Source organism: Heteronotia binoei, chromosome 15 (genome assembly GCF_032191835.1).
Source record: "Heteronotia binoei isolate CCM8104 ecotype False Entrance Well chromosome 15, APGP_CSIRO_Hbin_v1, whole genome shotgun sequence".
Lineage (NCBI taxonomy): Eukaryota > Metazoa > Chordata > Lepidosauria > Squamata > Gekkonidae > Heteronotia > Heteronotia binoei.
Genome location: NC_083237.1, coordinates 61,338,166 through 61,481,110, shown reverse-complemented (window position 1 = coordinate 61,481,110; position 142,945 = coordinate 61,338,166). Strand labels below are relative to the sequence as shown.

General features: G+C 48.6%; 1 protein-coding gene and 1 non-coding gene across 2 annotated transcripts; one reads left to right on the top strand and one right to left on the bottom strand.

Annotated features, from left to right (window-relative positions):
- Nucleotides 1-27,327: 27,327 nt before the first annotated feature.
- Nucleotides 27,328-129,179, bottom strand: UBTF (upstream binding transcription factor). Its single transcript, XM_060255346.1, has 21 exons — nt 128,968-129,179; nt 122,192-122,347; nt 113,316-113,491; nt 111,511-111,594; nt 102,391-102,546; nt 92,769-92,833; nt 88,262-88,382; nt 86,429-86,539; nt 85,984-86,114; nt 70,214-70,355; nt 64,925-64,966; nt 58,125-58,238; nt 57,218-57,373; nt 47,575-47,730; nt 43,242-43,352; nt 40,755-40,843; nt 37,461-37,650; nt 36,747-36,794; nt 33,834-33,902; nt 30,636-30,773; nt 27,328-28,504 (listed from the first exon to the last, which is right to left on the bottom strand). Exons 2-21 carry the CDS (start codon nt 122,247-122,249, stop codon nt 28,382-28,384), a joined length of 2,280 nt encoding a protein of 759 aa, XP_060111329.1. The 5' UTR covers nt 122,250-122,347; nt 128,968-129,179; the 3' UTR covers nt 27,328-28,381.
- On the top strand, nt 71,040-71,114 carry TRNAI-GAU (transfer RNA isoleucine (anticodon GAU)). The gene has a single exon. It is a non-coding gene; the product is annotated as a tRNA-Ile (tRNA).
- Nucleotides 129,180-142,945: the final 13,766 nt, after the last annotated feature.

Below are 142,945 nucleotides of genomic sequence, written 5' to 3'. Positions count from 1 at the left end.
ATCCCCCAAATTGGGATCTAGCTCCTGGCAAAGTGGATTCACATCTCTCTACTTCCTTGCCCAGGCCTCATACGTCAGTTATAATTCCTCCCCTAACTCAACCTCCACAGCTCCAGACTCAACTTGACGAAGACAGAAGCTCTGAGTCAGTAGGAAGGCAGACCAAGGATTTAAGATCTCTTCTGTACAGGGCGGGGTTATACTTCCCTTGAAAAGTCAGATTCATACCTTGGGAGCACTACTTGGCACTATGGTGGGTTGGAGTGATTTAGCTGGCACTCCAGCTGTTATTGGTTCAGACGGATCCATAACGTAGTTACACTGAGACAGACAGGACTACTACAACATGTTCTGCTTGGAGCTGCCCTTGAAGAGTGTTTAAAGCAGGGGTGGCCAAACTGTGGCTTTTCAAACATACTGTGGGGCTCTTGAGACCTCCACCACCCAGTTGGCCAGCTTGGGGGAGGCATTTGTCTCTTTAAATCACTTCTCCAAGCCAAGCCAACTGGTAGCTTGGAGAATGCACTTAAAGTTGCTTTCTTTCCAGCTCTCCATCCCATCTCTCTCGCCAATCTATTTCCTTCCTTCCTTCAAACATCTGATGTTCACGTCTTGTGGCTCCCAAACGTCTGACGTTTATTTTATGCGGTTCTTACGTTAAAGCAAGTTTGGCTTTAGAGAGTGGAGCTAGTACAGAATACTGTGGCTACAGCACTGAATAGGACCAGCTATCAGTAGCATATGACCTGATACTACAGTAATTACACTGACTCCTGAGCCCAATTCAAGGTGTTGTTTTGACCTTTAAAACCTTACATGGTTTGGGACTAGGGCATCTTAATGACCCATCTCCTTCCAGATGTCTCTGCCCAGGAATTAAAATCACAGGGAAAGGCTCTCCTGACTGTCCCATCAATCAAAGAAGCTTGTCTGGTGGGAACACAACAGAAGGCCTTCTCGGTGGCAGCCCCACAACTGTGGAACAACTTCCCTAGGAAGGTGCGCCTGGTCCCCTCACTCTCCATCTTCAGGAGGCAGCTAAAGCCGAGGGGGTTTTTAGGACAGCCTGTACTTAGTTCTGTTTTTATTTACCGGTGGTCCTAAGTGAGATTTCAGATTGTGGGTTTATGTTTTTCATAATCCAACTCTAGGAGTCTGTTTTATTTCACACGGTAGGCTGCCTTGAGTTCTGCAAAGTAAAAAGCAAACTAATAAATATTTCAAATATTTATTAGTGGCCAAACTGGCTCAAGAGACACACGCAGCTCCTTCACGCGTATTTTGTGGCTCTTGAAGCCCCCGTCGTCCAGCTTGGAGAAAGCATTTTGGTGTAGTGGTTAAGTGCACGGGCTCTTATCTGGAAGAACCAGGTTTGATTCCCCCCTCCTCCACTTGTACCTGCTGGAATGGCTTGGGGTCACCCATAGCTCTGGCAGAGGTTGTCCTTGAAAGGGCAGCTTCTGAGAGCGCCTCGCCGCCCCACCTACCTCACAGGATGTTTGTTGTGGGGCAGGAAGATAAAGGAGATTGTGAGCTGCTCTGAGTGGAATGCGGAATATAAATCCAGTTTCTTCTCTCTTTAAATCACTTCTCTAAGCCAAACCAGCTGGTAGCTTGTAGAGTGCATTTAAAGTTGCTTTCTTTCCACTTCTCCTCCCCGCCCCCATCTATTTCCCTTCCTTCCTGTCTTGTGGTTCTCAAACTTCTGATGTTTATTCTATGTGACTCTTACATTAAGCAAGTTTGGCCACCCCTGGAATATATAAACAAACTTTCTGCTTAAACTCTGCTAGTCATAGCCTCTCCTGGCCACTTGCACCCCCCCCGTCCCACTTATATACCCCCTTCATTCACTAACTCCTCACTTCAGACTCGTAGTTCCCTCAAGTAGCTTCAGCTACTCACTCCTAGCTCTCTTCTGTTTCTCCCCCACCTTTCCTGCTTATTTCCGATACATCCTCGCCAACGTTCCCTCTAAGCTGCAGAGTCTTGTGAGCAAAAATTCTGTTTTGTGAGCTACTGGCATTAAAGTTGTGAGCTCCTGCAACAATTAGTTTGCTCTGGGGTCATCCTTCCTGAGCGAAGACAAAAACGTGTGACCGGGAGGCTAAACATCTGTGAGCTAGCTCACACTAACTCAGCTTAGAGGGAACACTGATCTCCACTTGCTGCTCTGCACACATGAAGCACTTCCATCACACTGCCCCCCCCCACTTACCAGCTACGTCCTCCCACAAACCACCTCACCAGCCATCCCTCCACGCCCATTCACTTAGGAACTGCCATCTTGCCAAAATCTAACCAAAGGCCTCCTCTCTAGACCAGCGTCCTGTGTCCAAACGTCACCACCAAGCAATCTGCTCTCTCTGGAATCTGTATCCCCACTACCTAGGGTAGCTGGACTCCACCTGGCCAGCAGAGCATGGGGGGTAGGGTTGCCATCTCCAGGTTGGGAAACTCCTGGAGATTTTAAGAAGAAGACGGCAGATTTATACCGCCCTTCTCTCTGAATCCGTCTCAGAGCGGCTTACAATCGCCTCTAGCTTCTCCCCCCACAACAGACCCCCTGTGAGGTGGGTGGGGCTGAGAGGGCTCTCACAGCAGCTGCCCTTTCAAGGACAGCCTCTGCCAGAGCTGTGGCTGACCCAAGGCCATTCCAGCAGCTGCAAGTGGAGGAGGGGGGAATCAAACCCGGTTCTCACATATAAGAGTCTGCACACTTCACCACTACACCAAACTGGAGAGGCCAGGGATTTCTGTGGGGTGCAATGCCACAGAGCCCCGCTCCAAAGCACACCTTTCCTCCAGGGGAACTGATCGCTGTAGTCTGGAGATAAGCTGTCATTCTGAGGCATCCCCAGGTCTCACCTGGAGGCTGGCATCTCTGATATTCAGAGACATTTTCCCCCCCCCCCCATCTTTAAAAGAGGATCGACTGTACTACACCGCCCCTGAAGAAGAAGCAGGCTCGAATCCAGGGGAAGCTCAGCCAGGGAGAGAGACCCAGGGCCAGCCATTCCTGTGCCCCCAGCCCGCTGGGTCTCTTCCTCTCCCTGGGGCTTCTAATCTCCTATATCTTCTCCCCCTACAACAGACAGGTGGGTGGGGCTGAGAGAGCTCTCGCAGCAGCTGCCCTTTCAAGGACAACTTCTGCCAGAGCTCTGGCTGACCCAAGGCCATTCCAGCAGCTGCAAGTGGAGGAGTGGGGAGTCAAACCCGGTTCTCCCAGATAAGAGTCCGCACACTCAACCACTACACCAAACTGGCTCTCTATTAGAGCTCTGGCTGACCCAAGGCCATTCCAGCAGGTCAAGTGGAGGAGTGGGGAATCAAACCCGGTTCTCCCAGATAAGAGTCCGCACACTTCACCACTACACCAAACTGGCTCTCTATTAGAGCTATGGTTGACCCAAGGCCATTCCAGCAGCTGCAAGCGGAGGAGTGGGGAATCAAACCCGGTTCTCCCAGATAAGAGTCCGCACACTCAACCACTACACCAAACTGGCTCTCTATTAGAGCTCTGGCTGACCCAAGGCCATTCCAGCAGGTCAAGTGGAGGAGTGGGGAATCAAACCCGGTACTCCCAGATAAGAGCCCGCACACTTCACCACTACACCAAACTGGCTCTCTATTAGAGCTATGGTTGACCCAAGGCCATTCCAGCAGCTGCAAGCGGAGGAGTGGGGAATCAAACCCGGTCCTCCCAGATAAGAGTCCGCACACTCAACCACTACACCAAACTGGCTCTCTATTAGAGCTCTGGCTGACCCAAGGTCATTGCAGCAGCTGCAAGTGGATGAGTGGGGAATCAAACCTGGTCCTCCCAGATAAGAGTCCGCACACTTAACCACTACACCAAACTGGCTCTCTATTAGAGCTATGGCTGAGCCAAGGCCATTCCAGCAGCTGCAAGTGGAGGAGTGGGGAATCAAACCCGGTCCTCCCAGATAAGAGTCCGTGTACTTAACCACTACACCAAACTGGCTCTCTATTAGAGCTATGGCTGACCCAAGGCCATTCCAACAGCTGCAAGTGGAGGAGTGGGGAATCAAACCCGGTTCTCCCAGATAAGAGTCCGCACACTTAACCACTACACCAGACTGGCTCTCTATTAGAGCTATGGCTGACCCAAGGCCATTGCAGCAGCCGCAAGTGGAGGAGTGGGGAATCAAACCCGGTCCTCCCAGATAAAGAGTCCGCACGCTTCACCACACCGGCTCTCTACACCAAACCAGCTCTCTATGTAGCAGCCAGCCAAGCCCGGGCTTCCGGGAAGAAAGCCAGCCAGAGGGCTTGCAACGCCGCCTGCCTGCCTGCAAGAGAACCAGAGGTAGACTGCCCCTGAGCGGGGAGGCTCCAGCCGGGCTCTCGTGGCCAGAAGCCCTTTGCAAGCGCACGCCCCTTGCCCACCCCTGGTGCATCCCACCCTCCCCCTGTTTGCAACCCCCTCCCTGGCGCAACCCGCTCCCGCAACCCCGGCACTCACCCCAGAAGGAGGCAGGCAGGCAGGGGGGCGTCCGTCTCACAGGCGAGCCCCGCCGCCCCTCCGGCCCACGCCTGCCCTCCTCCCGCAGGCGGCCTGCCGGGCCCCAGGCGACGCAGCCATGCCCCCTCCTTCCCGCCGGGCCCCAGCCCAGGGCCAGGAGGAGGAAGGGAAGGAGAGGCGGAGGCCGGCCTTGGTGCGCAGCCGCCGCCGCTTCTTTCGCTGCTCTTGCGCCGCCGCCGCCGCCGCTGAAGGGACCGGGAGAGGAGGGGGAGGGGCGCTCCCTTGGGCCACAGCGGCGCAACCTAGCCTAGTGCGAGGGGGCGGGGCCCGGGCGGCGCGGCTCGGCCAATGGCGGGGCGCGAGGGGGGAGGAGGTGCCCAATGGCCGCCGCCTCTCGCTCCTCCTCCTCCGGCTCGCGCTGTCAGTCAAGGAGCGGCCGCGGCGAGACTTTGTTGCAAAGGAGGAGGAGGAGGTGGCGGCGGAGGGAGGAGACGTGTTAGGTCACACCCCCCTGACACACCCCTGTTTTGCATAAGGGGGAAACTCAGCAGGAACTCGTTTGCGTATTAGGCCACACGCCCCCTCCTATCACCCTTGTTTTGCATAGGGCTTTTTTTGTAGGAAAAGCCCAGCAGGAACTCATTGGCATATTAGGCCACACCTCCTGACATCACCCTTGTTCTGCGTAGGACTTTTTGTAGGGAAAACCCAGCAGGAACTCATTTGCGTATTAGGCCACACACCCCTCCTATCACCCTTGTTTTACATAGGGCTTTTTTTGTAGGAAAGGCCCAGCAGGAACTCATTGGCATATTAGGCCACACCTCCTGACATCACCCTTGTTCTGCGTAGGACTTTTTGTAGGGAAAATCCAGCAGGAACTCATTTGCGTATTAGGCCACACACCCCTCCTATCACCCTTGTTTTGCATAGGGCTTTTTTGTAGGAAAGGCCCAGCAGGAACTCATTTGCATATTAGGCCACACACCCCTCCTATCACCCTTGTTTTGCATAGGGCTTTTTTGTAGGAAAGGCCCAGCAGGAACTCATTTGCATATTAGGCCACACACCCCTCCTATCACCCTTGTTTTGCATAGGGCTTTTTTGTAGGAAAGGCCCAGCAGGAACTCATTTGCATATTAGGCCACACACCCCTCCTATCACCCTTGTTTTGCATAGGGCTTTTTTGTAGGAAAAGCCCAGCAGGACCTCATTGGCATATTAGGCCACACGTCCTGACATCACCCTTGTTCTGCGTAGGACTTTTTGTAGGGAAAACCCAGCAGGAACTCATTTGCGTATTAGGCCACACACCTCTCCTATCACCCTTGTTTTGCATAGGGCTTTTTTTGTAGGAAAGGCCCAGCAGGAACTCATTTGCATATTAGGCCACACACCCCCTCCTATCACCCTTGTTTTGCATAGGGCTTTTTTGTAGGAAAAGCCCAGCAGGACCTCATTGGCATATTAGGCCACACTCCTGACATCACCCTTGTTCTGCGTAGGACTTTTTGTAGGAAAAACCCAGCAGGAACTAATTTGCATATTAGGCCACACACACCCTGGCATCCCCCATTTCACGTAAGGCCTTTCTGTAGGAAAACCTAGTGGGAACTAATTGGCATATTAGGCCACAACTCCTGACAGCGCTCTTGTTTTGCGTAGAGTTTGGGGCAGGGAAAACACCAACAGGAACTCATTTGCATATTAGGCCTCTCCCCCTGACACCAAGCCAGCAAGAACCGCGTTCCTGTGCATTCCTGCTCAAAAAAGCCCTGGGTTTAGATATACAGCCATACTTAATATGTCAAAAGTTTATATATCTTTATCATGTGTATTTATTATATATATTTATCATATCAGGCCTTTTTTCCCTTCCCTAAGACTGTAAATTCCAAAATCACATGGTCACTACTGCCCAGGGTGCCCGCTATTTCTACTTCTTCAATCAATCTTCCTTGTTGTTGAGAATCAAATCCAAGATAGCAGATCCCCTTGTTTCCGTCTTCACTTTCTGGAAAAGGAAGTTGTCGGCAAGACAAGTCAGGAATCTATTTGACTTTTCATTTTTAGCAGAGCTGGACTTCCAACAGATGTCTGCGTAATTGGAATCTCCCATGATCACTGTATCCCTTCTCTTGGAGAACTTTGCAATCTGCTGTAGAAGTATCTCATCCAAGTCCTCTGACTCTATAACAGACCCCCACAATAATGACACTGTTGTTTCTTACTCCTTTTATTTTTACCCAGATGAGCTGCCATGTTCAGATTCACATATTTCCTCACAAATATATACCTCCCTCACATATACTGCTACACCTCTGCCCTTTCTCATTTGCCTGTCCCTTTTAAATAAGTTGTACCCCTGAATCCTAATATTCCAGTTGTGAGTGTCATCCCACCACGTTTCAGTAAGGCCTATTATGTCGTAGTCTCCTTCCTTTATTAGGACTTCCAGTTCCTCCTGTTTGTTTCCCATACTTTGTGCATTAGTGTAGAGACATCAGAATCCACGTTTTATGCATCCCGAGGGTTTGGTTTCCGTACAAGCCTGCAAGTTAACATTACCTAGCGTATGCGCCACTCTCTGCAAATCTTTAATGTTCTTATCCCCAGTTTCTGGCATCATACGAGGCTTTGAATTATTTTCTTGCTCCCCCATACAATTTAGTTTAAAGCCCTCATTAGGTTAGCAGGGCTGTTACCAAACACCCTTTTCCCTACCGCCGTGAGGTGCTAACCATCTCCCGATAGAAGACCACCATCTCAAAAGCGTAAACCATGGTCCAGAAATCCGAATCTTTCCTGACGACACCATCGACGCAGCCAGTCGTTTATTTGAAGTATACTTCTTTCTCGTCCTAAGCCACAGCCTTCAACAGGAAGCACTGATGAGAACACAACCTGTGCGCCCAGCTCCTTCACCTTCTGACCAAGAGCCACATAGTCCTTTCTAATACGTTCAGGGCTATGACAAGCAGTATCGTTCGTTCCCACGTGGATCAGCACGGAAGGATGGTAATCTGTGCGCTTGATAAGTCTTCCAATCCTTTCTGTCACGTGCTGGATGCGTGCACCTGGCAGATAGCAGACCTCTCGGGATGACAAGTCCGGTTGGCACACTTTGGGCTCCATCCCTTTTAGCAAGGAGTCTCCAGTCATCACCATCTTCCTCTTCCTATATTGGAGAGCAGAAGCTCCAGGCTTCTTATCTACAGGATCCTGAGAAACTTTCTTCAAGCTTCGTGGAGACTGCGAAAATAGCCCTTGTTCCAGTGGCTCAGAATCAGTTACTGTGGGGAGATCTTGGAACCAATTGCTAAGCAGCAGGGGCTCAGAACATCTCCTGATTTTCTTTCTCCTTTGGGTTACATTTTTCCAGGAACCCTCCTCCTGTGTTGGATCCTTTTCTAATTGCTGAGATACCATTTCCTCTCCCTCCTCTTGTCCTTTCAAGAGCGCCTCATACGTTTTGTCAAGGAAATCCTCATTTTCCTTTATACACTGCAGTGTGGACAATCGTGCCTCCAGTCCCTGTATCTTTTCCTCCAGCAGGGCCGCTAACTTACACTTGCTGCAAGAGTAATTCATGCTACTCTCAGGTAGAAATACAAACATCCCAGAGTCTTTACATGTCACTGCCTCTGCTCCCTCACCAGCCATACTGCTGCAATCCATTTCAATTTTTTTTTATTTTCACTTATCTTTAAATCTCACTACCAACTGCCACTTGAAGCTACTTGTGGGTAACTACCCATCTATCTACAGAAACCCCAAGCTAGACCCCCAGGCCAAGAGTCCTTTGGCTCACGCCAAAAGCTTGCGCCTCTGGCAAGGATGAGCCTTGCAAATTAAAGGCTCAAGCTACCACCCACCTCTGACTCAACAGCCAGAGCAACAGCAGAGGGTGGGGCCAGCAATTACCCCCAGGCAAACAAGCTCTCCTCACTCAGCAACAGCTACACAAAAGACACACAAAAGCAATCAGAAACCCCTCTCCAGCAGGCACCAAGCACTCCACAGTTACCTCCCACAGCAACCCTAGGTAATACTCCCCAGCAGTTTTAGAAAAGCAAATCAAGTCTCACTCACCTTACCAGCAGCTCTGTTCTGGATCCAAACAGCTTCTTCTACTGCAGCTGAGCCACTTCTGCCTCTGGCAAGGATGAGCCTTGCAAATTAAAGGCTCAAGCTCCCACCCACCTCTGACTCAACAGCCAGAGCAACAGCAGAGGGTGGGACCAGCAATTACCCCCAGGCAAACAAGCTCTCCTCACTCAGCAACAGCTGTTTTTGCTAAACTTAGGGGTTTCCATCCTCTGGTTCAGGGGTGACCAAACTTGCTTAGCAGAAGAGCCACATAGAAAAAACATCAGATGTTTGAGAGCCACCAGACATGGACATCAGATGTTTGAGAGCCGGAAGGAAGGAAGGAAGGAAGGAAGGAAGGAAGGAAGGAAGGAAGGAAGGAAGGAAGGAAGGAAGGAAGGAAGGAGATGGGGGAGGGGGAAAGAAAGCTACTTTAACTTTAAATGCATTTTCCAAGCTGCCAGCTAGCTTGGGAAAGTGATTTAAAGAGGGAAGTGTCTTTTCCTAGCTGGCCTATAGGGTGGGGTGGGGTGGGGGTCTTTGAGAGGCACACAATATGTGTGAAAGAGTCACATGTGGTTCCTGAGGCACAGTTTGGCCACCCTTGCTCCAGTTGGAGGCTGGAATTCACAGGAGGTGGCAGCAACTACAAGCATAGCCAGCTTCAAGAGGGGATTGGAGAAGCATATGGAGCAGAGGTCCATCAGTGGCTATTAGCTGCAGCATATTGTTGGAACTCTCTGTCTGGGGCAGTGATGCTCTGCATTCTTGGTGCTTGGGGGGGCGCAAAGCGGAAGGGCTTCTAGCCCCACTAGTGGACCTCCTGATGGCACCTGGGTTTTTTGGCCACTGTGTGAGATGGAGTGTTGGATTGGATGGGCCATTGGCCTGATCCAACATGGCTTCTCTTATGTTCTTATGGAGATCACCTGGGATTACAGCTTACCTTCAGACGACAGAGATGAGAGTTGGAAGATGGATTCAGTGGCATTCTATCCCACTGAAGTCCCTTCCCTCTCTAAGCCCCACCCTCCTCAGGCTCCACCTCCAAACTCTGTAAGGATTTCCAGACCTGGAGTTGGCATGCCTGGCTAAACTTATCAACATCTGGAATGGTTGAAGAATCCCACCCCTTTATTAACCCCTCAAGTAACGCTATCAAACATCTTGACGAATTCGAACTGAATTAGAATTCAGCTAGAGATTGGACACAACTTCTCCCCCCACCCTGGGCCCTGGCTGAACAAGGAGTTGGGATTCCATCTATGGTCATCACAGGTATTAAATAGGAAGATCACCCGTTATTTCTCTCGTCGACAGGTCCTTGTGTTTTTCTGCACAGGGCGAAGTGTTCATGGAGGCTTTAGCTGCTATCAAACTGTGTCATTTTTTTTAATGTACTCTGAATCTAGGGTTGCCAGCCTCCTGGAGATCCCCTGCTTTTACAACTGATCTCCAGCTGGCAGAGATAGTGCCCCTGGAGTAAATGGCTGATTTGGAGGGTGGACTCTAGGGCATTGGACCATGCTGAATGAGGCCCCTCCGCTCTCCAAACCCCACCTTCTCCTGGATCCACCCCCAAAGTCTCCAGATATTTTCCAACACAGGCCTGGCAACCAGGGTAAGATTAAACCCTGTGGAGGTCCCTAGGCAATCAAAACCTCAGGGGCCCCCCGAGCAAATTATCTCAGAGTTGGAGCAGCCTGCAGGCACCATCTCCAAAGCCGCTTTGACAAAGCTGCGGGGGAGAGGTAGGGAGAGGCAAACTTGGCGATGACGCCAGCAGCAGCCACCCCAGGCAAGTCAGGTAAAGAGCGGCTCAGTTGCTGGCTGCGCGTGCAGGCTGGGAGGGCTGCAAGCAGGGAGGAAAACGGGGGGGAAGCCAGCCCGGGGTCCCTAAAAGCATGGGGGTCCATAGGCCAGTGCCTACTTGGCCTAATTGTTAATCCGGCCCTGTTGGCAACCCTAGCTCTGACACTCCTCTTCATAATTTCAACCTGCTTCTTCTCACCAGTGACCTTGGAAGATAAATGCCGGCTTTCCCGGTTTATGGATAAAGGAATTTATAAACTTAAAACAAGTTTAGGCTGGTGTCCACTCCCTAGCTCTCAGCGTTTACATCCCCCCTCCTTAGTTTAAGCAAATTTTCCATTAGTTCTTCTTCACCATATGCCCAATTCCTCCTCCCCAGTCAGTGGCATAATCAATACACACCTTTTTCGAATCGGGAACCCCTCCTCTTTTATACCAGTACCGAGACTCCTCACTTATTCTGTCCTGCAGACGCCTCTGTCGATATCCAATTTGGGCCTCCTCATCCACAGATATACAGCTGTCCTCCTACCCCACCGATGCTTCGACAAGAAGGTTGTTCTGCCTGGCAATGGTTGCTAAGCAGCCCCGGGTTAGTTTTGTTCCAAAGAGCATCGTTCTAAACTGTGCATCCACGGAATGTTGACATCCACTGGTGCTTCCCATTCTGGTGTTCGCAGCTCTGGCACATAAATGCGCGCTCTCTTTTTCATTCCAATGATGACTCTTCTTTGTAAGCCATTCGTAAGCAGGTTTTGCTCAAAAGTCCCCTTGTATCGTCGGTGTCCTTTTGCCTTTTGTGGGTACTTTTGAAAAATTCTCGTTAAGACCAATAGCTTGAGCTGCCACTGCTCACTTCTTCAGACACAGCTGTCGTTATAACTTGGAGAGGGGAGTGATGGTGAAGATGAGGAGGGTGACGAAGATGGTGAGGGGTCTGGAGACCAAGTCCTATGACTTCTAGAGACAGAATTACAACATTAATTGCCTCCCAAAAAGCAATCGAGAGAGAGCCGGCTCTCCAACCGGTTTGATGTGGAGAGCCGGTTTGGTGTGGAGAGCCGGTTTGGTGTAGTGGTTAAGTGTGCGGACTCTTATCTGGGAGAACCGGGTTTGATTCCCCACTCCTCCACTTGCACCTGCTAGCATGGCCTTGGGTCAGCCATAGCTCTGGCAGAGGTTGTCCTTGAAAGGGCAGCTGCTGTGAGAGCCCTCTCCAGCCCCACCCACCTCACAGGGTGACTGTTGTGGGGGAGGAAGGGAAAGGAGATTGTGAGCCCCTCTGAGACTCTTCGGAGTGGAGGGCGGGATATAAATCCAATATCTTCTTCTTCTTCTTCTATCGTGAGGGCCGAAATGCTCTGGAGGAAGATGCTTTTGCATCTAATGTAGCTGCCAAAGGCTAAAGGAACGGGTAGCACGATGATGCGCCAGGCTGTGTGCATTCCATCTGAATGGAAAAACTAGACAACTTTAGGCTTCGAGATTCCCCACTTGCTTTCTTAGTGTTACAGCAAGTTTCTCATCCTTACAGCAGAGTGAACCAGAATGCTAGGTGAAAGACCTCTTTGTTGATGGGTGGGGCTTCAAACGAACCACGAAATATGCGAATATATTTTATTTGCATCACAGACCGCAAACAAATTTTTGCTTCAATTACTGTGAATCTTCCTTCTTGGTGGTCTGGGGGTGGGCGGGTTAGTCCATTGACCCAAAGATGGACAATTTTTTTTCTTGACATGATTTTTTTTTGGGGGGGGGGAGTGCATGCATAGCCTTTGCTTACGTGAAGCTGTTGCTTCCAAACTAAGGCTTTCCTTCACCCCATCCCCAAACAGCAGTAGGTCTTTTGGGAGGCACCTATACGATAGTGGTACATTCAGACTTCCGACGAGGGTTTATGGCAGACTGACTGCCTCTGCAAATGTGGAGGTATGCCACAGACGAAAGTAAGCCAATGTAATCTCTCTAGATGAAAGAGAGAGCTAAGAGATCAACCCTTTGTTCTCGGGATGGCAGCTCCCTCGTTGGTTTTATTGCAGAGGTGGAGGTCTCTGTAATGATCCAGGGTCTGAGTGCGAAAGACAGGAGAAACACCCAGGTCACAACCCTGGCAGAACTGTAAGGGGCATAAAGCCTGCCCAATCCTCACCTCTCTTCAGAGGAGATAATTATCAACATTATCAACAAAAGAGATTTCTTTCTGCATCAGAGACAGTGCACCTTCAGTGCTCGATAGTGAGATAAGCCTCTTTTTTTCTCTCTTGAGACTGCATAAATTAATCTTTAAGGATTTAAATGCAAGAGACTTTACAGCAAAAAAGTTTGTTAAGGAGATGATATTAAGAAAGTTTACAATGGAAAAGGGGAAAACTTAATTTCCTCCCCTGTAACAAAAGTGTGTCTGAGTGAAGCTTGGTACTTGAAGAAAGTTAAGAGACTAAACCAAAAATACGTGGTCTACCTCTTGTGTGTTTTATTTTTAACTGTTCTTAATTGGTGGATATTTATAAGCTAATTAGTTAACTGGTAATGTTTCGTTGTCATGGTGAACTGCTAGCTGAACTGCTACTGTCACATTGCCATGAAGACCTGAGAGGCAATGGATCATAGATACAGCAAGTGGCTGTATTGCACACACCCCCTTCCTAACTTGTCTAGTTGGGAAAGTTCTTTTTGTGTGTGTCTGGTTTGTAATGGAAAATGTTGACTATCTGGATGAAGTCAGGGTCAGCAGACCTGACCTCCGCAAAACCAGTTGCTACAGACTTAATAGATAAACTGTTTGAACAAATGAACTGTGAATTAGAAGCCTTCAAAAAGACAACACAGGAGAGTTTTTTTCAAGATGAATAGATTTTTGAAAATGCAAGATGTTAACACAAGTTGGATTGCTCTTTGAAGCAAATTTTGGAAGTAAAACAGATTGCTGACAAAGTGCAATTTAAAAAAAAACAGGACATTGTTTGAAAAAACCCATTATCAGAAAAAAGGACATAATGTTTTTTTTTCAAATAATAAATATTTTATCAGAAAAAAGGACATAAAATATTTGACTTACAAACCTTTGCCTGAGGAATTTGTATCAGCTCATCTGATACTAAAAAGAAAAATGTTGTGATACTGTATATAAATCAACAATTAAAACCAGAGTTGGTTCTGACTGATGAACATGGAAAATTGAATTTTTGTGGTACTAAGACTATGGAGTTAGGGCTGCCAAGACCCCGGTCCAGGCGGGGAATCTCCCGCCAGGAAGGTTCTCAACCCGCTGGCCCACATTGGGCCAGTAGGGGGAACCTCCCCCTGTGTTGCTGGCGCAATGATGCCACCTGGAATTAACATCATCAAAATGCCGCCTGTGCGGGGCCGCTCTAGGCGTTTCCGGGGAAACTCTATGGTTTTCCCGGACTCTCTAGTCATTTGGGAGGTAAAACTCTATGGTACCATAGAGCAATAGGTACCATAGAGTTTTAACCTCCCAAATGGCTAGAGCGTCTGGGAAAACCATAGAGTTTTCCCAAAAATGCCTAGAGCAGTCCCACATGGGGCATCACCATTCTGATGATGTCACTTCCGGGTGGCATCATTTCACTGCGTGCACAAATGTCCCCCACCAGGGGATGAAGAGGACTTGGCAACCCTATATAGAGTTGGGAATTTATGCTCCAAATGAGGATAAAGGGGAGTTTTACAAACAAGGCACAGGTTAATGAACCTTTTGAGTGAAAGCTGGTGTTTGATGGGTAATTGGAATAGTGTGATTTCACCACAAGTGGATAGACTTGGCGGGGGGGGGGGCTAAAATTTCACAAGGTAAACTTCAAAAGAGTTTGTTTGTTTTTAATTGATGTACAATTTAGGTCTAGTGGACATCTGGAGACAGTAAAATGGCTATTCCAAAGAATTTACTTGTTTTTTGATTGCTGGAGATTTGGTTACTAAGGTCTCTAAAGTGGAGGTTTTACCAAAGACTTCCCTAGATCATAATCCAGTACTATTAGATGGGAGACTAAATGAAGCAGTGCTACAAAAAGAGACAGTTGTGGATGATTGCAAAAAGAAGACTTTTTTGAACTCAATTTAAATAAAGGTATGGATATGAGAATGGTATAGGATGCAAGTAAAGCTTTTATTAGAGGTAATTTGATACAGCATAATTCTAAGTTGAAGAAAAAGGAGCAAGAGAAAATACAAAATATTTTCGATAAGATCAAAATAAGTGAAGGTGAATTTTAAAAACTTTTCAGGAAATAAAAGTATCTTTCAAAAATTAGAATTTTACAACAGTCATCTATGATAACAATAAGAGAAATTAAAACAAAATTTAACTATGTTAAACAAAGAAAAATTGAATTTGCAAACAAACCAGGGAAATGGTTGGCTTATAAATTAAGAAAGAGAAAATAAAATTATATTAAAATTACAAGAAAAAGACACTGCATTAATGGACAATACGGCTATTCAAAAAAGTTGTATAAATATTAAGCCAACATATGTCTCATTGCTGAAGAATATAGGAATATCTTAGAAAATGAAATCTCACAAAGATTTCAGATCAATGAAGACAAATTATAAATGGGCCTATTACAATAAGAGAAGTAGTGGAAGCTATTAAAAATATCAAATCAGGAAAAGTTGCAAGACTGGGATAGTTTGTACTACAAATGTTTTGAGGATGAAATTTTACAGCCTTTACAAAGTACAATGAACTCTATTTTACAAGAGGGAAAGATGCCAGAGTTTTAGAAAGGGGCTAGTATAACACTAATATATAATCAAAAATTTATCCATGAAGATCAATGTGGTGTTTCTAAGAGACAGTTGAAGGATAATATTAGAAATGAACTGAATTTTTTGGAGTATTTAGAAAAACAGTGAAAAACAAGCCACACTGGTCTTTTAAGATGCAGCAAAAGCATTTGATACTTTGAACTGGACTTTCATGTTCAAGGTTTTAGGAGATACAGATTTTGGTGGGAATTTTATAAAATGGATGAAATTGATTTACCCTTCACAGTCAGAAAAATCATTGCTAATGGAGATTTAACTAAAATTTGTGAGATATAAAAAGGAGTAAGACAAGGTTGCCTGCTATCCCCTCACCTGTTTATTTTAGTTCTTGAAATATTGAATAGAGACATAAAGGATGAGAGGATCAAAGGGGCAAGGATTAAATGAGAGACTTAGAAGCTGATAGTCTTTGCTGATGACTGGCTGTTAGTCCTGGAAGATCCTCTAAAGGGAGTTGATTTTCTGATGCCTAAATTAAAAGAACTTGGTACATTAGCAGGTTTCAAAATTAATAAACAGAAAACAAAGATGTTGACAAAAATATGACTGATGAACAAAGGTTTCAAGGTTGAAAAGAAGGTAAAATTTCTGGAAATTACATTGACAAATATTAATTGTATGTTATTTCAAAATAATTGTGTTAATATATGGAAAAATTTTTTAAAAGAGTTAAGATGGAAAAAATTACAATCATTGTTGTTAGGGTTAATAGTGGTAATTAAGATGAATGTTTTACCTAGGGTTATTTCTGTTTCACACAATACCTGTTTTGACAATTAATGTACAATTTAAACAATGGCAGAAGGACATTTCTAAATTTATCTGGCAAGGGGAAAAACTGTGTGTTAAAGTACTACAAGATGCTAAAGAAAGCGGAGGACTGGGTTTAACTAACTCGGAATTATGTTTTGCTGCTTGTCGCTTAGCATGGATAAAAGAATGGTTATTGTTGAGAAAAAAATGGTTATTGGAGTTAGAAGGACATGACAAGATTTGGTTACCTACTTATGATAAAGTTAATGTGGATTTAAAAAAAATCATTATATTAGATGTGCCATCTTGAGAATGTGGAATAACTTTAAACCAAGGCTCTCAACGTAATAAATCTTTTATGGATGTGAAATGATAACAGCACTAGTTAATGTATCATGAAATAAAGGGGATTGCAAAATGAAATCAAGAGAAGATCTGACAATACAAAGTTATAACTGTAAATGGTTTTTCTGTTCTCAACTATCAGATGTTTAAGGTAGATAAAAGATCTTACAGTTTTGAACAATCTATGACTGAATTTGAAACAGAATTATGTACAAATGATGAATGTGTTATTGCTAAAATGTATAAACTCTTGCTGAAACCTGAGTCAGGGGAAGAACATGTAAAAAAACCCCATGATAAAATGGGTTAAAAATTTGAATTCAAATAGAACAATGGTAAATACATAGTGAAAGGGACTTAAATTTATAATATGTTCTAGCTGAAAAAGGATTTTTATAAAATGATGTATAGTTGGTATGTCTCCTGAAAAATTAGCTAAAAAGTATAAAGTATTTTGAATAAATGTTGGAATGTGGACAGCAAGAAGAGACATTTTGTTATCTGTGTAACAAAGCCAAAAAGTTTTGGATACCAATACACTACCATATCCAGAAGATTTTAAAGATTAATATACAATTGAAACCAGATACCTTTTGGGGGGAATACGGGACAGACATTTAGAAAAAACACATGAAACTTTGTTGTTTTATGTGACAACAGCTGTAAGATTATAGTATGTTCAGAGATAGAGAAAAAATCAATATTACCAGCAATAGAATTTTTGAAGATGATGGAATTTGTGGAGATGGCCAAACTTATTTCTTTGATAACAGAAAATACATTATCTACATTTACTGGAAACCCCATATAGACATTTTGTGTGAAACAGAGAAAAATTAATTGATGATTTGTGATTTTGAAGATTAAGGGAAAAATAGATTGAGAGATTTTCTTAATATGTAGCCATAGAGTTAGGATGAATTGAGTAAACTGTATCTGTGGCAGGAAAAAACCAGTAACTTTAAACCATTTTTCTTTTTTTAATATTTCTTTAAACCATTTTTCTTTTTTTGTTTTTCAGTCTTTAATCTTTTACTTTTTTCTGCTTTTTATTTGAAATTTTTAAAAATTGTCAATAAAAACATTAAAAAAAACAAAAACAAAGATAATGGTACAGTCATGCTCTTTCTGGATTTTCCCTATGGATTCCCCCAAACCTGTTTTGGTACAATCTTTCCTGAAAAGTCCCATATACAAAATTATTCTGGTCTCCCAACATATGAACATATGAAGCTGCCTTATACTGAATCAGACCTTTGGTCCATCAAAGTCAGTATTGTCTTCTCAGACTGGCAGCGGCTCTCCAGGGTCTCAAGCGGAGGTTTTTCACACCTATTTGCCTGGACCCTTTTTGGCGATGCCAGGGATTGAACTTGGGACCTTCTGCTTCCCAAGCAGATGCTCTACCACTGAGCCACCGTCCTTCCCCACCGTCCCTGCAGTGGCAAGCCAAGAGAATTGGCATTAAAAACAGAACATGAAAACTGCTGGTTAACATTTTTGTAACCTGTCCAGTTAATGAAGAAGACTGTAGATTTATATCCTGCCCTTCTCTGAATCAGAGTCCCAGAGCGGCTTACAATCTCCTATATCTTCTCCCTGCGCAACAGACACCCTGTGTGGTTGGTGGGGCTGAGAGCGCTCTCACAGCAGCTGCCCTTTCAAGGACAACTCCTGCAATAGCTATGGCTGATCCAAGGCCATTCCGGCAGCTGTAAGTGGAAGTGGGGAATCAAACCCAGTTCTCCCAGATAAGAGTCCGCACACTTAACCACTACACCAGACTTATCTGGGAAAACATTTGTGTGTGTGCATATGTGCATATGGCTAGGGAAGCAGGGATAACAAATCTAAAGAGTATAATTTTGCATGGGGAGGGTTTTACTGTCTTTAATGTATTCTTTGGAATAATAAATTAGAATAGTAGACTTTTAATGTATCATCATGAATAGCAGAGTGTAATTCGGAATAGTAGATTGAAAAATATCTCTCTGGTCTGGAGACAAGGGAGATAAATCTACATGGGCAATCACTATTTTAAAGATGATATTGTAAGGTCACCTCCATGCTTGAGAGGGAATGGATGGAGCAGAATGTCAGGCTCCCAGTTAATTACTCTCAGCATCCTGCAATTAAAGATACATCTGCCCATCACTCTCCAATTTTGCTATATTTATTTCCTTCAGTATCCCCCCACCCTGGAATTAAACCCGAAAAAAGGTAACCGTGTAAACTAAGGTTATTATTCCTGTTTGGTCCTTGGATCTGTTAAACATCTTCATTATGCTGTATGCTAATTTATTGCTCATCCTCTACCTATATGTAGAAAGGTAAAGGTAGTTCCGTGTTTCCGACTCTTGGGTGACATCACATCACGACGTTTTCACAGCAGACTTTTTTACAAGATGGTTTGTCATTGCTTTCCCCAGTCATCTACACTTTCCTCTCAGCAAGCTGAGTACTCATTTTACCGACCTTGGAAGGATGGAAGGCTGAGGGCGGAGTCATCCTGGAGCAGGCTACCTGAACCCAGCTTCCCCTGGGATCAAACTCAGGTTGTGAGCAGAGTTTGGACTGCAGTACTGCACCTTTACCACTCTGCACCACAGGACTCCTATATGTATGGACTGGTAATTTCCATTTCACTATACCTGAAGAAGTGTGTATGCACATGAAAGCTTACATCAGGGGTGGCCAAACTTGCTTTAATATAAGAGCCACATAGAGTAAACGTCAGATGTTTGAGAGCCACAAGACATGAATGTCAGATGTTTGAGAGCTACAAGACAGGAAGGCGGGCAGGCAGGCAGGAAAATAGATGAGGGAAGGGAGGAGGGAGGAAAGGTGGAAAGAAAGCAACTTTAATTTGAAATGCATTCAAGCTGCCAGCTGACTTGGAGAAGTGATTTAAAGAGAGAAATGTCTTCTTGAAGGCAGCTGACAGGGTGGTAGAGGCTTCAAGAGCCACACAATATATGTGAAAGAGCCACATGTCACTCCCAAGCCTCAGTTTGGTCACCCCTGGCTTATACCTCAAATAACACTTTGTTGATCTTAAAGTGCCACTGGACTCGAACTTTGTTCTTTTCCCAAACTTTTAGCATTATTTTATCGGTTCAGACCATGAATCCTCACCATGCCACCCTGCGGCATTTTTCCTAGTGTCCGCCATGGCTTTTTTTGTAGGAGGAACTCCTTTGCATATTAGGCCACACACCTCTGATGTAGCCAATCTTCTTGGAGCTTCCAGTAGGCCCTGAACAAAGAGCCCTGTAAGCTCCAGGAGGACTGGCTACATCAGAGGTGTGTGGCCTAATATGCAAAGGAGTTCCTCCTACAAAAAAAAGTCCTGGTGTCTGCCAAGTGTTTTTAGATGGGGCTAGGTGGGACTTTTGCCCTACAAGGTTTCTAATTGGCTGTGTAAATCTTTAAAAAAAACATTGCTTTGGCAGCCGTAGCCACCACAGCACAAGGTTCTTCACTGAAGATGAAGATAGAAGATATTGGATTTATATCCCACCCTCCATTCCGAAGAGTCTCAGAGCGGCTCACAATCTCCTTTCCCTCCCCCCCAAAGACACCCTGTGAGGTAGATGAAGATATTGGATTTATATCCCGCCCTCCACTGCGAAGAGTCTCAGAGCGGCTCACAATCTCCTTTACCTTCCTCCCCCACAACAGACACCCTGTGAGGTAGATGAAGATATTGGATTTATATCCCGCCCTCCACTCCGAAGAGTCTCAGAGCGGCTCACAATCTCCTTTACCTTCCTCCCCCACAACAGACGCCCTGTGAGGTAGATGAAGATATTGGATTTATATCCCGCCCTCCACTCCGAAGAGTCTCAGAGCGGCTCACAATCTCCTCTACCTTCCTCCCCCACAACAGACACCCTGTGAGGTAGATGAAGATATTGGATTTATATCCCGCCCTCCACTCCAAAGAGTCTCAGAGCGGCTCACAATCTCCTTTACCTTCCTCCCCCCCACAACAGACAACCTGTGAGGTAGATGAAGATATTGGATTTATATCCCGCCCTCCACTCTGAAGAGTCTCAGAGTGGCTCACAATCTCCTTTCCCTTCCTCCCCCACAACAGACACCCTGTGAGGTGGGTGGGGCTGGAGAGGGCTCCCACAGCAGCTGCCCTTTCAAGCACAACCTCTGCCAGAGCTATGGCTGACCCAAGGCCATTCCAGCAGGTGCAAGTGGAGGAGTGGGGAATCAAACCCGGTTCTCCCAGATAAGAGAGGTATGGCTGACCCAAGGCCATCTCAGCAGGTGCAAGTGGAGGAGTGGGGAATCAAACCCGGTTCTCCCAGATAAGAGAGGTATGGCTGACCCAAGGCCATCTCAGCAGGTGCAAGTGGAGGAGTGGGGAATCAAACCCGGTTCTCCCAGATAAGAGAGCTATGGCTGACCCAAGGCCATTCCAGCAGGTGCAAGTGGAGGAGTGGGGAATCAAACCCGGTTCTCCCAGATAAGAGAGGTATGGCTGACCCAAGGCCATCTCAGCAGGTGCAAGTGGAGGAGTGGGGAATCAAACCCGGTTCTCCCAGATAAGAGAGCTATGGCTGACCCAAGGCCATTCCAGCAGGTGCAAGTGGAGGAGTGGGGAATCAAACCCGGTTCTCCCAGATAAGAGAGGTATGGCTGACCCAAGGCCATCTCAGCAGGTGCAAGTGGAGGAGTGGGGAATCAAACCCAGTTCTCCCAGATAAGAGAGCTATGGCTGACCCAAGGCCATCTCAGCAGGTGCAAGTGGAGGAGTGGGGAATCAAACCCGGTTCTCCCAGATAAGAGTCCGCACACTTAACCACTACACCAAACTGGCTCTTACACCTTACACCAAAGTAAGGTGCAGCAGCTATTTTGGGGCTGTGCCTACCATACCAAGTCAAAATCCCAAAGGTGCCCACCTGCAGACTCAGAAAGGTTCAGACGATGGCTGCAGATAGATCCAGGTAGGGTTGCCAATCCCCAGGTGGGGCAGGGGATCCCCCGGTTTGGAGGCCCTCCCCCCACTTCAGGGTCATCAGAAAGGGGTGGGGGGAAATGTCTGCTGGGAACTCTGTTATTCCCTATGGAGACCAATTCCCCATAGGGTGTAATAGAGAATTGATTGGTGGGTGTCTAGTGCGCTCTGGAGGGGCTGTTATTTGAGGTAGAGGCACCAAAGTTCAGTATAGCATCCAGTGCCTCTCCTCAAAACACCCTCCAAGTTCCAAACGGATGGGACCAGGGGGTCCAATTCTATGAGCCCCCAAAAGGTGCCCCTCTCCATTATTTTCAATGGAGGGAAGGCCTTTAAAAGGTGTGCGGTCCCTTTAAATGCAATGGCCAGAACTCACTGGGGAGTTCAGTTACGCTTGTCACAACCTCGCTCCTGGCTCTACCCCAAAGTCCCCAGATATTTCTTGGACTTGGCAACCCTAGATCCAGATGGGCAGCCGTGTTACATCCTGAATAAAATTTGTTGGTCTTAAAAGGTGCCACCGGATTCCGACTTTGTTCTAGAGACCCTGCAGCAACTTACGCAGAATTCTACTGCACGAAATGAAAGACTCTCCAAATCTGCATGAGTAGATCATGCCAACGAAGATGAGGCAAGCAGTTGTGTACAGGCGCCGAAGCGGTGCTTCCAATCACTTACAATTCCGTTCACCTCCTTTCCCGCCCACCCCGACTTCAGTTTCCATGTCCGAGCCTTCTTTTGGTCTTTGCTCCCCTTTCCTTTTTCCACCATGCTTACGCACAGCCAAGAGTTTCGAAAGGCCTAGAATCCTTGTGCGTGGTATCCAGCAATGCCGGACTCATCTGAGTATCTACGGGGCAGAGCTTCGAGACAGCCAGTTTGGTGTAGTGGTTAAGTGTGCGGACTCTTACCTGGGAGAACCGGGTTTGATTCCCCGCTCCTCCACTTGCACCTGCTGGCATGGCCTTGGGTCAGCCATAGCTCTGGCAGAGGTTGTCCTTGAAAGGCAGCTGCTGTGAGAGCCCTCTCCAGGCCTCACCCACCTCACAGGGTGTCTGTTGTGGGGGAGGAAGGTAAAGGAGATTGTGAGCCGCTCTGAGACTCTTCAGAGTGGAGGGTGGGATATAAATCCAATATCTTCTTTTTCTTCTTCTTCTAGCAAGACGGCAAGGCTACCCAATGAGAATCCCTCTTTTTTTAAGAGATGTTTTCAGTCTACTACAACATCCAGGGGGCGGGAGCCAAAAAAAGCACACTGGTAGTTGCTAAGCGACCTCACAACACTTTAAACTCTCCGATTATATAAAAGCAGCCGATTGAGAGCCAGTTGGTGTGGTGGTTAAGCGGTAAACTCCAATAAGAACATAGAGAAGCCATGTTGCATCAGGCACCCAATCCAACACTCTGTGTCACACAGTGGCCAAAAAAAAAAAGACCAAGTACCATCTAGAGGTCCACTAGCGGAGCTAGAAGCCCTCCCACTGCCGCCCCCAAGCACCAAGAATACAGAGCATCACTTGCCCCAGACAGAGTTCCAACAATGCACTGTGGCTAATAGCCACTGATAGACCTCTGCTCCATATGCTTATCCAATCCCCTCTTGAAGCTGTCTCTGCTTGTAGCCACCACCACCTCCTGTGGCAGTGAATTCCACGTTAATCGTTCTTTGGGTGAAGGACTTCCTTTTATCAGTTCTAACCCGACTGCTCAGCAATTTCATTGAATGCCCACGAGTTCTCGTATTGTGAGAAAGGGAGAAAAGGACGTCTTTCTCTACCTCCTCTATCCCACACATAATCTTGTAAACTTCCATCATGTCACCCCCGCAGTCGACGTTTCTCCAAGTTAAAGAGCCCCAAGCGTTTTAACCTTTCTTCATAGGGAGTGTTCCAACCCTTGAATCATTCTAGTTGCCCTTTTCTGCACTTTTTACAAAGCTATTTCTTTTTTGAGGCGTGGCAACCAGAATTGTACACAGTATTCCAAATGAGACCACACCATCAATTTATACAGGGGCATTATGATACTGGCCAATTTGTTTTCAGTTCCCTTCCTAATAATTCCCAGCATGGCGTTGGCCTTTTTTTTATTGCAATCGCACACTGTCTTGACATTTTCAGGAGGACCAGGTTTCATTCTCCACTCCTTCTCCACATGCAGCCACTGGGTGATCTTGAGCCAGCCCCGTTCTCTCAAGAGCAGTTCTCGGAGAACTTTCTCAGTCTCACCTCACAGGGTGTCTGTTGTGGAGCAAGGAAGGGAAAGAGCTTGTAAGCTGCTCTGAGACTGAGTGAAGCACAGGGTATAGATCCAATCTCCTCCTCTTCAAATGAAATGCAGGATGCGTGTACAGCTTTCACCTTCCTCTCCTCTAAAACGGGTGGCCAACAGTAGCTTTCCAGATGTTTTTTTTGCCTACAACTCCCATCAGCCCCAGCCACTGGCCACGCTGGCTGTGGCTGATGGGAGTTGTAGGCAAAAACATCTGAAGAGCTACCATTGGCCACCCCTACAAAAGAAGGGTGAGAAGAATGAAGAGGGCTGCAGAGGCAAGAATCAAAATGGGAGGGGGGGGAGGAAATGGGTGAGATACTCCTGCATTTTGTCCTTTGCATCACCAATTTAATACTATGTTCTTATTCTATCAGTGGGCTCACAACCTAAGAAATGACGTTCTAATCCCAGCTGTTGGCTGGGAGATCCAGGGAAGAAACAAGAAAATACTGGATGAAATTCTATGCCTGGTTAGATACTCAAGACTCTTAAGGTTCTCTGGTGTAACCAAAAGATTTATAATATAAAATATTAAAATGTTGATGATGTTTAGCTTAAGAGATAATATGGGACAATTTATGTAAAGAAAGTATTGCAGATGTAAACTTGTACCCTTTGAAAGTATCTTTATGCAGAATGTTAAAATGTATTGTGCTCTCTATTCTCTACCCCTATTTTTTCTGAAACGAATAAAACTTAAAAAAAAAAATGATGTTCTATAACACCAGCCAGTTTGGTGTAGTGGTTAAGTGCTTCTCTTGGAAAACGGGGTTTGATTCCCCACTCCTCCACTTGCACCTGCTGGAATGGCCTTGTGTCAGCCATAGCTCTGGCAGAGGTTGTCCTTGAAAGGGCAGCTGCTGTGAGAGCCCTCTCAGCCCCACCCACCTCACAGGGCGTCTGTTGTGGGGGAGGAAGATAAAGGAGATTGTGAGCCACTCTGAGACTTGGGAGTGGAGGGCGGGATATAAATCCAACGTCTCCTTCTTCAAAATAATGGCTATTGACAGGGCTTTTTTTGTAGCAGGAACTCCTTTGCATAATAGGCCATACACCCCTGATGTAGCCAATCCTCCTGGAGCTTACAGGGCTCTTCGTACAGGGCCTACTGTAAGCTCCAGGAGGATCAGCTACATCAGGGGTGTGTGGCCTAATATGCAAAGGAGTTCTTGCAACAAAAAAAGCCCTGCCTACTGAATGCTACACTATCTTCCCAAAACATACATTCTTCATTGGTGAATTATACATGCAAAACGGTGAAAGAAAATGAGAAAACAATAATTAGCAACAGAAAGAAAACCTCTAACATTAATTTATACCCAGTCGATTTAGATACTAGGCTGCGGCATACCAGTTCATATTCCATTTGCAACTTCTCAAATTCCAGTTTTTCATGTCAGAACTAGAAACCAAGACCCACAGCTGCCCCTGAAAACAGCATAGTGTCCCTGATACGCCATTCTCCATAATATAAATGCATGAAAGGACACGGTTGCATTAAAAATTTCCTACATTGTCCACTTTTGTTGCAGGTGGTGGTGGTGATTGGAAAAGAGTGACATTTTCCACGACCAGACAGACATTACTGAAAAAGGCAGAGGAGGTGGGGTAAGGGCTGCTGATTTAAACAGTAGCCACCTGACTCAAAGTTCTGGCAGGGCTTTTTTTGTAGCAGGGACTGCTTTGCATATTAGGCCACACACCCCTGATGTAGCCAATTCTCATGGAGCTTACAGGGCTCTTTGTACAAGGCCTACTGTAAGCTCCAAGAGGATTGGCTACATCAAGGGTGTGTGGCTTAATATGCAAAGGAGTTCCTGCTACAAAAAACCCCCTGGTTTTGGCCAACATAGAAGAGACACAATCAAGTTTGCTTTTCTGCAGAAGAGGCACAGAAGGATGCCACGTGTTTCCTGGGGAATCCATTTCTCCTTGGCATAAATCCTTTTGCCCAACATTCAGTTAACACACAAGCAGGGGTGACAAACTCATTTGTTATGAGGGATGGAGCTGACATAAATGAGACCTTGTTGGGCTGGGCCGTGTGTGTCATAAAATGTAACCCCAGGTAGCAGAGATATAGACTTTATAAAGGACACAAAAGCACAAATGATTTTTTTAAAACTTAAAATAGGACTCGTTGACTTTAAAAGGTGCTCTCTTTTTATCTCTCCTATGGGATCCAGGGAACTGGGCAAAGGATGCTCTGACTCTTTCCTTCTTTCCCCAGAGGACGAAGGGGGGGGGAGGAGCCTCAGCCAATAGAAGGAAGAGATGCTTGGCTCAGCAGCTCTGCTGCACGATTGAGAGGCTGGCAAAGCAGGCGTTGTCTCCCCCCCCCTTCTCCCCAAGGGAGGAGCCTCAGCCAATGGAGAAAATAGAGGTTTTCCTCTGCAGCTCCTATGCAACTGAGCAAGCCTTTCAAACCAAGCTGTGATGCAGAAGAAAGCAAGAGAGAGGGAGAAGGAAACGAACGACAGCCAGTTGCTTGGGGGGCCTGCTTTGGACCCTGGGCCGCATGTTTTATACCCTTGAATACAATCTCAGTGAGAAGCAAGGCATGTAGGGGGAAAAATAAGAACATAAGAGAAGCCATGTTGGATCAGGCCAACGGCCCATCAAGTCCAACACTCTGTGTCACACAGTGGCAAAAAATTTTATATACACACATACACGTGGCTAATAGCCACTGATGACCTGTGCTCCATATTTTTATCTAAACCCCTCTTGAAGGTGGCTATACTTGTGGCCCGCACCACCTCCTGTGGCAGTGAATTCCACGTTAATCACCCTTTGGGTGAAGAAGTACTTCCTTTTGTCCGTTTTAACCTTTCTGCTCAGCAATTTCATCAAATGCCCACAAGTTCTTGTATTGTGATAAAGGGAGAAAAGTACTTCTTTCTCTACTTTCTCCATCCCATGCATTATCTTGTAAACCTCTATCATGTCACCCCGCAGTCGACGTTTCTCCAAGCTAAAGAGTCCCAAGCGTTTCAACCTTTCTTCATAGGGAAAGTGCTCCAGCCCTTTAATCATTCTAGTTGCCCTTCTCTGGACTTTCTCCAATGCTATAATATCCTTTTTGAGGTGCGGCGACCAGAACTGCACACAGTACTCCAAATGAGACCGCACCATCGATTTATACAGGGGCATTATGATACTGGCTGATTTGTTTTCAATTCCCTTCCTAATAATTCCCAGCATGGCGTTGGCCTTTTTTATTGCAGACGCACACTGTCTTGACATTTTCAGTGAGTTATCTACCACGACCCCAAGATCTCTCTCTTGGTCAGTCTCTGCCAGTTCACACCCCATCAACTTGTATTTGTAGCTGGGATTCTTGGCCCCAATGTGCATTACTTTGCACTTGGCCACATTGAACCGCATCTGCCACGTTGACGCCCACTCACCCAGCCTCAACAGATCCCTTTGGAGTTCCTCACAATCCTCTCTGGTTCTCACCACCCTGAACAATAATCTATATGTCTTTTCCACATCTATATGTCTTTTCCACATCTTCCACATGAAATAATCTATATGTCTTTTCCACATACGTTCCCCACCACTGCTACAGCCCAGGGTTCCTCAGGATACTGGCCTTTGCACGAAGAGATATGCGGAGTATCTATATCGAAGACGGGATATAATTTGGTTATTATAAAGAAAAAATGACCCTCTTACTCGGTTTATAAAACTGGTTTTTTTTAAAAAAAGAAATTACTAATGACACAGATGATTCCCCTCCCCCCCCCACAAACCAACCTCCCCCTTTCCAAAGACAAGTCAACAAAATGCCCCATTTTGGTACAATTATTGGTCACTTCATTGTAAAAAAAAATATATATATTAACAACAACAACAACCCAAAGGGGTCTGGCCACTACTGTCTTTTGCTCGAATGCTGGTCAGAAAAATGACAGAAAAAACTCCCATCTTCTACAAAAGAAAAGTCACGTCACCTTGGAGCTCTTGAAATCCTCTCCTCCCTCCACAGCATGCCAGACGCTCCACCCCCCTCTGCAAAAAAAATCCACCTGCTCTTCCGTTTCTTCGCTACCCCCCTGCTTGTTGCCACGCACTCTCACAAAACATACCCCCCCACCCCACCCCATTTCCCTCAGCAGGAAACGCTGGATATCCAGTTCGTCACAGGAAATAGCTAAGTGCAGCTGTGGCCATTTTGGGCTCTTTCTTTCTCGCTCTCCTTAGTCAAGGTGTGAAATTTCAAGACTGTACAAGATTGTCCACTTTGTGGAGAGTCGGGGTCAACTGTCGCAAAGTCCAGAACCTTCCGCGGCTCATGCTTTCTGGAACCCGTCTCTCCTTGACTGTTTGCCAGGAAAAAAAGGGGGGAAAAAAAGTCTCTCACTGCCATGTTTTTGTTTGTTTGTTTTAAAAAAAGAGAATTTGTACAAAGTTCTGAGCTGGTGGCTAGAATTTTGGGGGTAGGGAGGAGGCCAATACGTGAGGGGGGACAATTAAGGGGGTCTGTTGTGAGAACCCCTGCCCGCTTCTCACAAGAAAGGGGGGAAGGAAATCCCCTCAAAACTTTAAAAAGAGAATAAAACTCGCTCCCCACAAAGACAAACGAAAAAAAACAACAACGAACGCCCCCCCCCCCCCATTCGCTGGTTGTCAGCTGTTTTCTACCACCCTGCTCCTCTCACACACAAACATACGCCATTGTACGTGATGTGTGTGAGGAGAGGAAGATAATTAAACCACAGTGATTTCCCCCCACCCCTCTCCTTTCCTCCCAATCCTAGTTCTCCAGCCGCAGATGTCGCTGTTATCTGGAGAAACAAAGCCGAATAAGAGCACAGCGAGAAAAGCGACCGGAGGAAGGGAATGGCTTAGTTGGAGTCCGAGTCGGAAGAGTCTCCTGAGGATGACGAGGAACTGCTGCTGCCCTCTGATTCGTTATCGTCATCATCTTCGTCGTCGTCGTCATCCTCTTCGTCGTCGTCTTCTTCGTTCTTGGCATGAGGAAAAGAAAGAGAGAAGCTATAAAGTGAGCCTGGCATGAGTGCATAGATCCAGAGAAGTCACCTGTGTTAGTCTGTTGCTGCAAAATAGTAAAGAGCCTAGTAGCACCTTTAGGACTAACACATTTTATTGTAGCATAAGCTTTTGACAAACACAGCTCTCTTCGTCAGATGCATCTGACGAACAGAGCTGTGTTTCTCAAAAGCTTATGCTACTTCTTCATATAGTGTCAGGGCCGTAACTTCTGAGACAGTAAAAACGGTCCAATGAAATTATACAGATTAAGACTCCTCTATCCAATCACGGAATCCAGGCAGCCAGTTGTCAAGTGGTGTAAAGAGTGGCACTCTAAATCTGGAGAACTGAGTTTCATTCCCCACTCCTCCTCCACATCCAGCTGCTGGGTGACCTTGGGTCAGTCACAGTTCTGAGCTGCTCTCTCAAGAGCAGTTCTCTTAGAGCTCTCTCAGCCCCACCTACTTCACAGAGTGTCTGCTGTGGGGAGAGGAAGGGAAGGAGATTGTAAGCCACTCCGAGTGAAGGGCAGGGTATAAATCCACCTCTTCTTCATGGTGTAGAGCAGGATTTCCCAAACTTTTCTTTCCTCTGCCCCGGTTATTTTTACACTTCTCCATTGTGGCCCACTAAAATTTGGGGGTGGAGCCAGGAGACTTTGGAGGTGGAGCCAGGAGACAGAAATTATGTCATTTCCTGTGGTGTCAAGGGCCAAGTGATGTCACTTCTGGGGCACACTGAACCAAAACTCCACCTTTTCCTGTGATGTCACTTCCAGGGCATTCCCCCAAACCTGCCTCTTCTTCGGAAGTAAATTCATTTTCAGAAAAATCTCTCTGAAACTCATGCTGAGCCAAAATGAGGGTGGAAAATGGGCGGTCCTCTCTTTCCACACACACACCTGCATGCACCTATTTGTGTGTTCTTCTCCAGCTTGCAAGCACTCCTAATGCCCATGTTCAATTGCCTGCACCACCTACACATCCCTTCCTCAACAGCACTGGCCAGTGTATGCAGTTGGGAGTGCTGTTGCCATTGCCATCAGGAATGCCAGCACTGTGTACCACCCACACTGGGCTCTGGCAGCTGCTCTACCTCAAAATATGCTGACACATTTAGTAGGCTCTTCCTTTAGCTGCTACTACTGGAACCCTGCCTCAAGCTACAACCAAGCTTGCTTGGTTTCATCTTTTGACAGCTATTTGTCATACTTTTCTTTGGTTGAAACACTGGGAAATTGCTGTGAAAGGTAGCAGAGAATTGTACTGCAATTAATGAATTAATTTCAAGTTATATGTTCATACTAGCTTTTCTGCAGTTATCCCAAAATGGATATTTATGAGGGGCTTGCAGCTTTTTATTGGCTGTGTTTCCCATGCCTTTAAAAGCAACCTGTTGTGCAGATACTTAGCCAGTGAACTTCTTTCATTCTTTTTAATATCTACAGGAGGAGTTTAATCTTGGTGTCAGACAGGACCAGTAAAATGGTGCCAAGTTCATAGTACCATCACTTCCAGTGCTGTTGAGATATACTGCAGTAATACTGCACTAACAGATAAATAGTAAAATAATCAAATAGTTAAAACAGGTCAAAAGATTAAAAATAAAACAGTTAAGCCGCAGCTCAGAGTTGGCAGCGGTGGGCATGTATAAAACTATCACCTAGAAGTACTATAAATTCACTGATATCCAGAGACTTATGGGAGCTGTGGCACTTGCGACTGCGTTTCCTGGTGCATGCTTCCTCTTCTCTAAATCAAAAAGTCAATGTGGACATTCCTTCAACTCACTGGACTTGGAATTGCCCAGAAGGCGTTTCCTTTGTGTCTTTTGGAGTCACCCATTCAGGCAACAGTTGCCTCTCCTCACAGGCTGTCACTCAGCTCAGAACTTCCCAGCATTTTGCAAATGGTCCCTGATCCCATGGCAGCCATTTTGTGCCTCAGTGCATCCTCCCTCCGGCAGCCATTTTATGATGGTGCCCGCTACCTATTCTCCAATCGCCAAAGAGCTACCAGCCTCAAAGGGAACTCCTCTACTAACAACTCTGGAACCCCTCGTCTTGGGAATGAAAGACAGCACCGGACACACAAACCACAGCCTCACCTCATCCCCGTCTTCGCTCTCTTCCTCGCTGCTTGAATCAGAGGAGTCTCCTCCTTCCTCGGAAGAGTCCCCATTGTCATCGTCGTCGTCTTCCTCTTCGTCGTCATCATCGTCGTCATCGTCCTCATCCTCCGATTCCTGTGGATAGCACAGAGCATTTAACTGAGACACGTGTGTGTCCAGAGGTAGGTAGAGATACCACCAACATTAAGGGTTGCCATCGGCGGGGGCTGGGGGCTGAAGTTGCCAGATTCAGGCTGGGGAATTCCTGGAGAATTGGGGCTGAAGCCTGGGGAGGCCTGGGACCTCAGTGGGGTACAATGCCATAGAGTCCACCCTACAAAGCACCAGTTTTCTCCAGGGGAACTGATCGATCTGTATAGTCTGGAGATGGGCTGTAATTCCAGGGCATGGGTAGTCAAATCGTGGCTCAGGAGCCACATGTGGCTCTTTTGCATATATCGTGTGGCTCTTGACACCCCCACTGCCCTGTCGGCTGACTTGGAGAAGGCATTTCTTTCTTTAAATCACTTCTCCAAGCCAAGCCAGCTGGCAGTCTGGAGAATGCATTTAAAGTTTCTTTCTTTCCACCTCTCCCTCCCTCCTTCCATCTATTTGCCTTCCTTCCCTCAAACATCTGACGTTCATGTCTTGTGGCTCTCAGACATCTGACATTTATTCTATGTGGCTCTTACACTAAGCAAGTTTGGCCAGTCAGCCTGTTCCAGGGCATCCCCAGGTCCCACCTGGAGGCTGGCATCCCTACTCAGCAGCTGGAATTCGCTGGCTGTCTTTGCGCATCCAAGACTATGTGAAGATGACCCAAGCAGACAAGACACTCGCAAACATCCCCCTATGACAGCTGAATATGAGAAAATGCTGCTCAGGGGGTTTTTTTTTTAGCAGGAATTCACAGGAACACAGTTCCGGCTGGCTTGGTGGCAGGAGGTGTGGCCTAAGATGCAAATGAGTTCCTGCTGGGCTTTCCCCACAAAAAGTCCTGTGTGAAGCAATGGTGAGGTCAGGAGGTGTGGCCTAATATGCAAACAAGTCCCTGCTGGGCTTTTCCCACAAAGTCCCGTGTGAAAAAATGTCAAGAGGTGTGGCTTAATATGCAAAAGAGTTCCTGCCGGGCTTCCCCCCCACAAAAAAAGTCCTGTTTGCAACAAATTTATACCCCGCCCTTCTCTCTGAATCAGAGTCTCACTCTCTTTTACCTCCCCCCCCCCCCACAACAGACACCCTGTGAGGTAGATGAAGGGATTGGATTTCTATCCTGCCCTCCACTCCGAAGAGTCTCAGAGCGGCTCACAATCTCCTTTACCTTCCTCCCCCACAACAGACACCCTGTGAGGTAGATGAAGAGACTGGATTTATATCCCGCCCTCCACTCCGAAGAGTCTCAGAGCGGCTCACAATCTCCTTTCCCTTCCTCCCCCACAACAGACACCCTGTGAGGTAGATGAAGATATTGGATTTCTATCCCGCCCTCCACTCCGAAGAGTCTCAGAGTGGCTCACAATCTCCTTTACCTTCCTCCCCCACAACAGACGCCCTGTGAGGTAGATGAAGATATTGGATTTATATCCCGCCCTCCACTCCGAAGAGTCTCAGAGCGGCTCACAATCTCCTTTACCTTCCTCCCCCACAACAGACGCCCTGTCAGGTAGATGAAGATATTGGACTTATATCCCGCCCTCCACTCCGAAGAGTCTCAGAGTGGCTCACAATCTCCTTTACCTTCCTCCCCCACAACAGACACCCTGTGAGGTAGATGAAGATATTGGATTTCTATCCCGCCCTCCACTCCGAAGAGTCTCAGAGTGGCTCACAATCTCCTTTACCTTCCTCCCCCACAACAGACGCCCTGTCAGGTAGATGAAGATATTGGATTTCTATCCCGCCCTCCACTCCGAAGAGTCTCAGAGCGGCTCACAATCTCCTTTACCTTCCTCCCCACAACAGACGCCCTGTCAGGTAGATGAAGATATTGGATTTCTATCCCGCCCTCCACTCCGAAGAGTCTCAGAGCGGCTCACAATCTCCTTTACCTTCCTCCCCCACAACAGACGCCCTGTCAGGTAGATGAAGATATTGGATTTCTATCCCGCCCTCCACTCCGAAGAGTCTCAGAGCGGCTCACAATCTCCTTTACCTTCCTCCCCCACAACAGACGCCCTGTCAGGTAGATGAAGATATTGGATTTCTATCCCGCCCTCCACTCCGAAGAGTCTCAGAGCGGCTCACAATCTCCTTTACCTTCCTCCCCCACAACAGACGCCCTGTCAGGTAGATGAAGATATTGGATTTCTATCCCGCCCTCCACTCCGAAGAGTCTCAGAGCGGCTCACAATCTCCTTTACCTTCCTCCCCCACAACAGACGCCCTGTCAGGTAGATGAAGATATTGGATTTCTATCCCGCCCTCCACTCCGAAGAGTCTCAGAGCGGCTCACAATCTACTTTACCTTCCTCCCCCACAACAGACGCCCTGTCAGGTAGATGAAGATATTGGACTTATATCCCGCCCTCCACTCCGAAGAGTCTCAGAGCGGCTCACAATCTCCTTTACCTTCCTCCCCCACAACAGACACCCTGTGAGGTAGATGAAGATATTGTATTTCTATCCCGCCCTCCACTCCGAAGAGTCTCAGAGCGGCTCACAATCTCTTTTACCTTCCTCCCCCACAACAGACGCCCTGTCAGGTAGATGAAGATATTGGACTTATATCCCGCCCTCCACTCCGAAGAGTCTCAGAGCGGCTCACAATCTCCTTTACCTTCCTCCCCCACAACAGACACCCTGTGAGGTAGATGAAGATATTGGATTTATATCCCGCCCTACACTCGGAAGAGTCTCAGAGGGGCTCACAATCTCCTTTACCTTCCTCCCCCACAGCAAACACCCTGTGAGGTAGATGGGGCTGAGATGGGCCTTTCATGGTAGATGGTAGATGGGGCTGAGATGGGCCTTTCAAGGACAACTCGTGCAGCTATGGCTGACCCAAGGCCATTCCAACAGGTGCAAGTGGAGGAGTGGGGAATCAAACCCGGTTCTCCCAGATAAGAGTCCGCACACTTAACCGCTACACCAAACTGCGTGCACAGAAAATACTAGATGAACAAAGGGGGCTTTTTACCCCTGAAATGGTCATTTGGGCTGCAGAAAGAAGAGAAGAGCTGTCTCAGGGGTACTTACTGACTTAGACTGCATTGAAGGCTTCATCTTGGGATTTGGGCCTCGCATCTTCCCCATGTTCTTCCGCTTCTGTTGAGATGGGGAGAAGGTCAAAAGACAGTTAACGTGTGAGATTAGTAAATGCCCAGTGCCTTTCCTCTTTAAGAAAGCACAGCACGGCAGCCAAGTGAAAGTAACTTTATACAGGATCAGTCTAGCCTCTGCAGAGAGCCTAAAAATCTGAAACCAAAAACATTCCAAATAGAAAAGGAAGATGAGAACATTTGACTTTTCTATTCAACACTCTTACAAGCCAGCGGGAGGTGTGTGTGTGTTTGTGTTCAAGAAATTAAAGATTAATATACAATAAGGGCCAAAAATTACAAGCAGAATTTAAAAATAAAAATAAAATCATAACCAAAAATACATACATGTCTTTATTACAGAAAGTTAAAAGCATTTTGTTTGTACGCACCTGGAAGTCATGGCGACCTCTGGTGACTAACCCCTGCTGGGGCCCTGGAGGATATTTAGGGAAGTGGCTGAATGAAGCCTGCCTTCACCTCCCAACACCAGGTATTCAAGGAGGTCTTCCGTCCAAGGGTTTGCCACAGCCCAAGTGCAGCATCAGCAGATCCAGGCCTTGCAGGACATACCTAAGTTTCGCAGGGCTTGTAAGACGGAGCTCTTCCACCAGGCGTTTAATCTACTAGGCGTCCTCTGAAACCTTCCCCCACCACTTTACTATCCATGTGCTGGAGTTGGGTCAAAGGGTCTGAGTTACAACCTTAAGTGTTGTCAATGACCTGAAGCTGTGCTAAATGGTGTTAACCAGCTGAAGTTGTACCAACTGCTGAACGGTGGCCTCTGGCTGTATTATTGTTGGAGTTACGACCCTCTGTTTATGTATTATGTTTATGAGATATTTTACGTTTGTTGTGCTTAATTGGATATGTTTTATTGTTATTGCAATGTTTTAATGTTGCAAGCTGCCCTGAGCCTGCATGGGGAGGGACGGTGGCTCAGTGGTAGAGCATCTGCTTGGGAAGCAGAAGGTCCCAGGTTCAATCCCTGGCATCTCCAAAAAAGGGTCCAGGCAAATAGGTGTGAAAAACCTCAGCTTGAGACCCTGGAGAGCCGCTGCCAGTCTGAGAAGACAATACTGACTTTGATGTACCAAGGGTCTGATTCAGTATAAGGCAGCTTCATATGTTCAGGATGGGGTATAAATCGCAAATTAAATAAAAATTAAATTAAACTAGTGCAGTGGTCCCCAATCTTTTTGGCACCAGGTACCAGTTTCACGGAAGACAATTTTTCCACGGACCCGGGGGGGGGGGGGCAGCTTCCAGTTTGGTGTAGTGGTTAAGTGTGCGGACTCTTATCTGGGAGAACTGGGTTTGATTCCCCACTCCTCCACTTGCAGCTGCTGGAACGGCCTTGAGTCAGCCATAGCTCTCACAGAGTTGCCCTTGAAAGGGCAGCTGTTGTCAGAGCACTCTCAGCCCCACCTACCTCACAGGGTATCTGTTGTGGAGGGGCGGGGGGAGAGAAGGTAAAGGAGACTGTGACCACTCTGAGACTCTGAGATTCAGAGTACAGGGCAGGATATAAATCCAGGATCTTCTTCTTCCCTATCAGCTGCGCCAACCCGAGGAGAAAAACCAAAAGGAAGACCACCATAGATTTCTACCCCGCCCTTCTCTCTGAATCAGAGTCTCAGAGTGGCTTACAATCTCTTTTATTTTCTTCCCCCACAACAGACACCCTGTGAGGTGGGTGGGGCTGAGAGAGCTCTCCCAGAAGCTGCCCTTTCAAGGACAACTCTGCCAGAGCTACGGCTGACCCAAGGCCATTCCAGGAGCTGCAAATGGAGGAGTCGGGAATCAAACCTGGTTCTCCCAGATCCGTGCACACAACCACTACACCAAACTGGCTACTTAACCACTACACCAAAAACAAAAGGAAGCTGTACAAAGTCAGCTCTGGAATAATTGTGCAAAAGTGTTCTGCTCTAGATGTCTAAAGCCAGTGTGGCTTTGTGACTGTGGTGTTGGAAGAGGAAAGGGATGAAGCAGGTTCAAGCCTCCACACTGACCTGGGGCCAGCCACTCTCCCAGCCCAACTAGGATGCTGTGACAAGAAAAGAGGGCAGCTCTTTGGAATGGAAAGGACACGATAAAAATATAGCACCCCAGAATAATTGCTCAAGGGTTCCACAGCATTTTGTCGCTCCCAGACGCTTAACGAAAGAATCCAGGGATCGTTCTAGACCAGAGATTGCCAATGTTGTTGAGTCAGCGGGCACTTTTGGAATTTTGAGAGAGAGTAGCGTGGGCTTCCACAAAATGGCCACCATGAGTGGGGGGGGGGGGGGGGGGTGAGGCCAAACAAAATGTCCACCAGGAGGGAGGGAGACGATGTCAGCTCTTTGCTTTCCATTTCCAAAGGAAGGGGAGGATTTGCTCCCTGCCCAAGCTCAAGGGACAAGGCTGCAGAGCTCACAGACGTAAGGAAGTTCATGTTTGTGGCCAAGCCGAGGGCACGTGGCTGTGATGTGCCAACTTGGGCGCCTGCCTCAGTGCTTTGCCAGTCTGTCACCTAGAAGGGAGTCGCCTGAATCTTTTCTATTCCATTCCATTCATGGCCCTTTCAGTTTCATCTCAAAGACTTAGCAAAACAACTGCTGCCATGTTGGAGAACACTGCAAAGACACAGGCCTCTGATCTCTTATGTCAGAACTGCCATTCCTGACTGACCAAAGGCCTTGAACATTACTCTGCAAGGACCCAAAAGCCTGGAACGTGACACTTTAGGTGCACAAACGAAGTCCCTCTCCCCAGAGTTATGGCTGCCTTTAAAGAGATAGCCTGGCTGTTTCAATGAACGAGTTATCTCCCCAAACCACCTCGGACGTGTGCGCAAGGTACTCACATTGGAGGTATGCTCTTTGTAGGCCGCTCTCTCTTGTGGTGACAAACTCTGTTTAAAAAAAAAATGGGGGGGGGGGAGGGAGAGAAAACCCAAGATTAAAAACATACATCAAGGGGAGAGAGGAAAGAGAAGGGGGATTTTTTTCACCCACTTCCTTCAGACTTTAATGATGGTTCTTACAAGCAGTGTTCCCTCTAAGCTAGCATGAGCTAGTTTACAGCTTTTTAACCTCCAGCTCGCGCATTTTTGTCTCAGATCAAGGATGGCCCCAGAGAAAAATCATTTATACAGCGGCTCACAGCTTTCATGCTAATAGTTCACAAAACAGAATTTTTGCTCACAAGACTCTACAGCTTAGAGGGAATATTGCTTGCAAGGACTTGACTTTTTTGACATTCCACGATTTTTGCCCTCTTAACTACTAAACCCATTCTACATATAGGAAACTGAAGTCTGAGTGTAATGCAAACCCATGCACTGATGGGGTTAGTAGAAACCCGGCTTCAGTTGAGGGAGGGTCCCAGAAGGACCCCTCTAACATGGTCTAAGGACAAGGAAGAATGCTGGACAGTTCACAAGCTGGACAATCATGCAAAAACAAAAAACGCACACAGGGCAAAGAGCTATTTGCTGTTCATGGGCAAAAGCATACAGTCAGGCTGGAGTTCCCCAGGAGTGGCTCCCTACTTTCTTTCCCCCACCGAATTGCCTCACCTTCAGCCACAGGTCCAGGTGCACCTTGTACTGTTTCTGCTGCTCTTCGGCCAGCTTCTTGTATTGCTCCTTCTGGCTCTGCGAGATGCGCTGCCAGCGGCTCCCGATCTCCACCATCCGCTCCTTCAGAGGGAGGTGGTTGAGTTCGCCGTTTGAGAGCAGCTCCTGAGAGAACTTCTGATACCCGTTCCTGGTGAGGTGACACAAGACAGCGCGTTTGAGGTGGGAAAGACAAGACAGAAAAGACAGCAGGGACACTTCTTAGCACACTGGGACCCCAAATGCTGCGTCTATGGATGCCAGCCTCCAGGTGGGACCGGAAGATCTGGAGTTACAGCTCATCTCAAGACTAGAGACCACTTCCCTTGGAGAAAATGGATACTTTGGAGGCTGCACTCTATGGTATTGTACCCCACTGAGGTCCCTGTCCTCTCCAGGCTCCACCCCCAATTTGCAAAAGGAGGAAGACCTGGCCTGCTGGTCCCGCCTCTCTCCCCCCTCCTGCTTAGGTGAGGACGGGCGAGTGAGAGGCATCGGGTTTTCCAGGAAGACCTAGTTTGCTGGCCCTTTAGGGGTGTCAAACTCATTTGTTACGAGGGCCATATGAACGTATGAAGCTGCCTTCTACTGAATCAGACCCTTGGTCCATCATAGTCAGTATTGTCTTCTCAGACTGGCAGCAGCTCTCCAGGGTCTCCAGCTGAGGTTTTTCACACCTATTTGCCTGGACCCTTTTTTGGAGATGCCGGGGATTGAACCTGGGACCTCCTGCTTCCCAAGCAGAGGCTCTGCCACTGAGCCACAGCCCCATTCATGGCTCTCCAAGGTCTCAAGCTGAGGTTTTTCACACCTTTTTGCCTGGACCCTTTTTTGGAGATGCCGGGGACTGAACCTGGGACCTTCTGCTTACCAAGCAGGTGCTCTACCACTGAGCCACAGCCCCATTCATGGCTCTCCAGGGTCTCAAGCTGAGGTTTTTCACACCTATTTGCCTGGATCCTTTTTAGTTGGAGATGCCGGGGATTGAACCTGGGACCTTCTGCTTCCCAAGCAGATGCTCTGCCACTGAGCCACAGCCCCATTCATGGCTCTCCAGGGTCTCAAGCTGAGGTTTTTCACACCTTTTTGCCTGGACCCTTTTTTGGAGATGCCGGGGACTGAACCTGGGACCTTCTGCTTCCCAAGCAGATGCTCTGCCACTGAGCCACAGCCCCATTCATGGCTCTCCAGGGTCTCAAGCAGAGGTTTTTCACACCTATTTGCCTGGGCCCTTTTTTGGAGATGCCGGGGACTGAACCTGGGACCTTCTGCTTACCAAGCAGATGCTCTACCACTGAGCCACCGTCCCTCCCCTTATCTGACATAAAGACCTTGCCAGATCTGACATAAAGACCTTGTCAGGCTGGACCATGCGTATCGTAAAACATAATGCCAGGCAGCAGAGATATAAACTTTATTAAGGACACAGGCCAACACAATTGCAGATTTCTTTTTATAAACCTAAAACATGCTTAAAAGAGTAGCATTCTTGCAATATTTTGTTTTATTTATCTCTGAGAACAGACACCTCTTGCTCTGAATTATTGCATCAAAATCTGGAGACAGGCCAAAATGTCACATTTTACCCCAGGCTTTTAGCGACAGGTTTCGTTTATACCAGCTTTTTAAACGGTCTGCTTTGGTTTTATGGCTAATTTTTGTGGTTTACAAAAATTGTGTTTTGACACTGCTGCACTGAACAGAACTCTTAAGAGACGGTATAGAAATATCCTACATAAATAAAAACTTACCCATGTATCTAATTAAAAATTTGGTGGGTGTTTCAAAAGCCCATGACATGTGGAATGCCCTCCCGGAGGCCATAAGGGCCCTGCTGGATCTTTCTCAATTCTGCAGGGCATGCAAAACTGAATTATTTCGACAGGCCTTCAACACCTAAACCGGGAGAGGACTGCCACCCTACACCACATATGAACATATGAAGCTGCCTTCTACTGAATCAGACCCTCGGTCCATCAAAGTCAGCATTGTCTTCTCAGACTGGCAGCGGCTCTCCAGGGTCTCAAGCTGAGGTTTTTCACACCTATTTGCCTGGACCCTTTTTTGGAGATGCCGGGGATTGAGCCTGGGACCTTCTGCTTCCCAAGCAGATGCTCTGCCACTGAGCCACCGTCCCTCCCCTGACTGGCAGTGGCTCTCCAGGGTCTCAAGCTGAGGTTTTTACACCTATTTGCCTGGACCCTTTTTTGGAGATGCCGGGGATTGAGCCTGGGACCTTCTGCTTCCCAAGCAGATGCTCTGCCACTGAGCCACAGCCCCATTCATGGCTCTCCAGGGTCTCAAGCTGAGGTTTTTACACCTATTTGCCTGGACCCTTTTTTGGAGATGCCGGGGATTGAACCTGGGACCTCCTGCTTCCCAAGCAGATGCTCTGCCACTGAGCCACAGCCCCATTCATGGCTTTCCAGGGTCTCAAGCTGAGGTTTTTCACACCTATTTGCCTGGATCCTTTTTTGGAGATGCCGGGGATTGAACCTGGGACCTTTTGCTTCCCAAGCAGATGCTCTGCCACTGAGCCACAGCCCCATTCATGGCTCTCCAGGGTCTCAAGCTGAGGTTTTTCACACCTATTTGCCTGGATCCTTTTTTGGAGATGCCGGGGATTGAACCTGGGACCTTTTGCTTCCCAAGCAGATGCTCTGCCACTGAGCCACAGCCCCATTCATGGCTCTCCAGGGTCTCAAGCTGAGGTTTTTCACACCTATTTGCCTGGATCCTTTTTTGGAGATGCCGGGGATTGAACCTGGGACCTTTTGCTTCCCAAGCAGATGCTCTGCCACTGAGCCACAGCCCCATTCATGGCTCTCCAGGGTCTCAAGCTGAGGTTTTTCACACCTATTTGCCTGGACCCTTTTGAGTTGGAGATGCTGGGGATTGAACCTGGGACCTTCTGCTTCTGAGGAGCTACGATCATTACAGGATCACAATCAGAAAAGTAAGATCCCGCCTATATCAAAGCTGTACAGCACCATAAAATATTTTAACTGTAATTGTAGTTTATTGGTTTTAAATTGTAATTATAGATGTCTGAACTGACTGTTAGCCGCCCTGAGTCCACTTGCAGAGAGGGCGGGATAGAAATCTAAAGTAATAAATAATAATAATAATAAAAGCTTATACCCAGAATAAAACATTGTTGGTCTTAAAGGTGCCACTGGACTTAAAACTTTGTTCTGCTGCTTCAGACCAACACGGCTACCCACTCACCCTCTCCCCAAAAATGCCAATACTCACATGGGGGGTTTCTTTGGCTCACCCTGGAATTTCATCTTCTTGGAGGCATTTGTAGAGCAAGGTGGTGCTCTCATCTCGCTTAATTCCCGCTGCAAGAGAAATAACAAGGAACGACAAGGCTTGGAGACCTGGGTGAACTCAACAGAAGAGAAGCAGGGAATCACAGAGAGCGCTTCCTCCCTCTCTCCTTCTTCCTCTGAGCCCTCAAAATGGGCAATATAGCTCTACTTTCCTCCACGACAATGAGAAACAGGGTTGCACTTACCAAGGGCTTTTTTTGTAGCAAGAACTCCTTTGCGTATTAGGCCACACCCTCCTGATGTAGCTAATCCTCCAAGAGCTTACAGTAGGCCCTGGAAGAAGAGCCCTGGAAGCTCTTGGGAGGATTGGCTACATCAGGGATGTGTGGCCTAATATGCAAAGGAGTTCCTGCTACAAAAAAGCCCTGCGTTTACCTATAACTGTTGTTCATCACCGTCTTCCATGCAGATGCACATTGCAACCGCGCTTGATTTTTCCAGCTTGAATTCAACAACTGGGCCGTCCGTCCCAGTGTTAACTGAGCACATGTGGGTTTTCCCCCCGCCGAAAATGTCACGTGACCTGGAACGGACTGCCCCCATTCCCTCAGTTCCAATCAAGCCGCCATGAGCATATAAAACCAAAAGTAAAGGAAACTAAAGAGAGCTCACAGCGGGGTAGGAGGGAGGGAATGTGTGTCTGCACAGAAGATGTCAGTGAACAACCGTTACAGATTAAAGTGCAACACTGTTTTCATTGTCTGTCTTCTAGTGCAGCCCCACACTGGGACCACTCACAAGCTTTACCTGTGGAGAGAGGGTGAGTTTCTCACTGCAACAAGTGTAGGACCACTTGACCCACATCTGCATCTCTCTTCTCTTGTAGGTGAGTGGCATAGCGGCGAATAAATGTATCCTCTGAAGCCCAGGTGGCTGCTCGGCACAGGTCAAGCAAGAGGACGTGGCGATGGAAGGCAGCCAAAGAGCCCTGAGATCTGGTGGAAGGAGCTCGAATACCGAGCGGGCATGGGACACCAGCCTCCTTATAACACAGACAGAGAGGACCCATCGTGAAAGAGATTGGGAAGATGCCGTCTGACCCTTTTTAGGGCCCCAGTAACAAATAAAAAGTCTACTGGGCTTACGAAAAGACTTTGTCCTGTTTATACAATAAAGCAGGGATTGCTTAAGGTCCAAAGTATGCAAAGCCTTTTCTGATGGAGTGATCGGTTGTGGGAAAAACACAGGGAGATTAAGAAGAAAGTGGATTTATATCTCGCCCTATTCTCTGAATCTTAGAGTGGTCACAATCTCCTTTACCTTCCCCCCACCCTCCACAACAGACACCCTGTGAGGTAGGTGGGGCTGAAAGAGCTCTCCCAGAAAGCTGCCCTTTCAAGGACAACCTCTGCCAGAGCTGTGATTGACCCAAGGCCATTCCAGCAGGTGCAAGTGGAGGAGTGGGGATCAAACTCGGTTCTCCCAGATAAGAGTTTGTGCACATAACCGCTACACCAGAGGTAGCCAACGGTAGCTCTCCAGATTTTTTTTGCCTACAACTCCCATCAGCCCCAGCCATTGGCCACTGAAATTGTGGCCAAATGGACTTTTATGGAAGACACAGAAAGACCCCATTGGGCTAAAGAAAACAAACAGTCAAAATAGGTCCTGATGGCAAAAAAGGAACTAAAGGAATGAAGATGATCCTTCCCAGGTCACATGACTTTTTGATGGGGAAAACCCACACATGCTCATTAACACAGGGACGGACCACTCCGTTGTAGACCGCAAATATCGATCTCCATTGCCGGGGTAGGAGGGAGTGCAGTCCCTCCGCAAGTGCAGTCCCAATATGTGTCTGTGCTAGAAGACGGACCATGAACGAATAACTTTCCTCAGATTTTAAACTTTTTGATTTTGCAGTATTTAGCAAATCGGCAGCAAATAACAGAAATCCACTCACGACTGTTTTGGAAGAGGATTAGTTTCAGGGCGGTGTATAAACCATGCCCCTCCCCGTGCCCCCAGTATATATTTGTCTTCAGACAAATCCAAATTCTGCAAGAAGAGGTGGTGGTTTTTACTCTTCCACATTATTGCCACTTTGTCAGTCCCAGGCGAGGGAGGGGGGGGAGAGGGGAGTGGTATGCAGGGCCTAAAACTTTACCCGCATTCTCCACACATCTTATTATCACCTCCCTGACTTTTGGGGTTGAATACAGGCATTGATGCATACTTCCAAGCGTACCTTTGCAGCAACAAGTGCTAGATTAAACACATGTGCGTGCTCACACACACACGCACAAGCTGAGAGACTTATAAAGCCATATTCTGTCTCCAATGAAACGCTGCGTTTCCCCCTGTCTTCTGGCAGAACTGCAGCAATAAATGCAACCCTGACGCAGCACCCAGTGCCACCATGTCAAACACAAACAAACCCTAACTGGGGTGGCTATCGAATACCAACCTCGTATCGTTTCTGATCCTCTGCTGCTTTCTTGATCCACATCAGCTTCTCCTTTTTCTCCATGTTATTCCAGGTGGTTTCCATGGCTTTTAGCGCTTTTCCTCTATCGTTCTAGGGCAGGACAGGAAATCAGTACACACCACAGAGAAGATTCTACAGGATGTTCCTTTGTGGAGTTCACGACACAACCAGCCGCGGTTTGTTTTCTCCAGAGAAACCTGCCCCCCCAATTTGAATGTGGTTTATTCAGTCAGAAGATGGGGCCATCCGTGTGTTGTCTACATCCCATCTAGGGACAGGTACATTCCCTGCCCCAAAGGGGTGATAACATCTGAAATCTTGTGAGAATCTTCCCAACCCTAACATAATGGGAGACAGGACAAAATGTCACATTTTACCCCAGGCTTTTAGTGACAGGTTTCGTTTTACCAGCTTTTTAAACAGCCTGCTTTGGTTTTATGGCAAATTTTTGTGGTTTACAAAAACTGTGTTTGGACACTGCTGCACTGTTTTAACCGTGAGCTGCCTCGAACCGAACTCTTAAGAGACGGTATAGAAATATCCTACATAAATAAAAACTTACCCATGTATCTAATTAAAAATTTGGTGGGTGTTTCAAAAGCCCATGAACTGTGGAATGCCCTCCCGGAGGCCATAAGGGCCCTGCTGGATCTTTCTCAATTCTGCAGGGCCTGCAAAACTGAATTATTTCGACAGGCCTTTGACACCTAAACAGGGAGAGGACTGCCACCCTACACCACATATGAACATATGAAGCTGCCTTCTTCTGAATCAGACCCTCCTTGGTCCATCAAAGTCAGTATTGTCTTCTCAGACTGGCAGCAGCTCTCCAGGGTCTCAAGCTGAGGTTTTTCACACCTATTTGCCTGGACCCTTTTTAGAAGATGCCGGGGATTGAACCTGAAAAAAACCCCACTTTGGAACATCTCAGGTGTTTGCAGGTCTCGGATTCAGTAGGAGCTCACAGGAGTGCAGCTCCTGAACCTTTCTGAGGGTTCCCCCTCCTCCTTCCCACCTTGCCCATTGAATAGCAAGTGCAGTTGCATAACAAGCCCTGGATGAGCTCCACCACCTGTTTTTCTACAAAGCAGCCCCAAGGTATTTGTGTTCCTTAGAGTGCATTAGTACTCTCATGGCTATTACCACTGTTCATAAATATCACATGCACAAATAGGGGTGTTAAAAGATTCTCAGGCAGTGCTAATCCTCTATGAAGGACAGTTCCAGAGACACTGGGCTTCTGGAGTCCTGGCAAAGATCGTATTTTTAAAAAGGCTTTGAATTCAAATAAAAAGTAGAGACGTCCGGACTAGGACACAGTGCTGTTAAGATTTCGTGAGGAGTCAAACCACACTAATCACTAGGGTCCTATCTTAATCAGGCCAAGCAAACGAAAGGATTCTATAAACAATGTCAGTCAACACAATTATTACTGGTTGTTCTAGGTAAAGAGCAGGAATTAGATGATGTACAACATGGTACCAATGGGGCACTATGGTACCCAATATGTGCTTCCCAGTGCCCACTACCTTTTCCTCAAAGCAGAGCCCACTCTGGCATTCTTCCATCTTTTAGGAGCGGGGGATACAGTGGGCACTCAAATGGCAACATCCTAACAGAATGTTTGGTCTGAGACCTCCAAACCTTTTGTGACTGGCCACGCACAGCAGCCATTTTGTGCCTCATACTACTTCTGGTGGCGGCCATTTTGTGACAGCACCCACTAGGCCTTCTCAACATTCCATGGGTCCGCAGTCTCAACAAAGCCGGAGACCTTTAAATTAGTTAAGAACTCTGCTTCTGTCCCATCCACATCCCACTGAAGCACAGGAGTATTTCTTTATGGTTGAGAGCACCGACTGAACCACCACCATTACTATTTACACCGCTTATATACATACATACATACATAATTTAAAAAGCTGTTCTGTAGTTGCCAGCCTTTCTAGCTTCACAATGAGTCAGACACAGTCACCTCAGTGGAATATCTATTTCAGTTCAAGATCCCAAGCCATCGGAGGGTGTTCATTCTTCCTAAATGTCAAGCCCTCCCATAAGCAGTAGTAGCAAGACAATATTAAAAGATTCCTTTGAACGAACAGTTATGTCCCTGTGCCAGTTGCAAGATAGAAACCAGGGGTCGTTTTGAATAAAAATAGGTGGTGGAGCTCATCCAGGGATTGTTATGCAGCTGCACCGACTATCAAATGGACAAGGAGGTGGAACTCTCAGAAGGAGGAGGAGGAACTTTCAGAAAGGTTCAGGAGCCGCACTCCTGTCAGCTCCCACTGAATCTGAGGCCTGACAGAAACAATGGAACATGTCCTTCTTTACTGCCCTTTTCATCAAATAAATCGCTCCCCCCCTGCTCGATAGGAACCTTTGGGTGTTCAACATTTGGGTTATGTTAAAACGCTGTTCCTGGGAGAAATTAGCAGGGGACGTTAAAGATTCTCAGAAAGATTCCTTTGGGTGAAATTCCGTACAGCAGCCTGCAAAACTCCACTGAACATTCAAGAAAGTAAGGAAACGAAATATGACACAAGCTAATATATATCATTTTATAAATTTTAAGTCCTAAAGGTTCAAACCCTTCTCAAGATATTATCCCATGTATTACTGCAATGCTATTTACTCTATTTATACAAAGTTTATTATAGTTTTATCTGGAATTTATATTGATTCTGGGCAATGAGTATGGGATACTTTATTCCATGTTTCATACTGGTGTAATAGAAGATATTGGATTTATATCCCGCCCTCCACTCCGAAGAGTCTCAGAGCGGCTCACAATCTCCTTTACCTTCCTCCCCCACAACAGACGCCCTGTGAGGTAGATGAAGATACTGGATTTATATCCCGCCCTCCACTCCGAAGAGTCTCAGAGCAGCTCACAATCTCCTTTACCTTCCTCTCCCACAACAGACGCCCTGTGAGGTGGGTGGGGCTGGAGAGGGCTCTCACAGCAGCTGCCCTTTCAAGGACAACCTCTGCCAGAGCTCTGGCTGACCCAAGGCCATGCCAGCAGGTGCAAGTGGAGGAGTGGGGAATCGAACCCGGCTCTCCCAGATAAGAGTCCGCACACTTAACCACTACACCAAACTGGCTTAATACCATAATAAATGACTTCGACCTTGGCTGCAGTCACACAAGCACTTTGATCCATTGCGGTTGCTTCTCCCCAACGGATTTAAAGTGCTTGTCCAGACATCCGTGTCTGTCCTCCATTCCCCTCTCATTGGGCACCAAGCCTCCCCCCACCCCTGACTTTCCTGATGCTGGATCAAGTCTGGTGTTTTTTGCCTGTGCACTTCCGATGTCTGATCACTCTGTAGCGCATTTGAGCCGTTTGGCAGATTTGCAACTTCTTGTGCCCAGCTGCCATTTTTTTTCAGCTGCTAGCGATGTGCAGGTAACCGCATTTTCGCCCAAAGGTAAGCGGTTATGCACATGCGCAGACTTTTTTTTAAAAAAGAAAGCTGCCCTCCACCCTCTGCGGTGACTGCGCAGCGGCAGGCAGTGATCAGTCTGACTGCATTTCTCTGGAACAAACAGTTCTGGAGAAATTACAGGTGTGCCCAAGCCTGTAGTGTGACCACACCCTTTTGAGTTGTTCTGTTTCAAGTTCAATAGAGTTTTCAGCCACTTAGAACTCTGATGACTATTCATCAGATGGGCGGTAAAGTCCTTTCAGACCACTCGGCCAGATACTAAGATGGCCGAACTACCTCAGACAAATGATGCAACACGTATGCCCTTGACCGGGACACAAGGCTGTATTATAAGAGGCCTTAATCACATTTCTTCACTGTATTTCACCACTAACTTTGTCACTACTTTCTTTTTGGTCCAGCACTAATTTATTGATTTGTTTGTATTCTGTAATATGAGCTTTTATGTGTGTACATTTGTTTGACCTCTGAAGAAGACCATTTCAAGTCAAAACGCATCAGGCCAAGCGGTTTCCCATCGTGGTTGGATGATTTTACTAAGTGAGGAGGCTAATGATGGGCCCCTAAATGCTTTTAACTTTTTGAAATAAATACATGTCTTTTTGGTAATGATTCTACTTTAGATCCTGCTTTTAATTGTTGGCCCTTACTTCAGACTTCCAGGCCGGAAACTAAGATGGTCAAACTACCTCAGGGTGAACTCTCTTTGATCCTTGAGAAAGCCTGCCTACATGTGTTTTCTAAAATAACTGTTTGGTTCAGCAAAATACTCAACTCAGAAAAGGTCCAGACCGTTTCCTTGGACAATAACTCATGTTTGCTTCCACTCCCGCCCCGCCCCTCCCATCTCACTCTTTTACCTTGAAGCGGGCCAGATAATCTCCGATGACACTTTGCTGCCAGATCTCCTCAGCTGTCTTGGGTGACTCAGGAAGCTTGCCGCGGTCCTCCTTGTCTGAAACGTGCTTCTTCTCTGTCTGGGCCTTCAGGGAAGCCTCACGAGCTTTGTACTTCGCCTAGGCCAGAAAACAGATACGCACGGTCAAATTCTTGGTGGCCGGGTATTCAGGTTGATTCGATGCTTGAATACTTTTATCACATTGGTCTTTAGTCTGAGATCTTAGCCAAAGCATACCAGGGTTTCCTTTAGTGAGATTAGTAACAGTGGGAGGCTGACACACCTACTTGCTGGCTGAAATTGGGCACAGGGTATTCTAGTGTACAATCCCAGTTTGCACAAAACAACACTTTCCTTTTGTACTTTTAGAAGAAGAAGAAGACTGCAGATTTATACCCCACCTTTCTTTCTGAATCAGAGACTCAGAGTGGCTTACAATCTCCTTTATCTTCTCCTCCCCTGCAACAGACATCCTGTGGGGTGGGTGGGGCTGAGAGGACTCTCACAGCAGCTGCCCTTTCAAGGACAACTCCTAGGAGAGCCATGGCTGACCCAAGGCTATTCCAGCAGCTGCAAGTGGAGGAGTGGGGAATCAAACCCGGTTCTCCCAGATAAGAGTCCACACAATGAACTACTACACCACACTGGCTCTCACCAGAAGCTCACTGATTATGAACCTTGAGCAGCAGAAGACATTTCTTTTTTTAATGCAAAGGTTAAAAGTGCTGAGACAAATTTTGCAACTGCTAGAGTGATCTTGGGATCTCTATCAGTGAGCAAAAGAACCAAGGTTTCTAGAGTGTGGGGGAGGGTGAGGTGGGGACGATTGGTTTTGAATAAAGACTTAATATGGTAATCGCTCATAATCTCAAAAAATCTGCATTTCAGCAGAGCGTGAAGGGATGTATCAATCCTGTTAAGGCCATGAGGGCAAATTCTATCAGTGTAGGGCCTGTTCAGAAATCTCCCTTGTAAAACCATCGACAACACCGAGACAACACAACAGATGTGGCTTCGGGTGAACTGTGTACTCTTAAAATATGCCTTCAAATCCTCCACAACATGAAGGCTTCCAGGCAAGAAACTCTATGTGACCAGAAGATAGCCGCCTCACGAGTTGATATCATCCGGAGTCACCAGGACGGCTGGCTGCCAACACATTCTCACCCCTACAAGAGAACCAGTAAGGAGGTATGTCTGGTGTTTGAGAAGAAGGGCTCTGGGGGTGAAGGAAAAAAGTCCCTCTCCCAAATAGTGGAAGGATGCCCCCTCTGGGTTTTCAAACTTTTTACTTCAAGTAAGACATGAAACTGATACAGAATTTTATTTCCTTTGCCAGCACAGTTGCATTTAAGGGAGAAGAATTCTGAGAAGAAAGAAACGGTAGTCCGGGCTGTATATGGGCTAAAAACAAGAAACTCCATTCCTCTTATTCAACAGAAGACTACTCAAGAAAACCAGGCGCTTTAGCCAGAGAACACTTCAGCCAGCTTTCTTATCCATGTTGTCATGATCTGTGCAGGACTGGGAGACAAGGCCTAGAGACCAGTGTGCGAGTAGGAAGCAGACGCAGCCTACAATCTCCACAATGCCTGGTGCCTGCTGTAATCAATCAGTGTCCAGGGATTGATACATAAACTTTGTGGGCTGTGGAACTGTGTTCTTTTCTCTCACAGAGTCAGGCTGGGAGGACAGTAGGTGGCTGAGAGAAGGATCCCTCACTCAGGAGGCAGAGTGAGCCACAGGCAGCCGGCCTGGGAAAAAGGCAGGGCCGTAGCCAGGATTTGGAAGATCGGGGGGCATTTACATTTTTCGGAGGGCACTGATGCCCCCCAGCGCCCCACACGACCTTCCCTCTCGTTGTTCTCCCTCTCTGACATCCCTCCGTCCCCACCAAGGAAGGGAAGGTGGCGATGAGAGTGACAGGCAGGAAAATGGGCAACGATCAGGGCTGGGGGAGAGGGGAAGGAGGCAAGAAGGTGGCGATCGGGGCTGGGAGGGAGGGGAAGAGGCTAGGAGAAGCCCACGATCGGGGCTGGGAGGGAGGGGAAGTAGGTGGGGAGAAGGCGGCGATCGGGGCTTGGAAGGGAGGGAGGGAAACTGGGAAAGAGGCCAGGAGAAGCCGGCGATCTGGGCAGAAGCAGCTCCCCACTTCCCCGCCAGTTCAAGGGCCTGATGATCAGCTGTTTCGCAGGCCCTTTAACTAGCACGGGAGCTGGGGCTGCTTCTGCCTCCAGCCCCCACAGTGCTATTTTAATGGCGGGGAAGGGAGGGTGGTGGCGAGGGGCAGGCAAGGATGAGCTTCCCTCCTCTCCTCTCCCTGCTGCTTTCCCCGCCACCACCTTCCCTTCTTTCCCCACCATTAAAATAGTGCACAGGGCTGGAGGCGGAAGCAGCCTCAGCCCCTGTGTTAGTTAAAGGGCCCGCGAAACAGCTGATCGGGGGGCCCTTTAACTCCAGCGGGAGGCTGGAACTGCTTCTGCCCTCGCCTGCCAAATGCTCACGGGGCCAGTGGCAGCCCCCAGAAGCATGGCAGAGGCCCCGGGGGCTGCTTGGGGCCTCTAGTCAGGGGGCCTCGCCCAGAAGTTGGGGGGGCTGTCGCCCTACAGACCCCCTCGTAGCTACGAGCCTGGAAAAAGGGCTGTGGGCCCTAACAGGCTAGGGGAAGTACAGGTAGCCGCGTTAGGGTTTATTTTCATTTTCCTTTATCCACTGTTATATCTGTTAAGCGCCTTGCCTTGTTTAAATACCCATCCCTGTATTAATAAACCTTCATCTTTTTAGTGTTCTCTGCCTGCTCATCACGCCCGGTTTTTTTTTTTTTTTCTCGGCTTAAAGGGGCATTTTTGTTGGGTTTGGGAGGGTACTCCGGGCCTTCCCAAGGGACCATAAATCCAGAGTGGTGGCAGCATCAGGTGGCACCCCCATCTGGCTTTTAGCGGTGGGATGTGCCAGATTTGACCTGGAGAGGCACAGCATAATTGGTCTATTTTTCTAAATTTGTGCTTCCGTGTCAGAAAACGAGGCCAATCCAGAGGAAGAACAGAGGTTTTTCACAGGGACACCGTTCTAAGGAACCAAAGCAGTTGAGGAAACCGTTTGTCGGTGGCCTGAGTTTTAAGACTACCGATGACAATTTGAGGGAACGTTATGAACCCTGGGGCACACTCACCGCCTTTGTGGCGGTGAGAGATCCACAGACAAAATGTTCTCGCGGCTTTGGTTTCGTGACTTATTCTTGCCAGGAGGAGGCAAATGCTGCATTGGCAGCTCAACCACATAAGGTGGATGGATGGGTGGCGGGACTCGTGCGAGCAATTCCTAGAGAAGGTTCTGGGAAACCTGTTACCCACTTAATGGGAAAGAAGAAAAAGAAAAGAAAATGCAAGACTTTGACTTTAGGGTGGAGCGCACCGCAGGATCCAAGAACAAGACTGCTGATGCCTTGTCCTCAAGGACTTGCAAAAGAAAATAACATGATGCTGCATTCTCTTTAATGTTAATCAGAATATTGTTTTGCTGTTGTATACAGTTTATTTGTAAATGGCAGAACCGCACAGATCACTGGTATGCAGCCCTCATCAATGGACCCCATGATTTGGTCTGGTTGGGGGGGGTGTCATGATCTGTGCAGGACTGGGAGACAAGGGCTTGGGGGACTTAGACCTAGAGACCAGTGTAGGAGTAGGAAGCAGACGCAGCCTACAATCCCCACAATACCTGGTGCCTGCTGTAATCAATCAGTGTCCAGGGATTGTGTGAGGCGATTGACACATAAACGTTGTGGGCTGTGGAACTGTGTTCTTTTCTCTCACAGTCAGGCTGGGAGGACAGTCTGTGGCTGAGAGAAGGATCCCTCATTCAGAAGGCAGAGTGAGTCACAGGCAGCCCGGCCTGGGAAAAAGGACTGCGGACCCTGACGACTAACAGGCTAGGGGAAGTACAGGTAGCCGCGTTAGGGTTTATTTTCATTTTCCTTTATCCACTGTTATGTCTATTAAGCGCCTTGTCTTGTTTAAACACCCATCCCTGTATTAATAAACCTTCATCTTTTTAGTGTTCTCTGCCTGGTCATCACGCCCGTTTGTTTTTTTCCTCGGCTTAAAAGGGGCATTTTTGTTGGGCTTAAGGGGTACTCCGGGCCTTCCCAAGGGACCGCAAATCCAGAGTGGTGGCAGCGTCAGGGGGCACCCCATCTGGGTCATGACACATGTATATAGCCAAGCTCTGTCGCATCCAACCTGGCTACATCTAACAGTGCTGAGTTTCTGAATACACATAAAAGCAGCTCACCGAACTCTGTAATAAATAAATAAGGACTGTGCTTTTGTTGATTTGCTAGAGCCAAACAGATAACGTGAGATTAGAAGGATTCATACATTCAGTTCTAAGTTCTATTATTAATGTGTTGCGTAAGACATGGTTGTTGTGCAACATGTTACGTAATTAATATTTTAAAGCATTTAAAAAAAATCATAATCAGGTGACAGGGACTGCTGCTGCATTGACTGTGACCAGAACACGGCTCGAAGGCTTTACTTCTGGGAGGGGCTGTGGCGCAGCGGTGGTGTTCTTGCTCAGCATACAGAAGGTCCCAGGTTTGATCCCTGGCATCTCCAGTTAAAAGGACCAGGTAGGAGGTGATGGGAAAGGCCCCTGCCTGAGACCCTGGAGAGCCGCTGACAGTCTGAGTAGACAAGACTGACTTTGATGGGTCAGTGTTCTGATTCAGTATAAGGCAACTTCATGTGTTTGTGTAAGGAACAGTCTCTGCGCTAGCCAACAGCTGTTTTAACAACACTGAGGTTCGATAACATCAAACACAGGAGGACTAGGGGGGTTGGAAAGTGAGAAATACAGCAACGCACAATGTACTTTTGCATCACTCTTGCAAAAAGCAGCACACTTTCTAAGGTTGAGACTGAAATCAGGCATGAGCTTTTGCCAGCTCCAGGGCTTTTTTTGTAGCAGGAGCTCCTTTGCATATGAGGCCACGTATCCCTGAGGTAGCCAGTCCTCCTGGAGTTTACAGTAGGCCCTGTAAGAAAAGCCCTGTAAGCTCCTGGAGGATAGGCTACATCAAGGGTGTGTGTCCCAATAAGCGAAGGAGTTCCTGCTACAACAAAAAGCCCTGGCCAGCCCCAAGGCTGACTGGCTTGACAGTTTAACGATTTTAAAACAAGCAGTAACAAGAGGCTTCTGCGTTTGACATCTCCAGATTTGTATAAATTAGAGGGAAGATGCTCGGACTAATTGGATAATCCTGTTTCACCAAAATCTTAACTTGCATTCAATTAACTTGATCTTTGAAAAGCAGGCTCCTAGACCTCGTGGTTAGAGAGTTGCGTTATACGGCTTTGGAGAGGGACGGCACAGCTCTTGACTCACAATCCCCTTTCCTTATCCCTAGGGAGAATTTTATCTTCCGTTATCTCACAACAGCAGAGCTTGAGACACCCTGTGAGGTAGATGAAGATATTGGATTTATATCCCGCCCTCCACTCCAAAGAGTCTCAGAGCGGCTCACAATCTCCTTTCCCTTCCTCCCCCACAACAGACACCCTGTGAGGTAGATGAAGATATTGGATTTATATCCCACCCTCCACTCCAAAGAGTCTCAGAGCGGCTCACAATCTCCTTTACCTTCCTCCCCCCCCCCCCCAACAGACACCCTGTGAGGTAGATGAAGATATTGGATTTATATCCCACCCTCCACTCCGAAGAGTCTCAGAGCGGCTCACAATCTCCTTTACCTTCCTCCCCCCCCCCCCCCACAACAGACACCCTGTGAGGTAGATGAAGATATTGGATTTATATCCCACCCTCCACTCCGAAGAGTCTCAGAGCGGCTCACAATCTCCTTTACCTTCCCCCCCCCCACAACAGACACCCTGTGAGGTAGATGAAGATATTGGATTTATATCCCACCCTCCACTCCGAAGAGTCTCAGAGCGGCTCACAATCTCCTTTCCCTTCCTCCCCCACAACAAACACCCTGTGAGGTAGATGAAGATATTGGATTTGTATCCCGCCCTCCACTCCGAAGAGTCTCAGAGCGGCTCACAATCTCCTTTACCTTCCTCCCCCACAACAGACACCCTGTGAGGTGGGTGGGGCTGGAGAGGGCTCTCCCAGCAGCTGCCCTTTCAAGGACAACCTCTGCCAGAGCTCTGGCTGACCCAAGGCCATTCCAGCAGGTGCAAGTGGAGGAGTGGGGAATCAAACCCGGTTCTCCCAGATAAGAGTCCGCACACCTAACCGCTACGCCAAACTGGGTCTCAAACTGCAGCTGAATTATGCTGACCCGTGTCAGATTTTCAGGGCAGGAGATGAACAAAGGTGGTTTTGCCATTGCCTGTCTCTGCAGGGCAACCCTGGATTTCCTCGGTAGTCTTCCATCCAAGTATTAATCAGGGCCAACTTTGCTCAGTATCTGAGCACTGATGAGATTGGACTAGCCTAGGCCATCCAGATCAGGGTGGCCACTAACCCACACATCCCTAAAAAGGGGTTAGATGAATTCAGGGGTGGGATTCTAACAGGAGCTCCTTTGCATATTAGGCCACACACCCCTGATGGAGCCAATCCTCCAAGAGCTTGCAGGGCTCTTAGTACAGGGTCCAGAGACAGAATTCTAGCAGGGGTTCCTTTGCATATTAGGCCACGCCCCCTGATGGAGCCAATCCTCCAAGAGCTTACAGGGCTCTTAGTACAGGGTCCAGAGACAGAATTCTAGCAGGGGTTCCTTTGCATATTAGGCCACGCCCCCTGATGGAGCCAATCCTCCAAGAGCTTACAGGGCTCTTAGTACAGGGTCCAGAGATAGAATTCTAGCAGGGGTTCCTTTGCATATTAGGCCACACCCCCTGATGGAGCCAATCCTCCAAGAGCTTACAGGGCTCTTAGTACAGGGTCCAGAGATAGAATTCTAGCAGGGGTTCCTTTGCATATTAGGCCACGCCCCCTGATGTAGCCAATCCTCCAAGAGCTTACAGGGCTCTTAGTACAGGGTCCAGAGATAGAATTCTAGCAGGGGTTCCTTTGCATATTAGGCCACACACCCCTGATGTAGCCAATCCTCCAAGAGCTTACAAGGCCCTTTTTCGTAAGCTCTTCGAGGATTGGCTACATCAAGGGGGTGTGGCCTAATATGCCAAGGAGCTCCTGCGAGAATTCCACCCCTGGATAAATTCACGGAGGAAAGTCCATCAATGGCTGCTGGCCACAGGGAATTAAAACATCCCTGTTTAGAGTCAATATCTGTTCGGGAAGCAAAAGAGGAAGGTTTTGTGCTCCGTTTGTAGGCCTTCCAGGGGCAGCTGGTTGGCCACAGTGTGTAACAAATTGAAGAAGAGGAGGTTTTTATACCCTGCTTTTCTTTACCCTAAGGCAGGGGTGGCCAAACTATGGCTCGGGAGCCACACATGGCTCTTTCACGCATATTGTGGAGCTCTTGAAGTTGCCAACGCCCTGTTGGCCGGCATGGAGAACATTTAAAGTTGCTTTCTTTCCCTCCGCTATTTGCTTTCCTAGCTTCCTGTCTCGTGGCTCTCAACACTTGACGTTTATTCTCTGTGACTCTTACGCTAAACAAGTTCGGCCACCCCTGCCTTAAGGCGTCTCAAAGTGGCTTACAATCTCCTTCCCTTCCTCTCTCCACACGAGGCACTTTGGTGGGAGTAGGAGGGGCTGAGAGAGCTCTGAGAGAACTGTGACTGGGCCAAGGTCACCCAGCAGACTTCAAGGGAAGGAGGAGGGGGGAACCAAACCTGGTGGTCCAGATTGGCTGAACTAGATAAAACAGTTCATTGATTTGCTATAGCAGACTGGTGGTTCTTCGTTTCCTCGCTCCCAAATATTCTAAAGTTTACAATAACCAAAAAGGTAAATAACAAATTACCACAGAACAGAGCCCTGTGACCAGCTGGTTGACTGAGCGTATTCACACCCTATTTCTCCAACAAATACAGATGAGTTAAAAACAGCTGACAAAAGAAGAAGATATTGGATTTATATCCCGCCCTCCACTCCGAAGAGTCTCAGAGCGGCTCACAATCTCCTTTCCCTTCCTCCCCCACAACAGACACCCTGCGAGGGAGATGAAGATATTGGATTTATATCCCGCCCTCCACTCCAAAGAGTCCCAGAGCGGCTCACAATCTCCTTTCCCTTCCTCCCCCACAACAGACACCCTGCGAGGGAGATGAAGATATTGGATTTATATCCCGCCCTCCACTCCGAAGAGTCTCAGAGCGGCTCACAATCTCCTTTCCCTTCCTCCCCCACAACAGACACCCTGTGAGGTAGATGAAGATATTGGATTTATATCCCGCCCTCCACTCCGAAGAGTCTCAGAGCGGCTCACAATTTCCTTTACCTTCCTCCCCCACAACAGACGCCCTGTGAGGTGGGTGGGGCTGGAGAGGGCTCTCACAGCAGCTGCCCTTTTAAGGACAACCTCTGCCAGAGCTATGGCTGACCCAAGGCCATTCCAACAGGTGCAAGTGGAGGAGTGGGGAATCAAACCCGGTTCTCCCAGATAAGAGTCCACGCACTTAACCACTACACCAAACTGGCTCTCCATACGTAGTGCAGCGCCTGCCAATATGAAAGGAAAAATCTTACCACTCCCGACTTCCAATTCAGCATGGGTCAATTCTACTCAGCATGTGGAGGGATGGACACGAACCACTGATTGCACACCCAGCACAGCAAGTAACAAGACTGTCTATATCGATTCAAAGCCTGTCTTTAATAAAAGTGTCCATGCACAACCAGTGTCCCCTCTAAGCTGAGTGAGCGTGAGCTAGCTCACAGATTTTTAGCCTCCAGCTCACACGTTTTTGCCTTCGCTCAGGAAGGAGGACCCCAGAGCACAATAATGGATGCAGTAGCTCACAACTTTAATGCTAGTAGCTCATGACTTTGATGTCAGTTGCTTACAAAGTAGAATTTTTGCTCACAAGGCTCTGCAGCTTAGAGGGAACATTGCCCGCAACCAAATAACCTAAAATCAAATGGAACCCCTATCAATCATCCATATTATGGCTTCCAACGACTTCCCAAACGACTCCCAACACCTCCCCCCCCCCAACCCAAGTTTCTAAACCAAGCCTCAAGACCTCTCCTTTATGGCTTTGAGCAAGATGGCATTGGGAGATGGGTGGCGAACTATTAATGTGTCATGGAACTCTCGCTTGGACCTTTTTTGCACCATGTGGAAGTACCGTTGAGATCTAGCTTCCGTCCCCTGCCCGTCCACCCCCAACCCCTAAACTGGAGGAAATGAGAAGAGACAACGCAAGATGGGATGGTTAGGAGCGGCCAGACTGTGACGAAGCTGCTGGTGCCTTCTAGAAGGAACAGAAGGCTCTGGAATGTTCTAGAGCCTTCCATGGGCTTCTAGCAGGAAAAAAAAACGTTTTGTTGTGTCGCTGGTTTTTTTTTAAGAGGAGGGAGAGGGTCGGGATCCTGGTTTCATCTAAGTCAACAGAACAAAAAAGATTCCATCTGACTTCGAGACACCCAGGAAAACATGCGCCCCCAAAAACCTCCCCCTCAAAAAAATACGGTGAAGGAGAATGTGCATTATTGGATTCAACAACCTTTTTTTTCTCGGAAAGATCATTCCACATCCGCGCCAGCAGCCGGGTCAGTTCGCTGTCCGACAGTTCGGGTCGCTCCTCCTGCAGCTGTTTGCGTTTCTCCTCCGAGAAGATAAACATAGCGGACACTGGCCGTTTAGGTTTCTCAGAACCTCCCTGTTGAAGAGGACAAAGGGACGCGTGGTTGTGGAACTCCCAGTTTGTATCTTTCTTTTATTTTTATTTTTTTTAATGTCATGGAAAAAATAAATGAAAAAGCAAAAATTAGGATGGGTGTGCGGATGTCTTCTTAGGGTAGCCAAAGCCAACCAGCAGATGACTCAAATTAGACTTTTGCGGATTAACGAACGGGGGGGTCGATTTTCAGCAGTGAAATCAAAGATTAGATGGGTGGGGCTATAAGTGAAATGCGTAATTGTTTTTTGAGACTAGTTGGGCTGTGGGGCATGACTGGAACAAAAAGGGAATGACAGAAATACTTTAAATGGGTTTTTATGTCTAACGACGCGTGTTAACTTCGTTTAACTCGCACTTCTTTCAGTATTGCAAAAATAAAAAAAAAAAAACCCATCGGCACTGGGTTTTTAGCTATATGCCAAATTATTTTTTAACTCAACACATGACTAATCCACTATAAACTCTTCAAAATCTGCAGACTTCTTTAAATCTAAAAGGCAGTCTTTCCAAACCCCCCCCCCAATAAAATGGCAATCTTAAATGTGGATTTATTGACGTTTGGTCCTTATCTTTATTAAAACTTCCAACAGCCATTCTAAAAGAAGTCTTGAGGCTGGTTTAAAAGGTGAAGGATTCACCCCGCTGCTTCAACACAAAGCAAACAAACACACAACACAACACATCGTTGCCCCAAACCCTCCCACCCCCCCGTGGGGTCTGTGTGGCTCACCTTGCTGGCATCTGGTGAGGGCTTCTTAGAGGCAGGACTGCTGGCGCCTTTCTTGTTCACTCCTAGCATCTTCTCCTCTCCCAGAACCCTTTGCTGCTCTTCTTCGGGTAGGCTCTAAATTTGGGCAGGAAAAAACAAACATAGCGTCTGGCCTCCTAGACTTCTGGTCTCCCTTGACCGTTCTGTACCTCACACCCTTACAGAAAGCTGAAGCACACAGAACTCGGCAGCCTCCACACACGAGAAGAAGGCAGATGTTTCCAAAATGGCTGCTTCAGGGCTTTTTTTTTTTTGTAGCAGGAACTCCTTTTGCATATTAAGCCACACACCCCTAACGTAGCCAATCCTCCAAGACCTTACAGTAGGCCCTGAATGAAGAGCCTTGTAAGCTCTTAGAGGATTGGCTACATCAGAAAAGTGTGGCCTAATATGCAAAGGAGTTCCTGCTACAAAAAAAGGCCCTGGGCTCTTATTTTTATTTTATTTATTTATTTATGATTTATATCTCGCCCTTCCCACCAAGGTGGCTCAGGGCGGCTTACAACAAGTAAATCAAACATAAAAATTTAAGTTAGGTATTTAAGATATTTGAACATTTAAAACATTAAAACATTTAAAACATTAAAACATTAAGCATTGCGACAGCATGCATAGCAAGAATCTGATAGAGCTACAATTAATTTCCTCTGTCAGTTAGGTGTAAGCTAGCCGGAAGAGGGTTGTCTTACAGGCCCTGCGGAACTGAGTAAGGTCCCGCAGGGCCCTCACCTCCTCCGGCAGCTGGTTCCACCATGTAGGGGCCATAACAGAGAAGGCCCTGTCCCTAGTAGATTTCAGGCGGGCTTCTTCTAAGGTACTGCCTCCAATGAGATGGAGTAAAGTCAAGATCGGCTCTTTGCTTTGGTGGGGGGGGTGGGTGGGAATGGTTTTTGGGGGAAAGGAAGTGTACACCAGAAAACACCACAGCGCCCACAAACCCTACTTTGAAGGTCTCTGCTTTTGTTAGTGGAGACCAAAGGTGCCCACTTCCTCCCCAAAGTTTCAGCTTCCCAGGAGAGAATTACACAACAGTAGTCCAACACTGGGGCTGGTTGGCCAAGCCTTTCTTCCCAAGAAACAAGTAGAGCCTCTAAAAAAGCATATAGAAGCTGGAAAAGACAGGTTCCATCTATTATGGCAACTCTGGTAGAGAAAATGCTCAGCAGGAAATCATTTGCATATTAGGACACACCCCCTGGTGTCACCATTGTTTTGCACAGGGCTTTTTTGCAGGGAGAGCCTAGCAGGAACTCATTCACATATTAGGCCACACCCCCGATGCAGCCAATCCTCCTGGAGCTTACAGTAAGCCTTGTAAGCTCTTGGAGGATTGGCTGCATCAGGGTGTGTGGCCTAATATGCAAAGGAACCCCTGCTAGAATTCTATCTCTGGACCCTGTACTAAGAGCCCTGTAAGCTCTTGGAGGATTGGCTCCATCAGTGGGTGTGTGGCCTAATATGCAAAGGAACCCCTGCTAGAATTCTATCTCTGGACCCTGTACTAAGAGCCCTGTAAGCTCTTGGAGGATTGGCTCCATCAGGGGTGTGTGGCCTAATATGCAAAGGAACCCCTGCTAGAATTCTATCTCTGGACCCTGTACGAAGAGGCCCTGTAAGCTCTTGGAGGATTGGCTCCATCAGGGGTGTGTGGCCTAATATGCAAAGGAACCCCTGCTAGAATTCTATCTCTGGACCCTGTACTAAGAGCCCTGTAAGCTCTTGGAGGATTGGCTCCATCAGGGGTGTGTGGCCTAATATGCAAAGGAACCCCTGCTAGAATTCTATCTCTGGACCCTGTACTAAGAGCCCTGTAAGCTCCAGGAGGATTGGCTACATCAGGGGCGTGTGGCCTAATATGCAAAGGAACCCCTGCTAGAATTCTATCTCTGGACCCTGTACTAAGAGCCCTGTAAGCTCTTGGAGGATTGGCTACATTAGGGGTGTATGGCCTAATATGCAAAGGAACCCCTGCTAGAATTCTATCTCTGGACCCTGTACGAAGAGCCCTGTAAGCTCTTGGAGGATTGGCTCCATCAGGGGTGTGTGGCCTAATATGCAAAGGAGCCCCTGCTAGAATTCTATCTCTGGACCCTGTACGAAGAGCCCTGTAAGCTCTTGGAGGATTGGCTACATCAGGGGGTGTGGCCTAATATGCAAAGGAGCCCCTGCTAGAATTCTGTCTCTGGACCCTGTACGAAGAGCCCTGTAAGCTCTTGGAGGATTAGCTACATCAGGGTGTGTGGCCTAATATGCAAAGGAACCCCTGCTAGAATTCTATCTCTGGACCCTGTACTAAGAGCCCTGTAAGCTCTTGGGGGATTGGCTACATCAGGGGTGTGTGGCCTAATATGCAAAGGAACCCCTGCTAGAATTCTATCTCTGGCCCCTGTACTAAAAGCCCTGTAAGCTCCTGGAGGATTGGCTCCATCAGGGGTGTGTGGCCTAATATGCAAAGGAACCCCTGCTAGAATTCCATCTCTGGACCCTGTACTAAGAGCCCTGTAAGCTCTTGGAGGATTGGCTACATCAGGAGGGTGTGGCCTAATATGCAAAGGAACCCCTGCTAGAATTCTATCTCTGGACCCTGTACTAAGAGCCCTGTAAGCTCTTGGAGGATTGGCTACATCAGGGGGTGTGGCCTAATATGCAAAGGAACCCCTGCTAGAATTCTATCTCTGGACCCTGTACTAAGAGCCCTGTAAGCTCTTGGAGGATTGGCTACATCAGGGGTGTGTGGCCTAATATGCAAAGGAGTTCCTGCTACAAAAAAAAAAGCCCTGGGCTACACCCACTAACACCAAGCCAGCCAGAACCGCTTTCTGGGGTGTTCCTGCTCCAAAAAAGCCCCTGTATCGGAACTGACAGAAGAAAAAGAGAAGATGAGATTTGATTTATACCCCGGTCTTCGCTAGCCAAAGGAGTTCCAGAGCAGCTTCTCTTTTCTCTTCCCCTCCCCACAACAAACGCCCTTGGAGGGTAGGTGGGGCTGAGAGAGCTCTCCCAGAACTGCATTTGAGGAGAACAGCCTAGAGTCTCAAGGTCATATCAACAGGTACATGTGGAGGAGTGGGGAATCAAACCCGGTTCTCACAGATAAGGGTCCACGCACTTCACCACTACACCAAACTGGCTCTCAGGGAGTTCTCAACTGTGCTTTGCCTACCCTTTGGGAAGCTTAAACCATGGTAAGCGTAAGCCACGATCTGGCACAACGGCTACCTTGAATCTGCTTCCACATACCGTACATGTGCCTCTTCTCCCTTCCATATGTTTCTGTTAAACCAGGCCAGGCTTAGAAAACCCTCAATACGAAAGGCAAGCTCTTAGTACAGGACGGAATATGGCCTTTTTTCAGTTGCAGCCTCCTCCCTACGGATTAGCGCTGGGCCGCCTTACAGTGGGCAAGACCTTGCAGCTCTTCAGAGAAAAAAAAATATCCAGCCCCTGTGCCAGTCAGAAAGGTGGCAAAATAGGCAACCCGTATGCAAGGCAAAGAACTTTATTTTATAGAACTGAATTTTTGACCGTCCTTCCCGAAACTGGGCTCCCAACAAGATTATAGATACGATTACAAAAAACTTAAAATTAAAAGGAACACTAAAAACATTACAGTTCCCCAGGGCTTTTTTGGTAGCAGGGACTTATTTGCATATTAGGCCACACGCCCCTGATGTAGCCAATCCTCCAAGGGCTTACAGGGCTCTTAGTACAGGGTCCAGAGATAGAATTCTAGCAGGGGTTCCTTTGCATATTAGGCCACACACCCCTGATGGAGCCAATCCCCCAAGAGCTTACAGGGCTCTTAGTACAGGGTCCAGAGATAGAATTCTAGCAGGGGTTCCTTTGCATATTAGGCCACACACCTCTGATGTAGCCAATCCCCCAAGAGCTTACAGGGCTCTTAGTACAGGGCCTACTGTAAGCTCCAGGACTGGCTGCACCAGGGGGTGTGGCCTAATACGCAAATAAGTCCCTGCTACCAAAAAAGCCCTGCAGTTCCCTAAAAACAAAGATGGTGTCAAATTTGGGGGATTTCTTAAGTACTGAGAAAAAACCCTTCCCTCCGACCCCACAACAGCCCTATGAGCAATAAACAGAGCGAGCCAGTTTGGTGTAATGTTTAAGTGTGTAAACTGTTATCTGGGAGAACCAGGTTTGCTTCCCCACTCCTCCACTTGCACCTGCTGGAATGGCCTTGGGTCAGCCATAGCTCTAGTAGGAGTTGTCCTTGAAAGGGCAGCTGCTGTGAGAGCCCTCTCAGCCCTACCCATCTCACAGGATGTCTGGTGTGTGTGTGGGGGGGAAGTGAGGTAAAGGAGATTGTGACCGCTCTGAGACTCTGAGATTTAGAGTATAGGGCGGGATATAAATCCAATAACATACACTCCAGGAGGCACAGAATGCTGGAGTAGATCCTATCCTATCGCTCCACTGAGTAAAATTTATTTATTTAAACATTTATTTCCTTTCAGCTCAAGTTTGAAGACTTCCTCTAAGTTAAGTTGGTTCTTCTGTTGCAACAAGGGTCTCCCCAATGCAGCACTTAGGGGCGCCAACACTTTTCTTGACATACACTAAGCGCTTTTAGAAGGTGGGTGGGGCTTGTGCACAGCAGGGCTTCTGACTGGCTGTGCATATTAAAAGCCATCCTGCTAAACCTAGCTTTTTTGGCCCTAGAAATGCTGGAGAGTTACTATTAAGAGTTAAATATAACCTTGCTCTCAGACTTTTTGTGGCTGGCTCCACCTCCTGCAGAAGCCATTTCATAACTGGACTACTGCAATGCCCTCTACATGGGGCTGCCCCTGTGCTGAACTCGGAAATTGCAGCTGGTGCAGAATGCTGCGGCCCGGCTGTTATTGGGCCTCCCAAGATGAGGGCACATTCGGCCGGGTCTTCGGGCTCTGCACTGGCTCCCAATAATATACCGAGTTCGGTACAAGGTGCTGGTCATCACTTTTAAAGCCCTATATGGCCTGGGACCTGCCTACCTGAAGGACCATCTCTCCCCCACATGTTCCCCAGAGAGTACTGAGATCGGGAACTCAAAATCTTCTCGCTATCCCTGGGCCAAAAGAAGCCCGCCTAAAATACACTAGGGACAGGGCCTTCTCTGTTATGGCCCCTACATGGTGGAACCAGCTGCCGGAGGTGAGGGCCCTGCGGGACCTTGTTCAGTTCCGCAGGGCCTGTAAGACGACCCTCTTCCGGCTAGCTTATACCTAGCTTATGCCTAACTGATATGGGAAATTAAATGTAGCTTTACCAGATCCCTGCTATACATATTGTTGTACTGTTTAACGTTTTAAGGTTTTTAATGTTCTGAACGTTTTATATGTTTATATATTTAAATGCTAATTTAATTTTATGTTCGATTACCCGCTGTGAGCCGCCCTGAGCCGCTTTCGTGGGAAGGGCAGGATATAGATCATAAATAAAATAAATAAATAAAACTGGCTCCATGACCTGTGGCGGCCATTTTGTGGCTAAGCCCACCACTCTGTGTCAGAATTCCAACGGTTCCCTCAGGCTCAAAAAGGCTGGGGACCTATGTTAGACTCCTTAAACTGGGGGAAATGACTTGAGAATCAGTTAAGAGTGGAAAAGGGGGAGGGAAAATGAACTCGCTCAAGTCCTCATAGAAGAGGGGGAAGGTCTTGGGAGTTAAAACTGCCTCCCTCAGCAGGCTTATGTCATACTCTGCTCAAGAGGCATCTAAAAATCAATTAGTACTGTTCAGCTCAACTTAAAAAAGGTAGTCCCCTGTGCAAGCACCAGTTGTTTCCGACTCTGGGGTGACGTCGCATCACGTTTTCACGGCAGACTTCTTATGGGGTGGTCTGCCTCTGCCTTCCCCAGTCATCAACACTTTCCCCCCAGCCAAGAGGGTACTCATTTTGCTGACCGTGGAAGGATGGAAGGCTGAGTCAACCTTGAGCTGGCTATCTGAACCCAGCTTCCGCTGAAATCGAACTCAGGTCATGAGCAGGGAGCTTGACCGCTGTACTGCAGCTGACCACTCTGCGCCACGGGGCTCAACTTACATAGCTCCTATTGTACTGTACGGGTACATTTCATCCTGCTCGTAACTTGAAGCCTCCCTGCCAGTTTTCTAACCAATTTCTGACCAGACTCACTGGCTTGATTCAGCAGTGCATCAGTTACTCCCATGCTATGCACTGGGCTCTAACGCTTTCAGCGACTGGCTGAAACATGCTCAGTTATGGGAAGTTGAGTCATTTCTTTTGGCCCCACATGGCTCACATCTGTGTCCGCAAGAAATTCTTTCAGCACCGCCCCCGCCCCAACTGGCCCTATCCAAGCTCCCTGTCCTAGCCAGGTCACATGCTACAGAGGCAAAACAAAATAGTGCTCTCTCACTCTCTCTGTGTATACAGGGCTTTTTTTGTAGCAGAAACTCCTTTGCATATTAGGCCACCCACCCCTAATGCAGCCAATCCTCCAAGAGCTTACACGGCTCTTAGTTCAGGGTCTACAGCAAGTTCCAAGAGGACTGGAAACATCATATATGAAGATATGAAGCTTGCCTTATACTGAATCAGACCCTCGGTCCATCAGTCAGTATTGTCTACTCTAGACTGGAAGCAGCAGGGGTGTGTGGCCCGATATGCAAAGGAGTTCCTGCTACAAAAAAAGCCCTGCGTGTGGGTGTGTGTATAAACACACACACACACAGAGGGCTTTTTTTGTATATATATTTGGGGATGGGGGCATGGCACGATCCTTGGGGACAGACTCACCTCCAGGAAACGCAGAAGCTCAATTTCATAGTCTTTCTTTCTCTGCAGAGGAAAAAAAAAACAGTTTTAAAAAGTCAGCTTCTGAAGGCGTACCATGAAATAGGCTTCCCAACCCTCCCGCCCTGGCGGGGGACCCCAGGATTTCCAGCCTCTTCCCACGCTCCCCCAAAAAACGGAAGCGGGGGGGAGGGGGGAACGGCGCCAAGGAGCATGGCGAGCCGCCCCATCCCGGAGCGGGCGAGGCCGCCGCGCCACTGCCGCCCCCTCCCCGCCCACCGCAGCTGCTCTTCCGAGATGGGCCCAGGCTGAGCCCAACTTGGAGGAGCAGCCAAGAGGCGGTAGCAGCGCAGGCAAAACCAGCGAGGCAAAACCAGAGAAGTGGAGGCAGGCCAGGAGCATGGCGAGCCGTGAATCCGGGCCCTTCTAGGACCCGGACTCGCGGCTCGCCACGCCCCCGGCCCACCTCCACCCCCACCTCCGATTCCACCCCAGAGGTGGAGCGGGCGAGGCCGCCGCGCTGCTGCCGCCACCCTCCCCCCGCCCCACCGCAGCTGCTCCTCCGAGATGGGCTCAGCCTGAGCCCATCTCGGAGGAGCAGCCACGGTGAGTGGAGAAGAGGTGGCAGCAGCGCAGCGGCGTCGCCTGCTCCGAGACGGGGCAGCTCGCCACGCTCCCTGGCACCGTTTCCCTCCCCTCCCCCCTAGCTTCACCCCAGTGTCTCCTGGCTCCACCCCCAAAGTCCCCAGATATTTCTGGAATTGGACTTGGCAACCCTACCATGAAATCATCCCACTTCTGGCACCATTTCCACTCCAGATTTGTCAACCTGAACAGTGAAAGTTTTGCAAGACTTCTGGAAGGAAGTTTCCAGACAAACTGCTGTTTAGATTTCATAATGGACCAGTACCCTTTTCAAAAGACAAATGACTTAGTGACTCTGGGGCGGTACTCAGGATCAACGTCTGGCAGCCCACCCACCCCCCCCCCCCGGTCAAATTAAGTGGTTTTCCTCCGCCTGCCCCAGAGGTGAAACATCGGTGTGGAACTTCAGGAGCAACAGGATTTAGCAGCTGGCTGGGAGAGGCCAGGAAGAGATAAAGTTCATCTCACTACCTGGAAGCAAACCTATCCCAGCAGCAAGTCTAGTGCAAACCAGAGCTCTCTTTTTAATCACTTCTCCTTGCTGGATTCTCTCCAGAGGAGGAGGATGGAACAGTGCTGTAGAATAGCCAGTCTCTTTAAACTGATCACTGGAGAGAAGAGGAATGGATTTATATCCTGCCCACCACTCCGAATTTCAGAGTCTCAAGGGCTTACAATCTCCTTTACCTTCTCCCCCCACAACAGACTCCCTATGAGGTGGGTGGGGCTGGAGAGGGCTCTCACAGCAGCTGCCCTTTCAAGGACAACCTCTGCCAGAGCTATGGCTGACCCAAGGCCATTCCAGCAGCTGCAAGTGGAGGAGTGGGGAATCAAACCCGGTTCTCCCAGAGAAGAGTCCGCGCAGTTAACCACTATACCAAACTGGCTCTCATAGACATGCACGAGACAGTGATCTTCAATTATCGAAGCAAAGATTGTTTAGCATGGAGAAGGAGTCGTCTCGGGGTGCATTCACACTATAAATAATGCGCTTTACATCCGGATTTTTGCTTTTCTTACACAGTAAAAATCCGAATGTCAAACGCATTATTTAGTGTAGTGTGAATGCCCCACAGATCTGGCTCTGGTATACAAACTCCAGGTTATTGTGGCACCTGCCATGAGAGGTCATGATAAATCTACTTGAATTCAAGACGGTTTCAGTCAAGCAGTGAGTTAGAGGAGGCAGGAAGATCAGACAAGCAGGGCTGTGAGCAAACCACTCTGTTCGTACCTGGTTTGTGTCAAGAGGACTCTTGCCATGAGCTGGGAGTACTTCCACTATCCACTGTCTCTGCTTTGCACCGCTCCTATCTCTAAATACCAAGTTAAGCTTTCCTTCTGCCTAGTCTCAGGGATGGCCAAGGTTGTCCCTGTCGGATTATGCTCGCACCTAAAAGGGGCCTGGGAAGAACTCTGCAGGGGAGGGACTGCCCACTTCACGCCTTTAACTCTGAATGTGTAATGGTCTAAGGCTGATCTATAAAGAAGGGGCAAAAGCCTGCCAAAGCCAGTTTTCGCAAGGATCATCTTGCTCTGACTTGTCCTGTATCAATAAACAGCTATTCTTGTAATGGACTGTCTCTGATCATTGAACTGTTGGGCTGTTGGGGACTTGACAGTTTGTACCTTGCACAAACTGCCTTTAACTGAATTCCAGGCAGCTACTGTCTAGCAGCGCAGGGGCTACTGGAATTTGCACCCTACTGAGACACTGGAGACAACATTTCATATGCAGTTGGAAGAGGCAGCCAAATCCAGAAGCCATTCTCATCCATGTAACCAAGCCAAGGCAAAGCCAGCTTTAGGCTCCATTCAAACCTCACAAACAAACCAGAGATTAAATCACAGCTTGTTGGAGAAAAGCAAAAACCTGGCTAAACATCGGTCTAAGCATTCCACCCCCTTTTCCCTTTCTCTCTTCTGCTTCTGTCGCACACCAAGACTGAAAATGGCAATCCCCAACTAATTTCAATTTGGTTTCTTTGCTAGTCAACAGAATTTTTAACCGGGATTAAATGGTAGGGGCAAGAATCCCAATTAGAGGCAAAGGTACAAACCTGTTCATACAGGCACCTACATGGAAACATCACAGAGATTGTACTTAGTTGAGGGGTCACATTCTCAGCATGCCACACAAGGGGAAGGGAAGAAGCAGAACACAAGTAGGGTTGCCAATCCCCAGGTGGGGGCAGGGATCCCCTGGTTTGGAGGCCCTCCCCCCGCTTCAGGGTCGTCAGAAAGCGGGGGGTGGGGGGAGGGAAATGTCTGCTGGGAACTCTATTATTTCCTATGGAGATTTATCCCCATAGAAAATAATGGAGAATTGATCCGTGGGTATCTGAGGCTCTGGGTGGGCTGTTTGTTGAGGTAGAGGCACCAAATTTTCAGTATAGCATCTAGTGCCTCTCCCCAAAATATCCCCCAAGTTTCAAAACGATTGGACCAGGGGGTCCAATTCTATGAGCCCAAAAAGAAGGTGCCCCTATCCTTCATTATTTCCTACGAAAGGAAGGCATTGAAAAGGTGTGCCGTCCCTTTAAATGTGAGGGCCAGAACTCCCTTTGGAGTTCAATGATGCTTGTCACAGCCTTGATCTTGGCTCCACCCCCAATGTCTCCTGGCTCCACCCCCAAAGTCTCCTGACTCCACCCCCAAAGTCCCCAGATATGCCAATTGGACTTGGCAACCCTTAACACAAATGTCATGATTCTGGGCCTAGTGAGACCTACAGGCCCCAGGGAAGCCTGCTTAGGAGTTACTGGGAAGAGCCTACATTTCCCAGGATCCCTCCTGACCCTCTGATTGGGTGGCAAGGTTTTGGAGGGAAACTGGCCCAGAGAAGGGTGGGGCTTGGGAGGATGACATAAAAGGGCCAAACAGGAAACAGGGTGATCTTTCCCTGGAAGGCTGAGCTGGAGGTAGGCTATGCCTGGAGAGCTTGAGCAGGGGAAAGCTCCCTCATCCAAGGCAAGGGGTGAGTGCTGGTATTAAGTAGATAGCCGTGTTAGGGCATTTGTTTATTTTCCCTTCACCCTTTTACTGGTTAATGCACCTTGTTAATTTATATTGCACTAAAATAAACCTTTTAGTTGTTGTTCACTCTGCCTGGTCCTCATGCCTATTATTTGGCCTAAGCTACAGGAGGCCTGAAGGGCTTGGGAGGGGACTCTGGGCCTTCTCAAGGGGAACCCTTAACCCAGAGTGGTGGCAGCAATTGGTAAGCCCTCCCTGAGTCGCGACAACAAGGCTGACAGACAAGCCAGGTTTTTGCCGGCCACAAACTAAGTTCTTTGCAACCTCTGAATTAAGTCCTCAGCAGGAGCCCTAAGTCCAAGGGTCAGGCCCCTCGTATGGGTCACAAGCAGTGTTCCCTCTAAGCTGACTTAGTGTGAGCTAGCTCACAAATTTTTAGCCTCCAGCTCACACATTTTTGTCTTAACTCAGGAAGGATGACTCCAGAGCACACTAATTTATGCAGTAGCTCGCAACTTTAATGTCAGTAGCTCACAAAGTAGAATTCCTGCTCACAAGACTCCACAGCTTAGAGGGAACCTTGGTCCCAAGCAATGTTCCCTCTAAGCTTCAGAGTCTTGTGAGCAAAAATTCTACTTTGTGAGCTACTGGCATTAAAGTTGTGAGCGACTGCATAAATTAGTGTGCTCTGGAGTCATCCTTCCTGAGTTAAGACAAAAATGTGTGAGCTGGTGGCTAAAAATCTGTGAGCTAGCTCACGCTAACTCAGCTTAACGGGAACATTGGTCACAAGCCCTTTGCTGGGGGGGGGGGGGTGTTGCCGGGGGGGTGGGGTGGCCTTTGCTATGAAGAAGAAGATATTGAATTTATATCCAGCCCTCCACTCTGAATCTCAGAGCGGCTCACAATCTCCTTTATCGTCTTCCCCCCACAACAAACACCCTGTGAGGTAGGTGGGGCTGAGAGGGCTCTCACAGCAGCTCTTTCAAGGACAACCTCTGCCAGAGCTATGGCTGACCCAAGGCCATTCCAGCAGCTGCGAGTGGAGAATCGAACCCGGTTCTCCCGGATAAGAGTCAGCACACTTAACCACTACACCAAACTGGCTCTACACCAAACTGTTGAGAGGAAGGGTATGAAGAAAAAAGCAGCAAGGCAACAAAGCGTAATCACTCAATGGCAAAGAGTTCTCCACAGCTTTGATCCTTGGCTTGTTCTAGGGTATACCTTCTGATTCTTGGCTTCTGTCCCCCACATCCCACACCTTGGCCCTGGTGGTCATAATTCTGCCCTCTTTTTTTTTTTTCACAGGATGGATGTCACCTGACCTCCTGGGATATGGTGGCCCCCTAACAATGTTCCCTCTAAACTGCAGAGTCTTGTGAGCAAAAATTCTACTTTGTGAACGACTGGCACTAAAGCTGTGAGCTCCTGCATGAATTAGTGTGCTCTGGGGTCATCCTTCCCTGAGCTGAAATGTGTGAACTGGAGGCTAAAAATCTGTGCGCTAACTCACGCTAACTCAGCTTAGAGGGAACACTGGCCCCTAAGTGTGGAAAGGTTGAAATTCACTGTCCTCTCCATATATACACAACGTGTGAATATGGCCACTAGCAACACTTTTATCGCCAACCTCTTCTGTGCTCATGTGCCAGAGGCTGTTTGGCTCACCTGATCACACTTTTTGTGATAAGCATCCTTCTCCTTCTGGGAAAGAAGCTTCCACTGTTGACTGCAAAGCACCATTCGCTCCGTGCTTGGGACATCTTTCATGTTCGCCATCAGCTCCGCACAGTAGAGAGAGTAACTGTTCCTAAAATGATATTATATATATATAAATTTGTTAAGAGCACCTCTCCGTCCATCGGGCCAGGTGACATTTTATAGAAAACAACACAAGCGGATGCAGTTGACGCTCAAGTGTGATTTCTGCTCCTGATTCCAACCAACAATCAGCAGTCATGGATGTGGTCCAAAGATATCAACCTAGATGTATTGAATTATTGTGCCTGTTTTATTGGTTCAAGGTTCTTAACTTAGAAATATCAAAATGTATCAGGTTATATAGATTCAGGACTTCTTAGTTCAAATATCTGCCACTTCAAGGGCAGACTGTGTTTTTAAAGTAGTTTTAATGCACTTTGTAATAAATATATTTTGTTGAATAAATTTTCTCAAAGTTTTTTTTTTTCTCTCATCCAACCTTTGGATACCAACTATGTGGCTTCCTAAGGTTGTCCCCCCCCCTCTTATGTTTTGGTTTAATCAACCCATGTGAACAGGGAGGGACGGTGGCTCAGTGGTAGACCATCTGTTTGGTAAGCAGAAGGCCCCAGGTTCAATCCTTGGCATCTCCAACTAAAAAGAGTCCTGGCAAATAGGTGTGAAAAACCTCAGCTGGAGACCCTGGAGAGTTGCTGCCAGTCTGAGTAGACAATACTGACTTTGATGGACCCAGGAGGGTCTGAATCAGTAGAAGGCAGCTTCATATGTTAGGGGAGGGATGGTGGCTCAGTGGTAGAGCATCTGCTTGATGAGCAGAAGGTCCCAGGTTCAATCCCTGGCATCTCCAACTCAAAAGGGTCCAGGCAAGTAGGCGTGAAAAACCTCAGCTAAAGACCCTGCTGAGGCTAGGTTATTTTCCAGTTGGGTGTAGAGCCATTTGTGTTTTAAATTATTATTTCTTTTATTATTATTTGTCTTTTTAATCCCAAGGATTCTTTATTCACTCAGGACTTTACTGGCGGTTCTCAAACGCATGGTTGTTAAACTCTAACTCGCCCTAGAGATGGAAACGTCAAGCAGTAAAAATAAATAAATAAATAAATAGCTTGGAATCGGTTTTCAGGGACACTGATTCAAGGCTCCTACCTCCTACACCAGGGATGGCCAAACTTGCTTAATATAAGAAGAAGAAGATGATATTGGATTTATATCCCGCCCTCCACTCCGAAGAGTCTCAGAGCGGCTCACAATCTCCTTTCCCTTCCTCCCCCACAACAGACACCCTGTGAGGTAGATGAAGATATTGGATTTATATCCCGCCCTCCACTCTGAAGAGTCTCAGAGCAGCTCACAATCTCCTTTCCCTTCCTCCCCCACAACAGACACCCTGTGAGGTAGATGAAGATACTGGATTTATATCCCGCCCTCCACTCCGAAGAGTCTCAGAGCGGCTCACAATCTCCTTTCCCTTCCTCCCCCACAACAGACACCCTGTGAGGTAGATGACGATATTGGATTTATATCCCGCCCTCCACTCCGAAGAGTCTCAGAGCGGCTCACAATCTCCTTTACCTTCTTCCCCCACAACAGACACCCTGTGAGGTGGGCTGGGCTGAGAGGACTCTCACTGCAGCTGCCCTTTCAAGAACAACCTCTGCCAGACCCAATGCCATTCCAGCAGATGGAAGTGGAGGCACATAGAATAAACGTCAGATGTTTGAGAGCCACAAGACAGGAAGGAAGGGAAGGGAAAAGAGGGAGGAAAATAGGTGGGGGGAGAGAGATGTAAAGAAAGCAACTTTAACTTTAAATGCATTCTGCTAGCTGCTGGCTGGCTTGGCAAATACATTTAAAGAGACAAATGTCTTCTCCAAGCCAGCCAACCGGGCAGTGGGGGCTTTGATTCACACAATATGTGTTAAAGAGCCACATGGCTCCTGAGCCAGTTTTGGCCACTCCTGTCCTATACTATTCAGTCCACCCATTGATCCTGTTTCCTCTCTCTGTGCCCCTGGCTTGGTGAGGTGAGAGCAACTGAGACAAAGCTTTTTCAGTGGTTGACTCAGCCTTGGGGTAAAGTGTAGATGACCGGGGAAGGCAATGGCAAACCACCCCGTAAAAAGTGTCTGCCATGAAAACATTGTGATGCAACATCACCCCAGAGTCGGAAACGACTGGTACTTGCACAGGGGACTACCTCTACCTTTCTTTCTTTTTTTTTAACCTCACCTTTAGAACCATCAGTAGCCATCTTTTAACCTCATCTTTTTAACCTCACCTTTAGAACCATCAGCAGCCATCTTGAAGGTCATCTAGAAGATATCTATCTTCTAGATGATAGCCATCTTTTAACCTCACCTTTAGAACCATCAGTAGCCATCTTGAAGGTCATCTAGAAGATATCTATCTTCTAGATGATAGCCATCTATTAACCTCATCTTTTAACCTCACCTTTAGAACCATCAGTAGCCATCTTGAAGGTCATCTAGAAGATATCTATCTTCTAGAAGATAGCCATCTTTTGTCTAGTAGCCATCTTGAAGGTCGTCTAGAATATATGTACGGTAATTTAAGCTCTGACTCAAAATATTTCTTGTTACCCAGGCTATTAACTGAAAGGCTCTCTCCTTTTTATGGCCTGTTTCTAGCCTGAGGACTGCTTTATGGCTATTATTTCTGGGCTCCTTAAGAGTTTTTTAAAAGTTCGTTCCATACCAATAATTTTACTGTGACATGTTTTTGCTTTGCGAATTGCCCTGAAGATACCTCTGGAGTGGCAGCACATACATTTTCTAAACAAATAAATTGTAAACACAAAGATATCTGTATAGAATTCTTCTGTCAAGGGAAATGGTGTTGGCTGGACTATACAACAAACCCCAGGTCTTCCTTCTAGTCCACAAAAAAAGACAGTTAAAAGAAGCCAGGTGAGAGGTTCTAGGCCTGTCAAAACTTGCAAAGGAATAGAATTGTAGACAGCTACCCTTCCAGTTCAAGCAACACACACAAAATATGGGTAGAAGGTTCCAGGAGAACCTGCATTGAACAAATGAGTCTTGAGGACGCAGAAGCAGTTTTTGCCAGTACAAAAGTCACAGCTGCATGCAGTATGAAATGCAACACAGCCGTCGCCAACAGGAATTGGGGGCAGGGGGGGGGATGAATGAAAAAGGAAGTGAAACTAACTTCATTTGAACTTGAGCAACGAAATACTAAGCGGCTGTAAGAGGAGAGGTGGGCAACAGCCCTGTACTAACGCCAAGAAGAATGTGCGTCACTAGAAATCGCCAAGGTCAGATCCTGAGAAGCTGTTTTTAAATTATTTTTTGTTCTCCCAAGTTGGGGGCGGCCAAACTTGCTCAATGTAAGACCCACACAGAAAAACGTCAGATGTTTGAGAGCTGCAAGACATTAATGTCAGATGTAGGGAGGGAGGGAGGAAGAAGGAAGGCAAATAGATGGGGGAGGGAGATGGAAAGAAAGCGACTTTAAATGCATTCCCCAAGCCGCCGGCTGGCTTGGCAAAGTGATTTAAAGAGAGAAATGCATACTTCAAGCTAGCCAACAGGACAGTGGGGGCTTCAAGAGCCACACAATATGTATGAAAGAGCCACATGTGGCTCCTGAGCCGCAGTTTGGCCACCCCCGTCCCAAGCGGGGGTTCTGTACACATGCTAGTACAGAACTGCCTCAGAGGCCCTGATTGGGCAGAAATGATGTCTGCCATACCTCAACAGTCAAAAAAGACAAAACGGGGGGGGGGGGGGGGGGGAGGAGATAACATAAGAAATCAAGTTAAAAAAAAAAAAAGCCCAAACCACCGCTGCTGCTCAGGTCGCTATAAAGATTCATATAATGTGAACGGAGTATATGAAATAGGGTTGCCAAGTCCAATTCAAGAAATATCTGGGGACTTTGGGGGTGGAGCCATGAGACATTAGGGGTGGAGCCAAGATCAAGGCTGTGACAAGCATCATTGGACTCCAAAGGGAGTTCTGGCCATCACATTTAAAGGGACAGCACACCTTTTCAATTCCTTCCTTCCATAGGAAATAATGAAGGATAGAGGCACCTTCTTTTAGGGCTCATAGAATTGGACCTCCTGGTCCAATCTTTTTGAAACTTGGGGGGTATTTTGGGGAGAGGCACTAGATGCTATACTGAAAATTTGGTGCCTCTACCCCCCAAAAAAGCCTCCCCCCAGAGCCCCCGATACCCACAGATCAAGTATCCATGATTTTCTATGGGAATAAATCTCCATAGCATATAACAGAGTTCCCAGCAGACATTTCCCTCCCCTCCCCCCGCTTTCTGACAACCCTGAAGCGGGGGGAGGGCCTCCAAATCGGGGGATCCCCTGCCCCCACCTGGGGATTGGCAACCCTAATATGAAAACCAAGTTTATGTTGATCTCATCTACAAATTTGTATCGTATCATTTGTGGTCCAAAAGCAACATATAGTGTACTTTATAGACATATGCCCGATGCAAAGGCAAAGATCACACGCGCTAAATAACGTGGTTTCAATCCACTTTGAGCGCACTTTCCAACTGGATTTTACTGTGTGAACTGGCAAAATCCGGTTTGAAACTGCGCTGAAGGTGGATTGAAGCTGCATTATTTAGAATGTATGAGCGCTGCCTGTAAGTCCTAATATATATTAGTCTCACTCCCGTTGAGATCAGTTCCTCTTCAATCAGGAAGTACATTCCACAATTCCTTTAGGAGTGGACTGATGCTCATACGATGAACAGAATTCCAAAAGCCAAAGGATGAAGTGTTTCCAGGCGTAACATCCTGTTTCAAATGGTCAAACTGTATTAACTTCTAAATGGGGCCACACCTCAACCATCAGGGGGTAGGCTTCCCAACCCCCCAGGTCCCAGCGGGGGATCCCCCGGTTTTACAGGCTTCCCCCCTCCCCCAGCCAGCTGGCCGGTGGGGGAAGCCCCGCCCCCAGAGCCATCATGCACCTCCATGAACGATTCCCATAGGGAATGATGGGGAATTGATCCGCGGGTATCGGGGGCTCTGGGGGGGCTGTTTTTTGAGATAGAGGCACCAAATTTTCAGTAGAGCATCTAGTGCCTCTCCCCAAAATACCTCCCAAGTTTCAAAAAGATTGGACCGGGGGGGGGGGGGTCCAATTCTATGAGCCCCAAAAGAAGGTGCCCCTATCCTTCATTATTTCCTATGGAAGGAAGGCATTTAAAAATTTGTGCAGTCCCTTTAAATGTGATGGCCAGAACTCCCTTTGGAGTTCAATTATGCTTGTCACACCCTTGCTCTCGGCTCCGCCCCCAATGTCTCCTGGCTCCACCCCCAAAGTCCCCAGATATTTCTTAAATTGGACTTGGCAACCCTATCGGGGGGACAGAAGGGATCCTGGGAGATGTAGGCCCACTAGCAACTCCTACACAGGCTTCCCTAGAGCCTATAGGCCACACTAGGCCTAGAATCATGATTCCACCTTCCTAAGCAGCCAACCTCTTCACAGGAAAGACAGGTTGCTTACCTGTAACTGTAGATCTTCGAGTGGTCATCTGTGCATTCACACTTGTGGGATGTACTGCGCCTGCGCTGGTCCCCAGTCGGTATCTGTAAGAAAGCCCGGGAAAGATTTCCGCGGACGGCGCCACTGGGCATGCGCCGGCGCCCCACTGCGCAGGCCCAACGGCGCCACCGCGGCAATCCCACCAGTTCCTTCTTGACCGCTGAAAGCCCTAAGGAAGGGAGACCGTCAGCAGTGGGGAAGGAGGGTGGGTAGTGTGAATGCACAGATGACCACTCGAAGATCTACAGTTACAGGTAAGCAACCTGTCTATCTTCTTCGTGGTCTCTGTGCATCACACTTGTGGGAGATTAGCAAGCAAGTCATACCTGGAGGTGGGAAGACGGTCAACCGGAGATGACAGATTGTAGCACCGCAGTCCCCAACCGGGTCCTCTGCTGAGCATGCACGTCCAACGCGTAGTGCTTCATGAAAGCATGCGGGGACGACCAGGTAGCAGCTTTGCAGACATCAGCCAGAGGCACGCCCTTCAGGAACGCCACCGATGTCGCCATCGCTCGTGTGGAGTGGCCACGTACAGGTCCAGGCAGTGGCCTCTTTGCTAGGAGGTAGCAGAGCTTGATGGTCTCTGTCAACCATTTCGAGAATCTCTGTGAAGAAATCTTGTCACCCATTCTGGGTGCGGTGTAGGAAACGAATAACTGCTGTCCCTTACGGAAGGACTTGGATCGGCTTAGGTAGAAAAGCAGGGCACGCCGGACGTCTAGGGAGTGAAGCCGACGCTCCTCGTCCGAGGAGGGGCTAGGGAAGAAGGCGGGGAGCCACACTTCCAGGTTGAGGTGGAATTGGGAGGGCACCTTAGGAAGGAAGTTGATATCAGGGGCCAGGGAGACGCCCGACTCTCTAAAGGCTAGGTAGGGGTAGTCACAACGCATCGCCGTGAGTTCCCCCACCCGGCGTGCGGAGGTGATGGCCACTAGGAAGGCAGTCTTCCAGGACAGAAGCTGCAGGGAACATGAGGCCATGGGTTCGAAGGGCCGCCTGGTTAATCTGTCTAGGACTATTGACAAATCCCACAGTGGGGTGGGGGGTTTGGACGGTGGATGCAGTCTAAATAGCCCCTTCATGAACTTCTTGGACTGGGGATGGGCGAAAACGGAGTACCCAGCCACAGGTTCGTGAAAGGCAGAAATGGCTGCCAAGTAGACCTTAATGGAGGAAAACACCAAGCCCGCGTCTACTAGGGACAACAAGAAATCAAAGACTGCCGGCAGGCCAGCCTCCCTAGGTGCGACTGGCCGGCCAGCCATGAAGTCCGAGAACCTCTTCCACTTCCTGTCATAGGATGCCCTGGTGGAGGGCTTCCTGCTATTCAACAGGACCTCCTGGACCCTACCCGAGAACTCTAAGGGTCTATGCGCCACGCCGTCAGTTTCAGGTGTGGCACGTTGTGGTGTAGCACCCGCCCCCGTTGGGACGACAGGAGGTCTGGTTCCGCTGGAAAGTGGTAGAAGTTCCCCCCCGACATGGTCAGTAGGGAGGCGAACCAGTTCTGGCGGGGCCACCAGGGGGTCACCAGGATACAGCGTGGCCTCTCCCTCGCTAACTTGTTTATTACCCTGGTCAGCAGAGGGAGAGGAGGGAACAGATAGAGGAAGCGGCCCTCCCACGGGATGAGGAGGCCGTCCCCCAGGGATGCAGGGTCTGCACCCCCTCTGGAGCAAAACATAGGGCACTTCTTGTTGCCTGCCGTGGCGAAGGCATCCAGCTGTGGGTACCCCCAGAGCTGGAAAACTGGTTGTAGGAAACGCCACTGAAGTTCCCACTCGTGCGGGGAGGCCCCCCCCCTGCTCAGAGAGTCCGCTTGAATGTTGAGGACCCCTGGGAGGTGTGCGGCCTTCACGAAGACGTCGTGCTGGATGCATTCCGTCCACAATTCTATCGCCAACGCACAGAGGCGGCGGGACACTGTCCCGCCCTGCCTGTTGATGTACGCCAGAGCGGTGGTGTTGTCTGTGAGTAATGCCACTGTCCTCCCTATCAACTTTGGGCGGAAGGAACGAAGGGCAAAGTGAACCGCTAGTAGCTCCAGATAGTTGATATGGTGCACAGCCAGCTTGGGAGGCCACTGGCCCCCCACACACAAGCCTTCCATGTGGGCGCCCCAGCCCCACTGGGAGGCATCGGTGGTGATGGTCACTGAGGGCGGTGGGAGGTGGAAGGGAGCTCCCTGGCAGATATTGTCTCTGGATCCCCACCACTGGAGCGATTGGAGCGTCATAAGGGGAATAGTGAACCTCTTTCGAGGTGAGTCTCTGTTCGGGCGAAACTGGCGAAGAAACCATAGCTGTAGGTCCCTCATCCTCAGTTTCGCGTAAAGAAGCACGCTTGTCGTTGCTGCCATCAGTCCCAGCATTCGCTGAAGTTGCTTTACTGTGCCCCAGCCTTGGTTCTGGAGTAACTGTACTGAGTTGGTGATGTCCTCTGCCCTTTGGGCGGGGAGGAAAGCTCGATGGAGGTTTGTGTCCAGCACTGCCCCTATGAACTGCACTGTCCTTGATGGAGTGAGATTTGACTTTTCTAGATTGACCTGCAGGCCCAGGGCATCGAGAAGGTGCAGTGTGGCTGTGATGTGGGTAGACAGACTTTCTCTTGAATTGGCTACCAGGAGCCAGTCGTCTATGTATGGGAAGACTATCACCCCCTGCAGCCGCAGGTAGGCGGCCACGACGCTCATCATCTTTGTAAACACCCTGGGTGCCGTGGAGAGCCCGAAGGGTAGGGCAGTGAACTGGAAGTGTTGTGAGCCTATTGCAAACCTGAGAAACTTTCTGAACTCTGGGTGGATGCTGATGTGAAAGTAAGCATCCTTGAGGTCTAGAGTGGCCATCCAGTCTCCTTGGTTGATGAGGGGCAGGATGGACTGCAGTGTGGACATCCTGAACTTTCGATACAGGATGAATTTGTTCAGATTCCGGAGGTCCATGATGGGCCTTAATCCCCCATCTCTCTTCGGGACTAGGAAGTAGCGGGAGTAGAAACCACCCGTCCTGGTTTCCGATGGTAATTTCTCTATGGCTTGTTTCTGTAGGAGGGTGTCCACCTCCGCCAGCAGAGGTGGGGATGGGGGGGTGGTGATCACCACTGACTGTGTTGGAATCTGAGCAAAGTCTATTTTGTAGCCCTCCTGGATGACAGAGAGGACCCACCTGTCTGAGGAGACCAGCTCCCAGGCAGGCAGGAAAGGGCGAAGGCGGATGGTGGGCTGGGTGGTGGCAACGACGCGTGGTGCAGGAAAGTCAAAGCCCCTGCTTGGCGGGGCGGGTGCCCTTCGGTTTGCCTGATGGCTGGGCACTGTAGCGCCCTCTGTTGTTGCCCGAGTAGGCCTGCTTGTCGGGCTGTGGAGGGCGTGGTCGCCACTGTTGGTCCGAAGATGGCTTATGCGGAGTCTTTCTCGACCAGGACCTGCTCCACTGTCTGGCTCTGGGTTGTCTGGGAAGTGGCTGCACCCCAAGGCTCCTAGAGATCTTAAGGTTCTTATCTAGTTCCTGCAGTGCGGTGTCCGTGGTGGAACTAAAGAGTCCGTCCCCTTCAAATGGCAGGTCCTCGATAAGCGCCCTGGTGTCTTGTTGCAGGGCGGTCGATCTCAGCCAGGAGTGCCTGCGAATGGAGACAGCGGACATGATTGCCGCAGCTGAAACGTCCACTAGGTGCTTGGCTGCTGTTAGTTGCTGCTTTGCGACCTTCTGGCCCTCGTGCAGCAGTGCCTTGGCAGTGGTTTTCTTGTCATCCGGTAGGAAGGACAGGAGGGGGGACAGCTGCTCCCACATGGCGTATTGGTATCTGGCCATACAGGCCGTATAGTTCGATACCTTGGCGCCGAGGGACCCCGCCGAGTAGATCTTCCTCCCCATGGCGTCGAGTTTCTTCCCCTCCTTGTCAGGGGGGGTAGAGTGCACCTTACGTGACCTCGAGGAAGAGGAGACGATGGCTGAATTTGGTCTAGGATGTGTGAACAGAAATTCAGCCCCCGCCTCTTGGACCTTGTACATGTGGTCCAGTTTTCTTGAAGACACCGGTGCAGAGGATGGCTTCTTCCACGGATCCTTGAGCGCCTGGAGCATGACCTTTGTCATTGGGAGGGAGACGGCTGGAGAAGTGTCCTTCTGGACGATATCAAAAACACTATCGTCCACGGTTGGCTTGGGTTGAGAGATGGGGAGGGAGATGGTCGCTGCCATTCTTTTGACCATCTCCGCATAGGAGCGTAGGTCCTCAGAGGGCGAGACTGGGAGGTCCTCTGACGTGTTGGGGTCCGGTGAGGGCTCCCAGGTTCTCTCCTCGTCGCTTTCCGACCCCGACGGGGAGGACTCTCCTCGGCCCGAGCGCTCCGATAGGCGCGGTGATGGCTCCCTTCGCGGCGACCGGGTCGGTGTCGGTGTTCGGCGCGGAGGCTCCGTCGGTGTGACGCGTTTGTCCCGAGGAGTCGTGGCCGATCCCTGAGGATGCTTGGACCGATGCGATGTCCTGGAGAGCGAGGATAGCTCAGATTGATGCTCCCAGTCCGGGTGGTCGAGTGGCTGATGCCAATGATATTGGGGGCAGCAGGGATACGTCGACTGCCATCGATGGTGCTCCCAATGCGGCATCGATGGGTAGTGGCGTGGCTCGACCGAAGGCTCCCTTGGCCTCACGCGCTTGGGTGCCGCAGGCGTTGTCACGTCGACCGGTGGAAGAGACTCGACGTCCGATGCCGAGTCGAAGCTCCGCTGACGAGACGCCACCGATGGAGACCGACGGGTGAGGTCGATCTCCACGTCGTGTGTCGAGGACTGCAGCCGATGGTCGCTGGGTCCAGGCGTCGGGGAGGTACGACGTCGATGCGCGCTAGCCCGTGGAGTTGAAGGGCTGCGTGGTCGATGGCCGCTAGCCCTTGGTGTCGGAGGGCTGCGCTGCCTTCTCGCGCTAGCCCCTGGAGTAGCGGGGGTGCGGAGAGGAGAGGGGGGAACCCTTCTCACTGGGTCGGTGCCGATCGGTGCCGACACGTCGGGGGGAGGCGGAGGGGAGCGTGGCCGTTTCCGCTTCTCCTTGCTCTTCGCCTTCTTAGAGGATTCATGTCCCGAATCCTCCCGTCGTTTCTTCTGGGGCCTGTCGACCGACTCGTCGGTGGGCCGTTTCGCCGACTGCTGCTCCTTCTGCGGGACAACGTCGACCGGGGCTGCATCGGCCGATGGGGCCTTCGGGGTTTGGGCGGCAGCCATTTTCGGTACCGATGCCGAGGAAGACGCCGTTTGCTTCGGAGGGCGAAGTGCCGAGGCAGTTAGTGCGGCCGAGAGCCTAGCCGCTCTATTCTTTCTGGTCTGCTTCGAAAAGCGGAGGCAATGCGGGCAGGCTTCCACGCGGTGTCCTTCGCCGAGGCAGAGCAGACACAAAGAGTGGCCGTCGGGAGGGGCGATTTTCTTGCCGCAGGCCTGGCACCTCTTAAAAAATCCCCAGCGACTGTCCATAGACAGCGGTCGCTGGGAAAAATCCTCTCAGAATCCTCTGAGAGGAGGAAAAACTAGGGGCGAGGGGGGGGAAGTCCCGGAGGACAAGAACCCCACCGCGACACGCACCCGAACGAAAACGCACTTTTTTTTTTTTTTTTTTTTTTTAAACTAACTAACTATGGAACTAACTAACTACTACACTACAGAAAACAATAAACAGGCTAATATTTACAGGAGGCTCGGGGAAAAAGGGGTAGAAAAAACCCAAAGCTCACCGACCGGGAACACGAGGAAACACAACTCTTCGCGCAGCGGTCAGAAAGGAACTGGTGGGATTGCCGCGGTGGCGCCGTTGGGGCCTGCGCAGTGGGGCGCCGGCGCATGCCCAGTGGCGCCGTCCGCGGAAATCTTTCCCGGGCTTTCTTACAGATACCGACTGGGGACCAGCGCAGGCGCAGTACATCCCACAAGTGTGATGCACAGAGACCACGAAGAAGATCTGAACTCTTGTTGCCTGGAGATTAGTTGTAACAGTAAGAGATCTACGGCCACCACATAGAGGTTGGCCTAGTGGACGGAGGGCCTACTGGGGTGAGAAATGGCAGCTGAGGAAAAGGACTAAAATGTTCAGGCTCTCTCACTAAACAACCTAGAAGGGAGAGCTGCAACTCAGGGCTGAGTGTGCATGTATAACACATAAGACTTCCACAGCCTTGTTTCAGTTTTTGATGACCTTTGTGTATGCCACCTCAGGCACCATTTCAGAAGAGGCATTCCCCTTGTAAAAGAAGCAAAGGGACCATTCATATTGTAATCAGTTCAATCAGAGCAGAGGAAAAATGCCTGGGGCCATCTGAAGAGATAAGAATCCTTGGAAACTTCAGCACTTATTTTCTTCCTGACATTCACTGTTCCAGTTGTTCTTTTTAAAGGCAGATCCATATTGTTTGACATTATAGTATTGCAAAAGACGCAGAAAAGGGCAACTAAAACGATTAAAGGGATGGCATACCTTCCCTCTATGGAGAAAAGTTAATGGGCTCTTTAGAAGACTGCAGATTTATACCCCGCCCTTCTCTCTGAATCAGAGACTTACAATCTCCTATATCTTCTCCCCCACAACAGACACCCTGTGAGGTGGGTGGGGCTGGAGAGGGCTCTCACAGCAGCTGCCCTTTCAAGGACAACTCTTGTGATAGCTATGGCTAACCCAAGGCCATGCCAGGAGCGGGGAATCAAACCCGGTTCTCCAGGATAAGAGTCCGCACACTTAACCACTACACCAAACTGGCTTTAGCTTGGAGAAAAGATGACTAAGGGGTCACACAGCAGAGATTCACAAAATTATGCATGGGACCGATCCAGAGGGGTTAGCCATGTTAGTCTGTTGCTGCAAAATAGTGAAGAGTCCAGTAGGACCTTTAAGGCTGACGGATTTCATTGTAGCATAAGCTTCCGTGAAACAGCTCTCTTCGTAAGATTTTGCATGGGATGGGGAAGGTAAGAGAATGAAGCATTTTTCTCCCTTTCTGCATTCTTGGTGCTTTGGGGGGAGGGGCACCAGTGGGAGGGTTTCTGGAGTTCTGGCCCTGCTGGTAAACCTCCAGAAGACACCTGGGTTTTGGGCCACTGTGTGCCACTGAACTGGAACTGGATGGGCCACTGGCCTGATCCACCATGGCTTCTCTTATGATCTGAAGCCCAACTGCAAAATTACAAAATGGAAGAGAAATCAGGTAACTCAGTTGCTGAGTTAAGACCGTTGGTAAAAAATCTGACTGCCCAGGTACAGAAATTATTATTTTTTAAAGGATACAGAACAACACAGCATTGGGCATGGGATGGATAGCTTTGGAGCATTTCTCCCATTTTACATCTCATCAGCATGCCAAGAGAAATAAGTTCAGCAAACATGACTGGAATTTATTGGGGGCGGAGGGGGAGCAGGGCTTTTTTTTGTAGCAGAAAATCATTAGCATATTAGGCCACACACCCCTGAAGTAACCAATCCTCCAAGAGTTTACAGGGCTCTTAGTACAGGGCCTACTGTAAGCTCACAGAGGATTGGCTATGTCAAGGGGTGATGATGATATTGGATTTATATCCCACCCTCCGCTCCGAATTTCAGAGCAGCTCACAATCTCCTTTATCTTCCCCACAACAGACACCCTGTGAGGTGGGTGGGGCTGACAGGGCTCTCACAGCAGCTGCCCTTTCAAGGACAACTCCTACGAGAGCTATGGCTGACCCAAAGCCATTCCAGCAGGTGCAAGTGAAGGAGTGGGGAATCAAACCCGGTTCTCCTTGATAAGAGTCCACACACTTAACCACTACACCAGACTGGCTCTCGATTAGAGCTATGGCTGACCCAAGGCCATTCCAGGAGCTGCAAGTAGAGGAGTGGGGAATCAAACCTGGTTCTCCCAGATAAGAGTCCACACACTTAACCACTACACCAGACTGGCTCTCGATTAGAGCTATGGCTGACCCAAGGCCATTCCAGGAGCTGCAAGTAGAGGAGTGGGGAATCAAACCTGGTTCTCCCAGATAAGAGTCCACACACTTAACCACTACACCAGACTGGCTCTCTATTAGAGCTATGGCTGACTCAAGGCCATTCCAGCAGGTGCAAGTGGAGGAGTGGGGAATCAAACCCGGTTCTCCCAGATAAGAGTCCACGCACTTAACCACTACACCAGACTGGCTCTCTATTAGAGCTATGGCTGACTCAAGGCCATTCAGCAGGTGCAAGTGGAGGAGTGGGGAATCAAACCCGGTTCTCCCAGATAAGAGTCCACGCACTTAACCACTACACCAGACTGGCTCTCTATTAGAGCTATGGCTGACCCAAGGCCATTTCAGGAGCTGCAAGTGGAGGAGTGGGGAATCAAACCCAGTTCTCCCAGGAAAGAGTCCACACACTTAACCACTACACCAAACTGAGAGTGTGGCCTAATATGCAAAGGAGTTCCTGCTACAAACAAAGCGGTGGGGGGAGGATTTTGAGGCGGGGGGGGCTTCCCTACACTGAGGCTGCAATGGGGTCCATATCATAAGAAAAGGATGAATGCGGCAGGGGACTCATTCCAAGAGTGAATGGTAGAGGAGGTAGGAGCTATGTGTTCTTGGTGGAATGGGGGAACACGATGTTATTGGTCCCAGGGACTCAGGCATCTATCAGGAGCACTGTTTATAGCTTGCCCAGGAGTTCAGGCGTAGTCATGAGTAAGGACCTGCCCACAAAGCCCTTACTGAAAAGTGTAATAATGGGAGTAACAACAGAAACAACCTCAGATAACTGCTTACAAGAGGCAGAAGGAGAGAGAAGCCAAGGAGAACAGACCCTCTGAACAGCTCCTGAAGTCAGCCTGGAAGCTAGAAAGAATGCAAGCACACACACCCCACCACTCCCTTCTCTCCTTTTGAAGCCTTCAATTACCTCTGGGGGAGGGGTGTGCCTAGTGCACCACCCCACAAAATCCAGAGCAGGGGTGGCCAGACTGTGGCTCAGGAGCCACCTGAGGCTTTTTCCCATTGGAGATTAGGGGCCTGCAGGGCCTGTTGCAGTTCCGCAGGGCCTGTAAGACAGAGCTGTTCCACCAGGCATTCCACTGAGGCAGTGGACATTTTGTTTTTCTATGGCCTCCCTGCAGCAGGGACCCTGATGATATCACTTTGCTGACCCATTTATCTCACACCAGCTGGGGGACGTATGGAAGGAGTGGTGGCAACTGATATTACCAACTGCAGAATTGGAGTTTGTTTTTAGATTTTATATTGCTTTTAGATTGTATATTGTTTTATTATATGTACTTGATTTTATTTTGTATTATTGGTTGTTGTTACCCACCCAGAGCCCATTTGGGAATGGGTGGGCTATAAACTGAATAAATATTTTGTGGCTCTCAAAGCCCCCACTGCCCAGTCGGCCTGCTTGGAGAATGCGTTTAAAATTAAAGTTGCTTTCTTTCCACCTCTCCCTCCCCCCAAATCTATTTCCCTTCCTTCCTTGCATCTTGACGTTTATTCTGTGTGGCTCTTACGTTAAGCAAGTTTCACCACCCTTGATCTAGAACATTCATCAAGGTGCTAATATCGAGACCTGACGCTTTTAGTTGAAGAAACCACATCAATGAGAGGAAATTACAGTCACACCCTGGGTGATTATTTTAACTTGTTCTTCCTCTACAGAGCGCCGGTCGGCCTCCCCCGTGCTCTTTCCTCAACCCCTTTCCTTTCCACACTGAGGTGGGGTGATAACCAGTGGCCAGCGTTCCCTTTAAGCTGTGGAGTCTTGTGAGCAAAAATTCTACTTTGTGAGCCACTAGAATAAAGTTGTGGACTACTGGCAATAAAACTGTGAGCTGCTGCATAAATTACTTTGCTCTGGGGCCATTTTTCCTGAGCTAAGGCAAAATTTTGTGAGTCAAAGGCTCAAAAACTGTGAGTTGTCTCACACTAACTCAGCTTAGAGGAAACACTGCCAGTGGTCCAAGGCTGAAGCCAGGATCTGAGCACCAAGTCCAGCCCTCCTGTCCTTGTTGCAACAACCATCTAGCCACGTCCACTAAACAGAGCAAGTGGTGGGAACAGGTTTCTCCAAGTGTACAGTTCTAGAAAACAGCAGTTATGTTTGTCTGCATGGGAAAACTCTGCAGCAGAGCACACATCCTTTTGTCTCCCCCCACCACCACCACCGGTCCAAGCAACTTACGGAGGGGGCTTGGTGGGTCTCCCATCAAATTTGTCTTTCAATTGCCGCTCCGCTTTGGTCAGTGTGGAGCGGGGGACTCCTTCTTCAATGTTTACCTCAGGGTGTTTCTGGATATAATCCCGCATCATTTCCTGCAGAGAGCAAACACAGGGAAAGGTTAAAGCGACAGACATTTGGGGGCACGTGAAAAACCCTCCCTAGTCTCTAGGGCTGCAACGGGGGGGTTATGAAGGAGCCCAGCGTTGAGTGACCACCTCAGCGTGAGGTAACAGAGGTGGCATCCTTGCCAACCGGAGATGGGGAGTCACCTCGCAACTCCCCTCAGGCTGGCTGAGGGACGCTCATGAGTCGGCTCTCGGAGCGCGGCTGGGTTTCCGCAGCTGCGATAAGGCCGGGCAGAGCACAGGGGGGAGAAGATGGAGGGGAACTGTTGAATGTTCCCTACCTCATACTCCTTCCGTTGCTCCAGAGCCTTATGAATCCATTTCAGCCTTTTTTTGTCCGAGAGCTGAGACCATTGCTTGCCCAACGCCTCCTTCACCTCCTTCGTGGTGGCCTGAAAAACCCAGGTGGGTGGGGGGACAAAAAGGTAGACAAAATGGAAAAAAAAATCGGGGGGGCAGAATGGGAAACTGCTCACCTCGGTGGTGCAACAGTTAGCTAAGCTAAACTTTGGGAATGGTGAATTTGGGGGAAAAAAAATTGCTTTCCTCGGATATTTTAAAGGAAAGCAGAGTTGCCTCATTATGAAGGAAACCTATTAGCTCACATGCAGGGACATGCTCACTAAGAACTGGGTATCTAGTGGCAAAATCTAGAATCCTGAGAACCTCATTGATTTTTTTTTTACATATAAAGCTTGTTCCTAAGCCCTCACGGTGGTGGAGAAAACTCTGGCAAGGTCTCATGTCCTTCCCCACCCTGGATTCTTTCTTCTGACCAGAAGGTCAATATTATCCAGAAGATCTGATTTAGAGAAGCTTGAACGCATGCAACCAAACATCTGCATATGAATGCTAAGAACTGTTATCCTTGTCTCCTCAGACACCTCCTGAGGCAAGAAGGCAAGCCCTGTCTTCTTCATTGTCCCAAGCAATTGGTCAGTGGTGTCGTCTGCTAAGCTGCCCCGTTCTTTTAAAACCCATGCATGCAAACATCTGGTAGTGGTGAATTCCCCTGACACTTTCTTCACTGTGTGGGGAAAGAAATGGCTTCTTCCCTTTCACTTGCCCTCTGTGCTTTTGGCTCATCGTTTTCCTCAGATGGTCCTGAAGCGTGCTTGTTTAAAAAAAGGAGCCTGAGTTTATAATTTCACGAACTCTTAAACGATTCTCTGTTGATTTTCTTTAACCTGGTAAGGCCCGAAGAGGCTTTTCTCCACCCCAAATTTCCACCAGTTTTGTTACAACAAGCTTAACAGAACCAAGTTTTTTCCTGGATGGAACTACTTTTGCAGAGGATGGGACAAAAATTTCCTCTGCACACGTGAAAAACAAATAAACCCAGCAAGAGCAAAGTTAAAGAGTGTCCTCCCACATGTGTAGTTGTTTTGGACAGAGGAAACATTCACACATGAAGTTTCCCACCCTACCGCATAACCAGTGTTCCCTCTAAGCTGAGTTAGCACGACCTAGCTCACAGATTTTTAGCCTCCAGCTCACACCTTTTGTGCCTTAGCTCAGGAAAAATGGCCCCGGAGCAAACTAATTGATCCCGTCGCTCACAACTTTAATGCCAGTAGCTCACAAAGTAGAATTTTTGCTCACAAGACTCCACAGATAGATCCAAGTGGGCAGCCATGTTTGGTCTGAAGCCGCTAAACAAAGCAGGAGTCAAGCTGCACCTTTAAGACCAACTAAGTTTTATTCAGAACGGAAGCTTTTGTGTGCTAAAAAGCCTACGTTCTGAATAAAACTTAGTTGGTCTTAAAGGCGCAACTTGACTCCTGCTTTGTCCAAAGACTCCACAGCTTAGAGGGAACATGGCACATAACACGCTTTGTTCTGTTCAGTGGAGCAAACCGCCCTTTGCTGTCCCTGCCCTCTTAAAGTGGGAAAGCCAAATTTTTTTAAAATCATGTGCACGATCTATACCGGCTGCGAAGTCCACATTGCTTGGGAGTAACAAATGTCCAGGGTTGCTCTTGAGTCAGGGATGCAGTTCTTACCTCTACCCCCCTCCTTCACCTCCTGTCTCCACGCTGCCTGAAACCAATCACCAGCACCCCCCTTTGCCCACTGTGGCTGCAAGAGTAACTATCCCGGTGGGAATGACTTACATCAGGACGCACTTTCAGGTAGATCTTCTTCTCGTGAGTATACCAGAGCTGCTGAGGAGTCTTGGGTTTCTCAGGGATGTCTGATTTCTTGGCGTTCTGAATGAGATCGGGGTGGTCTTCCCTTCACAGGGCAGAGGTGGGAGAAAAAACGGAGGGGGGAAGGTAAGGAGTCTGCAATACTATGAGGATGTAAAAGAAAGCTGTTGTCCCTTTAAAGCTCTCTACACCAGGGGTGTCAAACATCTGGCCCAGAGGTCAAATCAGGCCCCGGGAGGGCTCCTATCAGGCCCCCAAGCAACTGGCTATCATCTGCTTCCTTCTCCCTCTCTCTTACTTCCTTCTGTGTAACAGCTTGCTTTGCCAGGCTTGCTCAATCGCACAGGAGCTACAGAGCAAAATCTCTATTTTCTCCATTGGCTGAGGCTCCTCCCTAGGGGAGGAAGGGGGCAGGGAGAGCTTGCTTTGCCAGACAATCACAGTCGCACAGCAGAGCTACCGAGTCAAGCCTCTCTTCCTTCTACTGGCTGAGGCTCCTCCCCGTCCTGGCCCCCTGGCAAAGCGGTTTTATCCTCCCAACAAACCTGTGAGGGAGGCTAGGCTGAGAGCATGCAACTGGCCCAAGGGCACACAGCGAGCTTCCAGGGAACCCGTGAGGATTCGAACCTGGATCTCCAACACTTTAACCACTACATTGCGCTGGCCATGAAACTGAAATGTGGTTTTAGCCCCGTGCTATAAACTTAAAGATCTAGACCAGAGGTGGCCCAACAGTGGCTCAGGAGCCACCTGTGGCTCTTTCATATATATTGTGTGGCTCCCAAAGCCCCTCCATTAGCCAGCTTGGAGAACACATTTAAAGTTTCCTTCCTTCCTTCCCTCCTCCCTCCCACCCTTCCTTCCTTCCTCCCTCCCCTTCCTTCCTCCCTCCCCTCCTTCCTCCCTCCCCTCCTTCCTTTCCTTCCTCCCTTCCTTCCTTCCTCCCTTCCTTTCCTTCCTTCCTTCCTCCCTTCCCTTCCTTCCTTCCTGTCTTGCAGCTTTCAAACATCTGACATTTATTCTATGTGGTTCTTACGTTAAGCAAGTTTGGCCACCCCTCGACTGGACAGTACATACGGCCAGAAACAACACTCCAAGAACATTTGAACAGCCAGTGCAGATGAAAGGTATTTTTGGCTGGCGGGGGAAGTCTCAATACTGTGAAACTTTCCCACTACTAAACATGACTCTGAATGTTCTTATTCCCTTTTCTTCCCATAGGGTTGTTGTGAGGACAGAATGGAGGAGAGGAGAATGATGTAAGTCGCTTTTGGTCCCCAGTGAGGACAACAACGAGGCATAAATTGAGTAAATATTTGTTAAATAAAGGTAAAGGTAGTCCCCTGCGCAAGCACCAGTCTGGGGTGACATCGCATCATGACATTTTCACGGCAGACTTTTTACAGGGTGGTTTGCCATTGCCCTCCCTGGTCATCTACACTTTCCCCCCAGCAAGCTGGGGACTCATTTTACTGACCTCAGAAGGATGGAAGGCTGAGTCAACCTTGAGACGGCTACCTGAACCCAGCTTCCACCGGGATCGAACTCAGGTTGTGTGAGCAGAGAGCTTGGACTGCAGTACGGCAGCTTTACCACTCTGCGCCACAGGGCTCTTGCTAAATGTTAAATATTCACATGCAAATGGTTTATAACGTTGGAATGCTAAAATGAGTAAATTTTGCCACTTTCTAAAGACTCAAAAAGCTGTGGCTCTTCTGTAAGCGAAACCTCCCTCTGTGCCCATCGTTATCCCCGGTGCATGCAGAGCTCATATAACTATTGGGCCATTTGTCCACAACAGCAATTCATGCAACAGCAGCCCTGCTGGATCACACTGGGGTCCATCTAGTCCAGCATCCCATCTCCCACAGTGGTCAACCAGTTCCTCTGGACAGCCAACAACAGGTAGGGTTGCCAATCCCCAGGTGGGGGCAGGGGATCCCCCGGTTTGGGGGCCCTCCCCCCGCTTCAGGGTCATCAGAAAGCGGGGGGAGGGGAGGGGAGGGAAATGTCTGCTGGGAACTCATGATTCCCTAAGGAGGCTTATTCCCATAGAAAATAATGGAGAATTGATCTGCGGGTATCTGGGGCACTGGAGGCCCTGTTGTTTGAGGTAGAGGCACCAGATTTTCAGTATAGCATCCAGTGGCTCTCCCCAAAATACTCCCTAAGTTTCAAAAAGATTGGACCAGGGGATTCAATTCTATGAGCCCTCAAAGAAGGTGCCCCTATCCATTATTTCCTATGGAAGGAAGGCATTGAAGAGATGTGCTGTCCCTTGAAATGTGATGGCCAGAACTCCCTTTGGAGTTCAATTATGCTTGTCACAGCCTTGCTCCTGACTCCACCCCAAAGTCTCCTGGCTCCACCCCCAAAGTCCCCAGATATTTCATGAATTGGACTTGGCAACTCTAACAACAGGGCATAGAAGCCGAGGCCTTCCCCTAATGCTGCCTCCTGGCATTGGGATTCGGAGGTCGAATGCCTTTGAATGTGGAGGTTCCCCCAGTCATCACGGCTAATTGCCCCTTATAAAACTTACCTCCATGAATCTATTGAAAGCTGTTTCTTCCTGTGGCCATCGCCAGCGTTCCCTTTAAGCTGAGTTAGTATGAGCTAGCTCACAGTTCTTTAGCTTCCGGCTCGCCCATTTTTGTCTTCGTTCAGGAAAAATGGCCCCAGAGCAAACGAATTGAGGCAGTAGCCAAATCTATGGCTCAGAACTTTCCAGCTTAGAGGGACCACCGGCCATCGCTACATCCTCTTGCAGCTCATTCCACATTTTAATTCGGTACAAGGTGCTGGTTATGACCTTTAAAGCCCTTTATGGTCTGGGACCTGCCTACCTTAGGGACCGTCTCTCCCCACATGTCCCCCAGAGAGTGCTGAGGTCGGGGTCTCAGAACCTCCTTATAATCCCTGGGCCAAAGGAGGCCCGTCTGAAAGCGACCAGGGACAGGGCCTTCTCGATTGCAGCTCCCTGTTGGTGGAATCAGCTCCCGGAGGAGGTGAGGGCCCTGCGGAACCTTGAACAGTTCCGCAGGGCCTGTAAAACAACCCTCTTCCGGTTGGCATATAATTAACTGTGAGCAGAATGCCTGATTATTAAATCTTAAACATCAGATTACCGAATATTGGAAATTTGAAGGACTGATTTAAGTAATAGTAGCATAGTGTATATCGATGTGAGTTTTATGTATTTTTAGGCTTTTATGTATTTTATTGTATAATTTTAATTGTATTTAAATCGACCTTTGTTAGCTTTTATTGTTGTAAGCCGCCCTGAGCCCACCTCGGTGGGGTAGGGCGGGATATAAATCGAATAAAGTAAAGTAAAGTAAAGTAATCACTCTCTGTGTAAAGACGTACTTCCTTTTGTCCATCCAGAACCTACTGTCCATCAGCTTCATTGGATGCCTTCAAGTTCTAGTCTTTTGGGAGACGTCTTTATCCACTCTCTCCACCCCATACGTAATTTTAGAAATTTCTATCATGTCCAGGGGTGGAATTCTAGCAAGAGCTCATATGCATATTAGGCCACACCCCCTGATGTAGCTAATCCTACAAGAGCTTACAGGGCTCTTCGTACAGGGTCCAGAGATAGAATTCTAGCAGGGGTTCCTTTGCATATTAGGCCACACCTCCTGATGGAGCCAATCCCCCAAGAGCTTACAGGGCTCTTAGTACAGGGTCCAGAGATAGAATTCTAGCAGGGGTTCCTTTGCATATTAGGCCACACCTCCTGATGGAGCCAATCCCCCAAGAGCTTACAGGGCTCTTAGTACAGGGTCCAGAGATAGAATTCTAGCAGGGGTTCCTTTGCATATTAGGCCACACCTCCTGATGGAGCCAATCCCCCAAGAGCTTACAGGGCTCTTAGTACAGGGTCCAGAGATAGAATTCTAGCAGGGGCTCCTTTGCATATTAGGCCACACACCCCTGATGGAGCCAATCCTCCAAGAGCTTACAGGGCTCTTAGTACAGGGTCCAGAGATAGAATTCTAGCAGGGGTTCCTTTGCATATTAGGCCACACACCCCTGATGTAGCCAATCCTCCAAGAGCTTACAGGGCTCTTAGTACAGGGTCCAGAGATAGAATTCTAGCAGGGGTTCCTTTGCATATTAGGCCACAAACCCCTGATGTAGCTAATCCTCCAAGAGCTTACAGGGCTTTTTTTTGTTAGCCCTTAGAGAACTAGCTACATCAGGGGTATGTGGCCTAATATGCAAAAGAGCTCCTGCTAGAATTCCACCCCAATCATGCCCCCCCTTAGTTGTCTCTTTGAGACTCTTTGGAGTGGAGGGCGGCATATAAATCCAATATCTTCTTCTTCTTCTTCAACTGGAAAATTCCAGACTCTTCAGACTTTCCTCTTAGTGAAGATGCTCCAACTCCCTCATAATCTTTGTTGCCCTCCCCTGTGCTTTTCCCAGCAACTCTAACAGACGAGCAGCTGCTTAAGCGACTTACCGAAACCTTGCCAAATTCCGTTCAAATTCTTGTTTCTCACGTTGAAAGTCCTGGATATACTTCATCTGAAATGGAAAGAAGGGATGGGGTGGGGGGTTAACAGAGGCCGACTGCTGGAAAGGAAGAGAAGGGCTGCACAGGGGTTCTTAACCACCCCTTAAGAGATGAGGGCAAGAGAGACCAGAGCAGAATGATTCTTTGCTGAAAGCCCCATTAAATGATACACGCTGGGGGAAAGAGAGAGATGCTCCATCTTCTACCCTGGCCATGCTAACCTTCCCCCACTTTACAGTTGCCAGCCTCCAGGTGTGTTTCGAATGCGAACGGAAAACCATTTTGCCTGTGTAAATGCTAGAATTTATTTCCTTATAAAGGAGAGTGGCTCACAATCTCCTTTATCTTCCTCCCCTACAGCAGACACCCTGTGAGGTAGGTGGGGCTGAGAGACCTCTTACAGCAGCTGCCCTTTCAAGGACAACTCCTACAAGAGCTAAAGCTGACCCAAGGCCATTCCAGCAGCTGCAAGTGGAGGAGTGAGGAATCGAACCCGGTTCTCCCCAGACAAGAGTCCGCACACTTCACCACTACACCAAAGTGGCTCTCTATTAGAGCTATGGCTGAGCCAAGGCCATTCCAGCAGGTGCAAGTGGAGGAGTGGGGAATCAAACCCGGTTCTCCCCAGACAAGAGTCCGCACACTTCACCACTACATCAAAGTGGCTCTCTATTAGAGCTATGGCTGACTCAAGGCTATTGCAGCAGCTGCAAGTGGAGGAGTGAGGAATCAAACCCGGTTCTCCCAGATAAGAGAGCTCTGGCTGACCCAAGGCCATTGCAGCAGCTGCAAGTGGAGGAGTGGGGAATCAAACCCGGTTCTCCCCAGACAAGAGTCTGCACACTTCACCACTACACCAAAGTGGCTCTCTATTAGAGCTATGGCTGAGCCAAGGCCATTCCAGCAGGCGCAAGTGGAGGAGTGGGGAATCAAACCCGGTTCTCCCCAGACAGGAGTCCGCACACTTCACCACTACACCAAAGTGGCTCTCCCTTCCCAAACCCCCGAAATCTCCAAGTATTTCCCTGCCTGGAACTGGCAGCCCTAGTGTGTAGTTCTAGCAGTGGGGGGAAGGGGGAGATTTGTGGAGGTGCTCAGGGCGTTTGGAGAAGAGCGGGACCTCAGCAGAGTATAATGCCATGCAGTCCCAGAGCGGCCATTCTAGCAGCTGCAAGCGGAGGAGCGGGGAATCAAACCCCGGTTCTCCCAGATAAGAGTCCGCACACTTAACCACTGCACCAAACTGGCTCTCTATTAGAGCTATGGCTGACTCAAGGCCATTCCAGCAGCTGCAAGTGGAGGAATGGGGAATCAAACCCAGTTCTCCCAGATAAGAGTCCGCACACTTAACCACTGCACCAAACTGGCTCTCTATTAGAGCTATGGCTGACCCAAGGCCATTCCAGCAGGTGCAAGCGGAGGAGTGGGGAATCAAACCCTGGTTCTCCCAGATAAGAGTCCGCACACTTAACCACTGCACCAAACTGGCTCTCTATTAGAGCTATGGCTGACTCAAGGCCATTCCAGCAGCTGCAAGTGGAGGAATGGGGAATCAAACCCAGTTCTCCCAGATAAGAGTCCGCACACTTAACCACTGCACCCAACTGGCTCTCTATTAGAGCTATTGCTGACCCAAGGCCATTCCAGCAGGTGCAAGCGGAGGAGTGGGGAATCAAACCCCGGTTCTCCCAGGTAAGAGTCCGCACATTTAACCACCACACCAAACTGGCTCTCAGCCTCTAGTTCCCCATCACACTCTCCCCGTAGATTCCACAGTGGGCAACTGATCTCACGTCACCACAGGCTAGAAAAGTGCTGTGAACTACCATGAAGGTAGATTCGATCCAGGTGGGCAGCCGTGTCGATCGGAAGCAACCGAACAAAGTTCGAGTCCAGCGGCACTTTTAAGACCAACCAAAGTTTACTCCTGGGTCTAAGCTTTCGTGTGCATGCACACTTGCATACGAAAGCTCATACCTTGGATAAAACTTGGTTGGTCTTAAAGGAACCGCCGGACTCCAACTTTTGTTTCATGAAGTCCCACGGTTTAAGAAGAGACCCATGCGCACAGTTGCAGCTTTTCTGAGAAAAAGGCAAAATGGCATCACGACGAGCCTTCTAGATTTTATTTATTTATTTAATTCAATCTGTATCCCATCCTTCCTGCCGAGGCAGGCTAAGGGCGGCTCACACGGTCATGCATATGCATGAATGCGGACATATAATAAAACATAAAAACAAGAAAAGCAATCTAAAACATAAAAACGGGCATTGCAGGTGCTATGACCTTAAGCGGGTTGGTCTTGCTATTCCAGCTAGGTGTTCTCCGTAAAGCAGATCTTAACGAATCAGATGTTCTATATAGAGCAGACTGCAAGAGGTGGTCCAGATGTTTTTCGGGAACTGTAGTAGCCGATGATCTAACTTGCAAATGCCTGGTGGAAGAGTGTCGTCTTACAGGCCCCGTGGAACCGTACGAGCTCTCGCAGGGCCCTGACCCCCTCAGGGAACTCATTTCACCAATGTGGGGCTACTACAGAAAAGGTTCTAGCTCTAGTTGTCATGAGCCTGGCCTCCTTAGGGCCAGGGATTGAAAGCAGGTTTTTTGACCCACCGAAGTGCTTTCTGGGGAACATGTGGAGAAAGGCCGTCCCTATGGGATGCAGGTCCCTGGCCATGTAGGGCTGTGAAGGTAAGAACCAGCACCTCGATTTCTAAGATATATCTAAGGCTGCCATCTAGAAATCAACCATTTCCCAAGTTTTCTCCAGGGGTGGATCTTAAAAGTTTTTCAACAAACTCAGCATCTAGTATGAATCAGAAACTTCTTCCTCCCCACCCTTTTGGTTCAGAGTTTTCAAGGTAAGAACGACTGAAGAATTTTAATTCTCCAGTTGTTAAGGATGTTCGTCTCTTATAGATGAATAACCACAGGAAATTTCTGCAGCTATTCGGCACTCAGAATTTTGAGCAAAGAGGGCTGAACCAATCATATGCAAAGGGAGGCCTTTTAAATAGCCAATCAGCAAGCATGGCAGGGGAAAAAAAATCAGTTTCATTTGGAGGGAATTCTCACAGGGAATTCTGTAGGGACATTTGAAATTTTGCTGGAAGCAAGTGACACAGGACAGGGAAGTACTTGATGACATCATCAAAAGGGGACCAGAAGGATTTCAGATACTGCTATAAGGTCAAGTACCAATCCTATTGAGGACTCTTTCTCCTTACCCAATGAACACAAGTCACCAAATAAGGACAGATTGTCTACTGGTAATGCCACGTTACTTGCTTGTACTCACTCTTATTTGGAGTGGTTATCCACACAATTGAACAACACACCCTCCTTTCCTGGTTAAAGGCAAAGGTAGTCCCCTGTGCAAGCACCATTTGTTTCCGACTCTGGGGTGACGTCACATCACAACATTTTCACGGCAGACATTTTACAGGGTGGTTTGCCATTGCCTCCCCCAGTCATCTACGCTTCCCCTCCAGCAAGTTGGGGACTCGTTTTACCGACCTCGGAAGGATGGAAGGCTGAGTCAACCTTGAGCCGGCTACCTGAACCCAGCTTCTGCCGGGATCGAACTCAGGTCGTGAGCAGAGAGTTTGAACAGCAGTGCTGCAGCTTTACCACTCTGTGCTACGGGGTTACTGGCATCTTATAAGCTCCTGGTTTGTGGCATCTTATTACCTCTTTCACGGAGCTGCCAATGGAAAGACACTAACCCCTCGAGACATGCATCGAGACAGCACCCTTCCTTAGGAAAGGGATCTGAGCACCAATTCTTGGGTTAGAGCTGTAGAATATTCTGGAGTTGACTTCTGCACTGGCACAGAACCTAGTTGCGAGATGACACAGATGACCCCTCAGAACCTCAGTTTTAATGCGTAACCTCTGAGCAGCCCTGCATATGAATGTCTAGCTAAGCTATTTGGTGGCGAGCACTAGTCAGTTTCAGGAAAAGATGGGATACAAAAAACAGCCTGGCTAGAGAATGTATCTTGAACAGCTCAACTCACTAGTGTAAAAAGAGAGGTCTGTTCCGGATATGAACCAAGCTGGACCTCTGCCAATCTCAGAGGTAGGCCTCTGAGAAAGACGGCTAAAGTAGAAAGTGATCCAAATCCAATGAGCCAGAGAAATTGGCTGAGACAGAGATTGGCATGAAAACCAGTAGTAGAAAATGGTTGAGATGATTCACAGTCTCGAAGTGGACCCTCTGGAATGCCTTATTATATCCTAAGAAAAGATTGTCCTCTTCAAAATCCTTAGTACGATTTAAATAACAAGACAACCTCGTCGCAGATCTAAAATTATGGTTTGCTCTCCCTTATTTTAGGGATCAGGTAAGAAAACCCAAAGCGTAGCATCTTGGGAGAGATGGAATACATCAACTGCTTCTGGCAGAGAAGTGGTGTCAGGATGCAATACCATAGCTCTCACAAGAGTTGTCCTTGAAAGGGCAGCTGCTGTGAGAGCTCTCTCAGCCCTGACTCAGAGCGAAGGGTGGGGTATAAATCCAATATCTTCATGAGGCAGTGAGGGCTGGTGCACCACTGTGTTTCCTCTCTGCCGAGGTGTTCTGGTCCTGGAAGGCTGTCGCAGTAGAAACATCTGGCAATGGTGCAAAGAGATTTCTATAAAGCCGTGCTACTCTATCATTTCTATAAAGCCACATGGAGCTCTCGGTCACGCCGCGTTCCAAGCACTGTTCCCAAGATGGCGCCCCAAGTCTACAAGGCCCCGGCCTGAGAGGACTTGTGGGTCGCTAGGAGATTCCCACCTTGTTAGCAGCTGTCACCAGAGGAAGCGGTAAGCTGCAAGCCTCCTTGAGAAGCGGGCATCATGCCAAGGATGGCTGCCAGTGTGCTTGGTGGAAACAGAATTTGGCTCTCTGTGGCGAGCCAGTTTGGTGTAGTGGTTAAGTGTGCAGACTCTTATCTGGGAGAACCGGGTTTGATTCCCCACTCCTCCACTTGCAGCTGCTAGCATGGCCTTGAGCCAGCCATAGCTCTGGCAGAGGTTGTCCTTGAAAAGGCAGCTTCTGGGAGAGTTCTCTCCAGCCCCACCCACCTCACAGGGTGTCTGTTGTGGGGGAGGAAGGTAAAGGAGATTGTGAGCCGCTCTGAGACTCTTCGGAGTGGAGGGCGGGATATAAATCCAATATCTTCTTCTTCTTCCAGTGCTGTAATATGTTATCACATGACTAAGTGAACAGGGGCATCATGGAGTAGGAGGAAAGATGAATATGCAATTCTCAGCGCAAGGAACTTGGGACAAGCTATGCACAATTCAGCTCCTGCAAGGCTCCGTGAGTCCTTACGGTCCATAGTCCATACTGTGGGCTCTCCAGCCCAGAAGGAAAACTTATTCTCCTTCAGTGGGGGGGGGGGGGGGGGGGGAGGGAAATCATCCATGGATTGCGAAGGTCATGCCTCCACTCGCTTGGATAAAAAAAAGTTAAGTCAGCTGTGCAAGCACCAATCGTTTCCGACTCTGGGGTGACGACGCATCATGTTTTCACGGCAGACTCTTTACGAGGTGGTTTGCCACTGCCTTCCCCAGTCATCTACACTCCCCCACCCCCCCAACAAGCTGGGTACTCATTTTACTGGATAGGGCTTTGCAAATTGCTTTACTGCATGGCTCCTATTGGAGAGGCCTGGGTTGACCCATTTTGTATAGCCCTGTGCTCGATAGGCAGCTTGAGCTCCAGCTCTACGCATACGCACAAGAGAGAGGGGGGAGGGGGAGAGAGAGAGACCCAGATACGTCCTCTCCCCCTCCACTCACTGCCTGCTGATCCAAGGCAAAATGAAAGCAAACTCAGACCATGCTCGTGACTGTAATCAGGCCTCAGATTCAGCAGGAGCTCACAGGAGCACAGCTCCTGAACCTTTCTGAGAGTTCCACCTCCTCCTTCTGAGAGTTCCACCTCCTTGTCCATTGAATAGAATGTGCAGCTGCATAATAATCCCTGGAAGAGGTCCACCACCTATTTTTCTACAAAATGACCCGACTGTAATAATACCCACAAGTGACGGATGAAATTTTAGCACTCCGCTGCAGATTAGAAGGCCACGTCCACCAAAGGACAACAGAACATTGGGTGGCAACAGTAACTGTGTTGACAGTGACATAAGAATCACAGTTTGGTGTAGTGGTTAAGTGTGCAGACTCTTATCTGGAAGAACCGGGTTTGATTCCCCACTCCTCCACTTGCAGCTGCTGGCAGGGCCTTGGGTCAGCCATAGCTCTGGCAGAGGTTGTCCTTGAAAGGGCAGCTGCTGTGAGAGTCTTCTCAGCCCCACCCATCTCACAGGGTGTCTGTTGTGGGGGAGGAAGGTAAAGGATATTGTGAGCTGCTCTGAGAATCTTGATTCAGAGAGAAGGGCGGGGTATAAATCTGCACTCTTCTTCACAGGATGGAATATATATAGAGGTGAATTAACATTAAGATAGAGGTATATAGAGGTGAATTAACATTAAGATAGAGGTGATGGCTGACGTTAAGTCTGAGGAAATGCTGAAAGCTGACTGTTTATTACTCTAGCTCTGGGGTGGCCAAACTTGCTTAATGTGAGAGCCACACAGAATAAATGTCAGATGTTTGCGAGCTGTAAGACATGAATGTCAAATGTTGGAAGGCAGGCAAATAGACAGGGGAAGAAAGAAAGCAACTTTAACTTTAAATGCATTCTCCAAGCTGCCACCTGGCTTGGCAAAGTGATTTAAAGAGAGAAATGCCTGGGCGATGGGGGCTTCAAAAGCCACACAATATGTGTGAAAGAGCCACAGTTTGGCCACCCCTGCGTCTAGCTAATTTATGCAATGTTTCGTTGAGTAAGGCAGTGATAAGAACATAACAGAAGCCAAGCTGGCTCAGGCCAATACTCTGTGTTACACAGTGGTCAAAACCCAGGTGCCATCAGGAGGTCCAATCCCCCCCCCCCCCCTTATCATTATCATGAAATGAATTAGATGCAGAGTAGAAGTAGCAGCAAAATTTCTGTGGTGTGACACACAGAACTCAGATGGATGGTAGCGGGCATATTATGGTACTGTCAGCACAAGTTAGCCACAAGAAGCCAGTTCATCTACGATGAAGGTTGTTTTGCTGTTTCAGGAATGCTGCTACCATAGTGGTGTCCTTGATGAAGACTGATCCATGGGTCCAAAAAGGAGAACGCAATACTGGTAACAGCAATTTCATATGCCAAAAATACAGGTATTACCTGAGGTTTTACTGTAACAGAGCAAGAAGCCATCTTTAGGACCATGGATGTGTCCCACTAACTCCACACTGGGTATCCTTTCGCTCCCCTGAAGTCCCTAACTCCCTGTATGAGCCCTGCAGGGGTTCAGCGACCCAACGACTTTTGGTAATACCTGGCCCCAGAGATGTCCATCTGGCCTCAACGAGGGCCAGGGCCTTTTCAGCCTTGGCCCCTGCCTGGTGGAATGAGCTCCCCCTGGAGATCCGGGCCCTGCGGGATCTGCTCGAATTCCACAGGGCCTGTAAAACAGAGCTCTTTTGCCAGGCTTTCAGCTGAGGCAGTGGCCGTCACTTGTTACCAGCCTCCCCCCTTCATCCGATCCCAGTGCTATAAGATCTGCTGGACCTGGACAACAGGCCATGTCTGTGAGGCAGAACCTGCAATTTTAGTCTCTATTGTCAAGCTGTAGTTTTAGATTTCATATATTTTAAATTGGTCTTTTGGCTCCCTTTGCCAGGCTCTCTCAATCACACAGAAAAACTACTGAGCCAAGCCTCTCTCCCTTCTATTGGCTAAGGCTCCTCCAACCCCTGGGAAAGGAAAGAAAGAGCTACAGCTTCAGGGTTTGTAGAATCTTTCGGGCTCAAGTGCCGTGTTCTACTGGAGAAAATTTTTCTTCCAGACGTTTCGTTCTCAGCTGCAGAGAACATCCTCAGTGGCGTTGCAGCCGGAGCAGGCGCTCTGACCTTCTTGGCTGCTGTGCATTGAGTGAGGCCAGGGCTGCTGGAGAGCTGCTCTTTCTAGTGTGGTGAGAGGGCAATGTACCCAATGGGTACATTCACAAACCAATTCCCCTCTCACCGCACCCCCTCCAGCTTAGATGTTTTCTGTTTTTCGCACATATCGGGGGAGGTCTCAACTTCAGAAGCAACATATTCCTGCTACTGTCTTTACACCACTGCTGATTCAGATGACTGTATGAATTTCAATCATACCATTTCAACATCTCAATTGACTCCCCAACATGTCACAACACACAGCAGTGATCCATAGGGGTGACCCGTGGCCACCAGTGTATTTCTTGGTGCTCCCTTCCTCCTTCTTTGACTTCCAGTTTGTGTCCTTAGGCTGCGCCCATTTCGAAACAACCACCACTACGATAGGTGTGGAATCCCCCGATGTTCTGTGATGGACCCAACCCCAGGGTAGCCATTTTGTTCTTGACAATGCCCTCCCACGGCAGCCATTTTGTTCTCAATATTCCAGAAGGGCCCACGAGCTTAGTAGGGCTGGGAACCACCCACACAGAGGTTGTGGTGACATGGGGGGAGGGGGGGGAGTCGATTATTGTCAAAATAGATCACATAAGCAGGCCCCTCAAGAGTGGATACCCAGGCTCAAGTCCCTCCCATTTCCCAGCCAGGATCAAATGGTAGCAAAAAGCAAGTTTCCTCTAAACCCAAATGGACTGGGGGGCCCACACAGGGGTCTTGCTCTAGGTGCCAAGATATTATTTGTACTTTTAACTGACCTCCTCCCTGCTCCCAGTTTTGCGACTTTGGGGGAAAAGGGTATTTTCCTTGTCCTGCCTTTTTTGCAGAAAGCAGAAGCATGGGGGGGGGTGTGCAGCAGGAACTCCTTTGCATATTAGGCCACACCAGGGGTCGTTTTGTAGAAAAATAGATGGTGCTCATCCAGGGATTGTTATGCAGCTGCACCTACTATTCAATGGACAAGGAGGTGGAACTCTCAGGAGGAGGAGGAGGAAATCTCAGAAAGGTTCAGGAGCCGCACTCCTGTCAGCTCCCACTGAATCTGAGGCCTGGGCCACACATCCCTGATGCAGCCAATCTTCCAAGAGTTGACAGGGCTCTTCGTACAGGGCCTGCTGTAAGCTCCAGGAGGACTGGCTACATCAGGGTGTGTGTGGCCTAATATGCAAAGGAGTTCCCGCTACAAAAAAAAAGCCCTGAGAAGCTGATAATAAACTCATTACACACCCATGACATCCTGCATGTTTTGTAACTTTCTGCGGCAGTTACAACTCACAGTATAGTGCTTGTTCCTTCCCTCGCTGTAAACTATCAGAACTCAATTATTTTAGTGTTTTCCAGCTTCCAACCATATCACAAGCATACTAGTGTGAGCTGAGCTAGTGTTTGACAACTCGAGCAATTCCACATTGGTCTCCTCCGCAAGAGTCCTTTGAGGATGATAAACCACTTCTTCCATGTGAACAGGGCTTTCACTGGATGTGAAGAGGCAATCCAAGGACCATCGCTGCAAGCCAACAAATTTATTGCACCCCACAGATAATCCTACTGTATCGCCCCAAACTAACGTCGCTTACCTTTTTCTTTTCAGGAAGCTCTTTATACTTCTTTGAAAGTATCTTAGTGAGATCCAGGTTGCTCATCTCTGGGTGCAGCTTGGCGTATTTTGCTCGCTTCTCCATGAAGAAACGGAAGTACGGGGTCAAAGGTTTCTTGGGGAAGTCGGGATGCTTCTGAATGGGGAGGGAGGGGAACAAGGAACATTTCAAGCCCGATGGCATCCCAAAGACCGGAAAATCTATTTGAACTAAGAGAGCTGAGCTGAGCGCTCGTAATGGGGGCACTCTCCACATTTTAAGAAGCCAATGGAATAAACTGAACACACCCATAACATTCTGCACGTTTCGTAGCTTTCTGCGGCAGTAACAACCCACAGTATACTGCTTGTTCCTTCTCACACTGTAAACTATCAGAATTCAATTATTTTGGTGTTTTCCAACTTCCAACCATATCACAGGAAGTGTTCCCTCTAAGCTGAGCTAGTATGAGCTAGCTCACAGTTTTTTAGCCTCTGGCTCATGCATTTTTGTCTTAGCTCAGGGAAAAGGGCCCCAGAGCACACTAATTGATGCAGGAGCTCACAACTTTAATGCCAGCAGCTCACAAAGTAGAATTTTTGCTCACAAGACTCTGAAGCTTAGAGGGAACATTGCTTGGGACCAATGTTCCCTCTAAGCTGTGGAGTCTTGTGAGCAGGAATTCTACTTTGTGAGCATTGATCACAGGATACAAACACAAAATTTCCAAAAGAAGACAGAACTTTAATATGGTACTTGCTCTCAGCTGCTAGGACATTGTATGCGCAGCTGTGGAAGCAAGAAAAAATACCAGAGAAATGGGATTGGATTACAAAAGTTATGTCATGGAGTGAAATGGACAAATTAACAAGAAAATTAAGAGACTATGATTTGGAACTTTTTAAGTTGGAGTGGAAGAAATTCAGAAGATACGTAGAAAAAGAGTGGAAAATAAAAGGACATTGGACAATCTTTGATAATGATTAAGGTTTTAAAAATAAGAATATAACTTTTGGGGGGGGGGTTTAATAGTTAAGGGTACCTTTAATATTTGTTTCCTTTAAGTAAATAACATTGGCGGGGGTCAAGTAACGGGGGGAGGGGTGGGGGAAAAGTAAGATATGGGGTAGAAAGTTTTTTCTTTTACTTTAAGTTTTTATAAATTGTAGATATAGTTTTGCTACCATATGTTACTAATAAAAATTGTTTATTCAGAAAAAAAAGCCTAAAGGGGCATACATCACAACTGACTTGTAATGCGAGTATGAGCAGAAGTGAATTTAGAAAGGAATTCTCCTATGAGAGAGGCCTTTTCAAACAAAAAGATTTTAAAATGGCTTTGGAGATACTGAAGAACCAGGGTTGTGTGGCAAGACTTGAATCTGGAGAACGTGGGTTTGATTCCCACTCCTCCCTATGAGACCTGCTGGGTGACCCTGGGCCAATCCCAGTTCTCTAAGAACTTTCTCAGATGTCTGCTATGGGGAGAAGGGGAAGAGATTGAACTTTTTCACACAGCCTATGTATTCCGGTATGGAAGCTGGTCAGTTACTGAACAGTAACGGGTTTCTGCTGGCATTTCAGACAGACCCGACTCAGTAACTGGCTGCTACCGGAATACTGTCACCTTTTCACACAGTCCCGCGGCTGTCCCGGTAGTGAGGCATGCCTGAGGCGTTACTAACAAAGAGCAGCTTCTTCCAGTTTTCAACCCCTCCTTCCGGGTTGAAATCGGTATGGGGCGCTGTGTGAAATGTCCAGTATCTAATCCGGGAGCAGTTTTCGCGCCCTTTTTCGCCCGCCGGCGCACGATCTCCGGCTTTTTTGGGGGGGGGGGGGGGACATCGGCTAAGATCGCTATAGCGCTATAGCGACGTATCACAACAGCATCACCATAGGGATGCCTGGGTTCCATTAAGATGCCAGAGATCGCCGCCGCTGAAACCTGGTAACTTATCTCAATGGAGCCTAGCCATCTCTATGGTGGTGCTGTTGTGATACGTCGCTATAGCGATCTTTGCCCGACATTCCCCCCCCCCAAAAAAATAAGCTGGAGACCGCGAGCTGCAGGCAAAAACAGCTGGTGCTGGTGGAAGCGAGATAAAAGCGGAACAGTGTGAAATGGCTTGCTTCAATCACGAAACCCTACCGGAAAAAAAACACATGTGTCTGAAAACTCCCATCCCTGTCTCGGATTACTGCAAGGCAGCACAATACCGACTCCCTTCTGGTTTCCACCGGTAAGTGTGAAAAGGCCCATAGTAAGCCGCTATGAGACTCCTTACAGTGGAGAGAAGTGATGTATAAAAACCTCTTCTTCTATTTTTCCACCCCTCTTCTTCTTTTTGTCTGTTCCCAGCTTGAAGTAAAGTTAATAACTTTGCAAGGCAGGAATACATGCTTAAATAGTAAGATACTCTCTGTACTATTGCTATTTTCATATTCTCTCAGCTCTACACACTCTTCTCCTCACACCCACTCATTCTGGTGTTTTTGGTCCCACTTTCCCACCCACCCACCCACCTAACCAGTCTTCCCTTCCCCCTTCCCCTCCACCTGCTTCTCCACCCCTGCCCTCTTACCCCTGAAATTTCTATCTGTTTCCTCATTTCCCCCTACTTTGCTTACTTGCTTCCACTGTTGCATGCAATTTCAGGTTGCTACAGCAACCTCAAAGTGCCTTTCATTTGCAGTCCCCATGTCCATGTCTGTAAATGTATAGAAATCACTGTTCTTGGCTTGGGCGGTGAGCTAAGTAGCCCCCCAATTTAAAAAAAACCCCAGTTTTTAGATTTTTCTGTAAACCCAAAAATTCTTCCTGCTTTGTGTCCCCATTGTGCTTATTTGTTGTTCTACATGGTGAGAACCAGGGCCTTTTTTTTTTTTTAGCAGGAACGCAGTTCCAGCTGGTTTGGCATCAGGGGTGTGGCCTAATATGCAAATGATCCCCTGTGTGAAACAGTGGTGCTGTCAGGGGTGTGGCCTAATATGCAAATTAGTTCCCGCTGGGCTTTTTCTACAAAAGAAGCCTTGGTGGGAACATGCTTAGGAAGTAGATGTACACTTCCTCAGTTAAGATTAAGGATTTTAACATTAGATTTAGACACCTTCTTTAATCCTTGATTGCAGAGCCCCATTCCCATTTATTGGTGTTTTTAAAACGTGTGAGGCTTGCCAAAAATATATTTCCACAGCTGTGTTTACTGCGTTATACGTCTAGGGTCAGAACTCAGCTCCAACTCTTCACTACCATTCTCTTCACTCGCCAAAAAAAGAGCTTTAGAAAGCAAATTAATGTGTATGGTTTCCTTTGCAGTTCCCTGAAGGGAAACGTCAACGCTTAAGATACTCCAAAATCAGATCCTTCCAAGAGTAAAGAGTCCGATTGTGATCACCAAGGTAAAAATGACTTTGAGACAGGGCACTGGAGGGGATAGTGGGAGGAGGAGGAAGACTATTACAACTGTAGATTTATACCCTGCCCTTCTCTCTGAATCAGAGACTCAGAGCGGCTCACAATCTCCTATATCTTCTCCCCTCACAACAGACACCCTGTGAGGTGGGGGCAGATTTATACGCCGCCCTTCTCTCTGAATCAGAGACTCAGAGCGGCTCACAATCTCCTCTATCTTCTCCCCCCACAACAGACGCCCTGTGAGGTGGGGGCAGATTTATACCCTGCCCTTCTCTCTGAATCAGAGACTCAGAGCTGCTTACAATCTCCTATATCTTCTCCCCCCACAACAGACACCCTGTGAGGTGGGGGCAGATTTATACCCTGCCCTAATCTCTGAATCAGAGACTCAGAGCTGCTTACAATCTCCTATATCTTCTCCCCTCACAACAGACACCCTGTGAAGTGGGGGCAGATTTATACCCCGCCCTTCTCTCTGAATCAGAGACTCAGAGCGGCTCACAATCTCCTATATCTTCTCCCCCCACAACAGACACCCTGTGAAGTGGGGGCAGATTTATACCCCGCCCTTCTCTCTGAATCAGAGACTCAGAGCGGCTCACAATCGCCTATATCTTCTCCCCCCACAACAGACACCCTGTGAGGTGGGGGCAGATTTATACCCTGCCCTAATCTCTGAATCAGAGACTCAGAGCTGCTTACAATCTCCTATATCTTCTCCCCTCACAACAGACACCCTGTGAAGTGGGGGCAGATTTATACCCCACCCTTCTCTCTGAATCAGAGACTCAGAGCGGCTCACAATCTCCTATATCTTCTCCCCTCACAACAGACACCCTGTGAGGTGGGGGCAGATTTATACCCCGCCCTTCTCTCTGAATCAGAGAGCGGCTCACAATCTCCTATATCTTCTCCCCTCACAACAGACACCCTGTGAAGTGGGGGCAGATTTATACCCCGTCCTTCTCTCTGAATCAGAGACTCAGAGCGGCTCACAATTTCCTATATCTTCTCCCCTCACAACAGACACCCTGTGAGGTGGGGGCAGATTTATACCCCACCCTTCTCTCTGAATCAGAGACTCAGAGCGGCTCACAATCTCCTATATCTTCTCCCCTCACAACAGACACCCTGTGAAGTGGGGGCAGATTTATACCCCGCCCTTCTCTCTGAATCAGAGACTCAGAGCGGCTCACAATCTCCTCTATCTTCTCCCCTCACAACAGACACCCTGTGAGGTGGGGGCAGATTTATACGCCGCCCTTCTCTCTGAATCAGAGACTCAGAGCGGCTCACAATCTCCTCTATCTTCTCCCCCCACAACAGACGCCCTGTGAGGTGGGGGCAGATTTATACCCTGCCCTTCTCTCTGAATCAGAGACTCAGAGCGGCTCACAATCTCCTCTATCTTCTCCCCCCACAACAGACGCCCTGTGAGGTGGGGGCAGATTTATACCCTGCCCTTCTCTCTGAATCAGAGACTCAGAGCTGCTTACAATCTCCTATATCTTCTCCCCTCACAACAGACACCCTGTGAAGTGGGGGCAGATTTATACCCCGCCCTTCTCTCTGAATCAGAGACTCAGAGCGGCTCACAATCTCCTATATCTTCTCCCCCCACAACAGACGCCCTGTGAGGTGGGGGCAGATTTATACCCTGCCCTTCTCTCTGAATCAGAGACTCAGAGCGGCTCACAATCTCCTCTATCTTCTCCCCCCACAACAGACACCCTGTGAGGTGGGGGCAGATTTATACCCCGCTCTTCTCTCTGAATCAGAGACTCAGAGCTGCTTACAATCTCCTATATCTTCTCCCCTCACAACAGACACCCTGTGAAGTGGGGGCAGATTTATACCCCGCCCTTCTCTCTGAATCAGAGACTCAGAGCGGCTCACAATCTCCTATATCTTCTCCCCTCACAACAGACACCCTGGGAGGTGGGGGCAGATTTATACCCCGTCCTTCTCTCTGAATCAGAGACTCAGAGCGGCTCACAATCTCCTATATCTTCTCCCCTCACAACAGACACCCTGTGAGGTGGGTGGGGCTGAGAGGGCTCTCACAGCAGCTGCCCTGGCTCATATAGCAGCTCACCATGAGTTGAGGATAAGAACCAAAGTCATGACTCTTTCGAGTAACTGCCAAACTGTGCAATATTCAAGATGTCAGTGAGAAATAAATAATTCAAGCCTGCTCAGAGCACCTCTCTCACAAACAGGCTGTCCCTTGTATCTCTACAAGATTCACTGCTCCTGCCTTTCTCTTTTTCGGGGCGGGGGGGGGAATACAAATGACACTGAAGTACAAACAAGTCCACAATCACAGTAAACAAGACCGAACATGTTTTAGCCCAATTGGCCATTTTCAGTGGTCACTAATACAACATATTTTGTTGGACTGATGGTTAATGTATACCAGGGGTGGCCAAACTGTGGCTCAGGAACCACATGTGGCTCTTTCACACATACTGTGTGGCTCTCGAAGCGTCCACTGCCCCGTTGGCTAGCTTGGAGAAGGCATTTTTCTCTTTAAAGGTAAAGGTAGTCCCCTGTGCAAACACCAGTCGTTTCCAACTCTGGGGTGATATTGCTTTCACGTTTTCACGGCAGACTTTTTTTACGGGGTGGTTTGCCATTGCCTTCCCCAATCATCTACACTTTCCCTCCAAGCTGGGTACTCAGTTTACCGGCCTCGGAAGGATGGAAGACTGAACCAACCTGGAGTTGGCTACCTGAACCAGCTTCCGCTGGGATCGAACTCAGGTTGTGAGCAGAGGGCTCCGACTGCAGTACTGCAGCTTTACCACTCTGCGCCACGGGGCTCATTACTCTCTTTAAATCACTCCAAATCATTTCTCCAACCCAAGCCAGCTTGAATAATACATTTAAAGTTGTTTTCTTTCTACCTCTACCTCCCCTTCCTTCCTGTCTTACAGCTCTCAAACATCTGGCATTTATTCTGTGTGGCTCTTACATTAAGCAAGTTTGGCCACCCCTGATGTATACACAAACACCATGAGGAAATGAACCGACCAAATGAGAGATAATTTACAGCCATACATTTGCATGTGTGAACATGAGAATAATGAAACAAGATTCACAATCCTAAGAATGTCACCATTTGACCACAAAGTACAACATGGCAATCATCCGTTCTGGCTTCTTATATGAAAAATTCTTCTTTGTGTGTATGTGTCGCTACGTATCAGTGGCCACTGTACACGTTTGGTCTTCTGCACTGTAACCGTGGGCTTATTTGTATTCTATCAACTTGTGGCTACTTATTTATATTATTTAACATGCATTAAGAGCTACTTAGCCCAGGCGTTTCCAGGCCAGGGGATAATTCAAGGCCTATGTTTTTAATTTGTTTTAAATGCACTGTACAATAAATTGATTTTTAAATTCATTTTTACCATTGTTCCTGTTGGATAGAGATACATGAAGAAATGCAGACGATACTAAGCCTTAAGTTTGCAATGGACCCAGAAAGTATGCTATTAAATACCTTATCATTACAAAAATACACTGTGAATTTATATAAGTATATATTAACAGCGGCAAGATTAATATTGGCAGCAAAATGGAAAGCAGCAAAATGTCCAAACTTGAAGAAATGGAGGAATAAACTGAATGAACATGTGACAATGGCAAAGTTAACATTTCTCATTCATAACAGCTGTTTTAGTAAATAAATCTTATGACTAACTGGTTTTATTTTAGGTGTTCATAATTTTATCACATATTAATATTTGTAACTAATCAGGTTTACTATGGTTGAGCCTAATTGTATTTCTGCAACTCCATATTGTTTGCTTCTACATCTTATCTTGTAACTGATTTCTTTTTATTATGCTTTTAGTCCTTTTTTTAAATCATCAAGTTCTTAATTTTCTATTTTGACGGCCAGTTTGGTGTAGTGGTTAAGTGTGCGGACTCTTATCTGGGAGAACCGGGTTTGATTCCCCACTCCTCCACTTGCACCTGCTGGAATGGCCTTGGGTCAGCCATAGTTCTGGCAGAGGTTGTCCTTGAAAGGGCAGCTGCTGTGAGAGCCCTCTCCAGCCCCACCCACCTCACAGGGTGTCTGTTGTGGGGGAGGAAGGTAAAGGAGATTGTGAGCCGCTCTGAGACTCTTCGGAGTGGAGGGCGGGATATAAATCCAATATCTTCTTCTTCTTCTTCTATAAACCACAAATATTTCTGCTCTGCTCATTCATAACAAACCAACCAGAATTTCAAGAAAAATTGAAAGTTTTTTTTTTAAATGATATAGTTAAAAATCAAGAATAAAATTAAATCAGAGAATGATTGGGAAAAAAAGTTTTAGGTAATGCATGCTTTATAATGAAACGTATCTAAAGTGAAATATTAAATATTAAAATATAAATCTAAGCAAGTTCTACACAATGTGTGTAAGTGTACGGTTTTGGGTATAAATGGGTGGGGGTGTGAGTGCGGTTACTTAGGAAATTAGTTCTCAAGTGCTTAGTGTAGGTTCCTTATATTTCTATTCTATCTGCAGTGAAATTATTTGTTTAAAAAAAACATATTTTTCCCACCTAACCTTCAAGGTACCTCATTCAATTTTTGGATTTGGTTTGTATTCCCTTTTTTGGGTGTATTCTCTGAGGGGGAAGCCGTTCTGCCATGTCGACAGAGAAGCTACACTCCAGTTTGTCTCTGCATGAGTCCCTGCACAGGGGTTGGCACCTTCAAGTCGGAGGCACAGCCCGAATTAAGAGCCATGTGACAGACTGACCAGGAGCCAGAAGTCAGACTCAGCAAGGCTAGGAATTTGGGCAACAGCTCTGGAGGAAAGATAACACAAGCCAAGCACCAGTGAGTGTACTGCAGTGAGAAACACGTTAGAAGTTAGGGCTGTGGAGCGATCCTCTCTGCTGCTAAGAGACTCCACCTTGATGTTCTCAGTATATACACAGACCAATGCTTTAGGCCTCTGTGCCTGGGACTGCTCCACTCTTCTAGTGAAATCCTCCCACTAACACACACACACACACACAATGCTGTAACAATGGTTCAAAATACACAGTACTAGTCAGCATCTTTGTTGTGAAAGAGTACATGAAATATGAAGGGGGACAAATTGGGGGGGAAATTTAGAAGTTATTTTTTTAAAAGCTTTTCTGATGTCAATTTTGATTCAAAGAGGGAAGGAAGGAAGGAAGGAAGGAAGGAAGGAAGGAAGGAAGGAAGGAAGGAAGGAAGGAAGGAAGGAAGGAAGGAAGGAAGGAAGGAAGGAGGGAGAGAGGGAGAGAGGGAGAGAGAGAAAGAAAGAAAGAAAGAAAGAAAGAAAGAAAGAAAGAAAGAAAAAGAAAGAAAGAAAAAGAAAGAAAGAAAGAAAGAAAGAAAGAAAGAAAGAAAGAAAGAAAGAAAGAAAGAAAGAAAGAAAGAAAGAAAGAAAGAAAGAAAGAAAGAAAGAAAGAAAGAAAGAAAGAAAGAAAGATAGATCAGCTAGTAGCTTCAAAGCAGGGGTCACTGGCGGAGTGGGGGGAAGTAGTTGTGAAATTCTTGCATTGCGCAGGGGGTTGGACTAGATGACTCTTGAGATCCCTTTCCATTTCTATGTTTAGGGGAAACACTGGCCTACCAACATAGCGCCATGGGAGCAGAGCAAAAAAACCGTCTCCTTTGAGGCAGAAACTCCTCTCACAGACCCCTCCCTTTAACGAAGCCACACCCACCTTCAGCTTCTTGCCCTTGTAGGGGTTTTTCACGTGTTCCTCGGCATCCGTGATCAACTCTGTCAGGGTTCGAAACTTCCTCACCTGCAGAAAGAACCGGAAAGTTGGGGAAAGGAGAATGTGAGAAAATGGCATTGCCCATATAATTTCTAGGGTTGCACATTTAACGGGTACATTCACAGCGCAGTCCTCAGCATAGTCGCTCCTTTTTAAGCTCATTGGCTTAGAAACCAGTAGGCCGTCACCATTCATCAACTACATCTTCATTTGCTTAATCTAGAAAGGTTCTCTTTAATGGGTGGAGTTGAGATTCAAAGACACGCTGCTTGATCATTCTCCGAAGGACTTCCGAATATACATCAACAAGAACAAAACCCTACTATTTTCCTGACGAGTGACAGTTTCCATCCAATGTCTTGACATGTGCTTCAATCTCTCTTAAAGGGCAATTAAATTGAGGCTTTTGCAATACACACATTCACTTTCGTTTGCTAAATCTACCATCGGGCAGATGACTGTCCAGTGGACAACTCTAATTGCCACCTGAGTGCCTTGAAGTCTGTCAAGAGAGACGTTAAATCGGTAACGCAAGGAAGATATGAACTTCGAAAGCAAGGCAATTTCCTTTTTGCAGCAAAAAAAGAGGCCACTGTCAAAGGCTGGTTTTGTCTGACTTTCAACAGTCAGAAATTTGGGACTGAATTCTAATCCTGCAGCTTCATTCTGGATCAGAACTTTGGGACTGAATTTTAATCCCGCATCTTATTTCTTGGTAAGCAGAAGGTCCCAGGTTCAATCCCCAGCATCTCCAACTAAAAAGGGTCCAGGCAAGTAGGTGTGAAAAACCTCAGCTTGAGACCCTGGAGAGCCATGAATGGGGCTGTGGCTCAGTGGTAGAGCATCTGCTTGGTAAGCAGAAGGTCCCAGGTTCAGTCCCCGGCACCTCCAACTAAAAAGGGTCCAGGCAAGTAGGTGCGAAAGACCTCAGCTGGAGACCCTGGAGAGCCATGAATGGGGCTGTGGCTCAGTGGTAGAGCATCTGCTTGGTAAGCAGAAGGTCCCAGGTTCAATCCCCGGCATCTCCAACTAAAAAGGGTCCAGGCAAGTAGGTGTGAAAAACCTCAGCTTGAGACCCTGGAGAGCTGCTGCCAGTCTGGGTAGACAAGACTGACTAAGATGGACTGAGGGTCTGATTCAGTAGAAGGCAGCTTCATATGTTCATATGTCTAAGGGGAGGGATGGTGGCTCGGTGGTAGAGCATCCACTTGGTAAGCAGAAGGCCCCAGGTTCAATCCCCGGCTTCTCCAACTAAAAGGGTCCAGGCAAATAGGTGTGAAAAACCTCAGCTGGAGACTCTGGACAGCTGCTGCCAGTCTGAGTAGACAATACTGACTTTGATGGACCAAGGGTCTGATTCAGTAGAAGGCAGCTTCATATGTACATATATATCTTGCAATGATCTTCCTCTTGGGAGTACGCAAGTCTTCTACGATTAGAAGACTATATGCAACAATGAACCAGCTAGTCAGAGAAAAGACATATAAGGAAATGGAGCTGTAAGAAAACAAAAAAAAAACATTGTTGTGGTAGTCTGCAAAAAGAAAGGGGGTTAAAAGAGAAGATGGGAGAACATTTGACAAGGAGATGATCAAGAATCCAAAGAGAGGAACCAGGAAGATAAGTTCTACAGTTTTTCCAGAAAAACAGTAAGAGTAACGTGACAAGCCCAATTCCAACCTTCAACCGCATTTCTCACACAAAGCGAGGTCACCTGACAGATCTCGCCATGCCAAGCAAGCAGTCACCTCGTTGGAGATCTCAATCCACTTTATCTTGCACATGTCACCGGAGAAGTCCTTGAAGGCCACTTTGTCCCAATCCAGATGGGATTCGGTGGTTTTGAACTTGCTCCCGTCATTGGAGGGCAAGTTGTTCTTCATGCATTCTAAGAGAGTCAACATGTCTTCCTGGGTCCAACGGTCTAGGAACACAAAAGCAGGGAGAAAAAAACCTTCATTTGCCAGCTATGACATTTATACACATCAGTAGGGGTGGAATTCTAGCAGGAACTCCTTTGCATATCAGGCCGCACACCCCCTGATGTAGCCAATCCTCCGAGAGCTTACAGGGCCTACTGTAAGCTGCAAGAGAATTGGCTACATCAGGGAGGTGTGGCCTAATATGCAAAGGAACTCCTGTTAGAATTCCACCCCTGCACATCAGGGTCTCCCTAGGAGAAGATGTATGCAAATCAGTCTCAATGGCCGCTCAGACTGTTAGCCAGTTACTATTGAATCAGCCAACTGGGTACTTTGGCCCATTTAATAAATTACTTAAATGGCTTATCTTTTTTAAAAAATTCATGGGAAAATTTTGCAGAAAATCCACAAAAGGCCTTTGAAACACAGCTCCATCCTGTTTTATTAAGGAGTCAGATGGATCTAGAGCAGGAGTGTCAAGCATGCGGCCCAGGGACCAAATTAGGCCCCCAGAAGGCTCCTATCAAGCCCACAAGGAACTGGCTGTCATCTGCTTCCTTCTCCCTCTCTCTTGCTTCCTTCTGGATCACAGCTTGCTTTGCAAGGCTTGCTCAATCGCACAGGAGCTACAGAGCAAAAACTCTATTTTCTCCATCGGATGAGTCTCCTCCCTTGGAGTGGAAGGGGGCGGGGGAGGGAGAGCTTGCTTTGCCAGGCTCTTTCAATCGCAGAGCTGAGCCAAGCCTCTCTTCCTTCTATTGGCTGAGGCTCCTCCCCCCGTCCCCTGGGGAAGGAAGGAAAGAGCCAGAGCTTCCTTTGCCCAGTTCCCTGGATCCCATGGGAGAGGTGCAAAAAAACCATCTTTAAGATCAACAAGTGCTAACGTTTTAAGAATTTTTTATTTTAAGCTTTTTAAAAAAAATATTTTGAGTTTGTGTCCTTTAGAAAGTTTGTATCTCCACTACCTGACATGAGACATGGCCCGGCCCAACACGGTCTCATTTATATCATAACAAATGAGTTTGACACCCCTGGGGTTATTTTAAATATTTAACTGAGCACTCAGATTGTATGAAACGTAATTACATGAATGCTCACTGATCCAATCATACCTGTTTTTCAACATGCTAGGTATTCTTATTATTAGCCCTTCTTTTAAAGTTAGTTAACTGTCTTACTCTTTATAATTATTCTTTATGATTTTTACTCTTTACCATGTATGATTAATTATTGCCATCGCCAATGAATACTACCAACTGTGTTCAAAGTACAGACTCGTTGCTTCCCCCCCCCCCCCGAAGATCAGTAATCTTCCAAAAGAGAATGTTTCTGTCAAATGATAATTTCGGGGGGAGAATCCGATCAACATCGCAGAGGATCTGAGCTTAAAAGATATACTACCGCTGATGTCTTCGCCCACCATTTGTTGTGGTTCCTATGAAATGCTATACCAGTGTTAAAACAGCTACTAACTCTAAATATAAATCAGGATGTCATGTCTTTTCAGAAAAAAACACCTCACATACATCACTAGAAAAAAAAAGGAAGAGGGTAGCGGTGCCTTAACAAGATTTGTGGCAGGGTAGGAACTTTTGTGAGTTCTTTTGTGAGCTCACTTCTTCAGTGATACATGAAAGCGCCTCTCCTGCCACAAATTTTGTTAGTCTTTAGGGTACTGCTGGACTCTTCCTCTTTTCTACTAACATACATGACTTTTTCCACCCCCACCCCCCCAAAAAAAGACATTACATCCCGATTTATATTGTGGAATCTCAGTGCTCTGTCTTAAGTAATTTATACTTCCCGTGTCCCTAGGGATGCTGTTACCGTGCTTTCGCTAAAGTTAAAAAAACCTGTTCCTTCGATATATATTTCTTCTTTTCCTTGGCTCTGCCATACATTGGGCTTTTTTTGTAGCAGGAACTCCTTTGCCTATTAGACCACACAACCCTGATGCAGCCAATCCTCCAAGAGCTTACTGGGCTCTTAGGACAGAGCCTACTGGGAGCTCCAGGAGGATTGGCTACATCTGGGTGTGTGGCCTAATAGGCAAAGGAGGTCCTGCTAGAATTCCTTACAGGGCTCTTCGTACAGGGCCTACTCCAAGCTCCAGGAGGATTGGCTACATCAGGGGTGTGTGGCCTAATAGGCAAAGGAGGTCCTGCTAGAATTCCTTACAGGGCTCTTCGTACAGGGCCTGCTGTAAGCTCCAGGAGAACTGGCTACATCAGGGGTGTGTGCCTAATAGGCAAAGGAGGTCCTGCTAGAATTCCTTACAGGGCTCTTCATTCAGGGCCTCCTGGAAGCTCCAGGAGGATTGGCTACATCTGGGTGTGTGGCCTAACAGGCCACACATCCGGGTGTGTGGCCTAATAGGCAACAATACCGGGAACTGCTGTACATATCTCACACACACCCCTTTACAGCAATTCAATGCTGTCTGCTGTTAAATATTACCATCTAATATATTAAAACTCACACTGAACTACTTAAATATGTGGTAATAGCAGCGGGAGTGGCATTTGCATTTAAATGGAAAGCTGAAACATGCCCAGAATTGACTGATTGGAAAAATGAACGGAGTATTCAACAGCAGCACAGTTAACGTCTTACTTGCTTAGCAAACCAGATTCAGAATTCCAAGAAAAATGGAATGCATTTTTTCAGATATATATAGATCAGAATCAAAGACTAAAATAAGAATTAAATTATAGTTCAGAACGATTAAGAGGCAGAACTGAGCGATATATTTCTAAAACGTTTACAATGACCAAACGGTAGAAATGTTAGTAATTTTAAAAATGAATATAAACCAAAACAAAAGTACATAAGCAATCTGTATATAACAAAGTAAAAACCCGTTTGACAATTTTGTAAATGGAAAAATGTGGGAGTTACAACTTAATAAACAATACTGATATAATGATGGTCTTTCTCTTTAATATTTATGTTTTTATCTACCAAATATGATTGTCAATGTTTTCTGCTACACTATTTCTATCTCATTTCTCTTCCACGATTGCATTCCTTATGTTTATTAATACAAAAATATTTTAATAAGTACAGTACAATAGATCAGCCTAGAAGACTATCTGTAAGCACCAATACCAGATACCACAATGTTTATTGTACATTCCTCGAAACATGTACCTTTGCAGCATTCGATGTTCAGTTTGGCATGCCAAGCAGACCAAAGTTTTGTTGCCTTAGATATTTCTTTACTACACTAGCGGTTTTGGTTGCCCTAAGAGAGTTTTATTTTCGTTTTATTAACCCTGCTTTCCAATTCCTCAGTCTAGCCCCACTACGGTGTCCAATCGTTAGAGATCTTTGCAGTCTGACCGAATTGTCTTTATCATACTTTGTGATCAGTCTCACTGAGAAAAGACAAGCTATAAATGAATGTATTATGCATTATTGTAATTTATTATGATTAATAAGCATAACATTTTTTAAAAAAAAACAGATCTGCCACATGGAATGTTGTTTTCCAGCCTGCCTACGGCCATGAGCCACTCAAAAATCCCAAAGCTTAGAATTTTTGCTCATTGCCAATTGCAGGAAGCTTTTAAATCAATCAGCTGCCCCTGTTAAAATAACCAGCATTTGCCATCACAAAACACAGAGAAGCCCGTATCGCAATATGAACAAAACCAGCCACATATGAGTTAATGGCAACAGATTTAACAACAGAGCAATAGTCTGTACAATAGTCTCTGTGTGGCACAAAAGTCTGATTCTCCCCCCAGTAAAGTGTGTGCATTAACATTTTTTTAAAAGGGCATAAAGAACACAACAGCAAAACAGCTCCACTCACTAGGCTTCCCAGTCCCCAGGTCCCAGCGGTTTTACAGGCTTCCCCCCTCCCCCAGCCAGCTGGCCGTCGGGGGAAGCTCCACCCCCACAGCCATTATGCACTTCCAGGAACGATTCCCATAGGGAATGATGGGGAATTGATCCGCGGGTGTCAGGGGCTCTGGGGGGCCTGTTTTTTGAGGTAGAGGTGCCAAATTTTCCATATAGCATCTAGTGCCTCTCCCCAAAATACCTCCCAAGTTTCAAAAGGATTGGACCAGGAGGTCCAATTCTGTGAGCCCCAAAAGAAGGTGCCCCTATCCCTTCACTATTTTCTATGGAAGGAAGGCATTCTAAAAGGTGTGCTGTCCCTTTAAATGTGATGGCCAGAACACCCTTGGGGTTCAATAATGCTTGTCACAGCCTTGCTCCTGGCTCCGCCCCCAATGTCTCCTGGCTCCACCCCCAAAGTCTCCTGGCTCCACCCCCAAAGTCCCCAGATATTTCTTGAATTGGACTTGGCAACCCTACCCCTCACTAGCACAGCTATGAAGTAAAGTAAGTAAAGTAAAGTAAATTTTATTTTTGTATCCCGCCCTCCCCCACCAAAGGCAGGCTCAGGGCGGCTCACAGACATGGGACAACCATGATTTGAATAAAATACAATCAAGACAAAACAGATTAAGATACAATTAGGTTACATGGGTTAGTTAAAATAGATAAAACAGCTATTATAAATTAAAATTAAGTTAAGGTGCTACAGTTCACAGTCGTATATAAGATGAAAAGGGGATTAGCACTGTAAAATGGCTCCTAAAAATGACATATCCCAGCATGTAGTTCTTAGTTTTGATCATGAAGAACTGAACCTCAGGTGGCAGTTTGCAACAGTAAGGAACACGCAGGCCTGCAAGCCCCACGCTTAATAAAGCCCAACCAAGCAAAATCCTCAACGGGTGCTAAATGATACCATTTAAAGGGGGGAGGATCCTGCACAGATGTTTAATTTGGGATTTCTTGTGAAGGCAAATGTCAGGAACGGAGGACAGACGCAAGAAAGGGACTCATTCCTTTGTACAGCGGCTAATTAGCTTCTCGATGCCGTGGCGCAGAGTGGTAAAGCTGCAGTACTGCAGTCGGAGCTCGCAACCTGAGTTCGATTCCAGCAGAAGCTGGTTCAGGTAGCTAGCTTGAGGTTGACTCAGCCTTCCATCCTTCCAGGGCCGATAAAATGAGTCCCCAGCTTGCTGGGGGGAAAGTGTAATGACCGGGGAAGGCATGGCAAACCACCTCATAAAAATGTCTGCTGTGAAAACATCGTGAAAGCAGCGTCACCCAGATTCGAAAACGACTGGTGCTTGCACAGGGGACCTTTCCTTTTCCCCTCCCCTCCGAAAGAGAGCCCTGTGGCACAGAGTGCTAAATCTGCAGTACTGCAGTCCTAAGCTCTGCTCACGACCTGAGTTCGATCCTGGCGGAAGCTGGGTTCAAACAGCTGGCTTGAGGTTGACTCAGCCTTCCATCCTTCCCAGGTCGGTTAAATGAGTCCCCAGCTTGCTGGGGGAAAGCGTAGATGACTGGGGCAGGCGATGGCAAACCACCCCGTAAAAAGTCTGCTGTGAAAACGTTGTGAAAGCGACGTCACCCCAGAGTCGGGAACAACTGGTGCTTGCACAGGGGACTGCCTTTACCTTTTTACTTCCCCCCAAACCCTTCCTCTCCGCTGCAGAAACACGTGAAGATCTGTGATGATGAAGGCTACATTCAGATATCAGGCAGTTTTGTTTTTGACCTTTTGCAGGATTACTCCCTCCCCTTTTGCATGGAGCACACAATTAATAGAATTCTTGCTTTTGGAAACCACAAATCAAACCCTGCTTCTTAGGGTTGCCAATCCCCAGGTGGGGGCAGGGGATCCCCCGGTTTGGAGGCCCTCCGCCCACTTCAGGGTCGTCAGAAAGCGGGAGGAAGGGAGGGAAATGTCTGCTGGGAACTCTGTTATTCCCTATGGAGATTTATTCCCATAGAAAATCATGGAGAATTGATCCGTGGGTATCTGGGGCTCTGGGGGAGCCCTGTTTTCTGGGGTAGAGGCACCAAACTTTCAGTATAGCATCTAGTGCCTCTCCCCAAAATACCCCCCAAGTTTCAAACAGATTGGACCAGGGGGTCCAATTCTATGAGCCCAAAAAGAAGGTGCCCCTATCCTTCATGATTTCCTATGAAAGGAATTGAAAAGATGTGCCGTTCCTTTAAATGTGATGGCCAGAACTCCCTTTGGAGTTGTTATGCTTGTCACAGCCTTGATCTTGGCTCCACCCATAATGTCTCCTGGCTCCACCCCCAAAGTCCCCAGATATTTCTTGAATTGGATTTGGCAACCCTACTGCTTCTCCATGATGATCCAATGCAGGAATCTGGAGCTTGCTTCCCCATCCCGGATTCTTAGGGCTCTTTTTCTAGGAGCTCCTCTGCATATTAGACCACGCCCCCTTGATGTAGCCAGTCTTGGAGCTTATAGTAGGCCCTGTACTAAGAGCCCTCTAAGCCAGGGGTGGCCAAACTGTGGCTCAGGAGCCACATGTGGTTCTTCCACACATATTGTGCGGCTCTCAAAGCCCCTACTGCCCCATTGGCTGGCTTGGAGAAGGCATTTAAAGTTGCTTTCTTTCCGCCCCTCCCTGTCTTGTGACTCTCTAACATCTAATGCTCATGTCTTGCGGCTCCACAAACATCTCACATTTATTCTACGTGGCTCGTACATTAAGCAAGTTTGGCCACCCCTGCTTTAAGCTTTCGGAGGATTGGCTACATCAGGCGTGTGTGGCCTAATATGCAGAGGAGCTCCTGCTAGAAAAAGAGCCTGGGGTTCTGCTGCGGTTTAGAAACGGAGGGAGGGCAAGCTTCAATTACATCTCGGCTCCTGCACCTAAACGTCCTGGCCCCCCTAGAAGCCTTCAAACACATGTGCCACACGCTGCGGGAAGAGGGAGCCAAACCCATCAGAACAAGAAGCTGTGTTCGTGCCCACTGTGGGCAAGTTTCTGTCTGCTTGTGTCCCTTAGGGCAGTGGTCCACAACCTTTTTGGCACCAGGGACCGGTTTTGTGGAAGACAACTTTTCCATGGACTGAGGTGAAGGGGTCGATGGTTTCACAAAGATACAATTGTGCACTTCATGTTTGGTGTGGTGGCTAAGTGTGCAGACTCCCCGAAGTGAGAGCACATACAGCCGGAGCTGCGCAGACTGCACTGGCTGCCGCTCGCATACCGGGTTCGTTACAAAGTGCTGGTTATTACCTTTAAAGCCCTATATGGTCGAGGACCTGCCTACCTGAGGGACCGTCTCTCCCCATATGAACCCCAGAGAGCACTGAGGTCAGCGGGGAAGAACCAACCGACTATCCCTTGGAAGCAAAACTACAGAACACCCGTATACGAGCCCTCTCTATTGCAGCACCACACCTATGGAACCAGCTCCTGGAAGAAGTGTGAGCCCTGAGGAGCCTCGAACAGTTCCGCAGGGTCTGCAAGACCATCCTTTTTGGGATGGCCTTTGCCTGACTAAACACTTGATGGATTCGCCTTAAATGAGATCCGCCATCATATCATATCTGCTGATGGGATAGCACCAGAAATATTTAATGTGTAATTTTAAACTGGAATGTTTTTTAAGGTTAAATGCTGTTTTTAATACCTATTGTATAATTTATTCTACTGATATGTTGTTAGCCGCCCTGAGCCTGCCTCGGCGGGGAGGACGGGATATAAATAAAAGGTTATTATTATCTGGGATAACGGGGTTTGATGCCCCACGCCTCCACTTGCAGCTGCTGGAATGGCTGTAGGTCAGCCATAGCTTCTCACAGAGTTGTCCTTTAAAGGGCAGCTTCTGGGGAGAGCTCTCTCATACCCACCCACCTCACAGGGTGCCTGTTTGGGGGAGGAAGGCAAAGGAAATTGTGAGCTGCTCTGAGACTCTGAAATCTGGAGTGGAGGGCCGGATATAAATCCAATGTCTTCTTTTTATCATTATTACTACTACATTGTAATATATAATGAAATAATTGTACAACTCACGGCCCGGTTGCTAACAGGCATGGACCGGTGCCAGTTCACGGCCCAGGGGTTGGGGACCCCTGCCTTAGGGGACATCTGCTTCAAGAAATATCACAAAGCAGGAGTCCCGTAGCACCTTTTAAGACCAACCAAGTTTTATTCAGAATGTCGGCTTTCGTGTGCATGCACACTTCTTCAGACGAGGAATGAGGTACATCCTGAATAAAACTTTGTCGGTCTTAAAGGTGCCGCTTGACTCCTACTTTGTTCTACTGCTTCGGACCAACACGGTTGCCCACCTGGATCAAGGAAATATCACAGCTAGTGGACAAAGGTCATGACCAGACTGCAGGGCCAGTTCAAGGTGAGGTTTTTAAATTTTATCTCTGCATTCTTGTGCGTGCGAGACAGGAGTCATGACGACCTGTGGCGACCCCTACTGTGGCATGGAGGACATTCAGAAAAGTGGCACGGTAACAGCCTGCCCTTGCCTCCCAACTGCTGGTATTCCAAGGAGGCCTCCCCATCCAAGTCTTTCCCCTGCTCAGCTTCCGATATCTGACAGGAATGGGCTTGCCTGGGTTATCAAAGTCAGGGCCAGTTCAAGGTATTTTGATACCCCAGGTAAGGTCCACCCATCACCAAGCTACTTGAATCACCTGTGGACTGTCGAATACAACTCTCTAATCCTATATGGGCAAGCAACTTTGTAATAGGGGCATTTTCTGAGGAAAAGGGCAGAAGGGCGGCGGTGAATTAGACAGGACATGGGCGGCCCAAAGTTTAGAGTTCTGCCAGCTTCTCTCCAGGGAGGCCTAATTGGCTTTTCCAGAAGCACCACCTCCTCACCTTGATTTTTGGGGGCTGTCATTTCTAAGTCGGTTGGACTGTCCGCTTCTCCGTTCATCCTCCACCTCTCGGGCCCTGGGGTGACGCCGTCTGGGTCTCCCCCGCAAGCTCCCTCTCTTCCCCCTTCACGGTGGCGTCAACCAATCAGTTTTCACCCTGAAAAGCATGAAGAAGTCAGAGTTAGCACCGTCTGCTGGTCGCCCCGTCCCCCTGGCGCCGAAACAGCGACAGTTCCTTTCCCCTGGGAGCCGAGAAAGCAAGGATGCAACGCACTACCTTGACGCAACACCGTGATAAAATTCAGAGGGTGACTGAAGACACCATGACCTCTGGCATTTCACCCGGGACAAGCCTAGAACGGTGCATTCAAGTCACAGCTGACAAATGGTGACCCCCGTCAAGTTTTCGAGGGAAGAGGCGTTCGGAGATGGCTTGCCATTGCCTGCCTCTGTACTGCAACCCTGGATTTCCTCGTGAGTTATTAAAATAGTAACCAGGTCTGACCCTGCTTTAGTTTCCGAGATTTGACGACATCTGTTGACCCTCCAGCCAGGCCAAGTCCCCGTAGTGTTTATTAATGGAATTTAAAATTCCCTTAGAGCAGATTTGTTGTAAGGTGGCCCAAAAGGGCACAGAATCCCCCTGCAATTCCCTCAATGAACAAGATTATCAGGATGATACCCCAGATTCAGTAGGGCATAAAATTGAATCTAGAAGGGCATCTCCTATAGTGAGATCTGTCATGCCTTCGACAGTGCCGTAAAAACTGAGAACCAGTCTGGTGTAGTGGTTAAGTGCATGGACTCTTATCTGGGAGAACCGGGTTTGATTCCCCACTCCTCCATTTGCACCTGCTGGAATGGCCTTGGGTCACCCATAGCTCTATTATCTGGGAGAACCGGGTTTGATTCCCCACTCTTCCACTTACAGCTGCTGGAATGGCCTTGGGTCACCCATAGCTCTCTTATCTGGGAGAACCGGGTTTGATTCCCCATTCCTCCACTTGCACCTGCTGGAATGGCCTTGGGTCACCCATAGCTCTCTTATCTGGGAGAACCAGGTTTGATTCCCCACTCTTCCACTTACAGCTGCTGGAATGGCCTTGGGTCACCCATAGCTCTCTTATCTGGGAGAACCGGGTTTGATTCCCCACTCTTCCACTTACAGCTGCTGGAATGGCCTTGGGTCACCCATAGCTCTCTTATCTGGGAGAACCGGGTTTGTTTCCCCACTGCTCCACTTGCACCTGCTGGAATGGCCTTGGGTCAGCCATAGCTCTCTCGTAGGAGTCCTTGAAAGGGCAGCTGCTGTGAGAGCCACCTCACAGGGTGTCTGTTTTGTGGGAAGAAGACAGAGGAGATTGTGAGCTGCTCTGATTCAGAGAGAAGGGCGGGGTATAAATCTGCAGTCTTCTCTGTCTGAGGGTCTGTAAGGGCAGTGGATCTCTCAATACCTGGGGCTTCTATGCCTTGCTGGTTGTTTGTTCGGCTTCCAAAGGCAATCAGTTCGCCAACGTGTGAAACAGGATACCGGTGGCTTGATCCAGCAAGGCACCTCTGATGTCCAGAAATATCAAAAACTGTGTCCCACCCCACACAGAGGCATCCACCCCACTCCACATACAAGAGGAGAGTAAGATGTTTTGTCATCCCAAGAAAAGTGGGTGAAAAAAGATTTGGGGGGGGGGGGGCAAAAATCAGAAGGAAGGAGATTTTCAGCCCTAAAGAGCAGGCCAGTCATCAAAGATTTCAGGTTTTCACGGCTGGTAACATCATTAGGGTTTGTAGAATCTTTCGGGCTCAAGTGCCGTGTTCTACTGGAGAAAGTTTTCCTTCCAGACGTTTCGTTCTCAGCTGCAGAGAACGCCACTGAGGATGTTCTCCGCAGCTGAGAACGAAACGTCTGGAAGGAAAACTTTCTCCAGTAGAACACAGCACTTGAGCCCGAAAGATTCTACAAACCCTAATAAGCAGGCCAGTCCTTGAAGGACAGAAAAGGAGGAGGAGATTATGATGATATTATATCCCTCCCTCCACTCCGAATCTCAGAGCGGCTCATAATCTCCTTTATCTTCCTCCCCCACAACAGACACCCTGTGAAGTGGGTGGGGCTGAGAGGGCTTTCACAGCAGTTGCCCTTTCAAGGACAACTCCTGCCAGAGCTATGGCTGACCCAAAGCCATTCCAGCAGGTTCAAGTGGAGGAATGGGGAATCAAACCTGGTTCTCCCAGATAAGAGACTAAGTCAGTTCAGCTGAGGCCTGCTTGGAAACACTAAAAGCTTTAAGAGTGGTATGAAGAACAAAGTTTAATTCTGGGTATACGTTTTCATGTGCATGCACACAAAAGCTTACACCCAGAATTTAACTCTGCTGGCCTTAAAGGTGCCAATGGACTCAAGCTTTGTTCTGCTGCTCCAAACCAATGCAACTACCCATGCGAATTATGCTTAACGCAGGTCACAGCAACCATGTAGGAGCTTGCTGGGTGTCTGTAGGTCAGTTCCACTGTCTCTGCCTAACCTACCTAACTAGTGACTAAAGGGAACCTCCACATTCAGAGCCATTAAGCCTCTGAATCCCAGAGCCATGAGGCAACATCAGAAGAAAGCCTCAGTCTTTGTGCCCTGTTGTTGCCCAGTGTGAGCAGGAGGCTGGACTCAATAGGCCCCTGGTCTGATCCGGCAGGACTCTTCCAATGTTCTTACGAAGGCCTCAGCCTCTCTGTCCTGTTGTTGGTCCTCTAGAAGATCCAGCTGGCCAAAGCAGGAGACAGGAGGCTGGACTGGATAGACCCCGTGTCCAATCCAGTAGGGCATTCTTATGAAGGCCTTGGCCTCTCTGCCCTGTTGTTGACCCTCCAGAGCAGGGATGGCCAAACTGTGGCTCAGGAGCCACATGCGGCTTTCACACATATTGTGTGGCTTTTGAAGCCTCCCCTGCCCTGTTGGCTGGCAGCTTGGAGAATGCATTTAAAGTTGCTTTCTTTCCACCTCTCGCTACCTATTCCTTCCTTCCTTCTCAAACATCTGATGTTCGTGTCTTGCGGCTCTCAGACATCTGACATTTATTCTACGTAGCTCTTATGTTAAGCCAGTTCGAGCACCCCTGCTCCAGAGGATCTGGCTGGCCACACTGTGATAGAGTAGGCTGGAATGGACAGATCGTTGGTTCAATCCAGCAGGGCTCTTCTTCTGAAGGCCTCGGCCTCCGCGCCCCGTTGCTGATCCTCCAGAGGGGCTGGATAGGCCCCCTGGTCTCATCCAGCAGGGCTCTTCTTCTGAAGGCCTCGGCCTCTCTGTCCTGTTGTTAGTCCTCCAGAGGACCTGGCTGGCCAGTGTGAGACAGGAGGCTGGAACGGACCCCCGATTTGATCCAGCAGGGCTCTTCTGAAAGGCTTGGCCTCTCTTGTCCTGTTGTTAGTCCTCCAGAGGACCTGGCTGGCCAGTGTGAGACAGGAGGCTGGAACGGACCCCCGATTTGATCCAGCAGGGCTCTTCTGAAAGGCTTGGCCTCTCTTGTCCTGTTGCTAGTCCTCCAGAGGACCTGGCTGGCCAGTGGGAGACAGGAGGCTGGAACGGACCCCCGATTTGATCCAGCAGGGCTCTTCTGAAAGCCTTGGCCTCTCTTGTCCTGTTGCTAGTCCTCCAGAGGACCTGGCTGGCCAGTGTGAGACAGGAGGCTGGTCCGATCCAGCAGGACTTTTCTTATGAAAGCCTCCATGCTGTGAAACGATCCGATCCAGCAGGGCTTTTCTTACGAAGGCCTCTCTGCCCTGTTGCTGACCCTTCCGAGGGCTTGGATAGACCCCCCTGGTGCTCTCAACCCTGCTGTTAGTCCTGCAGAGGACCTGGCCGGGACAGAGGCCCGGGATCCGATCCAGCCGGGCTCTGCAGACGTCCTTACCTGGCCAGACTGCGGGGAGCGCCAAAAGAGGGCCTCCAAACGTCGGTGGGCAGGAGAGCCACGTGCTTGGCCGGATCCCTGGCTGGAGGGCAGGGGGGAGCGCAGGGATCCGCTTGGCTCAGGCGGCGGGGAAGGGAGGGGAGGGGAGGGCTCGGCACGGCGAGGCCTGGAATGGGAGGAGGAGGAGGAGCGGCGGGCGGGCGGGCCAGCGAGTGGGAGGGCTCTGCGCGTCCTCGGCGCTCGCTCTTCAGGGGCCGGCCGGGCCAATCTCCGCCTCCTTCCTGCAGCGGGAGCGCAGCTGCTGCTGTTTGCTACGCGCCGCCTCTCCGGCGGGCCCTGTCTCCGGGCAGGCAGGCAGGCAAGCGGGCGGGCCGGGCGAGCCGTCGGGTTCTGCCGCAGCTTCTCCTCGTGCGCCCTCCTCCTTTCTCTCTCTCTCCGGCGCCCGGCTGCCTTCCATTCCCCTCCTCCCCGCGCCCGGCTTCTCTCCCACCCCGAAGGGCGGACGGGCTGCAGCCGTCCGGCCCCTCGCCTGCCTGCCCGCCTTGGCACGCCGCTTGGGGGAAGGAAGGGAGGGAGGAAGGAGGCGCCGTCGCAGCAGCCAGCCTTTCCCTCGCCTCTCTCCGCGTCCTCGCAGGCGTCGGCGGCTTGGCTCTGCTCGCCCGCGGGGGTGGGGAGGAGGAGGAGGAGGAGGAGAGCGGGCTCAGCCGCCGCCAGCCTCGTCCTCCGCCGAGAAGCCTCTCGTCTCCCCCCCCCCCCCGCCGCTTCCTTCGCCTTCTTCTCCGCCCGCCATTCTTGACGCGCTGGAGCCAGATCTCTGCAGGATCCGTTCCCTCCTCGCCGCCCCCTCCAGCTTGACGCTTCGCTTCCCCGAAGTCTCCCGAGCCTTTTTTCTTTTGCGCCCTCCCCGGGGCTCTTCCCCTCTCTCCGCTTTTCTCTCCCCGCCTGGGAGAAGCTTCTGTCCGAAGCCGCCTTCGGGGGGCTTTTTCTTTCTCCATTGGGGCGCCCGAGGCTCTCCTCCGCCCTCCCCACGTTCTCCCCCCTCGACGAGCCCGCCCGCCCCAGCAAACCCCCGGATCGCGAAGGAAGGCGAGCGGCCGCCTCCTCCCCTCCCCGCGGGCTCGGCTTCCAGCGCGCCCTCTCCCCTTCCCTTCCCCTTCCCGAGCCGTGGCCGTACCAGAGCGCGCGGCGCGGCGGGGTCTCGCCGGGCTTCTGGGCGGCAGCGAGGCGAGCCCCCGCGTCTTCCCCCTTCCCTGCCGAGGCGGCGACTAAAGCTGAGCCGAGCCCGCCTCGTTGTGGCGGCGGCGGCGGCGGCTGGCTGGAGTGGGGAGGAGCGGGAGGGGAGCCGCGGCGCGAGCGAGGGAGAGAGCCGCTGCAGCAGCAGCCGCGCCGGAGCCGCTGGTGGGCAGGGGGGCGGGGAAGGCTGGCTGGCTGGCTGGCGCGAGAAAGGAGCGCCCAGGCAGAGCCGAGGGAGGGCAGCACGTCCTGCCTGCCCGCCGCCGCCGCCTCCAGCGCCCAGACCCCCGGGGAGCGCCACCCCCTGCGCGCCCAGGGCGCACGGGAGCCTCGGCGAGGCAGTCGCCGGTCCTCCACCCCCACTCACGGCGGGGGGGCCCCCCGACGAGAGCGCCTGGGCCGGCGTTGGAGAAAGGAGGGAGGCGGAGGGAGGGGACGGCCGCCGAGAGCTCGCCTCCATGGAGCCACCCTCCGGATGGCGGAGCGCGCCGGCTGCAGCCGGTCGGCCAGGGCCATGGCGAGCCGCCTCGCCCCAGCGCCAGGGGGGCGGCAGAGAGCGCCGCTGCGGCGCGGCCTCCGAAGGCGGCCGGATCCCCCGTCGAATCAAAGCACCCACCGCTGCCAAGGGAAGAAGGGGAAGGCGAGGCGCTTCTTCTCCGCGGGCGCCCACAGGAAGGCGGTGGCGGCTGCAAGCTCGGCTCTTCTCGCCGCCTCCTCGCCCGCCGCCCTCCCCTTTCTTTCCCCAGCCCGGGCAGGGTCCCGCTCGCTTCGCCAGGCCGACCCGATCGGGGGGGAGGGGGGGAAAGGGGCGCCGCGGAGCCCCCGGGTGAGCAAGGAGGCCTTTCTCCCCACCCCAGCCCCCTCCGGAGCGAAGGTGGGCGGCGGAAAAGCCGCCACCGCCGCTTCCTTGCCTTTCCGCGGCCGACCCCCGGGGGCGTCGGGCGGCCGAGCGCGTGGAAAGCACCGCCGACTGCGCCCCCCCCTGCAAGCGAACACCTCCCCCCCCCCTTCGAAGGCCGTTGCAAAGGAGGGCAGGAATGCAAAGGCCCCCCCCCCGGTCGCCAGCGTGGGGGGCTGTGGCGTTTTTGCAAAAATAAAAAAAATCCACTAACCCCCCCCCCCCCCCAACTCGTCCCCCGATTCGGACTCCTCCCCACCCCCGACGAGGCCCCCTTTTTGCAGCCTTACCGAGGAAACCGGAGACGCTGCGAGGAGGGGGGGAAAAAACAACCCAGCCGCGGGTGCCGCTCGCTGCAGCCGCCGCCGCCGCCAGTCTCCTCCTGCCGCTTGCTCTCCCTCGCCTGCCTCCCTCCACCGCCGGAGCCCGAGGAGGGAACAAAGCGCCTCCCTCCAGCCCCAGATGGCGGAGCCGAGCGCAGCGTCGGGTTAATGGCGAGCTCCACATGCGCTCGCCCTGCCGCAAAACCAAGCCCCGGCGGCGGCGCCGCTTCTCCGATCGCGCGGGCTTCCCGCCGCCGCCCCCTTCCCCCTATAGCCTAGCCCGTCCCGTCCCACCCGCCCTCCTTTTTGCAACCGGGGGGCTCCGCGCCGGAGCGGATTCGGGCTTGTTGTTTTCTTTGGGGTTCGCTCGCGGCGCTTTTTTGCTTCGGCGAGCCTGCAACAAAAAACCCCAACCTACCTGCGGATCGGCGGCAGGCTGGGGCGGAAGAGCTGCCCCCTTTCCACCCGCCCGCCGCCCCCCCCTTCCAGTGCCGTCCCCGGGCTTGCAACGCTGCTCTAGCTGGGAAGCGCTGGTTGAATGCACGCCAGCTCTGCAGCGCTGGCCCCGGGCGTGGACTCGCTCCAGTCCCCGCAGAGAGCTCGCACTTCCCCCGCCTCCATCGCGCTCGCTCTGCCTTCGCTCTTCCAATCAGCCCGTCTCGCGTCGCCTCCCGGATCCTCGGGCAACCTCGAGGCCCTGCTCCTCCGCCAGGCCCCGCTCGCCCATCGGCGCTTGGGGGGGGGGGGTCTCCGTTTGGAGGGGTTGCAAATTTGCAAAGCCGGGGGAAAAAGCCTCCGGGGCTCGCGCGCGGCGCCCTCTCGCCGTCTCCCTTCCCCGCTCGCGGGGCTCTGCCCGGCCGTCCCGGTGCGGGGAGGGTGCGCGCGCGCCCGTATGTGTTTTTTATTGCTCTTTTGCTTTTGCAACACTGTAGGCAAACGAGACAGACAGACGGAGGGGAGGAGGGGGAGAGGGAGAGAGAGCGCGCAAAGGAGGGGAGGGAAAAAAAAATGACCGGGGGGGGGGGAGAATGGAGAAGAAATCTTGCATTTGCCACAAATCCTCCTCGCCGTTTGCAACCGATCGCAAATCAACGCGCGCTCGATGTTTTAATTCCTCCCGCGCCCCCCCCCACCCCGCCATCAAGCGATTGCATCCAAAGGAGAAGAGAGGAAGGCTTCCAAAATGGGGGGGGTATGTTAAAAAATCCGAGCCAGCCGCCGCCGCCGCACTCTCACCGGGGATTTTGAGGACGTGCATATTTTTGGCAACCAAGGGGATTTTTTTTTTAAGGTACCAGCTCGCCTTCCTTGTAAACAAGGAGTAGGGAGGGGTGGGCTGGCTGGTGCCGCTTCGTCCCCACCCCGAGAATTATTGACACGGGGGGGGGGGGGCTTGGATTCGAACCTGTGGCTTGCATTTGACACTTGGATGCATTGCCAATCCAAATCCGGGCTCACTTTCTAGTCTCCCCCTTCCTCTTTTTTTTTTTTCCCCTTTTTGTATAATCTATTTTTCCCAGCTCCACCTTTGTTGTTAAGGGCGTCATCTCCCGATATAGCCAATCAACTGCGTCTGGAGTTGTCTGTCAAATTAACTACTGGTTCCAATAGGCAAAAAGCGACTTTTACAGGCATGTGAAACACAATTAGGGGGTTACTCCTTTCAGAGGGAAGAAAGCTGAAGAGGCCGGCTGTGCTCTCGCCTGTCCAGCCAGGAAAAGGCTGTGGGAAGAAGCTGTTAACGCTTGTGTTTGTTTTTCTTCTCTGCAATAGAGAGGAATCCGAAGCAATTTCTCTGCCTACTGGCCCTTAATATAGCAGAGATTTACAAAGGAAAGCGGGGGGGGGGCGACTTCTTTTGCACCCTGGTGCTGTCGTTATTTATATTGCTTTAAAAAAAACCCAGGCATTATTAAAACTACATTTTCTATTTTTACACCGCTATCCTGACTTTAGGCATTTCCAAGCCTACTGACTTTAATAGGCTGCGGCCCTGTTTTAAGATTGTACTGTCCATAGTTATTTTTATTTCTGGTTCCTCAGAAATCAGGGTTCAGTGGGTTTGCTCTCAGGAAGTCATGTACAGGAGTGCACTGTTATTTGGACAAGATACAGTTCCTATAATAAGTTATGCTGTGGTGGTAGATTCTGGCCTGTGGGTTCTCCATGGGCAGCTCCAAATCGTCTGTCTTCCTTGCTGTTGGCGTTCAAATGGAGTTGGGAGCATAACACTTGGAACAGAGCGGCGTTTGAAGACTTTGGCTACAATCCCAGGAATGATTTCCTGGGAATAACCCTAATAAGACTTACCTTCTAAATCGATTTACTTGGGATCGGTCCCGTATGCGACTTTTGGAATTCTGGCTTTGTACACTCAGAAGGAAACCCCACTGAGTTTGAGGTGCTCCGGATTATTATGGGCTTTGAGCGAAATCAACGGATCATTGTGCCTCTTGTAAATGCATATTTCGCATGTCGAGGAAATGCTGTAACACAATATTTGGCTCAAACAGATGCTTCTCGGCAGGACTTAAGGTGACAGCGTCAGAGCACTGATTTATAATTTTCGTATTAAGAGTACTCCTGGCAACTGTTCACACTTCTTACAGCTGCTTTATAGGATTCTCAAGTCTTCATGCACGTCAGCTCTGTAAGACATAAATTTTCAATATTCTTTGAATTAAATTTATTTTACCGATTTCTCATTTAGGGCAGCGGTGAGGGTTTTGTCATCCGGTGGGATTATTCCAGCCTCTATTTTGGGTTGAGAACGTTCCATCACATTTTGGGTTTCAGCCATTCCACAGGGAGTAGTGGAGGTTTTGGCTTCCATTTGCAGATCTCCAACGCAGCCTGTGATGCAGATGGGCTCGCTTCCCCCTGCCCTTCTCTGCTGGGCCCTTGCTGGACTGTGACCAGTGTTCCCTCTGAGCTGAGTTAGTGTGAGCTAGCTCACAATGTTTTAGCCTCAAGTTCACACTTTTTTGCCTCAGCTCAGAGCCCTAGAGGAAACTAATTTATGCAGTAGCTCACAACTTTAATGCTGGTGGCTCACAATTTTAATGCCAGTAGCTCACAAAGTACAATTTTTACTCGCAGGACTCCACAGCTTAGAACAGGGATGGCCAAACCTGTTTAATGTAAGAGCCACGTTGAATAAATTTGAGCCGCAAGACGTGAACGTCGGATGTTTGAGAGCCACAAGACATGGTCATGTTTGAGAGCTGCAAGACAGGAAGGAAAATAGATGGAGGAAGAGATAGAGAGCAACTTTAATTTTAAATACGTTCGGTGGCTGACTTGCCTTGGAGACGTGGGGGCTCCAAGAGCCACACAATATGTGTGAAAGAGCCACGTGGCTCCCGAGCCACAGTTTGGCCACCCCTGCCTTAGAGGGAACTTTGACTCTGACCTGTTTTATTTATCAAATTTGTATCCTGCTTCCTCTCCCCTGAATGGGACTTGGGGCAGCTAACAGCATATAAAATACACCAGTAAAAAAGAGTGCAAAGATACAATAAGTAATGTTTAAAATATAAAACAGTTAAAATCTACCCACTATACAAAGCTGAAGTACGCCAGCTGCCTGGTGGATCACAATTGCCCAAAGGCCCGCCCCCTGGAAAAGAGCAGCCTTGCATGCCTTGAAGAACTTAGGGAGGTCCTGTGAGGCACATACCTCTCTGGGCAACTCTTTCCACAGGACTGGGGCCTCTACAGAGAAGGCCCTTACCGTTATTGGTGCAAGGTAGGTAGTTTGTGGACCAGGGACCTCAATAAATTCTGAGATTAAGATCAGAGAAGATGGGGGGGGGGAGGATCATGCCAGGAGAGGCAGTCCCAAAGGCATGAGGATCCCGGGTCATTTAGGACGGGTGTGTCAAACATGCGACCTGGGGGCCGAATCAGGCCCCTGAGCAACTGACTCTTGTCTGCTTCCTTCTCCCTCTCTTGCTTCCTTCTGCATCTCAGCTTGCTTTGCGAGGCTTGCTCAATCGCACAGGAGCTACGAGTAAAACCTCGATTTTATCCATTGGTTGAGACTCCTCCCCTTCCTGGTCCCCTGGGGAGGGAGGAAAAGAGCCAGAGCTTCCTTTGCCCAGTTCCCTGGATCCCATGGGAGAAATACAAAGAAAGCACCTTCAAGACCAACAAGTGCTAATGTTTTAAGCATCTTTTACGGGTGTTTTTTTTTTAAACTTTCAATCTTGTTTGTGGTCTTTAAATAGGTACGCACATAGCCTGTCCTGATACAGCCCAGCCTGGCCCAACAAGGTCTCATTTATGTCAAATCTGTTCCTCATAAATGAATTTGACACTCCTGATTTAGGACTTTTAGGACCTATTCTAGCAGATCTCAACCTGCATGCAGCAGAGATGGTTATGCTTTGTGTTCATTGTCCAAACACTGGACAATAGGTTTGACATGACCCCAAACTTTACAGTTCTGGGAGTTATTTTTTTTTTTAAAGCAGAGATGCAAAGCATTTCATTACCAGAAGTGTCAACAGTGTCAAATAGCAGGTTTAGGTCCTAGTTAGTTTCTGTATGGAACGTCCATTACAAATATTTATCAAATTGCTTTGACTGCTGCAATGAACTCTAGGATTCTGGCAGCCATTAAAGTGTCCTCTGTCTTCTGTATTCCTGTTTACGTAAACTAAGAAGAAGAAGAGATTGGATAATTTCTACCCTGCCTTTCACTCAGAAGTCTCAGAGCAGTTTACAATCTCCTTCCCTTCCTCTCTCCTCAACAGACTGGGAGGTGGGAGCTCTGAGAGAACTACTCTGGGAGAATTCTGACTGGCCCAAGAACACCCAGCCGGCTGCAACAAAGGAAGAATTGGAGAATGAAGGTGAGAGTGTCATAAGGCAATTCTTCCTTTGTTGTTTTCCCACGCTAATGCTATCCAGACCAAATGTTCTTTCAGTTTTAGGGTTTGTAGAATCTTTCGGGCTCAAGTGCTGTGTTCTATTGGAGAAAGTTTTTCTTCCAGACGTTTCGTTCTCAGCTGCGGAGAACATCCTCAGTGGCGTTGCAGCCGGAGCAGGCGTTCTGACCTTCTTGGCTGCTGTGCATTGAGTTTGTTCATTTCACTATTTTGCCATTGGATTCTAACTTTATACCACTTTGCATTCTTAACCACTGCCCACCAGCTCTATGTAGCTCTACTCACTGGACCCCACTCCATTGTCTGGTGAAGTATTCATGCATACAAAAGCTTACACTCTGGATAAAAGTTCATTGGTCTTAAAGGTGCAATTAGACTCCTACTTTGTTCTGTTGGAATTGTAGTCGCTAACACGGTGTGAGCATATTTTACTGTACTCTCTTTCGCCACCATGGTCATAGATGCTTATATTGTTTTGTTGTGTTGGAAACAAGACACGGGGCAAAACCAGATTCGCAATGAGTTTTTTGTGTTCAGAATTTCCAGTGATTTTGTTAATTTGCTGGGTCGTGGGAAGGTAAGCCTCTCCCTCCTCCGGCTTCAAACACTGCAGAGGATCAAAATTGCAACCTTTAGTAATTAGGAATTGGTTTTTAAAAAAAAAAGTGTAGAGAGGTCTGGATGTGGAAATCTTAGCATGTATGTGATTTGGCCCTGATAGCTGAGAAACTAGGTGGATCCTTGGTTTGATTCAGCAGAATTCTTTTGATAAGCACAGAGAGCTCTTCTAAATGGGTATTCTTCACTCCTGTTATGGGCTAGGATCCAAGGAGCTATTTTAGGTACACTCAAGGATGTGTGCAAGCCCAGGGGGGGATGCCATTTTCGTTCTGACAACCCTTCCTCTGGATTAGCAGGCCTCATTTTGGGCAGGAGCTCAGAAGAGCAGAGCTCTGGAACCTCTAAATTTTATTGTGCTATCAAAGATTTCAGGTTTTCATAGCTGGCATCATCATTAGGGTTTGTAGAATCTTTCAGGCTCAAGTGCCGTGTTCTACTGGAGAAAGTTTTTCTTCCAGACGTTTCGTTCTCAGCTGCGGAGAACATCCTCAGTGGCATTGCAGCCAGAGCAGGCGCTCTGACCTTCTTGGCTGCTGTGCATTGAGTGAGGCCAGGGCTGCTGGAGAGCTGCTATTTTATTGTGCTCTTTCTTACCACCCAGCCTCCCCTCCCTCCCCAAAAAAACTTGCTTCTGGGCGCCACTGTTCAAACCCCCTGTGAGAATTTTGCTGAACTCTAAAATCTGACAAACTTTCTAATGTTTTTTCTTACAAAAAATGGGGAAATAACCAAAACATATAAAGCAGACAGATGGAAATCTTCCTCATGCCGCTGTGGCCACAGAGGAGAAAGTAATTTTAACAGTATAATGGGAGTAAGATTTGATTATGATAATTATAATTCAAGAAGCATTTTAAGGTAGATGCTGAGCTGATATAATTGAGTACACTTTCCGGTGATATCAGGGGGGTGCAGCATATGCAAAGGAGTTGTGCTAATGAGCTCCGGCACCTCTTTTTCAACGAAATGACTCCTGGTTATTAGTATGTCACAAAATGGCCTTTGGCCTAACTGTCAGAAATGGTTTCCCAGCAGTGTGGTAGGCATTAGGAGTGCTCTTAAAAAGATAAAGGTAGTCCCCCACGCAAGCACCAGTCGTTTCCGACTCTGGTGTGATGTTGCTTTCACAACGTTGTTTTCATGGCAGACTTTTTACGGGGTGGTTTGCCATTGCCTTCCCTGGTCATCTACACTTTCCCCCCAGCAAGCTGGGGACTCGTTTGACCAACCTCAGAAGGATGGAAGGCTGAGTCAACCTCAAGCCAGCTACCTGAACCCAGCTTCCGCTGGGATCGAACTCAGATCGTGAGCAGAGCTTTGGACTGCAGTACTGCAGCTTTACCACTCTTCACCACAGGGGTCTTTTGGGAGTGCTCTTAAGGAAACACAAAGTCCAAAGACTCTCTTTGGGCACACATAACTGACCACACCATTTGGCCAATCTTTTCCTTGCGTGTTTTGAATATGCGTTCCTTCCAAAGATAGGGCAGAGCAGCTTCACGTCCCCTGTCCCGTGTCAATAAATATGCTTTCAAAATAGTAAACTCTGTGAGTTATAACTTCCATTTTATGCACGGAAGAAGGATTACCTCTGCTAATACAAACCTTTGGTGATAATCAGCTCAACGCTACTGGTGGTGGAGTGCCAAAACGATTCCTCAGGCAAATTCCTGCAAAACTTCAAATGAATATTTTAGCATCTTTAAAAAATAATAATAATCCCAGATTTGGATGCTGTGAATGCATTCCAGGACTTGGAAGAGCTACTGAAGAGACATGCCAAAACCTGCAGAATAATACAAGTACTGACCAAAGTTTGCAGATTAACATGTTGAATATTGGGAGCCATGTCTCTGGGTCGATTTTCATATCAATAATTTTGATGTGTTCATAGTCCAAATCAATGTCCCCTCTAAGCTGTAGAGTCTTGTGAGCAAAAAAATTCTACTTTGTGAGCTCCTGGCATTCAAGTTGTGAGCTCCTGCATCAGTTAGTGTGCTCCGGGGTCATCCTTCCTGAGCTAAGACAAAAAATGCGTGAGCTGGAGGCTAAAAATCTGTGCGTTAGCTCACGCTAACTCAGTTTAGAGGGAACACTGGTCCAAATGTATCACCTCCGGAAAACAAGACTGTTTGGATCAGCCTGGATTAAACACCTTTACATGTGCAGCCTGTGGATATTTTTAACACCATTGTGCTTCATTTAAGACTAGCATGGGAGTAGACCGTAGCTTTGAATCTCCACTCTGCTAAGAAATCTCACTGGGTGATCATGGGCCAGTCACTCCTCACAGTCCAGCCTATCCCAGAGGGTTGTTGTGAAGCTAAAACAGGAAGGCACAATGATGTTATAAGCTGCTTTGCATCCGCATTAAGTAGAAAGAAGAAGAAGGTGCCATAGAAGAAGAAGAAGAAGATATTGGATTTATATCCCGCCCACCACTCCGAAGAGTCTCAGAGCGGCTCACAATCTCCTTTCCCTTCCTCCCCCACAACAAACACCCTGTGAGGTAGATGAAGAGATTGGATTTATATCCCGCCCTCCACTCCGAAGAGTCTCAGAGCGGCTCACAGTCTCCTTTACCTTCCTCCCCCACAACAGACACCCTGTGAGGTAGATGAAGATATTGGATTTATATCCCGCCCTCCACTCCGAAGAGTCTCAGAGCGGCTCACAATCTCCTTTCCCTTCCTCCCCCACAACAGACACCCTGTGAGGTGGGTGGGGCTGGAGAGGGCTCTCACAGCAGCTGCCCTTTCAAGGACAACCTCTGCCAGAGCTATGGCTGACCCAAGGCCATTCCAGCAGCTGCAAGTGGAGGAGTGAGGAATCAAACCCGGTTCTCCCAGATAAGAGTCCACACACTTAACCACTACACCAAACCGGCTCTCCATAGAGCTGCCAAGCCCCCGTTCTGGGCGGGGGAACTTCCCAACCTGCCGGCCCACATTGGACCTGCGGGGGGAACCTCCCCCGACATTTTCGGCGCAATGACGTCACCCAGAAGTGATATCGTCATGCCGGCAACATCGCACAGCGGCCACTCTAGGCATTTCCGGGGAAACACCATGGTTTCCCCGGATGCTCTAGCCATTTGGGAGGGAAACTCTATGGTACCGTAGAGTTTTCCCCTCCCAAATGGCTAGAGTGTCCTGGAAAACCATAGAGTTTTCTTGGAAACGCCTAGAGCAGCCGTGAGCGTGATGACATTACTTCCGGGTGACGTCACTGCGGTTGTGCACGTGCGACGATGCAGAACGCAGGGGACTTGGCAACCCTCGGGTGCCCCTGAGTTGCAACTGACTTGTGGCAACCCCATCCATGGAGTTTTCTGGGCACAAGATAAGCAACGGTGGTTTGCCTTTGCTCTCCTCTGTGTAGCAACAGAATATTTTTTAACGAGTTGCCTCCATTTCCAACCATTTGCAGCAGGTCATGGAAGTGAAGTCTCTGATGCAGAAACAATATCTGCTGAATGCCCTTTACCCTGTGGTTATTGTGGAGATAATTTTCTCCTCAGGAACTCCAAAGACCTTCTAAATCAGGGGTGTCGAACTCATTTGTTATGAGGGCCAGATCTGACATAAATGAGACCTTGCTGGGCCATGTGTGTACCTATTTAAGATTAGGTAGCAGAGATATAAACTTTATAAAGGACACAGACAAACACAAATATATATTTTTTTAAAAATTAAAACATGTTTAAAACGTTAGCACTCATTGGACTAAAGGTTCTTTCTTTGTCTTTCTCCCATGGGATCCAGGGAGCTGGGCAAAGGAAGCTCTGGCTCTTTCCTTCCCTCCCCAGGGACTTGTGGGGAGGGAGCCTCAGTCAATAGAAGGAAGAGGCTTGACTCAATAGCTCTGCTGTGTAATCCAGAGAGCCTGGCAAAGCAAGTTATTCCTCCCCAAGGGAGGAGCCTCAGCCAGTGGAAAAAATAGAGGTTTTGTTCTGTAGCTCCTGTGTAATTTAGCAAGCCTTGCAAACCGAGCTGTGATGCAGAAGGAAGCAAGAGGGAGGGAGAAGGAAGCAGACAAGAGCCAGTTGCTCAGGGACCTGATAGGAGCCCTCCGGGGGCCTGATTTGGCCCCCGAGCTGCATGTTTGACACCCCTGTTTAAATGGTTTATTCTAATACTGAGTTCTCAGTTTATTAGGTTTAAAAGCCCACAGGCCATACACCGTAAAAAAATTAGCTCTAAAACTGTAAAAGTTTAAATATTTAAAAATACTATAACGGAAATATGCCACATCGATTACGCAATTGTGGCACAAACTGTTCTTCAGAGGTCTCAATTTTATAGAATCTTATTTCATTCGATTTATATCCCGCCCTACCCCACCGAAGCAAGCTCAGGGCACTTTGGAAAAGAATCTGGAAAAGAAGAAAACTTGGAAGTAGCCATTTCATCAGAAACGTTTCTCTTGCAGCTGCGTATTTTGGACAAGAAAAAAAAAAATGTGATCAAGTGAATCTATAGTAATGAAATACAAGGAGATAAAATGGTGTGGGGGGGTGAGATACAATGTAAGGTACAAAAAAAGGACAAGACCCGCCTTTCTATACTTGAAGGCGATTTAGCCAGTGAATGTAAGTATCAACAATTGTCCTCCAAATTAAATTATTTTCTTATTTGGCTTTTGCCGGAGTTTGACAATTCAGAATTTTTGTTCCAGATGTGGCTTGAAACAATGAAACAAGAAACTTCACCGGGGAACCTCATTTGGACTTGGTTTTGGGGATCCAGCGGTCTTTACTTTGGAGACCTATTGCAGGGGTCACCAATGATAGCTCTCCAGATGTTTTTTTTGCCTAAAACTCCCATCAGCCCCAGCCAGCATGGCCAATGACTGGGGCTGATGGGAGTTGTAGGCAAAAAAACATCTGGAGAGCTACCGTTGGCCACCCCTGAGTCCTATTGGATACATACCCCTAAGCAGATTGATATTTGTGTTTTCTAACTCGGTCACTTGGAGCTCTGAGAAGTGGGGAGGATCTTATTACATTGTTTGTATATGCCCAGAAATTTTTGACACATTCTTTTGTGGTTAATATTACCTAATATAATAACATTTCAATATATGAAGAGCCTTGGAGTGTTTGGGAGCTGGCACGGCGATGTTTGGATGTTTGGATGTTTGGATGTTACTCTGGGTGCTGCGCAGAGTTAGCGTAAGCTGAGTTAGCGTGGGATGGCTCACAGATTTTGAGCCTCTGGCTTACACATTTTTGTCTTCGCTCAGGAAGCATGACCCCAGAGCACACTAACTGAGGCAGTCGCTCACCACTTTAAGGCCAGTAGCTCACAGAGTAGAATTTTTGGCCCATAAGACCCTGCAACTTAGAGGGAACATTGGTGCAAAGTACGTAGTTTTGGCAGTTGTTGAACCTACAGGTGGGACCTGACGATCCCTCCAGAATTACAGTCAGGGCCAGTGCTAGGGGTTCCCCCCCTCTAATCGCGCGTGCGGTGTGATGATGTCACCTCAAAGTGACATCATCGCGATGGTGCATGGGGGAGAGGGCTGGGCAAGGAGCGGGGAAGGGTTGGCGTGAGTGGGAACAAGGAGGTGGCGCCCCCGCGGCATGGTAGCGCCCCAGGCAGCCGCCAGTCTCGCCAACTCCCACACGCCGGTCCTGATTACAGGTCATCTCCAGACTAGAGAGATCAGTTTGCCTGGAAAAAACGGATGCTTTGGAGGGAGGATTGTATGGCGTGGTGCCCTGTCCTCCCCAGGCTCCAGCCCCAAATCTGCAGGAGTTTCCCAACCTGCATCTGGCATTCCTACCACCCATCCTCCACCGGTGGCCAAAGGGACCCGGTAACCCTATCCCCAGTAGTCATGTATGGCTGTGAGAGCTGCACCGTAAGGAAGGCCGAGCGCAGAAGAATAGATGCTTTTGAGCTGTGGTGCTGGAGAAGAATCTTGAGAGTCCCTCGGACTGCAAGGAGATCAAATCAGTCAGTCCTAAGGGAAATCAACCCTGACTGTTCCCTGGAAGGTCAGATGCTGAAGCTCAAATACTTTGGCCACCAAATTAGCACTCCCTGGAGAAGACCCTGATGCTGGGAAAGACAGAAGGCAAAAGAAGAAGGGGACAGCAAAAGTTGAGATGGTTGGACAATGTTACTGAAGTAACTAACATGAAATTTGAGCAGACTTCGGAGGATGCAGGATGGTGGAAGACAGGAGGGCCTGGCATGACTTGGTCCATGAGGTCACGAAGAGTCAGACTCAATTGTGCGACTAAACAACAACAACCCTATCCTAACACTGCCCCCCCACCCCCTTAATATCAAACCACTTTTGGAGAATTATAGATTTTGACATCTCAGTTGTTTTGCTTTTGGGCCACAGTGGAGCAGAATATTTTCTGGTGCGCCAGCATCATCCGTTTAGGCAGAGACGCCCGTATTATCCCTGTAACTTTATTCCTTTATTCTAGACTTTGCGCTCACACACCAGTAGGTCATAAGCAAACAAATTTGTTGTGGTACAGAGCAATACAATCTAATGGTACAGAATGATATAGTCCAATAATACAGAAAATAACCAACCAACTAGAAATACTAAGTATAAAGTATATTATTCCCCTTCCTTCCTTCCTTCCTTCCTTCCTTCCTTCCTTCCTTCCTTCCTTCCTTCCTTCCTTCCTTCCTTCCTTCCTTCCTTCCTTCCTTCCTTCCTTCCTTCCTTCCTTCCTTCCTTCCTTCCTTCCCACACTTATTTGTTTGTTTAATTTGATTTCTAGCCCACCCTTCTCACGAACAGTGTCTGGGCAGATCACAATGTAATCATAAACAAGATAATTCACGTTTAGATACATTTAAAACTCCCCCATGTAAAACTAGTAATCTACAACAAAAGGATGGCATCCTGATTCCTTTAATTACATTTCAGGTCACTCAGTAAATTATAAGCTTTCTCAGCAAATTTTCTTCAGCAGTTGAGGGACCAAGTCGTTGTGAGTAAGACTCACTTTCCAAAGTAACCGTGTAACAGGAGGGGCCCAATAGAAACTGGTGTCCACAGCCTCACCCCAAAGTCCAGCAGAAGAGCTCCATCTTACAGGCCTTGTGGAACAGCAGAAGGTAGGGTTGCCACGTCTGTGTTGGAGAATACTTGGAGACTTTAGCGGTGGATCCGTGAGAAGGTGGGGTTTGGGGAAGGGAGGGGTCTCAGCATGGTACAATGCCCTAGAGCAGGAGTGTCGAACTCATTTATTATAAGGTCCGGATCTGACATAAATGATCCGTGGCCAGACCAGGCCATGTGTGTACCTATTTAAGATTAAGTAGCAAAGATATAAACTTTTAAGACACAAACACGACTAAAGATTTTTTTTAAAAAAATAAAAGGTACTTCAAACATGAGCCCTTGTTGGTCTTGAAGGTGCTTTCTTTGTATCTCTCCCATGGGATCCAGGGAACTGGGCAAAGGAAGCTCTGGTTCTTTCCCTCCCTCCCCAGGGGACCAGGAGGGAGACAAGCTCAACCGATGGAGAAAAATCATAGTTTTGGTCTGTAGCTCCTGTGCAATTGTGCAAGCCTGGCAAAACAAGCTGAGACGCAGAAGGAAGCAAGAGAGGGAGAAGGAATCAGATGACAGCCAGTTGCTCGGGGGCCTGATAGGAGCCCTCTAGGGGCCTGATTTGGCCTCTGGGCCACACGTTTGACACCCCTGCCCTAGAGTTCACCCTTCCAAGCAGCCGTTTTCTCCGGGGGAGCTGCTCTCTGCCGGTTGGAAAAATGGGAGATCTCCAGGCCCCACCTGGAGGCTGGCAACCCTAGCAGAAGGTCTCACAAGGCCCTTCTCTCCAGGGGGAGCTCATTTCCTCAGGCTGGGGAAGAAGCGCCCGCCTTGCTGGGAAACAGAACAAAGCTTGTGGCTAGAATTAAACTTCCATTGGTCTTAATGGTGCCCCTGGACTAGTGTTGCCAAGTCCAATTCAAGAAATATCTGGGGACTTTGGGGGTGGAGCCAGGAGACATTGGGGGTGGAGCCAGGAGCAAGGCTGTGACAAGCATAAATGAACTCCAAAGGGAGTTCTGGCCATCACATTTAAAGGGACCGCACACCTTTCAAATGCCTTCCCTCCGTGGAAATAATGGAGGATAGGGGCACCTTCTTCTGGGGCTCATAGAATTGGACCCCCTGGTCCAATCTTTTTGAAACTTGGAGGGTATTTTGGGAAGAGAGATGGGATGCTGTGCTGCAAATTTGGTGTCTCTATCTCAAAAAACAGTCCCCCTCCAGAGCTCCAGAAACCTACGGGCCAATTCTCCATTATACTCTATGGGAATTGGTGTCTATGAGGTATAATGGACTGCCCAGCAGACATTTCCTTCCCCTTTCCCGCTTTCTGATGACCCTGAAGTAGGGGGAAGGCCTCCAAACTGGGGAGGGGGGGGGGAATCCCCTGCCCCCACCTGGGGATTGGCAACCCTACACTGGACTCAAAACTTTGTTCTGTTGCTTCAAGCCAAAACTGGCTACCCACATGAATCTTATCTTGCTGGGAAAACAGCAACAGATTTCTGTTCTTGTAGCACCTGGGGGGGGGGGGGGAATTGTCATGCGACCTCCCTGCTGAAAAGCCATTCCAAAGACAATCACACCTTGTTACAAACACATTTGCATCTGAAACAGGATGGTGAAAGGTCTGGGGGGTGGGGAGGTTTCTCAGCAGCCCCACACTTTTAGGACTGGCCGGCGGGAAGCCTGGCTTGCTCGAGGCCATCTGTGTTCCTCATACGGAATGCCTCTTCCCCAGATATGGGCCTCGCTGCGAAAGATTCCTTGCCCAGAGGTGAAGCTCACTTTGCCATCCGGCCCTCACTGGGCTTTTTCTTCTGGAAAAAGAGGTGCCTCAACTCTCAA

Bases quoted from the DNA above. Each gene is read 5' to 3' on its own strand.
- UBTF (XM_060255346.1), bottom strand. From the start codon at position 122,249: ATGAACGGAGAAGCGGACAGTCCAACCGACTTAGAAATGACAGCCCCC. The intron at 111,595-113,315 runs GTGACTGCTTGC...TTCTTTCTGCAG, and splicing joins GGATTGAGATCTCCAACGAG to GTGAGGAAGTTTCGAACCCT. The intron at 36,795-37,460 runs GTGAGGCAATTC...TTTTTTAAACAG, and splicing joins ACCTGGACCTGTGGCTGAAG to AGTTTGTCACCACAAGAGAG.